The sequence below is a fragment of the Eptesicus fuscus genome, chromosome 10 (genome assembly GCF_027574615.1).
Source record: "Eptesicus fuscus isolate TK198812 chromosome 10, DD_ASM_mEF_20220401, whole genome shotgun sequence".
Lineage (NCBI taxonomy): Eukaryota > Metazoa > Chordata > Mammalia > Chiroptera > Vespertilionidae > Eptesicus > Eptesicus fuscus.
This window is the reverse complement of record NC_072482.1, coordinates 88,908,304-89,030,199: the sequence shown is the minus strand read 5'-3', so window position 1 is coordinate 89,030,199 and position 121,896 is coordinate 88,908,304. Positions and strand designations below refer to the sequence as shown.

General features: G+C 45.0%; 1 protein-coding gene across 3 annotated transcripts; it reads right to left on the bottom strand.

Annotated features, from left to right (window-relative positions):
- Nucleotides 1–229: 229 nt before the first annotated feature.
- PLEKHG1 (pleckstrin homology and RhoGEF domain containing G1) lies at nt 230–71,828 on the bottom strand. 3 transcript variants are annotated; one of them, XM_008158592.3, is made up of 15 exons: nt 71,323–71,828; nt 49,325–49,425; nt 36,956–37,025; nt 32,974–33,020; nt 28,693–28,843; nt 25,616–25,747; nt 23,703–23,885; nt 23,518–23,613; nt 23,241–23,327; nt 17,954–17,987; nt 15,850–15,927; nt 14,215–14,253; nt 12,421–12,443; nt 9,461–11,099; nt 230–2,254 (listed from the first exon to the last, which is right to left on the bottom strand). In XM_008158592.3, exons 1-15 carry the CDS (start codon nt 71,728–71,730, stop codon nt 1,191–1,193), a joined length of 4,152 nt encoding a protein of 1,383 aa, XP_008156814.2. In that variant the 5' UTR covers nt 71,731–71,828; the 3' UTR covers nt 230–1,190. The 3 variants fall into 3 exon arrangements, with proteins under 3 accessions (XP_008156814.2, XP_054578453.1, XP_054578454.1); XM_054722478.1 differs by lacking the exon at nt 14,215–14,253 and having other exon boundaries at nt 71,323–71,784; XM_054722479.1 differs by lacking the exons at nt 32,974–33,020; nt 36,956–37,025 and having other exon boundaries at nt 71,323–71,784.
- Nucleotides 71,829–121,896: the final 50,068 nt, after the last annotated feature.

The following is a 121,896-nucleotide window of genomic DNA, read 5'->3' as shown; positions in this document are numbered from 1 at the left end:
AGTCATACAACATATCACAATAAACGGCTATCTGAAGACCATAATTACAACATGAAAGATGTTATGGGAACGTATCAACCTAAGATTCCGTTCTTTTATATGCCCCACACAATGTTTGCTTTCGGAAACAAATTTCACTGCAGCCAGGGATATCCTGCAGGCTGGGTCAGGGTACTTGGCTGAGTACAAAACTCATGAAAGTTCATGTGAAAAACTGCTCTGCAAAGGGTAACTTTAAAGTGCTTTGATTTATTTTAGCTCGTGTTTTAGTCGCTGTTGATAAGAGACAGGCACAAAAAATAGTAAGAACGGTTCTATTCCTCCCAACCCTTCAACTAAAATATGAGCAGATAATCAAGCTGTTCCCAGATGTCAACCCATCTTTTCCAAGAGTTAAGTCAATTTGCATTTTTCTTGGGTTTCTTTAAGCCACTGAGGAAATCATCTGTTTAACCCCAGGAATCAGAAAATAAACGCGAAGAGCAGTACATTCTCCAGGCCTTGTCCAGGAACCCAGGTAGAGATTTTTGCTTACAGAACATTGGTCTCGTTACATGCTAATTTCCAATACTTAGACCATGTCTGCATTACAATGAACCGATGTAGAAATGAATACCAGAATAGGAACCCTAAAATGGGCACCGAAGAGTATACTCCAATTAGAGATCTTTAGCTTATGTTATTCTAGGGTCGTGCCACAAGTAGAACAAAAATGCCAGCTATAATAAGCATAATCCTTTAAACAGCTTTGGCTTCCTTTCATTTTAAAAACATATGGAAAAGCCTCTTTGCTGCCTCTGAGTCCTAAGATAAAACCAGCCGTGGCTTCCGGATAACAAGAGGAGTATTGCATTTCTTAAAATCTGGGCACTATTGTAAGAATATAGAGAAAAAAATATGGCCATCTTGTTAAAAAAAGAAAACCATCTAGAAATTTTCAAGTAAGATTGACTTACATGAAACATGAAGATAACCAGCATCAGAAAACAGGTAAGATGCTGACACTGGCTACAGTACAATCCTGGCTGGATCATCAGCCATTCAAAAAGTTGTGCTGTAAAAGAAAAGTACATTTTACACCTCTGGTAATTACAAAACTGTTTTAATCCGGTACATAGAAAAACACGCCTCAGGGTCTGTAATTCATGAGCATATGAAGAAGTGAATGCGGGCAGCGGCTCTTAAGAACCTTAGGCAAAGCTGCTAGAACTAAGACACTGGAATTTTTCCCTTAGACTCTGGACAATGTTTTGCTGATTGGGAGATGGGCCCCTCCAAAGATAGTCATTCAGTTTGTCAGAATCGTCGTATGGTGTCAGATAGGGTGACACCCCAAGTTTGCCGCTCATTGGCTTTTTGGGAGTGCACGGACTATGCAGAGAGTAAGATGGGTCGTTGCTGCCGACATTATCAGAAAAGTCTGCATCCACTATCTTTGGGTCAGATTTCTTCCTACGACTGTGAGACAGCTCTAACTCTGACTCATCTTCTTCTGACTTTATTTCCACGTAGTCATCTTCGTCTCCTTCAGTCTCTTTGAAATTGGAAAAATAGTTCTGTGTAGCTATTTGGGCATTTAAGGGTAAATTCCTATTTACTACCAGAACTTTCTGTGAGTCTTGGAGAGTGAGATCTGAGCGTTTTCCAGTACCCTGTTGACGCGAGTCACCTATCCCTGGCGGCAAATCCTGGTGACTCTCACACCTTGAACTGTTGTGTAAAGACAACAGCTGTTGCCTTCCCATTTCATTGGGGTAGTTGATGGAGTCCGCTGACTTGTTTATTAAGATGGAGGACGATGACTGGGACCTGTTATAAGGCTGAGATTTAGCGCCGAATCCTTTCCGACCCAAAGAGTTATAAAGATGGCCTTGACATGAGTTCTCCTTGTTGGGCTGACTGACTACCACGCTGTGTCTCTGCATGGAGCCCAGCAGATGGTCGGAGGTTTGCAGAGAAGGCACGGAGCAAGCTGTGGACAAATGTCTTGGAATATTTTTTGTGTTGATCTCCAAAGTAGGATATTTTGGCTTCAAGTCTTGCCCTGGCCGGGGACAGAAATCCGCTAATTCTCCATTACTATAGGTCGAATGCAAAAGCCAATCCTCGCTACCACGTTGGGTCTGGGAAGGTGATGTCGATCTCAGGCTGGAGGATTCTTGAGTGCTGGCCCAGCCATCCTTCTGAGTCTTAAAGGGAGTCTCTCTGAATACAATCTGGTCGTACAGTTGGGAATACTCAGCAATCCTGGCACCTGGAAGGCAAATATTGAAACAAAAACATACACAGGATTATTTCTATATGAGAAGATTGAAGAGATAACATAAACTTCTCACCTATTTTAAGAATTTAAACAGTAGACAGGACTTTTAAGTTTGAAGATGACTAGCCATTGAATACTAAGCAACACAAACTAATAAAAATAATCCATAGTTTAATAAGAAGCAAAGATGCCACCTAAGAATTCAGTTAATTTGATCTAATTCTAGATTCTGTTATTTCAACAGTAGGTCTTCAAGTGTTTGCTATTTGTCATGAATATTTCTAGTGTTCTTTTACAAGCATGACATAGCGTCAGTGCTAAAGACAGACATCATAGGAATCAGAAAGTTAACCCTGGTTCACGAAGAATAACTCAAGTAGTCATTAAAAGAAGCATGACCGCAATCCACCATGCAATGGCTACCCCGGCTTCTTACCAGCCTCGATTGCTCTCAGACAACTACTCCCAGAAGAGTCTGCTGCCTGTGGCTGCTTCTACTCTTCCTGTTTCCAGGCAGCCCTCCACAGCCACTGTCTGGGGAGTTAATGTCTGCAGGAGGCCCTCCCACCCAGCGCTTCAGAACTGTGTGTGTTGATGGACCCATATATCCTTGCCCAACCCCAAGAAGCTGGGCACTCAAGTCTGTGCTTGCACTATATAAAGAATAAGCCACCTGTGCATATAATTGATACACTAATGCCTCTAATATTGGTGCCAGAACAGGATTTGACCATTACTCTATGGAAGCTATTGCCACTTCACATTAAGCTATGAGGACGTTCTCTCTGCTCCACTTCTGAGCACAGACTTTTCTAAAGACATTTACAGAACCTTGCCATGGATAGAGCATTCTCGTGGGCCGGGAATGACTTAGGAGAGAGAACCCAGAGATGTCAATTTCAAGAGCAATTTTCCCCCTCGACTCCCAACAAAGTACCCACATGACTACCCTAGAATCAAAGAATTCCATGCACCCTATAAATCACTCAGACCACATCTCCAGTGTCTACGAAGGGAATCTATCGATCCCATAGAGCAGTGATGGCGAACCTATGACACGCGTGTCAGCACTAAATATTTAGTGTTTGGTTTATTAAATACAATTATATATAACAATTGCCAAAACCGGTTTGGCTCGGTGGATAGAGCGTCGGTCTGCGGACTGAAAGGTTCCAGGTTCGATTCCGGTCAAGGGCATGTACATTGGTTGCGGGCACATACCCAGTAGGGGGTGTGCAGGAGGCAGCTGATCGATGTTTCTCATCAATGTTTCTAACTCTCTCTCCCTCTCCCTTCCTCTCTGTAAAAAAAAATCAATAAAATATTAAAAAAAATAAATACAATTATATATAACAATTATACCTTTATGTTATTTAAACTATAAATATCGCGAAATAAAGTTTTTTCCTCAAAGTGACACACTACCTGAGTTATGCTCAGTTTTTTGGCGAAGTTTGACACACCAAGCTCAAAAGGTTGCCCATCACTGCCATAGAGGATAACCAGCAAGTGACAATACATTTTCTTCTTTAAACTATTTATAAGTTCAGTAACCTGTCGTTAGTAAATTATTCCTTCAATTTAAACTAAAATTTTAGTTCAGTTTTTGCCATTTCTGTTGGGTCAATCTTCTATGAGAACAGAAATCAATCTACATTCTGTGTGCCCTTTAATTGCAAACCCCTCAAATTACTTGCTCCCTGGTCCCCAGAATCAGGGCAAATAGTCTGTTTAACTTCTCATTATAGATCCTATATCCAGATCCTTCAGGTTTTCAAATCCAAATTTCTCAGAAGGACAGAGATTATTCATTTAGAATTTCTAGTAATAAATACCTGAGCTATTACTCCTTAAAGGGCATAGTAAAGGCTTTCAATATTAATTAAGATTTGGCAACCCCTTAGGAGACTGAAAGTCTACATGGACACCACCATGATAGCCATCCTGAAATCTATAATGGTTCGTTAACTAGGAAACCCACGCAAAGGCAAGGACCTTTACACATAGACATTAGTTAGTAGTCCCATCTGAAAGTTGGATGTTTCTGCCCAAGCTATTATCACCTACACTATGGCCCTGAGCCCGATCCCACAACCGAATCAGGAAGGCTCTGAGCTTTCACCAGGTTCCAAGAAGATAACAACTTTGGGGAAAGCAGTGAGAGCTAAGTTAAACATTCAGTCACACTATTCTAGCATCCAAATGTAACCCTAAAGTCTTATAAGAACAATTAACTCTTGACTTTAGAACATGGTGGCCCAGATCATCTGAAACCATGTGTCATCCAAAATATCCACAGTATTTCTTGTGCCTTTTTCTTCCTTACCACACTCTTCTTTGGCTTAATCAAGTCCTGTTTACCTCTCAAAACCCTCCATGAGCCCTAATCCTGCCGTGAATCTTTGTCTAACTGATTTCTCCTCTGGTAAGTCTTACTTAGTGTGCCCCAGCTGGAAGCTAATTCCAGCAGGGAATAATAAAATGTAAGAAGTCCTCAAAAGGTTGATGGGCTTCTATATTCAGCAGGGCTGAATCATATTATTGCCTGCTGGAATGGCTGAAAGCATTTCCCCAAACCTAAAGATTTGCATATATTATTGCCTGCTATTGAAACAGCCTAAGGCAGTTCCTCCAACCTGACAATGCCTACTGTATACCAAACCTTGCCTTTGAGATGTATTTATAATTCTGAGCATATGAAGATTGCCTTAGGGCAATTTGTGTTAATAAAAAGCTAGGGGTCCAGAGACTTGGGGAACTTGGTTGCTATAGCTAAGTCTCCTCTGGCTCCCTCATGTATTCCAAATTTATATTTCCAGTCTCTTTATTAATTTACTCGCAGCCCTTCTCCAGATTCCTAAACCCTTCTAGATGCTGAGAAACACCCCGGCGTGCCCCTGTGTGTACTTAGTGTACAACCAACACTTGGCTATTGGTTGTGCACACATGCATGTATATGGCTGCATGCACACACACACTCTTGGGTTTCTACTTGTTTTATATGGGTTAGTTTATTATTCCAGCTTGTCCGTGAGCTTTAACCTTGGAGAATAATCCCTACAGAGTACCAAGCACGCTTCAAGATAGAAACTAGTCTCAAGAACTACTTAATTACTCAGGTAATTTCTGGACTGCCCCCTTTTATTCGAAGCATGGTGTTGAAAATGGATGTGCTTTCCCGAAGACCATGCCGCTGAGAGTGGAAAGGCAGCCTAGAAACCAGGCATAGCAGGGAAAAGGGGAAACAGGAAGATAACCTTTGATAACATACCCCTACAGGTAATTTGTAATGCATACAGTTTATCTTTGGATAATAAAAAAGTTGGTCATTTACTAGTATAAATTTGGAATCAAAAGTATCTCACAAGTAAACAATATACTGTGTCTATGTTTTGAGGGTTTTTTTTTTTTGGGTCACAGGTTGACCTTCTAAGTGAGTCTATAATTTGCTTGATGCCAATGTGAACAAGACAAGCCTCCAGAGCCATGGCTCTCATTAGATTCCCTCAGCCAGATGTGTGGGAAATAGCCAGACCAGATCACACTGCAGCCTCCAAGGCTGAGTGTTAGGCAGCTGGACCCAAGTCCCCTGCATCCTTAGTTCTGGCATTAGCAGTCTTTACAGAACATGCACATCATCATTATGTGACAACCCCAAGGCAGTCTCTGGTTTATTTCTCTTTTGCAAAAGTTTAAAAGGTGGAGTTCTTATGGTACCAGATAAATATTTGAAGGGATGCTTCCTGAGAGAAGCATGAAATACACTGTTTCCAAGACAGAGGATTAAAATCAGTGTTTCCGATGTTGCTCGAGATGTAGACCACAGCATAAAATGTCATTTTGCCTTCCGTACTTTGCACAAGGAGGAAAATTCCTCGCGCCTGTATGGAGTTTTCTCCCATGTAAGACATCACACACAAAGAAAGAGAACCCCAAGGCCTCATTGGTCTCAAGGACTATCAGGGGGGACGCCTGACCGAAACAGACGGCCAGCAAGCTACATCAGGCTCTAAAAGGTAGGAGCAACTAGACCTGGTTGGGTGATTTCTAGGCGGAAATCTGCCCCGGGGCCTGTAGACCCCGGCTAGAGAGTTCAATAAAGGTGCTCGAGAGTGTCGGCAGGTGAATAGGGTGCTCCTCCTTCCGGACAACACCGAGAGCAAGCTCCTGGCAAAGTGGCAAGGCCCACACGAAGAAGTCTGGAGAATCGGTCCATTCGATGACAACGTCCTGTGCCCAGATAAACGAGAGAGAGAAAAGGAGTCATCACGTCAACTGATTGAAAGCCTAGTGGGCACAGGAGTGGTCTCGATCCACCCAGATGGAAGATCCTCCGGTCCGAGAGATGGAAGGCCCTGGGGGCGACTCCACTCTCAGAAGATGCCTGGGAGAGAGCGTCTCCTCTTTGTCGGGGAGAACGTGATCGTAGCCCACCATGTCAAGAGAGTACCCAGACATAAGGCTGAGAAAAGATCCTGTGGGGTCCCAACGCACACCAGTAGGCAAAACCAAAAGGAGAGCAAACCAAAAGTGAGAAGCAAAAGAAAACCACCAAGGAAGTCTACGCATACTTAAAAGAAGGGGAACAAAGAAGGCGATTCAAGGTAGCTCTGAGCCCCAGCCTCAGTACTGAAGGATGTGCTTCCATCAAAGTTAGAGTTTTGCCTTGTAATGGATGGTCTATGTTCAACACAACCTGGCTGGGGGGATGGGGAGGGGGGGGAGGGTGGTGTACCACTTCTTAAACGACAGTCTGCTGGCATAAGCCATCATCACCAGAAACTTTAGTAGTATATTTCCTCTCATTCTGAGGATCGCTGGCCCAGATTCAGTCAGTGGCTGCACTGCCAATTCCATCCTGTTCCCAGTGCTGTCTGTGCCCCCAAATAGCCCGTCTACAGCTGGAACTCAGGCTCATTTTCTATGAATAACAACCGACCAGAGTAGCAATCTAGCATTGCCAAGGGGACGTGGATTAATTCAACCATATTATTGCAAAGAGAAAAAATATGGGATCTAGTTTGTCTCACATTTTAACCTTTATTTAAAAAGAAAATATCTCAAAGAGAGTCTGTAAAATTCTTCAGGGAACAATTCCAGGGCTTAACTTCCCTATCTGTTAAGAAATTTTACTGAATGATTAGCTTTAGGAAAAGAGTAGAGCTTTAGAGGATTCTCAAACTTAAAAAAATAAATCCCTATAGATTCTTGTCATGTAACTTGTAGATTCATTTAGGACTTGGACATCCCCTTCTTATCCTCTGGTTTCCATGGAGATGATGTAACCAATCCCAAAGAAAGGAGGAGAGTGAGTGGCATAATCCTGGCAGAGGAGTCTTGTTGTCATTAAGCTAAGTATCTGAACGTCCCTGATGATGAGCCATCTGGCATTTACTTTTAATTGGAGAACCATCTCTTCTCATTTGATACTGAGGAGTGGTCCTTTGTCAGAAAATCCAGGGCAGGGATTCTTAAAATATGATTGAAAGGCCACACTGATTTAAAATGCTAATTCCTGCCCAGCTGGTGTGGCTCAGTGGGTTTGAGCTTTGTTCCACGCCCCAGGAAGTCCAGTGGGTCCATTCCTGGTCAGGGCCCATTACTAGGTTGTGGGCTCAATCCCCACAAGGGGGCGTGCAGAAGGCAGTCAATTGATGTTCCACTCTCACATTGATGTTTCTCTCTCCCTCTCCTTCTCCCTTCCTCTGAAACCAATAAAAACATATATATATATATTTTAAAAAAAGCTAATTCTTGAGCCTCACCCCAGAAATTTCTCTAGATCTGGAGGTGAAAAGGTCCTCAGTGAGAGCCAGTGCCCTGGGCTGGGATGTCTTTTCACGACATTTGTGTGCTTTATCCCCATCTACACTCCACCACCAGGACCAGCGTTCAGTTTTGTCCTCTGCAGCCAGGAGGCGTGCACTTCTTTGTAACAGAGAAAGAAATCAAGCCCCGGACATCTTGTTCCTTTAGCCTTAACCGTACCAACACCATCCCTGAGATCCTGGTTTAGTTCTGCCCCACAAAGGAGGCTTGACTAAAAGAATTCAGCTTTTTGGAAGCATGTGTTAGAATACCAAATGAAACAGTTTTCAGTGCATTATAGCAGCTATTTGAAAAAATCAACTAGTAACCGAAATATGTGAGAAGAAAACTGAGTCATAGAATGAACAGCTTTAAAATGCAGAAAGGATTCCTTTTTGTCTGTTAGGACAAGTAGGCAGTTCTGTTGGGATTCTGGAGCAAAGAGCAATCCTATTCCTTACGCTTCCAAACCTTAAAAGCTCACGTGAGCTACTCCTCCTGACACCCTGATGTATGGGGAAAAGCTCTCGATGCCACAGGTTAAGCCAATCACTGTATTCCACGGTTCAGACTGTGTTAGAGAAAACTTCTTACAGCAGCAAATCTGTGGTGACACTGTTACATGCACAAATGTTACATGCGTGAGACCCAATCACGCTCCAGCTCGCATGAGTGGGCGACGTGGGAAAGGGTCTGCGTTGTTTTGGGTGAAGGGGAGCAGAGTTGGCCACCCCAAAACAGGCCTTTTGGGATATTGATTCTTTTGAGTTGGTTATTTTTAAGAAAAGAAACACTCAGAAAAAACCTTTGATCTTCCCCCTCATTTCCTAAAAGGAATTTAGATCGAGGCCCTGCTTCAGGAAGGGAGCCGTCATTCTATCGTTTAATAAAAACTAGTGACAGACAGGGGGGGAACCTAGCAAGGCCCCTGTGCTTAAAGTCCTCTGCGTCCCATTACTGAGGATGGTCCCCCAAACCTCTATTTACCAAACATTGCTTTTCTCCATGAGGTTGCCTTCCTGCCCTTTGAAATTCCCAACCACACCTCCCTTCTCTCATCTCCAGAATGACACAGAAGCCTCAACTGCCCAATGCGTCCTTGAGTCTCACATTCTTAGGGCCCGCCCTGCATGAACTCTCTAATACATTTTGGACATATTCCCCTGTTATCTGGTTTCATGTCCATCTGATTATCAGCCCAGCCAGCACGTAGGAAGGTGGGAGGAAAAGGGGCTTTGGACAGCCCACGTTAGTAGGTCACAGCCTCACTCTGAGAGGGCGTACGTCTGAGTGGCAATGTTCTCACGGTCTTACGGGCATCCGGAACCTGACAGCTAGCTGCTCTCACGTCTTACTGCCCAGGAGGAAGGAGGCAGAGGAGGAACATACCGATGGCGGGCCCGCCTTGCTTCTTGTCTTCCAGGATGGCAGCCAGGTCCTTGGGCCCAGCTTTCTGCGGCTGGCTGGCCGGTGGCTGCTCCACCTCCGGGCCTTTCACTTTTAAAAGCTGATTTGCCTTCTTGATCTTCTGGCTGTACTGCCTCGCCATCATAAAAACCCGGCTCTTGGTCTTATCTGTGGCGTCCACCCCAGGGTCCAGGCTGTCCAGGTCCGCCTGGGACAGACTGCTGTTGGCCAGGTCATAGGGATTCTCCAGGGGAGGCCCTTCGCTGGCCAGAGAGAGCCGGTTGAGACTGAGAAAGGAGCCTTCCTTAGACAGGAGGTCCCCCCCCAGCGGGCAGCTGGCCCGGCTGGCCCGGCCCGGCCTGTCCTGCAGCGTGAGGAGTGCGCGGCTCTCGGGCAGCGAGAGGGTGGACAGGGCCTGGGCCGCGTCCTGGCTCAGCTCGGGCGCGCTCTCCGAGTGCAGCCGGTCCGGCACGTCGTCTTTGCTGACGGGAAAGGCCGCCAGGAGCCGGTCTCTGGCCTTGACCTCGTTCTTCTTGATGTAATTCTCCAGGTCATTCCAGATCTCGTCGACTTCTTCCGACAGCTTATCGGATAGAGACTTCTCCGCGAGGGACAAGTTGCAGCCGAAGGAGTTGTAGAGCAAACTCAAGTAGTCGTGGTCCGAGGGGCCCGGGGGGTAGGGCGCCTCGTCCTCGCTGAGCTGGAGGCTGTCCTGGGACACGAAGGGCCGCAGGCTGTCGCAGCACGCGAAGTCGGCCTCCAGGCCCAGGAAGGTGCTCCTCTTGGGCCGCGTGAGGCTGCTGCATCTCACGTCCAGCGAGGGCGGGTCTGGGAGGCGGATGGTGTCGTAGATGTTCTCCTCCACCACCTCAAGTTCATGTACGCTCTGGTTGGACGCCTCCCGACCTGGCCGAGGTCCCCCCCTCTTGGTGTGCAGAGGGCTCTTCTCGTGGCCAGCGTGCCCCTTGGAGAAGGCTAGCTCCGGGGTGCTCTTGGGTCGAACAGAGTCCCTGGCTGATTTGGGGGGAGTGGATTCAGCTTCTTCCCGTTGGGCAACCATGAGTTTTAAGTCCTCGTAACTTATGTTATCGTAGACGTGGTCTATGTCATCCAGAGTCAACTCTATGGATGACCCGAAGGGTGTCATTCCGTCCTGCCCTTCCGTCTTAGGGTCGTCCTGCAGTTCCCTCTGGGGACTGTACTGAGAGCCGTCGCTGTCCCTGACCCTGATTTCCGGAGGGAACGTGTTGCTCTCGCCAGCACTGCTAGCCCGCCGGACCACCCTGTGGCCGGAGCTGGCGGGCTCTGTGGGCTCGATCTGTCCCAGGTGCCAACTGCAAGGGCGACTGGAAGTGCTGTCTTCGCTCAGTCGGCTGGAGTTCAGGTCGGAAGAGGAAAAGGACGGCACGAACATCTGGTAGTCGTCGTCCTCCTCCTCGTTCTCCTGGGACCGGCGGCTGGGAAACAGGGCCTGCCTGATCTGGTGGTCCGTCCAGATGTTCCTGACGGCCCCGCCCCCGCGAAGCGCGCTGAGAATGGCCGAGCCGCTGGGCTGGCTGCTCCTCTGCGCGGGCGACGGCCCTGCCGACCTCCGCTGGGGAGAGCCTTCTCCTCTGGAAACCTGCGGGGGTAGAAACACTGATGGAATCGCAGCACCAGGGACGCATAACTTGCGGCATTGTCCTGTGTTTACACATTGCCTATCCCACTGCTAGACAATGAAATTCACGAAGAACATCATCAGTGAACACTGATGACTTTCACTGAGTTGAAAAGCACTTCAGCCCTAGCCGGTTTGGCTCAGTGGATAGAGCATCGGCCTGCGGACTAAAGGGTCCCGGGTTCTGGTCAAAGGCACATTGCCCGGGGTGTGGGCTCAATCCCCCTCGGGGGTGTGCAGCTGATCAATAATTCATCATTGATGTTTCTATCTCTCTCTCCCTCTCCCTTCCTCTCTGAAATCAATAAAAGTGTATATTAAAAAAAAAAAAAAAGAAAAGTACTTCAGATTTTTGCAAAAGGGGCAGAAAGGCCAGTAACTGGTGTTTACTTAGAAATAAGCGAGGCCATTTGCAGACGCCCTCCAAGCTTAATGTTCACAGGCACTCGGTGAATTAGCTATGATTGCACCGGTTTCCCAGGAAGGAAATCTAGGCTCATAAGAATTCAATGACTGGCTGAATTCTGCCCTGAACCTGACCAGCTCTGCCTTGGTTTACGGGTTCTAGGCAAAGACCTGGTTGCAGGAATGTCATTTAATCAATCCACTGTTGAGCTAATGAGATTTTTACTTTCTTTCAAAATACATTTAATTAAGTAATATCTCGATGCCTGTGAGGAAGTAAACTACATGCGACATTAATGATGTCTAATCAGAGAACACAATGGGGTCCTTTATAACTTGGAACCTTTCTTGCTGGAGCTCGATGGTGCAGACTGGGAGTGGACTGCCCTCTGAGGCCCTCTGTAGGTATAAACAACAGCTTCAAAGAGTTCCTTGGAAAGGGCGAAGACCGGTTCAAACTAATTAGTACCAGGGACATGTTTTCTGATCCAAACACTGTAGTGATCTATTGGAAATCAAACTAGCAAGAATCTTTCATCACTTGTCAATGAAACTGGGATACACAGTGCCTTGGAATAGCTGCCTGTCAATATGTCTGCTTGTCTGTGTACCAGGGAGGGAAGGGAAGAGAAAAGTAAGAAGGGCAAGAATAAAATTTCATTCTGAATGTTATTTTTCTATTACAAAATTAAGTCTAAAAAAAAAAATGCCCTAGTTCCGAGAGGGAGGCCGTTATAAGGACGCGTCCTCACTTAAACCCATTTCGAAATGTAAGATAATTGCTTACACTTGGAGCACAGGCTGGGGGGAGGTACACGAGCACCTATAAAAAGTGCCGGAAGTACACACTGCACAACAAGAAACGTAGGGGGCTTACCTTTTGGATGTCTTGTGCTGTTTCTGAAAAAAATAAAAATTAAAAAAAAAATAAATAAAGTGTTGTTTTTTAAGTTTGTGGATTAAAAGTGTATCCCCCATATAGGTAAGCACTCCTATTTTAAAGGACTTTTAAACTCACTGTTCATAATGAAAGACCAAGAAGCTTCTGGGCCCTTTAGACCTAATTTTCAAAGAACACCTCCCAGTTATCGTGGCAATATGCCCTGGACTATAGATAAAACAACTACATACATCTGAGTGGTAAGTATCTTCCTTCATCCCTGAGAGCAATGGACGAATTCACGTTAATAAATTCAAAAGTCCCCCCCCCGCCACCAATATGTGTTACCTGAAAAAAAATCCACATGGCCTAAGCCCCGGAAACCACTTACACACAGGACTATGCTTCTGTTAATTTTACAACAGTTTACTGGTTACAGCGGAAAGACAGAGAGAGCATCTCTCAACAGGGTCACCGTGGCCCTGTGCAGAAGAGTGGTGCGCCCGGAATTCTGGGGATGGGTTTACGGCTCCTCCTAGAGATCCTCTTATGGATACCTTGATTATGTGCATCTCATCTTTACACGTTGCTTAATTACGGAAGCATATAAAGTAAAGAGTGATCGAACCCTCTCCACAAACCCCAGCCCGCAGAGGTAACCAAACTTAACAGTTTGATGTTCATCTTTCCAGTCCCTGCCCACTGCTCCCATCCCACCACAAAGCACAGTTTTTGCTTTTCAAATAAAGGTACAATATGCAACACTGCATTTCCTGCTAAATATATGTGGACACTCTTGTCAGTCCACGGACACATACGTCCTTCTTTCTGACGGCTGCAGAATGTTCCCCGTAACGCACATTTCAATGGATTTTACCAAACTTTGCTCTAAAAAGCTTGCACACCAATAGTTTCAAAGTGCTTGTTTTTCTCTATCTTTAGGTCAAGCTCACGGCTTTTCCCTCTTTATCTATCTCACTTAAATGTATGACTTTTTTCAACTTCAAATTATTCTTTTTTATTATTATTAATCCTCACCGGAGGATATTTTTCCCATTTATTTTTTATTCTTTACTTTTTAAAATTTAAATCCTTTATTGGTTAAAGTATTACATGAGTCTCCTTTTTCCCCCATTGACCTCCCCCTGGCCGCTCCCACCCCCCAACACATGCCCTCACCCCCCTACTGTCTGTGTCCATTGGTTATGCTTATAAGCATGCATACAAGTCCTTTGGTTGATCTCTTACTCCCTCACCCCGCACCTTCTCTAATAGTTTGGACAGTCTGCCCGATGCTTCTATGTCTCTGCTTCTATTTTTGTTCATCAGTTTATGTTGGTCATTATATTACACAAATGAGTGAGATCTTGTGATATTTATCTTTCTCTGACTGCCTTATTTCACTTAGCATAATGTAAATGTATGTCTTTTCTAACATGGGTGACCATTTAAACACTTTATTGGCAGTTTGCGTTTCTTCTGTGAAACTGCCCAATGATATTGTCTGCCTTTTAAAAAAGGATCCTTTGTCCCTTCTTTTTGATACATAGGATTCCTTTTAATAATAGGGATATTAATCTTTTTATGCCTGTTATCTATATTGCAATCATTTGATGTCACTTGGCTTTACATTTTATAATGGGGCACTATTACTTACAGAAGTTAATCAATTCCATCAATCTGTAATTCATCTGGTGCTTTTATTTTCCTCACCTGGTGCTTTTAGTGTGTGCGTGGTTTGACTTAGTGGATATCAACAAGAATGCAAAAGGAAGATGTTTCAGGACTTACCACTGGTCTTCAAAACTTTATGTGATCTTGAAGAAGGTTCTGGGAGGAAGAAAAGATAAGGCAAGCATCACTTGCAAAACCAAATCAAGAGTTTTTTGAAAAGTAAATTATTCGTTTTTGAGCAAATTAATTCAGCTCCAGAAATTTTCTATCAAATTTGCCCAAATCCCCGTTGCTTAGAGATACTTAGCAGCAAGACACTCACCCCATCAAAACTAAGGTGAACATTAAGCTGTGTAATCAGGAGTCGCATAACAGAACACCTGTCCTACCAGCTGGTACAGCAATTTCCTTAGTATTAACTACCACCTATAAGCTGATAACATTCAGTTTTAACGTTCTTATCCCGGACCCCATCCTGAGCCTCAGACCTCACATGCCAGCTGCCAGTCTGGCCTTCCTCCAGCGTTCCCACAGACCCAGCAAAACCACACGTCTCAACCTCAGCGCCCCGGTCTCCCCCATACCTGCCCCTCGCTCTGTGTTTACCTCGGCTGTCACCGACGTTCCCCTCCCAAGTTATTGACCAGGAGGTCATTCTAATTTCTCCTGTTTTCATCCATCGTCTTGTGGGATCCCACTATTCTCTACCCCAGTCACTACTGTCTTAATCCAGCCTTCAGCATCTCTCACCAGACCAGAGGGACAGCTTCCTTCCTGGTCTCCCTGCCTACTTCATTTTCCACATCGAGCCAGAATTCCGTTCTCAAAGGCAAAGATCTCATTGCTTGATATCCTTCCATAGCTTGCAGGATCGAGTTCAAACCCTCCGTGGGGCCTATTTGCCTTTCATGATCAAGCCCCTCTCTGACATCCAGCCACATCTCCCTCCATTTCACCTTGCCCACCTCCACCTCCACCTCCACCCTCACCCCCACCCTCACCTCCACCCCCAGCTCCATCCTATGTTCCCGCCAGTGTGAACAACTGACTACCAATGTCCCCTCTAAGATATTCTGGCTCAGTCTCGGGGCATCTGCCATGTCTATTCCCTCCCACCTGCCTCCTCGGTTCCTAGATTCAATCGGGGTACTGGCTATCTGCTCTCTAAGCCCCCTCTCTCCTTCCTAGAGGTGACCCTCTCCCTCTCCTGGTGTTTAGTCACCTTTTTGGACCCTCCCACTAGACTCTGAACTTCTTGCCAGCAGGAATCCTGTGTATTATTTATTCTGGCATTTTGGTCCTTAGCACAGATTAGGTAGGTACTCAATAAATAGTGATTCAAATGAAACAAACAAACAAACAAACATCTGAGGGCCCCCAAAGGTAATACTACCTGGAGTCTGGTTCAGCAACTGTGTGTTAAGAGTTTTAAGTTGGAACAATCTCAGGTATGTGTCATTTACAGGCTACAATTTTTTCACTGATGACAGTAGACAGGGTTTAGTACCCGTCTGCTACAGCAAGAGGCTATGGAAAGCAAAGCTACTTGGTTAATATGTGTGAAAACAGAGAGTTAAGTAGGAAAGAGCTTTAGAACAGAAGCTTGAGAGCCCCATCGTAATGCGGCCTCAACTGCACTCAAACTGGCCATGAGCTCCAAGACCAGGACGGATATGCCTTTCTGTCCGACCGGAAGGGACTTTCATTGCTAGTCCCCACGCTTATCAACTTTGGATGGAACATCTGAATTACCAGATTTTCTTCTCAGCCGGTAGGGAGTGGAGAAGGTTTTCGCCTGTCCCTCAGGGCTGTAGCAGAAGCCAGGGTAATCTGGAAAGAGAAGGCAGCGACTGTGAGAACCAGGTGCCTGGTGACTGCTCAGAATACGGGAGCCACCTGCTTTGGATAGCTCAGCATTTATTCTCCTCCCTCAGACAGAGTCCCTTCTTCCATACCTGGTGTTGAATATGTATCTCAATATATATATATTGATTTCAGAAAGTAAGGGAGAGATAGAAGCATCAATGATGAGAGACTCATTGATCGGCTGCCCTCTGCACTCCCCACACTGGGGATGGAGCCCACAACCCAGGCATGTACTCTGACGAGGAATCAAAACGTGACCTCCTGGTTCATACGTCAATGCTCAATCACTGAGCCACGCTGACTGGGCAGTTCATTGGCTCTTAATACTTGTCTAGACTTTGCTCCTTTGAACACCTGTTGAGTACTTTAGATTCTCTTCTCAGAAAAGGGATTATCGTTTAATTTCATAGTTTGTCTTTCTACCCCATCTAAGGGGTACCCAGACTTTGGATCAGGGAAATCTGGTCTAACCCTAAATCACTGCAGCATATTCAATGATCATCGTCATGCTGACACCAGAGGGTAACAATTTAAGGATGGCCCTGTAAACATGGCCTTCAAATTGGGGTTAATGCTCTTCAACAGCACCTGAAGTTCGAGAGAATTCTAAGGGCTGTAAAGACCACATGAATTTCTCCAGTGTCAGAGGTACAGTTATATATATGAGGTCCTTTGGTCCAATGGACTGGCTCACTCTGTTCACACTCAGCCAAGTCCAAAGTAGGGCAAATAAGGTTATTTTCCTGGGCGGGGCTGTCTGGCTTAGTCCTGGGCCCAGCAGACAGGCGTGTGGCACCAATTTGTGCTTCAAACCATTCTGTGCACCACAAAATCTTAACGGTGCCCACGAGCTAACCCAGATCCTGGGAACAAGTAAGTCGTTTTATTGAATGAACTCATCGTAATGAGGGCTGACGTCTCCAGATCCCATCTGCCTTCCACTTTCCCCCTAATTCTCACCTGGCCATCCCTGGCCATGCCTTCTCTTCAGAGTGCTTTTATATATATATATATATATATATATATATATATATATATTTATATATATATATAAATCTTAGCGATTCTGAGTAAAATGTGAGGATTTAGGGACCACAGGGCAGTGAGCCCAGCCTCGCACTGTGGGGATCGCTCCTCAGAATCTGTCGGACAGGAAATGGGAACTCGCAGCCACTGTGGCAGGCTGGAGGGTGAGTTAGCATTTGCGCTTGGGGAAAGATTCCCCAAAAGTAAGTTATTTTGAGGTTTTAAAAAAATATTTGTATTGATTTTTAGAAAGAGAGGGAGGGAGAGAGAGAGAAAACATTGATGTGAGAGGGAAACATTGATTGGGATGACACCCAACCAACTGAGCCACACGGGCCAGGGCGTTATTTTGAAAGTTTTAAGTAAAAGTTTGTCAGACCTAGTTGCCAGTCGTTAAAAGTCATCGTTTCTCTTTTTAACCTGGGAGGTAACAAGGACATGACAAAATAAGGTTTTATTTTATAGGAAAGAGCTCACTTACATTTATTCTCTGCCTGCTTGTATAAGCCTAGAAATGCAATCACATATGTGGGGCAGTTGTAATTTTGAAATGTGTGCTGTTATCAGGAAAACCAGTAACTATCTAGTTATCTCGATGTTTTCAGATAATCAACACAGATTTTCTGTTGATGGGGTGAAGTGGGAAATGGACTGTGAGACCTTAATTGTTGGCGGTGGGGGGTGGGGGGCAAGAGTTGACCCTGGGAGCATATCTTACATTGTTAGTTGACACAGAGACCTAGCTACTGGCCAGCCGTCAGGTGACTCACAGATAAAGCAGGAGGAATCAATGCAGAAACAAATCAATGTGTCAGGGAGAGATGGTGCTGCCTGCCGACTATTTGTTACAACAGTTAGAGAGAGCTGCTACTTAACTGACATCTTTATAAACTTTAAGATAGAAAATGTGGTAGGTACAAGTAGAAAATGAAATCTCAAATTGTGTTAAGAAAATGAAACTTACGAATGGCATCCATTTCTAGTATTGCTTGCTTTGCCTGAAAGAAAGAAAATATAGCTATAATTGCAATTACATTCTTTTGGTTTCTACTTTAAACTACCAATCCTAACATGGCTCTTATCCCACCCGAATAAGTGGTTTTTTAAAAGCTTTTTAAAGAAACTCATTATTTCTCTTAGGCATTAACACATAGTTCGAGGGACTCAAACAGGTGAGTGCCCCCATGTGGGGAGTAGATGCCACATAACTGGCTCCAGCGCTAAACTACAGCCCCACCTGGAAAGAAAGGAGGGGGGAAAGGGGGAGAAACAAAGGGAGGGAGGAGGAGAAAGGGAGAAAAAGAGGGAGAGAGAAAAAGGGGTTTGGTGGGGAGCAGGGGAGGGGGGGGGAGAAGAGGTAAGAGAAGAAAAAGGGAAATATTCCACCAAACATTTCCAAAACCTGGCTCATCATCAATACCTGTTGGTCAGCGTATTATAAAATGTAGACTCCTGCTACCCAGCCCTTACCCACTGAACTCAACCCAGGTCTACTGACCCAAAAGCCCCCGGGATAGCGCCCAGGATCTGCACAACTGGCCCTCCCCATACCACTCAACTGTTCCGAGTTGATTGCAAAAAAGATGGCTGGAGGTTTTCTGCTTCCCTCCTTCCATCCCCTGACTCCCTACAGCACCCTGGCACCCACCATCTTTTGTGTGTGCCCTAGAATCTTGGGGTGGGGGGTGAACGGAACAGCTATGGTGGGGGGAAGGGCTCTGAAGGATGGTGCTGTGATCCCCACTCTGGCACTCACATGTGGGTGCTCTCACATCTCTGAATGTGTTTCCTCAGCTGACCTACCTTCCAGAATCACTACTAGGACCAAATTGTAGGCACTCAACCCAAGTGAGTTACTACCCACCTCCCCAGGGAAAGGGCCTCATAACCTTGGCCTTCACTTCCTCCACACATGCTCCCCCCCCCTGCTCAACCTCAGCCTTCCCTTAAGGCTTTTAAAAATTGGTATTGTTGCCATATGTTATTAATGTTTAGGGGAATATAAAAAGGTATGACAACTGCACTAACAAGAATAATTTTTCCTGAGGATTCAAAAATGGAAAAAAAAAATTAGGTAGGGTAGCCTTTCTTGCTTTAAAGTTATTTTCATTTTTCAAGGGTGGTGTAACTGAACCTACAAACATTACGTTAAAAATAATTTAAAAATTATTTTGTTGTATTCTTCCACCATCTGTGATATCACGGTAAAAATGTTTAGACCAAGTGGCAATCATTTTGTTTAACCAAAGGGGTTAGAGAGAAGCCTCGATGCAATCACCATAACTTTGAGAAAACAAATGTCTGGATTTTCATAACACTGTTCTCTTATCACCCATGCAGACTTGGAGATTACTAGTTGGGATTAATTTAAAACACAAATGTTAGTTCAATTTCTGTGAAGTGCATTTACAGACCCATGTGAATATGAAAAATGCAAAAGTTTCTACCTTCACCTTCATTCTCAGTTCACCTAGATGAGAGTTAGCTTATACACCATGTAGACGAACAGGCAATATGACTATTTCCAAGGACTTTTCTGGCATCTATAAACTTGACTTCAAGAATATTTATATCCTCCCCCCCCCCCGCCGCCCCCCGCAACATTTAATTTCAAAAAGTGTTATTCCCACATTGTCCACTAGGAGGCAGCCAGGGACCATCATTGAACTAAAGGACTGAAAGGAGGTTGGCAGGAACTAATGAATTTCCAACAGCTGTGTTAATATTATCCGATCGGTGGTACATTTTTTGATGTTTAAAAAATTCCCCATTGTGCATTTCTTTGATTTAATAGGAATAAATATATTTTGATAGCTTTAAGGAAAAGATTAAGAAATAGTCAAGGAAAGAAGTGAAAAGTTCAAATTAACTATCTGCTGAAATAAAATAGAAAATTATTAAAACACGATCGTAGATAAAGTACATTAAATAAGTGTGTTTCCACGTCCATTCCTTGGGAACAATGCTTGGGTGAAGACTTGCTCTTTGGGGCCAGACAGCCCTGGCTTTGACTCTGGGCTCGGTCATGTACTAGCTGCTTCATCTTGACAATTTGTGTCAAGTTCTGAGCCTGTTTTTATTTCTCTGGAAGGGGGAGAATAGGCCCTTCTCAGATGGAGTTTTTTTTTGTGTGTGTGGGGTGAAATAAAGAGTATTAAGTACTTAGCACAGTGTGTGCGTGCGCCAGAAGGTGTAGCTGAAACCGAATGAGATTCTAAAAGGATCAGGAAGTTGAGCAAAAAACTACAATTCTATTGTGACCATTTTAACACACAAAGGGAAAACTGCTGGGAATATACACACCTAGCGTGGGAGAGGACAGGTATGTGCATTAGTCTTGTTTTGTAATGGCCTGTAATTACCCCTCGGAATCCTTTGGTAGGTTTGAATTTCCTGTGGACAGGCAGACAATAGGTAGGGCATATCAAAGCCACTGCCATTGCTCAGAGGACATTCATTGCAAGGCACTGGCCAGCAACCAAATGACTACCCACGAGGAGAATGCAGCCACCTGTCCGCATGAGCTACCTGACATCTCGCAACACCTGCTGAAATGAGCCTCATGCCTCAGAGCACACACCTCCGCACACTCATTTCCTGGGCACAGAATCACGGCTGACAGCCCCTGAGCAGGGCTGCCGATGCTTTTCAGACTACACAAAGAGCAAAACAGGCTCTCTCCTTTCTGAGAAATCTCATTTCTACTTATTCCCCACCTAGTTCTACTCTTGTGATCATCATCCCATTTTCTGCCCCACTTCACTCCTCCCCGCCCCAGCATGGACCATCTCACCATCCACGTGGATAATCCTCACCCCAATTCCTCACCACGTGATCCCTGATCACCGTTGCCTCCACTCCAGAACAGCAACACACAATCAGAGCTGCCCCCAGAACCTACGGCCGCCCAGACCTGCCCTCCCTCCAAGGCAGGCCTCCAAAGGGCCCTTCTTCAACTACACATCTATCTCCACATTTCCGTCTCCCCACCTGTCACCCTGCTGAACCCGTTCTCTCACTTTGCAAGACCAGCGCTCCTTCAACCCAGGTCTATTTTCCCAGTGAATTTCACTGTCTGCTCAGCCTGCAAATCCTGTTCGATCACTGCATAGGTGCTGACGAGCGTCCCCGCCTTCCTGCCCTGTTAACCTTCCCTGTCGCCAATCCCCACCCTTGGGGCACCCACGTGCACCCTGGAACCTCAACACCAGTTTCCGAGTCATTGGAAATGAGCTCATCACACTGACTCATGGTGGCCAGCTTCCGGCGCCTCTTGGATGCCTTCCCCAGGTTACTGTGTTGGGCAAGAGTTCTGAACCTTCCCACTTTCGCTCAGCCACCAACTCCATCTTGGCTTCACTCACCCAGTGAGTGACAGTACCACCAAGTTCAGTGAAATCAAACCCTTGATCTTCCCTCAAATCCACCTCAAAGCTTCTCTATTCTTTTCATCTTTCTTCTCGCTCAGCCCGGGAAGATGCTTCTGAGTGTTTCCAAAACTGACCCCTAGCCCCGTGCTTTAGATCCCACCCGGCCACCTCCCAGGTCACATTCCGAGAGGCATCCCTCCTCTTATTTTCCCATCTCCTGTTTCCCCGTCTTCTTCCCCCCTGTTTACTCATCATGTCCAGGGCCTTCCTCACCTACACACAGTGTCTTGCTTTGATCTCACCTTTCCTCAAACTACCTGCTTTTGTCTTTTCTGAACTCTGTTTTAAAAAGGAAAACCCTACTCCGTCTGTTCCTTTTTCTCCCCTTTCTCTTCGGCCCACTCCAGCCTCGCCTTTGTCTCTTAGTGAGCGAATCTGACCTCTCCTTTTCTGTTGGAATCTGTTTTGACCTCAGCAGCATCTGAGGCTGTTACTCAGCTCCCGCTCTTTGAGATTCTTTCCTTCCTTTGTTACCTCACCTTTTCCCTCCAGGTTTCTTACCACCTCATTGCTACCCTTCCTTTGGATGTTCTCTGCATCCCCACCCACTGCAGATCCCTTAGATGTTGGGATTCCCAAGGGTTCTTCTTCCTTCCCACATTTTGATGGGCCCTCCTATCCACTCTCAGGGCTTCAGTTATTGTCTGGGTGGAGAGAGCCTGCCAATCGGCAGCTTCCCAGACCTGAATTGCCACCTGCAGCTGACCTGGCCCTGCATATGTGTCAGCGCTCAGCCCTCTCGCTCCCATCCAACCTGTTCCTCCCGTTTGCAGTCTATCCTGGAGCTCACAACACCATCCTCCTGGCCCAACTTCTTACTCACCCTTGACTTCTATTTCCCCCTCTCCTCATGCTTAGTGGGCAGAATCCTATTCTCTCTGCCTCCACAATGGGTTTGTGCATCCCCTCATATGCTGTGGCTCCCTGGCAGTGCCCCTTCTCTGTTTTCTAGACTATTGTGGGGGCTTGTTAATTCCTCTCCTGTCTCTAGTCTCACTCCTCCCACTCATGGCCACATGTTCCCGAAGTTACACTCTCAGGACACGGGGCAAACCATGCCATAACCTTCTTCCCAAACCGTCACCAATCCAATCCAGACTCCTAGTGTGTGGGGTCAAAGCCCTTTGTTGCCCAGTTGCCTGCCTTCCACTTCTCCAGCCTCACCTCCAACTCCATCTTCTTGAAACTCAGCCCCTCCATCTAGGCATCTCGGTTTGTGTATGCTGTTCCCTTGGCTTGGTTTTCCTTATCCATTTCCCTCACTTAATAAAACTATTCCTCATTCTTCAAGACGCGGAAAGGCACTTTCCTTCCCCACTCAACTGTAATTGAACACTTTACCCTCCCACAACACTTGGCTTATACCTTCATTAATTCACCACGTTTAGCAAACAGTTCCATAATTCAGGGCTAGCTCCCTCGTCTGCAGACCCCTTCATGGTCGCATCTGGGTCTGGTTTCCCTCTCCTTCCCACAGAACCGGAGCCAGCTTTATGCACTGTAGGTGCTCCGTGCACTTTAATTCTCATCGCTCTCTTTATTTTTCACTCGTTCTCTAGAAATTTACTTATAGTCTCTTCTGTATTTTTCTTCTTTCACGTCCACAAGGAAAACAACAACATTTTAAAAAACAAAAACTCTCCACAGTGTCCCTACATGCGAGTCCTCTCAGTATAAATGGCTGGCTTAGCTGGTCCCTGGCGGATCTCTGCTCTCACTCCTCTTTACTTTGCAGTTGAAGTTCACCCCCGGGGCTGCCCCCCCGCCCCCCAGGACCTGAATGTCTTCACGTCTTACTGTTTGTTGGCCTTGTTGTCTTACCTTTGCTGGGATCTTGGCTGCGTGATTCTCCAGGATCAGTCTCTTCAGGTGCAGAACCCACAGGCGTTTGTCCTGCTGCGACTTGGCCTACGGAAGGACATTAGGACAGTCAGACAACTCCCGCCGCCACCACACACCAGACTCAGACCCTCCTCCCACCCTCCGACAAGATGCAAAGCACACCAGGTGGCCAGAAGGATGGAGAAAGGCTGCCTGGCGCAGGGCGCTCCGGGTGCACAGAGCGGGCCTGGCAGGGAGGGGCGGGCGCTGCCGTTACCTGGACGGTGTGCTGCAGCTTGGGGTTCTTGTAGTGGAAGACGCTGAAGCTGAGCGGCTCCTTGGGGATCACTTCCACGAGCATGAGGTTGCCACACTGAGCGGGAGAGCGAGACAGGTGAGCGCGCGTGGGAGAGAACGGGACAGCGACTCAAGTCCTGGCCCGTGACCCACATGCAGACCTACCGGGATGTGAGCTTTGTACGTGAACGTGTCGTCTCTCTTCTTCGTGATGAGAAGCAGCTTGTCAAAGAGGAAGAGGGTCCTTTCGTTCTTGGCCCGCTGGATGCGGAAGGTTCCTTCGAGCACCAGTTCCCCGTAGCTGGTTAGGTCTGGCCCCTTCCAGTTAGTGAGCAAACTCTGTATCTCCTGAAAGAAGGTCAATGTCCCATGTGATTAAACAGGAGGTGGGCAGGCAAGGCAGCGAGGGCACGGTGGCCCATTTCTTGAGCCTTGAGAATGGCGTCTAACAGTGTGTAATGATCCATGACATGAGTCTACACTTATGGGTGGTGTCATTTAAGGGTTAGCAGAAATGAAGCAAGTTGTTAGTTGATGACTTGCCAATCGCTTATTTCCATTCCTAGATAACCCCCCTCCTATGGCTGGCGGCAGCAGTTATGTCTTTCAGAAGCTACGTAAAGAGGCCATTGGTATGAGACCTTCTCAGATAGGCATCCCTCCCTGATGTTCTCACCCCCTATGCTCTGGACAAAACCCTTCTAAGCTATTGACTTGGAAACCCTCTCCCAGAAACTGAAGACCATACCACATATCAGAAATCAAAACTAAAGTCCCTGGAAAATCATACAAGACCCAACTTCTCAGAAACTTCCTGGTATTCATCCCATTTACTTGGGGCAAGAAAATGAACATTTCTCCGTCTCTTTGATTTGAATGGAACTTGCTGAATATAAACTGATAACATGACTTTGACATTTATTTGGGATTTCTTGTACATCCATATCAATCTTTTTTAATGAAGCTGATTTTATTACTTTGAAAGATGAAAATGTCCACAAACAGCATCTAATTAAGCAGACACCCGGGACTTCTTTGGGGGGAAAGTGGAAATGGAGAGGATTGGAGGTCAGACTGAGCCAGAGACTGAGCAGCAGTGTCTTCAGAATGCCCAACAGACTCATAAGGTCTGAAGAACCAGTCATTTAGCCATTTTTGGAAATGCGATAGATGTTATGCCTGACATCACATCCACAAAACATCTGAATGATGAAGCATTAAGCCTTTCTCACTGCCACAAAAACCAGACAGGGCTGGAGGCTTAGGCTCTTGCCTGCCTTTGATTTTTGATAGTCAGTTGCATCACATCACACTCCAGCTGCCTACTGATGAAACCTAGAATTTTGTTCAGAATTATGGGCCAAATAATGTATTTTATTTTCCTGAGTCAGGCACAGGTGTGCTGAGAACATGGAGCCACTCTGGGCTTTTATGCCTCACTCCAGGGATACCCCAGAGCTTGAGACTCCCTCTGAACACGATCTTCTTTTAAAAAATACATCTTTTGAAGTATACAGGATGTGACCACTGGCTTAGCGTCTATTAAAAGTTTTCAGGGGTTCAGTACTCAACATTTTGGTGCTGGAAGGAACCTTAGCAAATGCTCATTTATAAAAATGAGGAAAGCCGTGGGTCTCATCCCAAATGAAATTGCAAAGGACCTGGCTCCAGACTTCGCTCTCCCTGCTCTGAGTCCTGTCCCAATACCACACATACGACCTCAGGACTTTGCATGAACTAGTGACAGAGGAATAGAAGTTGCAAACTCCTTTAACAGCTCAGAGAAAGGTGCTCTCAACTAGAATATTTCTTTGTGATGGACATAAGATAAGGCCTCAGGAGACGCAAATTGTTCACTTAGATCATGAAAGGGGCTATAAGCAGACTATTAATCTAGAAGTTACCATGAGACTTCCTCTTAAATACAATGATCAGGCTTATGGGTGTCCCGATCTTTCTTCAGGAAGAACTCCGATGAAGACCATGAATGACAGGCAATACTTGAGCAGCCTTAATATTTGATTTAGAAAATGATGAGAAGTCAGCGCCCCCACAGCACCTCCATCTCGAGGGCTCACCTGTAACCGGACGGCGTGCTCATGTTTCCGCTTCATGTCGTTGATGTGCCAGGCGACTCGCTGCATCGTGTCTATAGCATCCAGCACCACATCGTAGCCTTCTGTGTCCTTGTCGAGGTGATTTTCTATTTCCTTTAAAACAAACAAACCTCAAATCAGTTATTTTTCAAATCTTCCCACTTTGTCAATGATACAAATGGTACCCCTATGATTAGTTCCTCATATTTTATTTGGCTTATTTATTTACACGTGACATCATTCTTTAAGATTTTGAGATAACTTACCAGAAATACCTACAACAAAATGGTAAGACAGGAAAGAAAATGGAGCTAGGAAAACAGAAGTGGATTAAAATGTCATGACAAACAAGATAAAACAAAATATGTACATAGGCCATCAAATCTCATAGAGATATTTTAGTGATTACAATAGATATGAGAGTTGACATTATAGTTGGAAATTTCAGAGTTTCCTGGTGGCCAATGGGATATAGTTCTCACTCTTACAAGATGGAAAACATACTTATTACTTTTCTCCCAGAGAAAGTAAAAGGTCTCACACAGGACTTAATACGTAACAGATTTGAAAGTATAGTGAGCATTATCTTAAAAAAACAACAACAACACACCACTTCTATAGCAAGTGCATTTTCATGTAGTCGAGGCTTTAAAGCCCAAATGAAGTTCACCCAAGACAATCCTTCAGAGTGTTGAGGAGGACCTCCTGGTTCAAAAACTCGCTCTGACGGTCAGCACTGGGCTTAGCACTGGGGTCCACAAGGCCAGGGAGATGGGAAAGGGACACAATCTCTGCGCTAATTTTTTCCAGCACGTAAGACACATGGCCCTAGAATTCCTAAGAGTGTAAGGCCAGGGATGACTGAATAGCTCCTTTTGTCCTTTATCTTCTCAACAGGGCCTACCAGAGAGCTGGATGGCCAATAAATGCTCATTAAGTTAAGCTGTAACTTCTTAAAACAAAAATAACAGTAACCCTATAGAAATATGTAAAACACAGGAAGACAGTATATTTTCATGACATTCATCATGCATATTCATTAAGCTAACGGGTGGAGGTTGAATCTTCTGGTATAACGTATAAAGATTATTTTATAGTCATCTTACCTTATAATAGACAAATATGCAAATTGACCGCACCTTCGCTACGCCCAAGCCACGCCCACCAACCACGCCCACCAGGAAACTGTTGCAGGGACGTTGGGGTGTGGCGGAACCCAAGGCCGGGGAAGCCGCCTGAGGCTTTCCTGGCCTTGGGCACCAGTGGGGAGCCTGCGCTGATCGCAGGAAACCACTGGGGGTCGGCCCCTGCGATCGGTAGCAGGGACCCTGGGTGCGGCCGAGCCCAAGGCCACCGCCCGGGGCCAAGCCCCAACCCTGAAAGAAGGCAGAAGGCGGTGGCCACAGCCAAGGCCTGGGTCCCCGGTGCCGGCAGAAAACTGGTGCAGGCAGCCAGGTGAATGAAGGTCTATTGCACGAATCTTCGTGCAAACGGGCTACTAGTATTTCATAAATCTTTACTTTTACTGAGTATTCAAGTTTTCCATCTAGTTAGAAACTGGGAAGGAATTTACATTTTCCTTCCATACTCAGAAAGGTCCTTTAAAACTGTATCTCCAAACTAACAACTCCCAGGTAAGCTCAACATCAACAGTGAAGTTAAAAAAACACAACAAACTAATTTCTTCTTTTAGTCTGAGAGGCAATCTGTTCATCAACAACAGTCTCAGGAGTACAGTGTGTATTCTTGTGGGATCTTCACGGATGGCTACACAACTTTGAAGTGATGTGAATGACACAGAAAGAACACTCTCTAAATAAACAACAAAAGCAAAAATACTTCAAAGGCAACCAGAAGTTAGTTTTCAAATAATCTAACCACTGTTCTTCCCGTTTTTATTCATTACCAGATGTTATAGACTGAATGTCTGCGTCTCCCTCCAAATTCACATGTTGAAATCCCACTAATCTAAGAAGTTATTAGCATCAATTTAACAATTAAAGTACTTTCCCTGATGTGGCTTCACAGGACACGATATTCTTCAAAGATGAGCCACCCAGGCAAACAGACTAAATTGAGAAAGTCCTGGCAAAGAAGGAACATAAGGGTTCTTTAAATGTTAGAAGTGTGAATTGAGCAAGCCTGGAATGATTATCCAAGTTAGAAACCTGGAATCGCTTAAAAAGAGATACATGCAAATTGCAGACATGTTGATATGGAGAGGAACTCTGAATTAAAATCTAAGAAAAAATTTGAATGTAGGACAAAAAGGATACGATAACAATAATAATTTATTTTTACTGATTGCCTGTGAGCCACAGTGCACATGGGCGAGTTATAGGATGGGAACCCAGGCAGTCTTGCCCCCGAGCCAGCCCCTAACCACTGTGCAGCCTCTCTTTCTCCTATTGCACTGGCAATCCAATTCTACCTACCGCACAAAAGTTACTTTCAACACAACTTCTGTCCATTTTGATCAACGTCCTTGGGTAAGAAACAAGCATATGAGTGCTCCGTCTACCTTTGTTTCTAGAGCTTCCCTGAATTTTGTCCAAATAATGGGAAATGATGTAGAGAAAAGATACCCTGAAGTGATGCTAAGCCCACCTCAAAGATCGTTCATCACACTGCTCACCTGTCTTCTCCGCTTTCAGCCCCTGCTCCTTGCTCATACAAAAGCCGATCTGAGACCAATCGCTCCCCCTCCCCACTGCCTACTGAATCTGGGCTCAAGGAAGTAAAATGAAACACAAGAAACCTGTTTTTCATTACGATGATCGCTCCCTGCCCGGAACCGTCACGGCCAGCGTGAGGTGCTCCTGAGCCCCGGCAGATCAGAACTGAAATGAATCTGTACTTCGCTGCTGTCAATGGGGCGGCAGGCCTCGAACATAAATATCTCTAATTCCTCAAAGCAGATTAGTCAGTTGTAAAGTATGAGTGTGGAAAACGTTTCCATATGTCCCCAGCCTTTTCTGATATTTTTCCCCCCTAAATCTAATATACACGCACAAAACCCCCATCCTCTGGAATGAACTCGAGCGCAGGCCGAAACTTACGTGCAAAAGGAGGTGATACTTGAGAATCCGCTGAACTGGTTTCAAGAGATAGGACCCCAGAGGCAGTGAGTGTTTCAGAGTTTCCTGACGTTCCCTGAAGAACTTGGCCAGCGTCTTGTTCCTCATGCACTCTGTTAGCACAGCCACAGATCTGCAAGAAGAAGAAAGGTTTGTATCTAAATTGTGAGACAAAGCTGTCCCGCTGGGGCGGGGGGTGAGTTAGAGAAAGACACCCCAACAGCGAGGCCACCCATAGACACATGCCTCCAAGCAGCAAGCCCCTTCCTTCCAGGGCTTTGGCCCCTACGCGGACACACGGCTTAGCAAAGGGGACTCGCAGTGGCTGTTAGCCCCCAATTGAACCCCATCTGCTCAAACCACACATCTGTATTCAGTTCCCATAGGTTAGAGTGCAAGGAGGGGGCACCTCTGCACTGAGAAAAAGGAGCCCCTCCCCCCAGCAGATCCAGCCCCATGGTGGACATTGTCGCCCCTCTGCTGGTCGTCTTTGTATGATGCACAGACTGCATGGCATTAAGTGCAAGTCTTTGGAGACCTGGTCCCACAGGTCAACTTCCCTTTGAGAGTCCTTGAACAGACCCCTCTTTGCCCCTCCAAGTGGCTCTGCTTCTTCTAAAGACAGCTTCTGAAACAGCTGGATACCCTGGCTCCGTAAGGAGTGCACCTCACGGTGGGTATTAGAAAAGAGGGTCAGAATGCCTTCTCCATCCCAGCTTCCCCAAGGGTAATAAGGATGGCTCCCAGCCCGGCCTTTGTGGTTCAGTGGCTGAGGGTTGTCCTATGAACCAGGAAGTCATGGTTCGATTCCCAGTCAGGGCACATGCCTGAGTTACAGGCTCGATCTCTAGTGGGGGTCATGGCAGGAGGCAGCTGATCAACGATTCCCTCAATGATTCTCTCTCATCATTGATGTCTCTATCTCTCTCTCCTTCTCCCTTCCTCTCTGAAATCAATTAAAAAAAATATATGTATGGATGGTTCCCAAGTATCCCAGGGGAATGGTGGAAACAATACTCAAATCTCAGAAATAAAGCAAGCTAGTGGGCTTGTGTCGTCACACACACATAAATTAAAATATTATGGTCTCATAACTTAGAAGGAAGCAGGTGGAAGTAATTTCTCCCCAAGTCAGTAATCTGTTTTCAGGGTTAATTTAGAAAATCAGACAGAGCCAAACAACAAAACAGAACTCCTTGGAAATGCAGGTCTCCTCCTGAAGCTATTAGGATCCCTTTGGAGCCATCTGCTCTGACAAATATCTATTCAGATGGGTTTGTTTCCCCCCTAAACGGAGATTTCTAAAACTCTTTCCATCATGTACTCGTGGGACTTCTATCAGGCTCCTGAGAGTCGGAATCAGCTGCTCAGTGGTCACTGGCCATCTGAGGGCTGGAGCTCTCGTCCAAGGGTAAGGAACTCCGGAGCAGCCTGCGCTCCAGGGCACAGGGGGACATCTGAGGACAATCACCCGACTGTGTCAGGCAGGCCTGGGGGAGAGAGGGCGGCCCGTGTCTCTTCCCAGGGAAATCACTGGGGTGTGACTGGTATGAAGAAGGTGGACATCTGTCAAGAGGTGCTGGTGACATTTAATATCACTGGCCTTGGATCTGAGGGGAAGAGAAGTTGTCAGATGGGCCGAAACACCTGGCACTCTTGGCTTAAGGCAGGAAAGGGAAGCTCGGGCCTTAGGAGAAACTGACTGGAGACAAGGGGACGAGAGGAGTCAAGGGGACGAGAGGAAAACTTCTATGAAGATGAAAACACAGAATTGGGCAAGAGCTGGATGTGTCTGCTTCACTGAGAATGCCTATATATATATATATATATTTTTTTTTTTTTCTGAGAATGTTTTTTAGGCATCTCTAGCACATTGTTTTCTTCAAAATAAGAAATCACTTCCCCCAAGTGTCCCTAACTCAGCTCACGGGGATGTACTACTTCTTCATATCAGTATATTTTGTTTCTATTGCACGTTACTGAGTTCGTACTATATTCATTTGTGCTCATTGATTTGATCTTTTCTAACTCGCTGCATTCAGTTGGGTTCTGACCCTCAAAAGACAAGAAACTGCCTGAAGGCAAGGGATATAACTCCTGTTTCTTATCAACGTGCACCAAGCTCAAGACCGGGCTCCATGAGTGACAGGCTCTTAAAAACGTTCCGGCACCAATGATTCTGCCTTTCCCATGACCCTGAAGAAAGAAGCCTTTATTTTGTACTCTCTTATTACTAAGTCAAAAATATCTTAATGCATAAGCTCCCCAAATTACAAATTCAGAAGTTCTTTCTTCAAATGACATGTTTGAATGAGATTTATACAGAAAGAATCCCCCAACCAGTCCCCCCTTCCCCCACTTCCCCCGAGCCCCATCACTGGGTCCAGAGCTCTGTTGGTTCTACAGTTTGGGTGGCTTTTCCTTTCCCTCAGGAGGAAGTTTTGAGAAGTTGATCCTGCTATTCCTCTGAATGAGGGTGTGGGACAATGCTGGTTTTCACCCTAAGCACCATGGATTTAGTTGGGGCACCCTACAATTTCCTGATACCCTCAGCATCGATGTGGAAACTCTAGGAGAGAACATTGCTTAAGTGAAACTGTGTGAACTGTGGGTGGGTCTACAGATATGCATGAGTGATAAAGGCACCAATCTGTAGGTAATTGTTTGTTTTGTTTTTAGGGAAACCTGGGAAAAGTATGGTTGGCCACCCACCAAATAAATCGCCACAGCCCGATATCCTGACCAATGCCTAGAGGAAGAGACTACAATTCCCCAGTGGAAAGGGGCCTGCCTTCAGGAAGGAAGCCTCGGGTTCATGCCTTTTAATCCACTCTGGCTTTCCGGGGCCACTGGAGCAGGGGCCCCATTTGTTCTTCCTGCTGTCGCAGCATCAGGGCTCAGCCTGCTGGCTGCTCTTCTAGGGGGGCCCACCACCACATGGCTCCCAGGGACAAGTCTCTACCACGCCTGGCCACAGAGCGTGTAAAACCTCCCGGCTCTCATCTTCCTGTCTGGCCCCTGGTACAACCACTCATGGAGCACGTGGGAAAATGGACCATCAAAAGGCATGGGGGTGAGGGTGGGGGCCCATACAGTTCCAGAAACTTTACAAAGATGTAGTGGCGTGAGCCGTGAGGTTAGAGAATCCTCTTGGGGCCACTCATGAACTATGTGACCCTTGTAAAATCGATAAACCCATATAAAATCAGAGCCTCATTGCTTCACCCGTGCAGTGGGATGGGGCAGGTGATGGTGAACTGGCACAGGCTGAGGACCTACTGTGGGCCCACACTGTGATGGCTGTTCTGCTTTGTTTTAATCCCTGGATATCTCTGGGCTGCGGTGAAGGTTGAATTCAGCAACATTTCTATTTACAGCAGTATACACAGTGATTAGGAACCAGTCTGTGCTCAATAAGTGTCTTTGGCACAAAAAAGAAATTCAGTCAGTGTGACCTAGGGTCTTAGGCTTTACTGAAATGGTCAACATATGGTCTAGGGCAGTGATGGCGAACCTATGACACGCGTGTCAGCACTGACATGCATAGCCATTTCTGATGACACGTGGCTACTGAGGTGGCCGCATGCCGAGAATGAAACATTTGCTGCTCCTGAGGATGAAACATTTGCGAAATAATGTTTTTTCCAAAGTGACACACTACCCGAGTTACGCTCAGTTTTTTGGCGAAGTTTGACACACCCAGCTCAAAAGGTTGCCCATCACTGGTCTAGGGGGTGCTCCCTAAACGGCCCACCCAGCGCTCCCAGAGTAAGCAACACAGAGGCAGTGATCAGGTGCGGCCCTGAGTCCTCTCTTCTCTCCTAAACTGATGATCTTTCCCTTCTCGGAACTCCATAAAACGTACACAGTTCACAGAACTGACATAGCAAGAAACAGCCAGATTATACACACTCAGTGGTAGTCCTTCGGAGATTTTTAGGAAGCTGGCACACATACAAAAGGGTTACTAGACAAGACGCCGAGCAAAAAAAACACGGGTTTATTTGGTTTTCCATGGAAGGACACCTAGCAACCTTTTTGGTCTCTTGGAGGGTCTTGCATGATTTTCCCTACAGCAGCTCTCCTGGGAGCCCAACGCCCGAACGGACCAGTGTGTGGGCACCCGTCATCCGGGCTCCGCGGGCTTTCCAGTTTCTCCAAAGTATTCGGCACAGTGCCAGCCACAGAACGCCCGGCCCCAACACCCCCTGGCCTGACTGACTTGAGACAATCCAAGTGCTGAGGCACAGCCGCAAAGCCTACCTCGGATAGTTGGTGCAATACTGGGTGTAAATGTGGAACTCTTCACTCTGCAAGGCAACAAAAGAGACTGTCATGGGCAAAAAAGCAGAGACATCGCCATTCCCTGGAAAACAATAAGACTAAACAGCACTCATGCCTTTAGATCTGTTTCTCCGACAACATGAGCCCGCCTCCTGAGCCCTTGTGGCAAATATCCGCGCCTTTTTACCCACGTGGTGTCAGATCTAGACTCCACATGCACTCGAGTTCAATAAACACTCATCAGGCCTCTGCCGTGTTAGGGAAATGTGAAGGTAAAAGGGAAGAGGGGGGAGAGGGCTTCTGCCCCAGTGCTCCTAGCCCTTCGGTGGCTTTGCAGCGTGGGAGAGACAGAAGCAGATGATTTCAATGTCACGTGAGAAGCATGTGCAGGGCATGAGAAAGCAGCTGTTTGTCTGCAGTTATCTCCGCCCACCGTCCTCCCCACCTTTTTCACCGGAGAGCCACAGCGCATCCTTTGACATTGAACTAAGGCTCTATTTCCTCCAAGGCGCCTTCCTTAAGCTTCTGGGCGGAGCCAACTGCTCCTGCTCTGGGCTTCCACAGAACCCAATGCTTACTTTTCTTGTGACATGTTCCGTGTACCTGTCTGTCTCCCACTCCAGGCTGTGAGTTCCTGCAGCGTGGGCGCCATACCGTGCTCACCTGGGATATACCTGTGAACTACTGAATCCCCTCTCCCTGCCAAGCTGGGAATTATTTGACAGCTGGACCCAAGTCTACCCATCTGTACGCATCTGGCATGTTAGCAATGCCCCAGTGCAGTATGTCTAACCAATGTGGGATTCTTGCCTTTTGCTATGGTCATAGTCCACTCCCTAGTATTTCTTACTCTTTCAGATGTCTAGTCATGCAATCAAATATTGGGAAATAGTCAATCAATACTTCTTGATCTTTAAAGGATAATTGTTTTAAAAGGTAGAACCATGACTTTCACACACATATAACATGAACACTGTCAAAGATTTTATTTAACCTCTTCATGAGGAAGGTGGTAAGATATTATGAATGGATCAAAGAAGAAGAATAGAAGTATCACACTTTGGTCAGTGAGGAATGCTGAAACAAGTTTACAAATGACCCCAAAGTGGCTTTTTCTGTAGAGGTGGGTGAGAAAAGAAATCAACCGTCTCTCTACGGGACAGTATCCGTTGGCATGTCTGTGGCCAAGATCCTTTATTGCATGTTGCTATCAGTGATCTATAATTGACAGACTTGTAGTTTAATTCAGAGACAATGAAAGGAGCCAGGTGTGTCTGCCCACTGTCTTCCCCACTTTTTTCACTGGAGAGCCAATACGCATCCTTTGACACTGAGCTAAGGCTTAATTTCCTCCAAAGAGCTGCCCTTAAGCTTTTTTCCCAGTGAAGGCAATGGAAGGTTTTCTGTTGTAAGCACCCAATAACCTTTTTGGTCAATTGCAAGGTCCCTGACAAATTTTTCCCTAGACTGCCACGGGAAAGGGGTTTACAGATGGGTGGGTAAGGGGGCAGAAACTAGGTTTTTAAATGTTTGATTGTAACTCTCTGAGTCAGAATAAACAATTCAAGGCCAACGAGTCACTCTCCACAGTGCCTTTTATTTTACCTTTTAGAACTTCAATGGTTTAAATAAAAATTTTTTTTTCTGATTTAAAAGGAATTTTTATTTAGAATCCTTTCTGATAAACTCAAGTAGGATTAGGTTTAAAATTTTTTATTAGACAAAGTTTCCCTGGACACAATGAGGAAGGTTTCATTTGTAAAGAGCACATGGGCAAGGTGACATTGGCCTGATACGAATATGGGATGTCAGCATTTCTGGGGGATACGTTCAGTAAGTGTGTGTGGGGGGTGTGCACACGTGTGCATATCTAGGCACTGGAGGGAGAAAGGCAGCAATGGGAGCAAGGCCAGGCATCCAGGGAGAGGAGGAGGCTAATAGGGGCGTTGGATCTCTGAAGACAAACTTTGTCTCCTTGCTAAACATAACCCAGGGTCAGCCCAGGTCACAGTCCAGATAAGGGATAGAAATGAGGGTGGAGGGAAAGGCAGGAAATGGAGGTAAGCCTGCTCTGGGTGCTTCTAGAGTCCTGCGAGCAGACAAATGCTCAGCCGGGAGGTAGCCTGGCCTGCCAGGAGGGACCTTCATCTCCGTCCCTCGGGAGAAAGGCCTCTGCACTCTGCTCTATGGGGAGCAGCAGCTGAGACCTGCCCGCTGGCTCTCCGGCTGTCAGCAGGGATTCCTGTAACCTACTCAGACCACAAGCGGGAGGTCAAAGGTGAATCTGTGCAGGCCCCAGTGCTTCAGATGAAAGCCCAAGTCAACCGCCAGCTTTGCCTCTTTCATTAATGGCTCCTCAATTAAAGCAATTTTCCGTCCTCCCGGAGCTGAGCAGCTGCGTGCGCTTCAGAAAACGCAGCATCTTCTAAATGTCAGGGTGCTGAGTGAAGGGCAGGTCGTGCCAGGACCCAACACCCCCTCACAGTTCCCTGCTCACATGGGAGCGTGTGGACTGCCGAGTCGGTCTTCTAATTAAACCTGGCACTATTACAATGAAAAATGAGATCTGGGAGTTGGCAACGTGGCCCATAAACAGACTTTTATGTGAATAATTAAGCCGGAGCTAAGCATATGCTGGACCGTCTTTAATCAACTTGTGATTACAGTTACCAGTAAAAGCCCCAACGTCTCCAAAAGCCTCGATATGTTGTTTATGTGCTGCGGTTACTTTAACATATCTCCTTTGATATACTTGGCATATCTTTTGACCCATTTCTCCTGCTTTCATTTTCCTCCTCTTTTTCATATTCCCACCCTTTAGGAGAATTAATTACGACACAGGCCACTTGTGAAAAGAACTGTGTGCCTCCATGTGTGCACAGACATTTCACAAGTTAACACGCCCACACCCACACCCACCCACCAAGTCAGGAGTGTTTTCTATACAAGGCTGTCAGCTGCCTTTAAGGAACCTCAGTGCAATAAAATGCAGAGTGCTATGCTTGGGTCCAAAGCCACTGGATGGATCTGCAGCCGTCACACATGACCCCGTGGGGGCAAGCACGGAGCCAGGTCAGGCTGGGGGGGACACCTCCGAGTCCCCATTGGACTTGCATTAGACTCTGGAGCTTGAAAAGAGGTGCTAATTCTTGGTTGATCCCAAAGCACTGAGCTTTGCTTAACGCTTTGTACCTATGAAACGAACTCCGCTTACCTTGGACACAAAACAACTGCAGAAATCACACAGGGTTTTGCTGCAAAACAATTTCTGCTAGAGGTTTTCCAAACAAAAGCTGTTGAATTTTTCAGAGAAATTTACGATCGGATTCTATATGTAACGTCCAGAAAATAATGTTGGAAGGGTTGCCTTGTATGTTTCAGAATTCTGTCTCCTATCTGGGGCACAGAGTACGCACCAACTGCCATTTAAGCTTTAAAAGTCAAATGCCTTTCCTTGTGTTTTTCTAAACCATCAATGCAGCTTAAGAAAAATGTAGGAAAATAAGAATACATTGTTACGATGGCAGAGATGAATTCCGCTTCTCTTTAGCCCCTAAATGATAATTGTGTAGCCTCGGCTAGTGCCCTATATGTTATACATAAAATATTTATAGTCTAAGTGGTCTGGTGGTATTTTACAATTACTTATTTTTCTAACATTCTTCTCTTTCCTAATTTCCCCAAATTTAGTTTTTCTCTACGAAAGACGAGTAACATCATACAATTGCTATACAAATTCCAGGACAACTACTAAGTTAATATTTCCTAACTTACTGGGGAAAGTCTATTTTTCCCCTTGTTGGTAAAAAAAAACAAAAAAAAAAAAAAAAGAAAGAAGCCAGAGTGAGATTAGTGGCTAACTTCACCCACCACGAAACAAACAAGTCATTTTTACAGTAAAATGAAAACAATTCGTACTCTGTATCTGTGCTGTTGGCCCGGAAAAACGAACCCCGCTTACCTTGGACACAAAACATTCTGCTATGGCCACAGGGTCATTTTCACAGTTTTCCAAATCTTGCAAAAGTTCACTAATAAACAAACAAACAAAAAAGGAAATATTAGACTGTAGTTTTATGGTGGAGGACATTTTACATACCTTAGACGTTTAAACATTTATATGGCCTTTACGAGGAATCACTTAATTGGATAACTGAGGACCTACTGTCATTATAGCCGAGGCTTAAATAGGGACTTTCCAAGGTCATGAGGGAACAGGAATTTAAACTTTGGTCTGATCTGTAACTCTCCCAACATTTTTGTCTTCCAGGTGTTTCTTACTGTCGCCGTGGGTGCTCACACACACACTCATTCATTCATCAAACAGCGTTCCACACACCAGAGACTGTGCAAGCACCAAGAGCAAATACATCAGTGAGCAAACCGAGATATGGTCTCTGGCCTGGGTCTCCTGGAGCTTGGAATCCATTGGAAGAGTCGGACATTCTATCACACTAACAAATATAAAATTTTAAACAAAGATTGTACTCTAGAGGAAAGATATGCTAAAGAAGAAAAGGTCTTTTCTTAGATGTAAATTTATATTATTTTTTAAATAATTCCTTATTTGAAGTAACAGCATGATATTTCATTGGGTAAAAATAGCATAATTCATTTAACTAATTTCGCATAGTTGGATAAAATTCTACAAATGGAATTGCTGGGTCAAAAGGCATTCTCAGTGTAAATGTTAATGCATTTCCATATTGCATTGCTGTATTAATACATATTTTACTATATTGAGTGTTTATTTTAATTAGCTGTGCACATGTTTAATAACTTAAATAGCCTTGCGTTCTGTTTCCCACCTTCAATTGCCACTATCTAGAAGCATGTGCCGCTGTAGCTGTGTCTGCTGTATGTACCCATGTTTCTAAACATGCTGATGCCACATTTTCATTATTTTCAGTTTTGCATTGTATTTACTTCTGAATTTCCCTAAACATGCCCACCTCCCATCTTCTCAATGAGTTCTGTTATGAAATTTGATTAAAGTCAGAGCTTACATTTTTAGATATTATTACATTTTAAATATTATTCTCATGAGCCTTGCAGGACACCATAATTACATTTCCTTTCTTATATAACCATGTTTGCCCTGGCGTTAAAACTCTCTCTCTCTCTCTCTCTCTCTCTCTTTCTCTCTCTCTCTCTCTCCTTTGTGTCTAAGTACACACTACTAATTTATCCTTAAACTTTTCGCCAGAGTATAACTCTCGTCTCACTGTGTGCAAACATCAGGTCATCTATTGGTGCCTTCTTTTCTGGTGACAACCTGCTGGTCCCCTCTGTCCTCCCGCTCCCATCTGGAAAGGCGGCCCTCAGCGTCTCCCCAACACCATCCTGAGGACGCCCTTCACCCCAGCGCCTGTGTTGGAAACCTTGTTTCTTAGATACCATTTCAGATGTTTTTTTCTTTTTTAAAGAAAGTTCTTCCTATGTGTCTGTTCTTATTTAAGGATGTAAAACCTTTGCTCTCCAAGGATGATAGTGTCATTACTATTTTGGACTTTTTGTTCCTGCTCCTTGGTTTCGGCCGAGCTCCTTTCTCTCTGATCACGTTTGCTTCTGTCATTCATGTTCGAGGCTCTCACCAAATATCCGGGATCTTCTTTTGGTCAATTTCTGTTTGAAGGTGAGACACCTCAGAGCTGGCCGCAAACTCTGTGCAGAAGAACCGCGCTCGCTCCCAGGCAGCGCCTCGTGTTAGAGCCTTCTTACGCTCTGAAGAGATATTTATGTGGGTTCTATCTATTGTTATGTTCTATATTAAAAATTAAAACAATTTAAAAAATCCACCAATTCATTTCATAATAAATATAATTATGTTAACATAAATTTCTGTGAAAAATAGATTTTATAAAACCAAAAAAAATTAGTGAGAAGAGTAGCATTGTTTTAAATGTTTGCAAATCTCTAATGTCTACCTTAACCCAGATAGAATCTCATCTCTGCTTCTGGGTTCAATCTACTGCAATCTGTTATCTTGGTTGAAGTATATAGTGGAAAGTCCCACCTCACACACATATGTCATTAGAAAAGGGAGGAATATTTTAATAGCCTTTCAGATAAGGGGGGGATCTCTCTCTTGGATATTATACTGAAACTCAACAAGTCGTAGTTTCTTAGGGGTTTGGTGGAGTCTAAAAGTATACCAACGTGCTAAACTATACCATTACTTTGAAATCTATTGGTCTATCTTGCACTTTGAAAGGATCTTTTACCAAATGTATGATTTCAGGAGAGTCCCAATTTGAAAATTCTTTGCTAATATTGTCATAAACACATTCCCTTTGTTATATTATTTTTAGTTTGGAAAATAGAGTTCTGATATTTATATCAATATTTTTTATAGGAGCATTTGAGATTTTGCTCCCTAGTCTATGTCATCAGTTTGGCTCAAATAAACTCTTATAAAAATTCAAAAAATATATTTTATAAAAAGATGGGTATGAGTAAATTAAAGACAGTTGAAATCTAATCATTGGGACCTAAACACTGGATGGAGATAAAAGGCTGAAGAAAAAGAATAGCTGAAGAAGCCATGCGTCTGGTCCAGTGCTCCCATTCCCGGAGGATGCCGTGCTTTGGATGTGGGTTTTGTGTCCAGTCTTTCAATATTAATCCTCTTTCTGGGCACAGAAGAATTTTGAGCAGAATTCATCATGTCACTTCTCATAGCTTAATAGAAATACTCCTTGACAACAGTTAACTCCTTGCGTTCTAAATGTTATGCTCATCAAGCTCTCCTGGCAGCTTTAATTTCATCTCCACAGCTGACTTGCTGGCAGGAGGAAGTGTCTTAGGGGACCCGCCCAGGCTCTCGGTAAAGCTCACAGGTAAATGAATAACTGGTGCTAATTGCTTAAGAACCACAGATCTGGGAGGTTGCTCAGATACCTTCCAGTCCCAACCCCTAATTTTAAGGTGAGGAAACCATGGCTCCTTCAAAAGGAGGTGGTTTACCCTAGGTCACACAGCTAATAATTAATGGCCATGGCTGGCATTAGTGTCAGGGCTCCAAATGCCAGTTCTGTACTATATTATAAATGCATGGATTGAAGGATTTGTTTCCTGATTGACTTGAGAAAAATGAGGGCTAGACTCTGCATCATGGTGCCTGCAGCACGGTACCTGCCTACGTGGGAGGCCTTGTTTGAGTCACTTGGCCAGCTCTCCTTTCCAACTCTTTTCTAAAATAGGATAAACACAGAAAAAATGGGAATAGTAAGGAGGACGTAATGGGAATCCGCTCATTCCCTTGTCACCAGGATTATCATCCTGATATAGTTGCCCACCACCTTGCTTGCTCTCCACGCAACATAGTAATTACTGAAAGCATCCCGTGTCGGGCACTGTTATAGACACTGGGATTAGAGAGTAAAGAACACAGACCAAGGCCCTGTCACATGGTGACGATGTTCTCATCAGGGGTGATAGAGTTAATAACTGAATAACTAAAAAACACATCAAACAAAAGACAACACATGTTGGCAAGGATGTGAGGAACTGGAACCTGTGTGCACTGCTAGTGGGAATACAAAATGGTGCCGCTACTATGGAAAGCAGTATGGAGGTTCTTAAAAAATAAAAAATGGAGCTACCATATGATCCACCAATTCCACTTTGGGGCATTTATCCAAAAGAATTGAAATCAGGATATTGAAGAGACATGAGCACTCCCATGTTCCTTGCCAACTGTTAACACAAAGTCAAAGAAAATAATTAAATAACAACGAGTAAAGCTCAAAACAAACAAACAAAAGACAAAGTCAAGATGTGGAAACAAGCTAAACGTCCAAGAATGGATAAAAAATCTAGACTGTGGAACATACATACAATGAAATGTTATTTAGCCTTCAAAAAATAAGCACATTCTGCAATATGTCCTAACATGTATGAAACTTGAGGACATATGCTACACGAATTAAGCCAGTCACAGAAAGACAAATACTGTCATGATTCCACTTATATGAGGAATCTAAAATAGTCAAACTCCTAGAATGAGTTGGTAGAATGGTGGTTGCCAGGGGCTGGGGGTGTGGGAAATGGAGGAGTTGCTGGTCAACGGACATATAGTTTCAGTTAAACAAGATGAGTAATAAAGATTCAAGTTACAGGTCTTAGAGACCTGCTGTACAACATTGTACCCAAGTGAACAATAATGTATTGTACACTTATAAATTTGTTAAGAGGGTACATCTCATGTCAAGTATTCTTCTTTTTTTAAAAAATATTTTTATTGATTTCAGAGAGGAAGGGAGAGGGGGAGAGAGATAGAAACATCAATGATGAGAGAGAATCATTGATTGGCTGCCTCCTGCACACCCCCTACTGGGGATTGAACCTGCAACCCAGGCATGTGCCCTGATCGGAAATCAAACCCAGGACCCTTCAGTCCGCAGGCTGATGCTCAACCACTGAGCTAAACCAGTTAGGGCTCATGTCAAGTATTCTTATACAAAAAAATCAAATATTAAAAACCCATCTTGCTAAAAACTAATCCCTAAATGAAATTACAGGAGAAATTCACACACCATAGCATCTTATCACTTAATAAGAAATGTGAAAGTAATAATATGGCATTGTACTATAAGATATGAAACATAAAGAGGGTGACGTGATGGAGGGCACCGGAGGCTGGGTGAGGGTGGAAGGGTGTTGGAGTAGTCGTGGAGGGTGATACTTGAGCGTAGGGAGGACTATCAGAGAAAGACATTTAAGAAACTGGTTGTGAGTCCAGGACAGAAGGAACTTGGTGTGTGCTTAAGGGAAGTATAGAAAGGAAGCCCTGTGGCTGGGGTTTAATGAACAACAGGGAGTGTGGGAGATACAAAAAGAGGACTAACTATAACATAAATGTGCCACGTACTAAGGGCACGCAGATGGGGCCATGGGACATGGTATAGCAGCCCCTGCAGACACTCCATAAAGACGGGAAGCCGGGCGGTCCCTCGAGTTACAGCCTGGCGGGGTGGGGCCAGGTTTCTCATTGCCTCGGTGCAACTAATGAGCAGCTCCACGTGGACATTAGCAGGAAGGGGTGACTCACGGGTTGTGTTTTGTTCTCAAAACTAAAATTAGAGTCATCCTACATTCAGGTTTGGGGTCTTTTCCCTTTTCCCCGAGTAACTGCTCCATATATTTTCTCCTTTTTGAGTAGGGCTATAAAGAAGAAAATACGATTTTTCACTTGGGTTCAAGTTCTTGGTTTGGATGGGAAATTAGAGAAAACACTGTTCTCTTTTGCAGAACGTATTACACACAGAATTTTCTCTGACCACTGATGTGAACTTGAAGTTGGGAACAGTTTTTTGACCTTGAAGATTGGACTGCCTCACACTGCACGAGATTCGGGAACGCCGCCTCTCCCCTTCCGGTCTGCAATAGACGCAGCAGCCACCTCCTTTCCCCACCCACCTAAGTAGGTCATGGCATCACAGGGGCACATGTGGGAGCGGAAAACCAGGTGAGATTAACAGTACTAAATGTGCCATTCATTTTACTGGTACATTAGCACTGGCCTTGAAAAGTTCACATGAAAGAAGTCTGTGGGTAAAAATATTTCCACCACTGAGCAGAAGTTAAAGACATTGTGGTGGCATGAAAATCCACCGAAAGAAAAGAGAACTGCCCCCACTTTTCCTTGCCTTATTGTGATCTGTATCCCATGATTCATCTTCTAAATTACATTTCAAGGGAGAAAAAAAAAGCATGGCCCCAATCCTTTTTTGTTGTAAGATATACGAGTATGGTATTTGCTCTGTGAAGCATTCACTAGCTCCTCCAGATAAAATTAATTGCGTGTTCCTCAGAGTTCCCCAAGCATTTTGTTCACTTCTTGATTATATGACTTACTGCCTCTGCTATCCATGGTGCCATTAATCTCTATACCACTAGACTTAGCCCAGCGTTTTACACACAGTAGTGAGTTCACGTAGGTATTGAAGATGAGCTGAAGGAAAAAGGATATTTTTACTCCATCTTTTGAAGAAAGAAGGGAGCTCTGATGATTTTAATTTGCTAAAATATAATTAAAAAAAGAATTCAATATGGTGAAATGGTTTCTATTTCCTCACTCTTTATTTTTTTATATTTTATTGTTTTACTTTAGAGAGGAAGGGAGAAGGAGAGACACAGGGAGAAACTCTGATGTGAGAGAGAAACATCAATCCATTGCCTCTCATGTACACCCCAACTGGGGATCAAATACGCAACCTGGGTATGTGCCCTGACCGGGAATCAAACCCACAACGTTTTCGTGTAGGACGACACTCTAATCAACTGAGCCAGCCTAGCCAGGACTCTCATTCTTTATTCTTAAAGATTCAAGTTACAGTTTAGATAACTCTCTTCTATTCCAAGAGAGTGATGCTGTATATAGTAGTTGACATTTCTTCTTTAGTTAGCATAAGTCTAGTGGTATAGAGATTAATGACATAAAGTTTTAGGGATTTTGGGGGCAACTTAAAATGGGGAAAGTGGTGTGTGTGTGTGTGTGTGTGTGTGTGTGTGTGTGTGTGTGTGTTTTGACTGACCTAGTTTCCTGACCATGGAGATTTCTTCCAGACATCAAACCAGAAACTTAAATATCTAAGATATCAAAGGGTTTAGGAGATTAAGGGAGATTTTGGCATAAAAAAGAAAACAAAAATGAAGTCTCAATTGTGTCCCAAAACATTTCATGTTGGAATACTTACGAAATAAAGTTTAAATTTAGTTATATGCCAACACTGAACAATGACAGTGCAAGGAAAGAATGATATGCAATAGTCGCTTATGAACATGAATGAAAAAATTCTTTAAAAAATACAAACAAATCAAACTTATCAGTGTATAAATATATAAAACATCATGACCAGATAGGTTTATTCCAGTAATATATGTATGATTCAAATCAGAAAGCCTATTAATATAATTTACCACATTATGAACAGGAAAGAAATCATATGCTAATTTTCTTAGAGGCATATTAAGCATTCTATAAAATCCAATATTAATTCACAATAATATCTCAGTAAAATAGGAAGAAATGTTTATCTAAATCTCAGAGCAAACATCATACTTAATGGTAAAACAGTTAAAGCATTCCTGCTAATGTAAAAAAAAGATAAGGATGTCAACATCTTACCAACATTATGTGGTAGGAATTGGTCAAAGTAATTAAGACAAGAAAAAAACACAAGGGGTAGAATTGTAAAGGAAGACAAAAAAAAAATACTCATTTTCAGATACCACTGTCTGCGTAGAAAAAAAATAAAATCTATAAACCACTATTATAACTAATGGGAAAGTTTAGAAAGTCAGTTGGATACATTATCAACATATAAAAATCAAAAGCATTACTAGATGACAATAACAACCAATTAAAAAATAGAAAATTTTAAAATGACATGTATGAAAATGATGGATAAATTATAAAACATTATTACAGAACATTTGAAAAGGCTTGATTAAAGAGATTATGTTTATGGATGGGATGACTCAATATTGTAAAGATGTCAATTCTGCCAAAATTAATGTATAAATTTAATGCAAAGTCAATAAAAATCCCAACAGAGTTCTTCATTGAATTTGCGAGTGCACAGAGTCAAGAAAAGCTAAGCCAATGTTGAAGAAGAGCAATGTGGGCTTAATAATTAGGACATGTGATATGGGGCAGGGATAATCAAATAGGCCCACGGTCGGCAAACTGCGGCTCGCGAGCCACATGCGGCTCTTTGGCCCCTTGAGGGTGGCTCTTCCACAAAATACCACGGCCTGGGCGAGTCTATTTTGAAGAAGTGGCGTTAGAAGAAGTTTAAGTTTAAAAAATTTGACTCTCAAAAGAAATTTCAATCGTTGTACTGTTGATATTTGGCTCTGTTGACCAGTGAGTTTGCCGACCACTGAAATAGGCCAACGAAACAGAGTACAGATCCCGGCCACAGACCCACGCGTACATGCAAACCTGACTTGGGAAGAATGCAGAACTACACATCAGCATGGAGAGGGTGCATTTTCAACCAGTGGTGATGGGACCACTGGCTAGCCATTTGCCAATAAGAATCTGGGTTTCCTAGCATATACCATACTTCTATCAATTTTAGTTAGATTAAAGATATATATATATAAAGAGCAAGATTTTAAGACTCTACGGGAAAAATAAATTTATGAACTGAGAACAGGAGATAATTTTTTAAACACAACACAAAACCCACATACTATAAAAAGTATATTTATTTAGTGTAGTCAAACTTATGAATTATACAACTTCTTTTCAAAGAAACCATAATGAAAGTTAAAAAAACAAGTCTCATACGAGGACATAATTTGCAGCTCACATAATCTCCAAAGATCACCAGCCAGAATTCATCAATAACTCCTATACAACAACATGGAAAAGAAACATCCCGACAGACAGATAAGCAATGGATATGGGCCAATAAACAAGAAAAGATGCTGGGTCTTACTGTAATCGACAAAAGGCAAAGTAATGTATTCCCCCAGTGGAATAGTACGCAGCAGTTAAAATAAACAAAGTAGAGCTATGAATCTTAAAAACGTTGAGTGAAAAAGATTTGTAAAAACTGACATGCTTTATGCTATGTTTGAAATGAGTGAAAGCATGTTACATAGTTTAAATAAATGCTTACACATATAGTCCTGGCAACAAAATCATACTTGGGAATGAAACACCCAGCCTTGGATAGCAGTTACAGTTATAGTGACATATTAAGCCAAATTATACTGGCTTGCCAGAGCCAATTCTGCATATTAATTCCTAATTCCATGTTCAGTGATGTCTTGTTAGGAGCTTGAAATCTGCTGGGGTGGGAGTGTTTGCACCACAGGAATTGGCAAACACGGTCAATCTCAGGTTCCCCTCCCTTGTCCTCGGCCTGGAGAACTGGTTTACCATCACTGTGCCATTCTCCCCAGAGGGAAATGCAGTTGGGAGGAGTACTCATGGTGCTTCAACATTATTTGTAATGTTGTTATGCTTTAAAGAATTTCTAAAGCAAATATGGCACAAGGAAAGGCTTTGATAGAGCAGGGATGGTTCATGGGTGTTTACCATAGTACTCTATGCTTTTCTGTATTTTGGAAATATTTCCTGAAAAACAAAATCTAGTCAGTTGAAATGTTCAGGCCAGTATAAAACCATTTTCTTTTTGGCCTCTTTAATTTTACAGATTTAAAAACTTGCTTAGTTGGTCACAATAATATTATATGATGTTGAAAAACCTAGACCTGAACTAATAATAGAAACTTTAAAATTATTTCAAACCCCAACCATAGATTTGCTGGATAGTTGTGTCTTTGAAATCAACTGATGTGGGGTGGTTTATAATAAAGGATTCATAAGAGGCATTCACATGAAAAGTCTCATCCATACTCTTATTTAACCAAATATAATAGCAAAGACATCTGAGCTCTAAATTTAGACTCCAGATTTAAGAGAAAGAAAAAAGAAGTGAATAGGGAAATAATAGTATAGACAACTCAACTGTAAAAGTTTAATAAGAAGATATTCTTGAAAATAACAATAATGAAATAATAATAACCTATCATAAAAGAGTAATATGCTAATTAGACCTGATGTCCTTCCAGACATCCTTCCTTCCAGACAAAGCCACAGCAGGCGGGGGCCTTGGCAGAGGCGGTAGAGGCCCCTGGCTGTGGCAGTGGCAGGTGGGGGCTGTGGCAGAGGCGGCAGAGGCAGCAGAGCCCCCCCCCCCCCGCCCCCGAGCTGCTGCGGCAGCGGACGGGGGCTGGGGCCAAGGCCCTTGCACAAATTTCATGCATCGGGCCTCTAGTCATAATAATAATAACAAAAATACCATCAATAGAGATTTGACAATTCAAAATAGGCTCGGCTGGGTTTCTAGCTCTACATCCTGGAGCAAAGGTCTTTCTACACAGTACCACTGATTCCTCGTCTACAGGTGGGTACCCAGTCTCTAAGATGTGCATCTGGTCTCCCTCGGAGAGCTAAGAGGATGAAATGAGGTAATGCATGTGCAGGGGCTGTGTAAATGTGATCTGCAGAAGGGACAGGCACGAACACGGTCACATAACTGTGTCACTGCACGGATGCCTCGCATATCATCCGGGCACTCATTACTCTGATTCGGGTTCTTTTGGACACGTCTGACTTCCTCGCTGAGAGAAGGCCAAAGGGAAGAGAGCAGGGAACCAATTCAGGACTAGAAAGGTCTTCTCAGTCTTTAAGCTGCTGCAGTCGGGGCTCCACGGCCAAGGCCCCATGTTGCCAACGCAGGCGGCCACTCCATCCTGATCTTTCTTTACATGAGAAGACACATGAAGATTTGAACTGCAGGAAGTGGAAAACCCTTCCCGGATCACACCACAATGGGTCTGGAGTCAGAGAGGCCCAGAGGAGGCATGCGAGGGGATCACACACATGAAGCTGTGTGGCCTCTGAAGTAAGCACTAGATAAAGTCACTGCCATCAGCTTACAGCCAGACCACAGGGAGGTGTGGGCCAGCGGCCTCCCAGCATCTAGGCCTCCTCTCTCCTCCCAGGTTCCAGGGCCATGGGTGGGTTCTGGAAGGCTCGGAGGGTTTTACCATCAGAGACTGCAACATGGGGGTTGCTCTAACACCAACACATTCCATGAACACGTGGACTCTACACTCCCTAGTTCAGCTCTTTATTGTCCTTTCTCTATTTTCTTATTACTGTGTTTATTTGATCTAGACAGTGTTTCTCAGCCATGGTGCACATTACAAACATCTGAGGACCTTTTAAAAATTCCTGATGCCCTGGCCCCACACCAGCCTAACTAACCAGCATTTCTGGAGGTAGGAGCTACCATATTGAAGAACAAAAGTAAAAAGAAAAAAAAGGCTTCCAGATGATTCCATCTAGTGAGTATTCCAGGTCAAGAACCACTGTCTTGGAACATGCAAACTGGGTTTCAAGGTTTACTGAATCATACGACAGAGATGTTGCAACACTGATATTATTGACAGCTCAGGTTTTCAGATTTGAAGGATGAGTTGATGCAATTCAGTTGGCATGTCTCCCAGAGGCCAGGCTGTGCTAGGGGTGAGGGACTCACAGGTGGCAAAGGAGACGTGGATCCTGCCCTCAAAGAGCTCACATATGCCAATTTCAACATGAAAAGGGGCGATTTGTCATTTGCACTGGGGTTGAGTCACACGATGACAGGACACAGTAGAACTTCACAATGGGATTTACTATAACACAGTCAATGTCATCACTGGTTAATATGTTGGTGTTTCTTCTGTGTCGGCCGTGAGCTAGGCTCTTTAGGTGGATCAGCTCACTGAAGCTTCACAGTAACCATATGAGATAGATATTCTTATTGTTTCTATTCATTCATTCATTCATTCATTCATTCCACAAAAGTTCGGATGCCCATATGGGCCAGGCCTTAGGCAGTATAAAACAACAACACATGGATCCCTGCCCTCAGGGAGTGTTCTGCGAGTGGGGTGGGAAAAAAGAGAAACAAGAGACGTATCCTTAAAGTCAATCATATTGTATGTTCGAAATTGCTGAATTCTGGGAGAGAAAGAAAGAGCAGAGCAGGTAAGATGTGTGTGGGGCGCCCAGTAAGTGCTTTGAGATAGAAAGAGTTGAGCAAAGACTTGAACTGAGGACATTGTTTATTCTACTCCATTAAAGACTCACCAAAGGATATATCCATGGCTCAGCTGAGAAGCAAACCCAGATACTCTGGAAACCATCTGTGGTTAACCTGCCTACTACCTGGTCTTCCAAAAAGTATCACACTCCGTTTCAATAACTGATGTTTGCCCAGCTCCTTCGGCTCCGTCTGCCTTGTTTACTATGAACACGGTCTACCAGTAAGCCCAGTGCCTGCTACATAGTAGGTACTTAATACATGTTTGAGTTAAATCAATCACTTTTAACTTTCATTATTAGCGAATATGAATTCATATATAAATAACTTCAAGTATTTATTGTGTGTTTATGGTGTCCTGCCCACTCCCTAGCCAGAAGAAATTTTCAGAAAGTGCAGTGGAGGTGGGACGCTGCAGATGAAGCCAGCGTGGGTTTTTGGATGCTTGGTTCACATCATGGTGTGGAAGGAAGATGCCGCTGCTGTGTCAGGGCAAACAGGTCTCTCCTCTGAGCCAGGGCGATGGAGTGGGACAGGATATTGAGTAAATGCGGGACAAGAATACTTCCAGGGGGAAGACTTCATGGCATGAGAGCCCACACACTTTATGAAGTCAAATCAGCGACTGCGGAGATGTTTTCTTAGGCCCACATTCATTTGAGAGACATTTATAATGTCCTGGTGTGAGAACAATCTTTGGCGTATTGACTTACCTATTGAAGTGGTAGATATCCTGGATGTTTCCAAAAAGGGCTGATCTTTCTTCTGTTCCCAGAGGAAGTTTGGTTTGGTCCCTGATGCAGTCAAGGTAATCCTAGGAAATCAAGGAAAGGATGTCAAACATTGCTGTCCTTCTGCAAATCATCTTGAGTTTGCAAGATGTATCTTTCACATCAGTTTTAGGTAATTATTATACTAATGTGCTCATTAACTCTACTATGAAAATACAGAGTCTCTCTTTTACTGATGATGATCATACTTAACATAGTCATAGAATGGGGATTTTGACCAAAGAGAGTGTCATCTACATTAATTATCTACTCCGACCTCCAAATGCATTAGAGCTTCCCTAGATGGGTAATATAATAACAAGTTACCAATAATATCAGAGTTCTGACATAAAAACATCATCTGCTGTTTCCCTGAATGATATGACATCATGATATGGTCAAAGATACTCCAAAATCCATACAGTGAAAAGCCAGAAATACAGATCTTAAAATTTCTCATCACGAGAAAAATAATTTGTAACTCTGTGAGGTGATGGATGTTAACTAAACTTATTGTGTTTAGTTAACACATGGCATTAGTTAACATACCATAACACTATATATATGTTGTACACCTTAAACTAATACAATGTTATATGTCAATTACATCTTTTGTGTGTGTGTGAATAATATCTTAATGAAACTGGAAAAAAAGTGACAGAGTTGATTTAAACATAACCTTTAAATTAGAAAGAACTCAGTTGTTATAGAACTAAATTCTCCAAATACCAATTTATACACACACACATGCACACACACAGAGACAGACACACACACACACACACACAACTTTTTATTTTAAAGCACATAATTCAGGCTATCTAATAGGCTATGTTAATGACCCATGGAAAACTTTGAAATGAATGAATTTGTTTTAACATAGAAATAGCTGCAAACAGAGCTAACCGGGGCTCAGACCACAGTGGGTTAAATGCACTCGGCTTAGAAGCTATTGGAACCGCTGAGAGAGGGAAGCTCCTTCCCGCCCCCTGGGCTAAAGAGTTCACAGCGGAGCATTCTCCTTCCCCGGGCAGTGCTTGCAAAAAGAACCCAGTGGGAGGCAAGAAGACAATAAAGAAAAAAGTGAAAACAGCTGAAACAACGTAAAATAAAAAATAAATACAATCCCGGCCCTGGGCTGAACGATGTACCATGGCCGTCTACCAAACGTCACAGGGGCTTCTCCAGCACTGAGAGGAAGGAACGCTGTGAAAATCAGGCAGGACGTGAAAATCCAGCTCCATAGCCTCATTCCAAAGCCCAGGCACACACACAACAGGACTCACATGCAGCTAGCCAAAGGGGAAACTGAAATGTAAGAACCATCAGATAATTGTTTCTTTTCTTTTAATAAGCCAGTCATTCTCTCTTGCACTTTATGTTCGGCAGATGAAAAACAGGCAGGGTTTCACCATTAACTTTCTCAGGAGCACATTTCTCAGTGGCATCAAATAACTTTTAAACATTCGAGTGTCTTAGCATTAAGGTCATTGTCATGCATGAACCCCAATGTTCATACTTTTTTAGAAACAAGCTTGGTGGTAACATCTGTTCTTCTTAAGAAAGTGAGTATCTCAATAAGAAGTTAGATTCACAAGGTTTAAGTGCGGTTGACATTAAAAACCCACAATACCAAGACCCAGTCTCCTTACTTTTATGAATGGAACAATTATAAGAGGCTTATGTATCCACACAGGATACAGAATTAGTATCAAATAATGCTGAGGAAGTTAGAATTGATGTAATAGCATTTTGAACATGTGAAAACTAAACTACATTTCCTATAAAAAACCAAAACGCTTCAAAGACATGTATTCACCGATATTTTCATAAAATTATATGTGGAACATGGTCCTAAAGGATGGGCTAACATTTAACTTGTACTGAATGGTTATATTTGATAGTTGCTTAATACTTGGATCAACATTTTAAAAAATACATTTTTATTGATTTCAGAGAGGAAGGGAGAGGGAGAGAGAGATAGAAACATCAATGACGAGAGAGAATCATCAATGGTTGCATCCTGCTCGTTCCACACTGGGGACTGAGCCTGCAACTCAGGCATGTGCCCTGACCGGGAATTGAACCTTGACCTCCTGGTTTATAGGTTGACCCTCAATGGGCTTGATCAATATTTTAAAAGGACAAATTGTACACGAAATTAAGAAGGTAGAACCGGAGGATATGGATGAGTATGAAATTTAAAAAGTAAATCAGGAGACTATGAATGGGCATGATCAGCACCAAAAGGCAGGACAAAGGGAGGGTCAAAGGTGACGGACACATGCCCGCTCCGTCTGGCTGGCTGCACTGGGGTTTAATGAGAAAACGAACAATCCCTTTCCTCACTTCAAGTGCGAAGCTTGCTCATTTGCAGAAACCTGAAGCTACATTCTTCATGTGAGGGAAAGATGGAGTTAAGGGGCTTGAAGAATTTCATCTGGGGAGAGAGACAAAGAACCATGGCCCCCTTCCAACAAATGATGGCCCATCGCCAACTGAAAGCATTTCAAAACTCCGGAGTCTGTGGTAGAGAAACTAGATTGTAAAAGCTGCTTGTTTTCTGAAATGGTTGAGAAAATAGATCGTTACGAGTCCAAATTTTTGCAGGCCACTCTAGAAAACAGATCAAAGTGCTATGGCCACAACTTGTTCCCCCTGCTGATCATAATTAAGTCCTTTAAATATGATACTTTAACCCTAAACCAGTTCCTGAAAACTACTGTAGCATGCACTGCATGAGCAGCTGTAATCATCTGAGGCCAAAATGAGAGGTTTGCAGCTCAGTGATAATAACAGCTCATTCTGTGCTCAAACGACAGAGCAAGGACACTGAAAAATGTATTAGAGCCTGTCTGGCCACTTATTAATTTTATTGGCTTGATGTTGGCACCCACTGTCACCTTACTGTGAACAATGAAGGACCAACTTAAAACTTTTGCATTGAAAACAATTATTCTCCAAGAGGATCAATAATTTACTCTACTCTGGGGACACACACACACAAACTTGTCACCATTTGGATAATTTTGTTATAAAGTTTTAAATTTTGCCTAAAGTATTTCTTTTCCTACCAGTATATGCCTTTAAGATCTCCACCATTATAATATTTGTATATGAGTGTCCTCTCTTCATTAACTCTTCCATTCCTTGTAATGTCTATTACTGAAAATATGCGATAATCTAATTTGGTGCTACTGGAGCCGGTTAAACTGCTGGTTACTGATGTGCTGCAAGGTGAGTGCAGAAATCGAGAGGAAGCCTGTAGAAACTTTCATAGCATTTTGACAGAATGATATGTGTCGAGTCTCATGATAAGTTGGGACTTGTATTTTGAGTGTCTGACTTCTTCTATTTTAGTTTTCTACTAATTCTTGTATTTTTCAAAAGTGTCAGTGTGTGGCTGATTGGAGATTGGAAAACACACACACACACATACACACACACACACACACACACGTTCCTCATGATAGATAGGAAGAGAAGCCCTGGGCTGGGGAACCATCCAGCAGAGATGCTGTAGAAACTGGGGAAGAATTCAGATTCAAATTCAAAAAGGTTCCATTCATAAATCCTGCTCACATTTCAAAATTCTACCTACCGATTAAAAAAATTTTTTTAAATTGATTTCAGAGAGAGGGAAAGGGAAATATAGAAACATCAAGCATGCCTCCTACTGGGATCGAGCCCAGAATCCGGGCATGTGCCCTGACTGGGAATTGAACCATGACCTCCTGGTTCATAAGTTGATGCTCAACCGTAAAGCCACATCAGCAGGGCCTACCTATTGATTTGATGGTTTACTCTTTTCTAGCTCCTTCCTGTTGTGAGCATATCCAAACCCCAAGTCTTTTGCTGTAACTCCTCTTCAAGACTTTTGCCTTTATTTTGGAGGAAGCACCTTCTGTTTCTCCAACTGCTCCACCTTTTCCAGAAAAGGGTCATGTCTTTATTTGAAAACCTGCCTTCCAAGTGCCGTGTTACACTGGGCGCCATGGATACCACAATAACTGACACTTGTACAACGGTTTACAGTTTGAAAGCACATTCAGATTCATTCGTACAAGAATCCTCCTTCTTCCCTTTTTTCTGAGGACACAAGAATGCATGCCAAGTTCTGTTTTACAAGCTAGGAACTTAAAAATGAATAAAACATGACCCCTCCCCCCAAGGGGCTCCCTGTGTAGCTGGAAGACAAGTGTAAACAAATGAGTCCCATACAGCGTTCAGGCCACACCACTGGGAAGTATACAAGAGTGTTCCAGGGCAGGGGGAGGCTGAGAGAGGAGGTGCCGGGGGAGCTGGGCCTTTATGGATGACCAGGACTCTGAAAACAGACAAAGGAGTAGGAAGGAGATGACTACCTCCAGGAAGATAGAAAAGCGTGAACAAAAGCACAGGGTAAGGAATGCGGGCGCAGACAGGCCACTGAAAGGGGCTGAGAAGAGCTAGAGGGGGCAGGGCATGCGCCTGCACACAGAGACCCCGAGGCGGGGCTGTAATGGGAGACCAGGCTGGAGTGAGGACAGGACCCAATCATGGAGAATCTTCCACGCTCTGTGTGAGTGGTGCAACCTCTGAAGGATGTAAGGAGGCCAAAGGCCACCCCAGCATCGGGGTGGGCTTTTAGGAGAAGGGCGTCTGGGCTCCCCTCTCTCCTCTCACTTCCCACTTGAAGGATGAGGGGTGCTGTCCCCTGGCTCCCAGCAGATGTTTTCTCATCCACCGGGACAGGCAGTGAAGGAAAAGGCAGTGAGACCAATCCCTGTCTCCTCTCCACGTGGCTGCTCCCTCTGGGGGAAGGACTGACCAGCTTTCTCCTTCCTTCTGATTTCCTTCCCAGGTGGCTGGTGAGGCAGAGCAGGAACACGGCTTCGCAGCTGGGATGGCAGAGGCCTTGGCAAGGCAGTTCCAGGCCGTTCTGGCGAGCTGGTACCCTCTGTGCCCGTCCTCCTCACACCCAGATACAATACTGAGACAGCTCTGGGGATTTGCAGTGAAAAGGAGACAAGGCATATCTTCTGTGCTCGCTCATCTAGATAGCAGACGGCTGGAGCCTCCCATCTTGTTCCTGTTAGGGCCAGAGCTCTGCGGAGAAATGCGGGCCTTGGTTTCCAGCCATTGTCCTCTGCGCAGGTAGAGCCCTCAGGGACCATCCTGACAGGTGCGAGTGGTTCGGAGTCCCAGGCCCCTGCCCACATCCCCACGCCTGCACTTTTTCTTCCCACGCCTGAGCGAACTGAAGAGGAGTGATGGTGGTTTGGGGTAAAGGCAGTACACCGGTTTTGGACACGAGAAGGCTGTGGCCACGGTAGGGCATTGCTCTAGGAAGGCTTTGTCAGGCATAGGATCTGGGAAGGAAAACTGGGCAGTTTGCTCAGAGAGCTCTGTGGGCAGCTGGGAGGGCCCAGCTGTGCAGCTTTGGGCTCCATCTTATGCAGCATTGAGAGATGATGGGACCAAAACACTTTCCCAGACTCTAGGATGTAGGATCATGGCAAGTGTCTGGCCAGGAGGAAGCAGCATTAGAGTATCTCAGGGCTAGTGAACTGCAGCCTCGGTGGGGTGGGGATCAGCAGGTCACAGCACCTCCAGGGAGTCTCCCCGGGCAGTGAGAACATCAAAAAGCCCTTGTGAAGAGAATTAGCCAAGCAAACTCAGAGCTGCAGGGCCTGGGAAGCACAGAGATCCGTGGCTCACCCTGTGCAGGGATTACACTAAGTGGAGAGATAGTGAGGAGCCCTATCGGGTTCCAAGGATCCTGGAGCACACAGCCTGGCACACATTTCCCACCTCTTCCAGAAAGCCTCAGGGAAACTGAAGGGGGAATGGAATTCCAGTCCAGTGACTATAGAGAGGTACAGACTGATTTGGAAGTGGGGTAATAGAGGAGTCTAAATTTTGAGATATTGGGCTCTGAAGAAAAGAGAGTGGTGGGACAGTAACTGGGAGAGATGTAGAACCAAGGAGGATCGGTCAATTGAAGCATCTATCTGTCCACCTATCCATTCATGAATATATTCATCCATCAATGCATCCATCCATCCATGCATCCATCCATCCATGCATCCATCCATTCATCCATCCATCCATTCATCCATCCATCCATCCATCCATGAATCCACCCATGAATCCATCCATGAATCCACCCATGAATTCATCCATCCATCCATCCATCCATCCATCCATCCATCCATCCATCCATGCATGAATGGACAGGCTGGTTAGTGTAGGGAAGGAGAAGGTGGAGGGAGGAAGCCTGGCATGACAAGAAGAAAATAAGTAGCAATGATGACACTGAAGAAGACAGAAGGTGACCATCAGAGCTGAGGTGAAGGGACGAGAGCAGTTGAGACAGAGAGACAAGCCCCTCTCCCGGGAAGTCTGTGCAGGGAGCTCGTCTATTCGCGTGGGCAGAGACTGGTCACGTTGACCCTGGTCAGCTTCACTTTACGCTGGAGAAAACCAAATCCTAACAAGTCAGAGTACTGGACTGCCCCAGATGTCCTTCTCCAGGGGTGACTGGTGAATGCCTGATTCTGGGTTATATTCTAGGGCATACTTATATCTTTCAAAAATGAGATTTTAGGTTTGACTCACAACTTTGTGTTTGTTTTTTTCCCCATTCAATGTATATGAATACACATAATGCTTAAATGTAAATATAGTTCTTTCTCATTCTTTACAATGGCTGCATTGTATAGAATGTACTTAATAAAGATTTTGGCAGGCACATCCTATGTGTGAGTACTGTGTGAAAGGGGCATTCAGAAATAATTAAGACATGATCCCTGTTCCTCCAGGTGCTCACAGAGAGGAAGGGAGAAAGACATGTAAAAGAAGTCACACTGCAACCATGTGCTAGAATTATTTACAATGTGGGAGAGAATAGAAGAATACATTTTCAAATGAAAGAAACCTTTCTCTTTCTTCCAAATAAGCCACTAAACAGGGTTTATAGAAAGTTTCCTGCTGCAGCCTGCAGATAAGGTATCAGAAGTCTAATCTCCAAGTTAATCTCTCTTCTTTCTCTCTCCACATCCACGGGAGGGGGGGGGGGGGTCGGAGAAGGTGCCGCCAAAGACAGTGGGTGAAAGTTGGGGGTCTCTGGCCACGCCCTCGGCTGGAAACAAAAGCTCTGAGTGTGGGAACAATGTTTTCCCCGAGTTAATATAACGGTAGCCCCCACACCACAGAGCACTGGGCTGAAAATACAATATGTCATCAAGGGGACCAAATCTCTCTGCCAGCATTGTTGGGGTGGGGAGACAGGGGCCACGGAGACAGAAGGAGGAAAGGGAGAATAATTGGGGTGGGGAGGAGGGGGGAAGAGGTGGAGGAAGCAAAAGAGAGTGGAGGGAGGGGTGGAGAGGAAAAAGAGAGAGGAGGAAGAGGAAAGAACAAGTAAGAGAGAGAAAGAAAGACAAACACACATTTGAGAGAGAGAATGGGGAGGCGGAGGGAGAGAGGGAGAAAGGGAGAGAGGGAGAGAGACAGATCTAAATAAAGTTAAAAGCAGCCTCTGTTGCTGATACATCAGTTCTCATCCAGCTTTCCTAACTGATGGCAGAGAGGCTGATCTTAGTGGGCCATCCGTGGAAGTCAGTGCTGACGGCTCTGCCATGTTGTAGTAAGAAAATAAAAAATGGGAGGTTTCGGCCTCATTTACCTTCTACCATCCTTTCAATACAGAAAACATCAGAAAAAAACGCCCGGAATGGCCTTCTCGTTAAGCTGTGACAAATGATACGTGTGCCTGTTCAGCCACCTCATTGTTTCGCATCTTCCCCTGGAAGAAGGGGGCCAGCGTTCCTCTCAGGGAGGGACTGGGCAGCTAGGCCTACAAGGGGAGGATCGGGCAGCTCTTCCAGAAAGAGACACTGGGGGATGGGAGGGGAACTGGGATTCTGTTAAAAACAGCAATGTTGAGTAGAAAGAGCAATAATCATCTTTGCTTGAAGATAGTTGGGAATCTCTGGTTTCCCTCACAGACTGTAGGCAGAGACTGTCTGTGAACTGGCGGTCTGCATACCCTTACGACACAAGCAAGATATTAAGAAACGGGGTTAGCATTCCTTTGTTAACGTTCTTAACACAACGGGAGCCCCCATTTTCCTACACTTCTGACCGCCAACACAGAAACCAATTGTCTTTATTTACCTCCTCTTGGTATCAGGAGGAATCATTTGATGAATGTAAATTTAAAGAAATCTACAAAAGCATTACAACAATTAAAAAAAAGTTTTGTACAAAGATAACACTAAAATTAATCTCTTCTATTGCCCTTAGTTATAACAATGAGAAAATTTCTTAAGAGTCCCTTCTGAAATAACCTAGCAGAAAAATTCTCAATTGCTTTGTTAAATATTTTAAAACTCGTGCTTACAGCTTTCAAATTACATTGACAGTTTTCCTATGCAAAGGAGAGGTGGGCACACCCCCACACAGAGGTCCCAATGCCCGTGGAAATACTTTCCCGTGTTTATTTGAAACCTACCATTGCTTTTTTTCTTGCATATTTAATCCTGTCATCATTTCTAGCTACCAGAAAAAAAAAAAAAGTAAGTCTATTTGGGATCATCTCTGTGCTTACTAAATGCACAAAAACGTAAAATATGTTTAAACCTTCAAAATGGGCAGCCAGAGAGTTTGCCAGAACCTTCCAGAATAAAGCCTCCAGCAGGCTCCCTGTGGGCCCTAGGAGCTAGAGTGGAGGAAGTTTATCAACCACTTCTTTGAGAATGAGCCTTCCAGAGGTCCCACATTCACCAACTCTCCCTCTATGTCTTCCTCCTTCATGGGGTACCTGTACCTAGCCTGACTTTTCCACTCTTACTCTCCAGGTCCCAGGGCAGGTAAGGAAGCAGCCAGATATCATTAGGGCTCTAACCCCGGAGGAGCAAAGGGGAAGCCAGCCAGGGGGTGGAGGGGTGTGATGTCCTGGCAAAGCTTTAAGTACCTGAAAATGAGAAACTGATTCATCTCAATGATAATCACGCTGCTGCTGGTGTAATTCGAAACATGGTAATTAAGGAAAATTAAATAAAGCCCAAAGGGTTTTGTCTATGGGAAAGAAAATAGAACATCAGTAAAACAAATGTATATTATTAGATCATCTGAAGTTTAATTCCTCTTCACTGCTACTTATTACTACCATCACCATTATTATTATTATTATTATTATTATTATTATTATTTATTGGTAGGTTCTGAGCTCCCTGCTTTATATGCATTATCTCATTTAATCTTCACAGCAACTTTAGGATGTGGGTCCCATTATTAATCCCACTAACTGGAAGATTAGGAAGGTCCCATGGCCCCCCAAGGTCATCCAGACAATGAGTGACTCGGTTGTATTCACACCAGGCCCAGCTGCCTATGGCCTGGGCTCCGAAACCCTGCTCTACTGCGTCCAAGGTTTAGTCCTTAAAACAGGAGGAGCCGTTTGCTGCTGACCTCGTCTGGGACTACGTGTGGTTTTCAGCAGGTGTAGGGTAGGCGCTCACCAGAGGTGACAGCGCTCACTGACCAGCACCTCCCGGGGGCCAGGATCTCCACTGACTGTGTGAATTAGTGTCTGTCCATCCACGTGCTGAACCCGCTCCTTCCTGTTTTCATCAGCCATCGGCCAGCCCGCTAGCCAGCAGTCAACCACCTGCCCTTTTACTTCCCACGCTGCCTCAGGCCTGCCCGTCCCGGGTTTCCTTCCTGCCTCCCCTCCAGTGCGTGGCTCTCTGCTCCCTCAGGTGTCACCCAGGAGGGTCAGCGTCAGTTCTTTGTTTGCATGACTCTCTCCATGTAGCCCTCCCATAGGGCCCCCCTTTGCCAAACCAGGCGCTGGGAACCACTGCCAATGGATTCTTCCCGCTCTCCTGGCACCGGGATACGAGTAAGCACCTACAACAATGTACAAGACGAAGCGCCTGGAAAGCAGGACAGGTGGAAGCCACAGGATGAGGGGTCGCTATAAAGTGGAGATCAGTCAGAAATGAGGAGAGACGGCAGCTCTGCACGCGCGGATTTTGTCAGAGGGAAAGGCCGAGCCGCTGGCATGGAAAGGATGAAGGCCCTGCTGAGGAGGGCTCCCTCTCGGCGGTGGACAAGCAGCTTCTTTTACCGCCTCACGTGGAGCCTGTACAAGGAGCAAGCTTGTAGGATAGCGCCTGGCACGCCCTCTGAGCACGGCCAGTGTGGGTGTTACCAGCAAGGCTCTGACGCCTCCACTTTGGTACACTGGACCTGAAAACCTTCACTCACCATCAAAATGTGGCCACTGGTTTCTGCAGCAAAAATACTTCCTGTTCACAGACCCCATCACCACCCACACTTCACCCGAGGCCTCTTCATTCTAGGGCACCAGCAGTTTTGAAAGAAGGACACCAAATAATGGCCCATTACAACAGGTGCAGACACAGGTTCCCACGTACACATCCCAGTTACTGCATCCTTAACCTAATCACGCACTGGGCAGCAATGAACTTTATGGCTATGTAATGAGTTGGAACACTCTCTAGCCTCTTCTTCCTGAGACTATAATACAGTTAATCCTCATAGCAATTAGTCTGTATACAGTAGGTGCTCAAGATAGGACAGCTATGACGCAAGAGCCTAGTGCTGTTCGTGCTAACTTACTTGGAACGCTAACCCTGAAACAGAATCAAGTTTCAACCTGGACAACATGAATGGGCGAGAGGAAAAAGCTGGAAGACATTAGCTGACTTCCCATCTACTGAGTCACTTTGATAATGACCCTCAAGGTCAAGTTATTCTACTTGAAAATTGCAATGCCATGAGGCTGTATATATTAAAATAAAGCCTCTACACAAAGAGGACCTCAATGCGGATGAAAGTGATTATACTGTGGCGGCATTAGGTAATCCAGAGCTAAATATGGAAATGCATAGGCTAAGCTGTTCCGTTCATTGTACTGAAAACAATGAGTAGCCCCGAGGGCATATCTTGTTGCTCCTCTGGTTATGCTCTTGTTGATCTCATCACAATAAGATCTCAACCCGAAGTTATTTATTGACACAAAACCAGCCCAGGGCTTGGTGAGCCAGGGGCAGCAAGGAGAGGCACTGTCCAGAGGGTAAACTGAAGTGGCCAGTGTGATCGGACGCCCCCCAGAAACTCGACCTCAAAGAGTGCTGGCCTCCTGAGTGGGGCCAATGCCAAGATTTCCTTCTGTCCTGCTGGAGGCCTGGGCCCAATGTGTGGCCATAGAGTGAAATGTGTGAGTTGAAGAAAACTTTCTCCTCTCTGAAATCCAAAGCACAATGTTTATGGTCATCTTGTTACTTAGAGGAGAGAGGAGGCAGAGGCAGAGGTGCAGAGAGGTAGAGGTAGATAGACCATAGGATGGTTTACAGTTTCCATAAGTGATTTTTCAACAGATTATAGAGGCTGGATTTCTACAGCAGCAGTTTTACAATCTGAACAGAAGTACACTCCATGCTTGATCTTGAAGTAGATGCAGGTTCCACCTGCAGGAAACTTCTCTCCCAGGACTTACCTGGGGACTGAGTATGTCACCGGGGACAGGACAGCGGGTTCCCCCTGGAGGCTCCGCTCCTGTGCAGCTCCAGACAGGGCGGTGGGAACGGATAGGCTGCAAGGCAGGCACCTGGGCCTGAGAGCGGACCTGGGGCGGGTTAGTGAACTTGCTGAGACCGCCCTGTGTCTGCTGCTAAGTAGGGAAAGAACAGCTACCCAGGTCTCATCTCCCTTCACGGGGTTAAATGACAAGGTGCGTGCAAGGAGCCTGCGCAGTGTGCCCAGCTGGGAGTGGGGCCTGTTGCGTGGCCATCTGTGCCCCAGGTTCCTCCTCAATAGAACGGGAAAACAGCCAGATTGGAACCTCTGTTTGTACAAAAGCAAATGAACTCTCGGCACACTGACAAGGCATCACGAGGAATTCTCCGCCACCTTCTTCTGCCATAGGAAGGCTAACCGATGGAGCAGCTTCTTAGGCCTCATTGTTGGGACAGGGTCTGAAGACTGTCAGGGAGACATGCATACACATCCCCATGACACTCGAGAGGTTTCCAGATGCTGGCCCCTCACCTGCTATGTCCCATGGACAGTTAATCCTGCCAGTCCCCCCTCGCTCTCTTTCAAAACTGACCCCTTCTCTCATTTCCCACCAGGACTACTGCAAGGACACCCTAACGAATCCCCCTATTGTGGGTCCCGCCCGCTCCAACTTTTTAGGATTATCTGGTGTGAGCTTTCTAACACTCAGATTTGATGCTTGCGTCCTGCATAAATTCCTGCCCCGACTCCTCACAGCCTTCAGCTCAAGGGAGGCCCTTCAAGCCTTGCGCCCCTGCCTACCTTTCTGGGCTCCTCTTTTTAAAAAACAAAAAACAAAACATTTTTATTGCAGAGAGGGAGAGAGAAAGAGAGAGAGAAACATCAATGATGAGAGCGAATCATTGATCAGCTGTTTCCTGCACGTCCCTGTGACCCAGGCATGTGCCCTGACCGGAATCAAACCATGACCTCTGGGTTCATAGGTCTACACTCAACCACTGAGCAACCACCGCTGGACTGGGCCCCTCTTTTTATCACTCACTTGCTCCCTCCCAGTCTCTCCCCACCCTTCTCCCCCCACACCCAGGCACTCATTGCTTGTGCTCTCAGGACTCCTGACCCCTGTTCTCTCCTGCTTCTTGGTCTTTATTCTCCTCTGACTGCCAAGATCATCCCTCCTGCTGTCATCACCTGCTAACTCCTCCTCCAAGATTCCTCCTCTGATCCTTCCCACCCCGTCTGGGTCAGGTCAGATGCACCTGGTGCATTTCCATTTATAAGCCATGATCAAGGAAGAGAGGGTGGTCACCCCACAGTGCTCTGGGACTCTATGTGGTCCCCTGTCCCCACAAGGCTGAGGGGAGCCACTGGCAGGGCTCATGCTGCAGCTCGCTGGGCACCGCACGTCTGCAGAATGGGAGGCTCCTGGACACTGGGTCCGTCTGCTCACAGGGCCCAGCCGAGCCTGGGAAGGCGAGGGTTAACTCTCCCCCATCCCATGGGCTGGTCTCTCCAGCTCTCTAAGTGGCCAAAGTCCTATAGAACTGTAACCCAACCCTGCATTCCTCTTCGGCGCCCTCCCCTCCCCTTTGTCTCCGAACAGCATTTTTACCACACAACCTCTCCCAGATGCCCAAGGTCCCAAACCAAGCATTCCCTGCTTAAGGCTCTGCCTGCCCGCCCCGCTCCCCCTTTGCCCAAGAAAAGAAAGGCGTCCCTAATCAAAAGTAGATTAACTCTCGCCCCTGCCCCTTCCTCCCTGTGCATTTGCATTTGGAACACCGTGCAGGAGGCTATAAACAGACCCAGGCGAGTGATGTATCCGCCGCTGCACGGAGGACAAAGGCCGCAGTCTTTGCAGTGGCTCCGTGTTTTCTGTGGGCTGCTGCTGGCGGCCAGCGCTGCCCTCCGACTCATCTCCCATTTAGCGCTCTGAAAGGTTAACAGCAGAATTCAAGCCCCATTATAAAGCTGGAGGAACACTTGTAACATTTCTTGTTGCTCCAAAGAGGAAAAAAGGCTTGTTTCAGAAGAAAATACTTTAACGTGTAGTTTTAAAGGAATGACTCACGCTGCCTCTCCCAACACACACACACACACACACACACACACACACACACACACACACACACACACGTCCTTTTAGGCAGCAAGTGGAGAAAATGAAAGAGTAATTTTGCTTCAGTGTGATTTTGCCATTTGAAGTCGCAGATTTGGGCTGCATGTGGCCTATTTTGGGGGAAGGGGGGGCCTATGATTCAAGCCCAAGAATTGTTATGAGTTATTTTATATTAATTTAACAAAGCAAAGAATCCTCACCTTTAGAACAAGCATTCCACCTGGCTTTGGGTTGGAGAGATGCTTGCTATTTCTCAACATGCCTTTATTCCTTCCATAATTCTTCCCCTTTCAGGGTAAAAATGGTTCTCATTTTTCATAAAGTGTCATCTCATTTCTGTTAAGGGACCAGCTACTGTACAAGATTTTCCTCTAAGTATTAAAAGCTAATGATAGTTAATGAAATGCTGACATGATCTACCACATGGGTGAACCGGGGAAACATTTTGATAAGTGAAACCAGCCAGACACAGAAGGACGAATGTTGTATGATTCCAGCCACTGCAGAGACAGAAAGTAGGGTGGAGGTTGCCAGGGCGCGGGGAAGAGGAGAAGAGGGAGTTATTGTTTAGTGGATAGAGAGTTTCTGCTTGGGATGATAAGGAAGTTCTAGAAATGGAAAGTGTGCAACATTGTGAATGTGTTCAATGCCAATGAATTGTACCCCTAAAAATGGTCAAAATGGTGAATTATAGACATTATGTATATTTTATGTTAGTGAAAACCATTTACAAAGTCAATTATTATAATTGAATAACCGCTTTGTTTAGGAAGGCCAGGCATCAGATACCAAACATAATACAATTTTCTTGCTACTCAGACTCATCAACAAGGACGTTGGTCATGGCTGGGCCATAATTATGAGTAAAATTCACCAGAGGGACTGAGGTGAGTCCGCACCCATCCTAAGTGGCCTTATACAAATTCATCTACTAAGGAATTCTTTGCTCTGTTCCTTTGTGCTTGTCACATCCATCCCCTCCCACCCCCACCTTTGCTGTGGGCTAGGAAACCAAATAATGAAGCTGATTTTAAGCATGTGTGGTACATAGGCTCTTAGGGGGAGCTTGGGGCCTCTCCTGGGCAAAGACAAGGATTTACTGTTCGGCGTTTGAAATATCTATTTTGGCTGCTCAAAGGACTTGCTTATTTCCTGGTTCCATTCTTGAGCGCTGAGGCTGGCGGAGATGCAGTCTCCTGTCATTCTTAGGGTTCAGCCTGTGAATTAGACTCATTTACAGAGGACGAAGCTGAGGTCAGCCTGGCCGCTCGTCCCCGGGCACACAGCTGCCTGCCAGCATGGCACTGGAGCCCAGGCCAGGGCCCTGTCCCTAAGCCAGTCTCACTTGGACTCAAAGTGAGTCCAACCAAAATTCTGAAAATGATTTCACCCCACATTGCAGCCCGTTATGATATTAGAATGCATCCCAACTACATGTAGGTAGGTCAGGTAAACTAAAAACCACAGGATATATTCTAAATTGCAAAGGTAAAATAATTTCTAGGACCAATAATTGAACATAGATTAGAAAGCACAACAATATTATGATACTTAAAAACCTACCAAAAATTACTGGCTTTTATATGCCCAGCACTTTGCTAAGCATTTTGCATGGATAAACTTATTTAATTTTCACAACAATCCTATTATTTCCTTTTACAGGTGAAAAAACACACACAACAGAACTTAGAGAAGTTCAGCAACTTGTCCAAGATCCTATAGAGAAAGGGCAGAGCCAGGATTTGGATTTAGTTATTGCAGATTTTAGCTTTTCATCATTTTGTTATATTCCATGGGGCGGGGGGAGGAGGAGGTAATTTGTGCTCCTTTAAATGTCTCTTGTTTCCTTTATCACAAAGGTGCAAGCAACATCTGTTCTTTGGGAGACATTTCTGGGCATGGGAAACTTCTCCCAACTGAAGGTTGGTTGGTTTAGAAGATAATTTCCTGAATTCTATAATTTTCTACCCACTCAGTCTAATTGAATATTCAAGATGGCACACACCCAAAGGCAGCATGATTCTGGTTCAACTGAACAGGACCTGTTCTAGCAAATCTTCAATAGAATTTTGCCCACAGGCAGTCTCTGAAATATATTAGCAGTTCTTTAGCAGACTAGTAATAATAGCTACTCAATCACCGGAGTTAACTGAAGTTTTTGAAATGCCTTTTCATTAAAAAATCAAAATGTTGTCTTAAAAGAAAAGGCCGATTGAATGGGAAGGGACTTTTTAGTAGCAGGCATTTGTACAAGTGCTTCGTCATTCAAAAAAAATGAACTTATTCAGTTATGTCTGTGAAAAGTAGTTTCTAGGTCCTCCCACCCCCATTTATGCTGTAAATTAATCCTTTCCTTTAATATATTGTCTAACTGAATCTGTAAGTGTAGGTGCAAAATGTTTTTCTAATTTTAAAATCAGAAATACTAATAGTTACCTCTTAAATCTCCTTGAGACTCTGGTTGAGCATTGACCCATGCATGAACCAAGAGGTCCCTGGTTCGATTCCTGGTCAGGGCACATGCCCTGGTTTTGGGCTCAATCCCTATTAGGGGGTGTGCAGGAGGCAGATGGTCTCTCATTGAGGTGTTTCTTTTTCTGTATCCTACTCTCTCTCTAAAATCGATTAAAAAGCATTAAAAAAGTTTCATAGACATCAAATGCTATATAGTTTGTGCAAGAATATTTGATCAAATTGTGCAAATCTTTTCAGTAATAAAATATTTCTAACTATGTGTATTTATAAGTAATCATGTGTGTTGGTTTAAGATTGGGGTAAAATCTATTCGTTAAAGTTTTAAAAAATATGAATAAACTCTAAACTGCCAAGAAAGATTAAAATTCTTTTAAAGCATGTTTTTTTCTTATAAGGTGGCAAGAAAAATGCATTAGGATATTTGTCATCGTCTTTATTAGTCTTACTTAATATAAATGGGAAACCATGTTTTCTAACAACCAGTCTAATATTCTTTAATTGTCTCGTCTGAGCAAAGGGGACAGGGGTGTGGCGAGACCTATTTGTAACAGTCATAACACTTTGGAAGAATAAGCACAGTCAGTTCAGCTTTAACTTTTGTTTTGAAAACATCAATTTGTTCCCACACAATTAATATATTAGGGAACAGTCTGAACTTAATTCAAATGTCCTAATTTTGCCTTTGCTTTTAGGCAGTGTCATACCTGCAGATTCCCAATCAAGGATCAAAAATATTGTTTTCAATATGAGGTTGGTTGAATCCACAGATATGAAACCCAAGGGTATGGAGGATTGGCTGTATATTTATTGAAAAAATCCATGTATACGTAGATCAATGCAGTTCAAACCACGCTGTTCAAGGGTAAACTGTATATATAATGCATTGTAGAGACTGCCAGTTCACAAAAATGTTTCCTCCCTTCTTTGGGCACTTAGCTGTTAATATAACTTCTTGTGTGTTTGCGGTTATTAAGGCACATCTGTAGAAAATTTAGAAGTGGTAGTTATGCAGTATATTTACAGCTGTCAGAATCCATGAGGTGATGCAAAGTCTTAAAGCATTGGTAACACTTGCTGCCTACCAAGTTTGCAAGAGAGTCTGACCAATGGAGGGATTTCAAATAATGCTCCTTAGTTTTGACTCAAAGTCTGGTCATAAGTTAAGATTTATGAATTAATATTCAGCTGTAAAAATGTTTATGTAACTGAATAACCTAAACTGCCATCGGTCATTAAATACACATGAATTCTTGTGAGCAGCCAACAGCTACTTTTGCATGGCAACTCTGCAAACCTCCGGCTCACTTGGTTCTGCTGAATGCTGCGCACCTTCAACTATTTTCATTGCTCATTAGCAACCAATCAGAAGGTATTAACAGAACATTTAAAATGGGCAAACCCATTAGGCATGGCAAGAGGGGAAAGCCCAGGTCCCTGCCCTCCCTCCTTCCCACAGGAGACTGCAAACAGCAGAAGAGAATGACACGCAAACCACTGTGTTCCCACCTTCTAAGTTTTTGTCACTGTTGGGTGGCAAGAGACGAGAGTGAGATAGGATAGGGAGGAAGGAGGCATATCAACAAAAAAAGAGATATGGAAATGAACAGTCGGTGAGATTTGGAGATTATATGCAGTGATCAGGTGTGCTATTTGAGGAATAGTTTCTACATAAGCAGAAACCTATTTAGCACGTCTTCTAAATGATCACAGATCTTAAATGGTTTTAAGAGAGATCTCACTCGCCCATTATGATAAAAGCCCTAGAGGAAAAAACAAATAGAGACATTCAAATAAAAGTGCTCAAATGCCACGTAAAAGAAAACGTACATTAAACTGTGCCAAGTACCACAGTGTAAGTTCTTTATTAAATCCACCCACATAACAAGCCTTCATTAAAGACGATCCCTGCCAAGTTCTACACGCCAGCCTTGAACACATAGTTCTCTCAGCATTCAAGAACGTTTGTCTCCAGGAACCTCATACAAAGTGTCAGTATAATAAATGTTATTTAACCTGGAGGGAGGGTTTTGAGTGAGGACATCTGCAAGTACCAAGACAATACAATCTACGACGAGTCACCTCTTCTCAACAGGCTTCTCCTTTGGTTCAAGACCATTCCCCTCGTGGCCAGTATCCTAAGCAGTTACAGCTGGTCCAGAGAAGGCCCATGTGGAGTCAGTCCTTCATAGCTACGGGAGAGAGCGGCAGAGGCAGGAACGGCCCCTTCCACACCCAACCCTCTTGTCTCCAACAGGATCACTAGGAAGCCAAGCTTCATCAGAAACACCTCAAATCCACAGTGTTGTACATGAGGGAGGGTTGGCCTAGGACAAAAGCCAACACCGGGACGGTGGGGGTCAGGGGAAGAGATCAACCAAAGGACTTATAGGCATGCATATAAGCCTAATCAATGGACACCGACAACGGGGGGTGGGGGCATAAATGGGAGGTGGGGGTAATGGGGGAATAAGGACACATATGTAATACCTTAATCAATAATAATAATAAAAAAAGCCAACGCAGATCCCACTCCCTCCAAGTCTTGGTCACCTCGCGAGCCTAAGAGCTAAGTCTCTAGGAAGAACAAATGATCGAATCACAGCACGAACTCCCAAGGCGTGCTTCCTGGGTTTCCCTTCTCATTCTGCACCAATATACTAGTACTGTGGTCGGCAAACTGCGGCTCGAGAGCCACATGCGGCTCTTTGGCCCCTTGAGGGTGGCTCTTCCACAAAATACCACGGCCTGGGTGAGTCTATTTTGAAGAAGTGGCGTTAGAAGAAGTTTAAGTTGAAAAAATTGGGCTCTCAAAAGAAATTTCAATCGTTGTACTGTTGATATTTGGCTCTGTTGACTAATGAGTTTGCCGACCACTGTACTAGTAGAAGGCTTACTTCCCAGTGTAAGAGGGTTCCCCTTCCAACGAACTGGACACCTCCATACCAAGAGCAGCCTTTTCTCAGAGCTCTGGCAATGGAGGAAATTTCCAAAACCGAGAGTGACTATTGAAGGATCTTGGTTAGATGGGATTTGATAAAGCAGAGTACAGAAGTCTGAACTGTGCAGAAATGAAAAGTGACTTGCCATCACCTCTATAAATGATTAGATTGTTGGCATTTTGTCTTTTAAAAAAATACCCATTTTAACTATCTTCATTGGGTAGAGTTGCTGCAAGTGGAAAAATACAGTAAATCCTAGCTTAATGTCGTAGGTAGGTTTTATAACTTGAAGACGGACCTCTAACGAAACCAATTTTACCAGAGGCGAATGGATACAAATAAGAGTTAAATTCCTAAGGCATCTCATCAATGTTATAATGATACAACACAAAGAAATGATGTTATTTCAGGACCTGCTGTAATTGGCTACTCTTAATAAAGGAAAAAAACTAGATAAAACGAGTCTAAAATTTTTATCCTAATTAAATTTCTGCTGCAGTGAATTGACTAATCTGATTATTTTTCTGAAAGACCTTAGGTGAGACGGTCTAGTTAACTCTCTACCCAGCAAACTCAAACGAGGCTGGTGAGGATGATGACTTCTATTTATTACTTACCATGTGCCAGGCACTATTGTAACAGCTTTTCATATATCATCTAATTAACCCAACGAAGCAGGTGCTACTTATTAGTCTCATTTTACAGCTGATGAGCCACAGGCACACATTCACAGTCTATTGTAGTGGTCGGCATGCTATGGCCTTTGGGTGCAATCTGGCCCTAAAGTTTTACTGCAACTTCCACACCCATTCCTGGCTGCTTTTTTTTTTTAATATTTCTTTATTGATTTCAGAAAGGAAGGGAGAGGAAGAGAGAGATAGAAACATCAATGATGAGAGAGAATCATTGATTGGCTGCCTCCTGCACATTCCCTAATGGGGATCAAGCCTGCAACCCAGACATGTGCCCTTGACTGGAATCGAACCTGGGACCCTTCAGTCTACAGGCTGATGCTCTATCCACTGAGCCAAACCAGCCAGGGCTCCTGGCTGCTTTTGAGCTACAATGGCAGAGCTGGGCAGCTGTGACAGACCTCAGGGCCTAGAAAGCCTAAAATACTCACTATCTGTGGACTTTATAGAAAAGGCCCACCAAGGCCTCGTGCAAAACATGGTTAATTCGTGGATAAAGAAAGAAGGGCAAGAACATTTGGACAGCTTGAAATAGAAGTTTTCCTGAAACTTTCTTAGCAAATATCCTGTCTTTTATTTATATTTTTTCCTTCTCATCACCAAAAAGGATTTATTCGGGGAAAAAGAAAGGATTGCAAATCTGGAGCCTGCAGACATGGCCAACCTACATGCAAGTTCCCTTGACCTGCTTTCTTCCATTCGTATTTTACCTTATTACTTCTCACCCAGGTGTGCCAACCAGCCCAGAAAAAGCAAGAGTGCTCATGGACTATCAGTTCAACAACTAAAGGCTTCTCTCTCAGTTTAGCGAGTCTTAATTAGGTGGAAAAGTTTCCAAAAAGGAAAAGCCTAAAGAAAGCTTTGACAACCATATATTTCCTAATAGGTTGTAAAATTTTTGGCAGTTTCACAGGTATTCCTTCTCAAGTACAAATGACATCATTGTTGAAATTAAAAAAACACACAATTGGCTGGACTTATTTGACATTTGGTATCACATATTGTTTTGGTTGAGCATCAATTGATCTTTCTATTTTTACTGGGAAGTTATGTCATAGCTATTTTTAGTCGACAGTGTCTGGTTCTATTATTTGTGGAACTCGGCACACAATCATGCCTTAGAATTTTTTTTTTTTTTTTTTTGCTAACACTATAAGAATGTATGTATTTGATGGGGAATGTTCTCATCAGTAAATGTCCTACTATTTTCTGAAACAATTCAGAATAAAAGTCTAAAACAGAAAGTAGGCACTAACAAATGACAGAATTTGGTATATTACTTACTGGGTAGCCAAGTGAATGTAGCCTTACAGTATGTCTTTAAAATATTAACATTTCAATCATTAATTGTGAATGAGTTAACATCTGAGCTGTTCTGCTAAGTCTTAGTTAATCCTTCAAAACCTACCCATAAATCAAAGACAAATTAAAAATTGAATTTCCAGAATACGAAAGCTGGCACATAAGTGGAGCTCGATTTGCACAGTCAAATAATTTATGCAAACTTGTTCGCTGCAAAAGTGAACAGAAATTCCCAAGACAAGACAGAGCCCCCAGTTTTCCTCTTCGTGTCACCACTTTCCACCAAATGCCAATCAGCACCGAGAACAGCCTAGAACAGCAGTTCCCAAGCTTGTCTGCTTATCAGAATCACCTGCGAGCTTTCACAATTCCACCTCCAGGCCACACCCCAGGCTCATGAAATGAGGTCTCCAGAGGTGGGACCTAGGTATCAATATTTTTGGAATCCCAGACACCATTAGAGAGTTGTGATTAGGGCGGAGATAGCCTGATGGGAGCAGTCCAGAGACACATGACGCCGGCAATTCAGGAGGCCTGCAGTCCTACTCCATCCTGTCCGCTCCACTATCTGCCAGGCACTCACTTCCCTGGTGCAGGAGTTGTTAGCACAACACACAGGTAAATGCATTGGTATCATCATTCTTGCTCCTAACACATAATCAATTCGTTAATGCAAACATTAAGGGGATTCTAACGCAGTGAGTACTGCCTTAGGGTTTCTCTTAAGTTATGACCTGTTTAAACATTCACACCATTTCTGCATCTTAGGAGACAACACATCCCCCACAGCTGGCTTTGCTTTTTATTTTGCAAGCTTATTTATTCTGCAAAACAAACTAAAAAAAACAAAAAAAAAAACAAAAACAAAATAGTTTGCCTTACCTCTACGATGCTTTTTAAATCTTGCACATACGTCCTTTCAGTCTCCAGGATTTCCTGGACAACTCTGTCCACGTAGAGGAGCTTGGGGCTGGTGGCCGATTCGGCACTTGTTTTGGTGGCCCCGTTGGCCTCCCCCCTCCGCTGGGCCCAGGGCGACCTCTCGCTGCCCGTGTCTGGGCTCTGCTGCCCGGCCAGGCTCTCCCTCTGCAGCTCGCTGCTGGAGACCAGCCTGGCTGGGACCAGCTCCAGTTTGATGGCCCCTGCCTCCTTATCCTGGGGAAACAAGCCCAAGTGGCTGTTTGAAACTAAGGTCATTCGGCTGCCAAAGGAGCCATGACTGTCCCGGGAAGAAGCCGACGACGACGTGGAGCCGAAGCTGACCGGGCGGTCGCTGTCCGAGAGCTCCATCGTCTTCCGTTCTTGGCAGCGGGAATGCCTGGCTGTGGTCTTGGGATCTGGATCTTCGGTTACAGCTAATGGCACATCAAGATGCAACTGGTGGACATCTAAATGCATTAAAAGAAAAAAAGAAGAAAAAGGACGAGATAAGCAAGGTATTTTAAAATGACATCAAACAGAAAATTTAAAGGTTAAACCCCACCCCAAATACATAGGGTCAAAAACAGAGGCAGAGAGTCAGTTCCAGAAGGACATGCAGAGGTACCGTGGTAGGTGTTAGAGTTTCTAAAGCATCACCTGGGACCAGGCTAGAAATGCGGTCTCAGGCACCAACCGGACCTACTGAACTTCAGTCTGCATTTGGACACGATGCTGGTGCTGTGTGCACACGCGTTAGGGTCTGCGAGGCACTGCAACCATCGCCTCAAAATGGGACCACCTGGGATGACTACCGGATGCAGATTGGTCCCGGTTTTCTGAATTAAAAGCTCAGCGGTCAGGGCATCAGGAGTCTGTAGCTTTAACAAGCACCACAACTGATTCTTATCGGCCAAAAAACGCACCCGAGGTGATTCTTCTGGAAGCTTACGAAACACTGTTCTTCATTTTGGGCATTCCACCTTAATCCCACAGAGGTTTAAGCCTCCATCCCGGAACCACTGCTACTGACTCAATGGATGCTGACAATTTGCATTTTACTAGTAAACAGCACTGGAGAAAGTGTTGCATGGTTAATATTTTTCTAATCCCGGGCAAGAAAAACCCAACTATTAAGACCCACACCCCCTTTCAAACTTAGCCTCTCACCACGTGGCTCTAAATCTCTACTTGGAAGCCGACATTCCACTGTGTTGTATGTGGAGCTACGCTGTTACAGAGCATGTCTGATTAACCACAACACCCCCCATGTAACGGTAGATAACATGACAGTGGAATCATATAATTAAATTATTAATAAACATAGGAATTCAATCATGAGAAAATACTGTATTTTTAAAGAAACGGGGCTGCTTGTGTTTAGAAGAGGGTATGAGCAGAGAATATCCGCGAAGTCTAAAGGTTACTCAGTGCCCATAGCACTGAGATCTTAGGCCCATAAAGGTCCTGCATGAGATTTAACCGTTCCAAAGCTATTTTGCTGAAACATAAAGTTCCAAACGTCTTCATTTGCAAGGCAGGATCGACATTTCCTCCTTGATGAGCTCCCAGATTTACAGAAACAAAAAGCCTTGTATAAACAGTGTGATTGTTATCATTTTGGTAGATTGTCTTACCACCAAAATCCATGTTTATGGGTTTTGTTTTAGAGAATTAGAAGAGTGAAACTTATGTTTGAAAGGTTAAAACAAGACAAACACAATAACAAGAATATATATTAATGATCATCTTTTAAGAGGAACATGAATTTTATTTCACTCTATTAATAAACGTCACCAAACAGCTGGTACTCATATTTCTAGAATATAAAGAATCCATCAAGTCTGCATCCTTCAACATCCTGACTTTTTCTAGAGAGTTTCTATCCATGGCAAATATTAGTGCCAAGTTATAAGGCAAATATTAAAATTACTGACTGTAAAATAAAGGAACTAACTTGGGTCAACAAGAAAGAATGGTAAGAAAGTGTGGGAAATGAGTAATTGATCAGCACAACCACCACCACATGGTACACGTTTGCCACAAATTTTTAAAGCTTTTGCAATATTCTTTCTGCTTGCCCCATAACAACTTTATGGCCTATAAAACACAGATGGGCTATAGTAGTTAAAATGCACTTGCCCTAAAAAGCATGGTCCAACTTGAGGGTGGCAAAAATCCAAGAAGCAGCCGGGCACTGAGGTGCTTGCTGCAAAGGATGCTTGCCCACATTTGGGAATGGTGTTAAGGAAGTCCTGGGCAGTTCAAAGTAGGAGCAGACATAACAAGGTTTTCTTCCTTTTGGCGTCCACCACAACCACAACCATGAGGTTGATCACACTTTCACAACTGGGCATTAACTCAGAAAGTTTATGAAGATCCTTCAAGGTCCCAAGGGTTGAATGAGGCTATGAGGACCAAATATAAGTTGGAATGATGTCTATGAAGCTAGGGCACCGGAAGGCTCTCGATCAACCTCCCCCAGAGATCTGCATACACTGGTTTCCAGGGCAAGTTAAGTTTCTGGCTAAACAAGAATCACCCTTCTCTCCAGTATAGAAAACTATATTTAATAGTTATATAACTCTTGGCAAATGCTCATTATCAGGATTGGTGAAAATGGACACAATGGAGACTCATTTACTAGCACTTACTTTCACTCTAGGAAAGCCAGCCAATAGTGTGACCTAGGAACAAAAGAGGAACAAAAAATGGGTAGTGATTTTAGAGGAGTCCATGTTGGGCAGCTGGGAGTGATAGTGCCTTTTATACTTTCAAAGGCGGGGCAAAGTGCGATGTGAAACTCAGGGAAAGGGGGATCGCTTCGTGGCTGAGTCAAACAGCAGCATGAATTGGGCCCTGCTCCAAGGAAGGAATCACATGTTGCATTACCATGTAGCTGATCCTTGAATTATATAGGTTTGAATTGTGTGGGTCCACTTACACGCAGATCTTTTAAAATAAATACCTGCTCTGTTTTTGACTGGGAGCCTGCAGATGCAGACTTGAGCGTCTGTGGATTTTGGTATCTGTGGGGTCCTGGAACCAATCCCCTGAAGATTCTGAGGGACAAGTTAAGTTTTTGGGAAATCAAAAGTTATGTGCAGATTTTCGTCTGGGTTGGGGTCAGCACCCAAAACCCCCGCACTGTTCAAGGGTCAGCAGTATTCTCGGCCCCTGGACCGACCAGCCCATTCCTCAGACTGCCAACCAGGCCCTTCAGAAAACAGAATATGAGCTAGTTGGTGGCTGTAGTAGTTGGCCAAGCTTACTGCCCCAAATCAAACACCTTCCAAAATTACCAATGACAGGAGTGAAACATTTAAAGCTAGTCTGTATAATGGCATATAATATGAGGCTGCCTTTGCTAATGGATAACGTTTTTCATGTTAATGCATTGCCTAGAAGGTAATTACAGTTTTCTCACGTAAGGAAATATACCTCATAAAAACTGTCTAGTCTTGTCCTCACCTCCTTCAAAATAATTTAAGATTTCCACCCTGTCTGGCCTATTCTTCATAATGCAACTCACTGACTTTTAATATTTATTTCTAGAGCTGTACTGATCAACACAGCAGCCAGTAGCCACATGCAGCTATTAAGCACTTGACATACAACTAGTCTGAATTGGAATGTGCTATGAGGGTAAAATGCACACCAGATATCAAAGAATTAGTATGCTATGCAATAAAGAGTATAAAATGCCTCATTAATAATTTTTATATTAATTACATGTTGAAATAATACTTTGGAATAGTGGGTTAAATGGAGTATCTCCTGGATGTATTCTCTTCCCTGTCTCCTCCCCCACCCTGGCACGTATCCCCTAACCTCTGTGGGAGCCCATGAGACTTGCAACCAGGGGAGCAATGGGCGGTGGAAGCTCCTCCCAGGCTAACCCCTGGAACCCGTCTTCAATGCCCCCTATTATCTGACTTCCCAGTGAGCTAAGGCAGCCCAGCCTAAGCTCTCCTATTACTTCTATGCCCTTCCTTGTTTCACTCTCCTAAGTATATTTTTGCTGCAGTCCATACATTCTTACTTGCTTTTCTTTAAAAAAATCTCCTAAATATCCTTTTTACTCTCTTTAATGTGGCTATTAAAAACATTACAAATTATATATGTGGCTTGCATTATATTTTAGTTGGACAATGCTGATCTAGAAAATTCTAGATGATTCTATGATTCTGTAAGATTTAAATTTACTTCCTTATCAATCTTTGTTTAAATAATAATGAAAGAGGTGCAAATATTTCAAAACTTGCCTTTTTTTTTAAAGCTCCATTCATTAGTACACAATATTGTTACGAATTGGCAAAAACGGAGTTGGGAGACAATCCATCCCTGCATTCTAGATATTGGGGTAACTGAATCCCCATGATAAGCTGAAACATGAGCCAGAACACTGTAGAGCAGGAAAGCTGTCCCCTCTTCCCTGAGTGAAAGATGTCGGCAGGTTGTACTACCATTTGGGAAATTTGATGCTTTGCTTTCCTTTCCGTTTCATCGCCTCTCTCTCTTTCTCCCCCAACCCCCAGTACAGGGCTAATAATAGAGCATCTTCTGCAAACATGCCAAGCATTTCGAATGGCCCAGGACAGGGGGTGTTTTGACCATAAATACTCTAAAGTAAGCTGCTTCCACCCACCTTGAGGGTCTTGGTCCATCTGACCCTTTGTAAACCCACAGATGGTGGTGGTAGAAGCCCAGGTCCAGGGGCCTTTGAGTCCTAATAATTCTTACGACTGGAAGTACCATCAGCCTAAAAGCCATCAGAATAAATATTCCTTCTTGTGCCATCTTCAATTTAAGAAAGACAGCGACACAGCTACCATGTAGATACCCTTTCACCCATTTTACTTTATGACGGGTCCCTCTCTCTAATTTATTTATTTTTTTAAGTGAAAGAGCTTTAACTCCATGGCTTGTGTTTGTTTGCTCTGCAAACTTCCATTGTTTTAATTGCTCTCCTTTGGAACCTCACTGTCAGAATCAAACACAGCTCTTGTGGCTCTAACTTGTCTCTCGGGCTGATTTGGGGTTGAGGCAGAACTTTCCATGGCAAGTAAAGCCCAAGCTTCCTGTGACCGTGTTTACATGTTGAAGGGGGGACTGATGGGCCCACAGCGGCCACTTCCTGTCCCAGCTCCCAGGACAGTTTTTCCAGGCAGAGCTGCACAGCAGCGACTGAGGAGGGACCAGGATTTCCAAATTCTGCTTGCTGCTATTCCAGACTACAAACACCTAACCGAGTCCCTTGGCAGGACGAGCATGAAAATCAGGAGAATTCTGTGCTCAAGACCAATGAATAAAATGATGTAGCTCCCTGTTACACTGCCTGCAAATTGCCCAAAGAGGGAAGGCATGAGAGAGACAAAAATATAAGCAAGAAGTTACCCTATCAGCCAGCAAAGGTCATTTAATACAGAGACAATCTTGGTAGGGCCTCAAAGCTATACACGGCCAACTTCATGATTTCAAACAAAGAGACCCAAACATCTTTTAAGAGTCAAAGTTATAGGAAATATAACGATAGCCTGACCGGTGTGGCTCAGGGGTTGAGCGTCAACCTATGAACCAGGAGGTCACGGTTCGATTCCCGGTCAGGGCACATGCCTGGGTTGCAGGTTCCATCCCACTATGGGCCATGCAGGAGGTGGCAGATCAAGGATTCTCTCTCATCATTGATGTTTCTCTCTCTCTCTCTCTCTCTCTCTCTCTCTCTCTCTCTCTCTCTCTCTTTCTTCCTCTCTGAAACCAATAAAAATATATTTTTAAAACAAGAAATATACTCATTTATATATATCAAAGACAACATCAGGTATTTGAGGAGAAACTTTCTCCTCTACACACCTCTGATATAGTGGATACCTCAACAGATAAAATAGCCTCTTGGTGTTCTATGATACCGACATGATGCTTGCATTAACGGCCCGGCCAGGACTCCTGGCCAGGAGTCCACATGTTCTTAAAGTTCAGAGTGTTCATTCAAGGAAACATGATTTTCACACTTATTTGCAGCTGTTTGGTAAAGAAGAAATAAAAATCTTGTTACCATGTTCACATGTTAGTTTGACCAATGTTCTATGGTTATGCAAGATGTTTACATGAGGGGAAGCTGCATGAAGAGTGGATAGAAACCTTAGGTTTATCTTGGCAACTTTTCTATAAATTAAAGAGATTTTCAAAATGAGTAGTTTTTTTTTTTTTTTTAAATCTTGTGGCATTGAAGAGCCAGTAAAGCTGTTACTGAACGGAGCTTGGGCTCAGAGTGGGTCTGCCTCCAGCCGGCTGGCCTGCAGTGTGTGGGTTGTTGACTTCCTGTAGGGAAGATGTTGCAATAAGAGTCCAGGTGATTTTCTGAGGATGTTTATTAACTCTGGGGACAGTGACACAAGGAAGGGCCTAGGATAAAAGAAGCAACAGGAGAGAGACTAGACAGGGCTGCGTTGGCTCCCTGGGAAGTCAGAGAGAAGGGGGCCCTGGAGACAGGTTCAGGGATTAACCCCGGGATGAGCTGCCGCTGCCCATTGCTCCCCTGGTTGCAAGTCTCGTGAGGCCCCTTGGAGTTTTGGAGATACGCACCTGTGGGGGAAGAAGAGAGGAAGGGAAAGGTGTGGGCATGTTCCTGGGAGGGCAAGCATGTGCCAGGACCTTCATTTTGAGGGTTGTTAATGGTTGGGAGTTTAGGGGAGGATTTCAATAGAATATTTTCTAGGTATGTCCTTTCAGGGTCATGGTCTCCACTGATTGGTCAGTGCCAGAGCTGGGGGTCATAAGTCATTGCAGGTGGCCTTGCTGTCGCCCACCTGGATTTGCTGCTGTTCTGGGCCTGGAGCTAAAGTACACCTGGAGCCTAGGTGTTATCTCTAGGGAGGAAAGGATATGCTGAGAAAGGAAAGGTTGCCCTGGGGGGGGCGGGCTGGCACCCATTTTGCCTGTTACTAGGCACCCGGGGCTCTCTCCCCTGGTGACCTTCTGTATCTGGCGGTAAACTGCTTGGCCTGTTTGTTCAGTTATCTGTCTCTGTTTCCCCATTCCACTTGCCAAGGAATTTTCCTAGCTTCTTCCTAGCCTGCCCCAAAGCAAGTACCGGATCAAGAAGATCAAGAATAGAAGATTATTCAGTGTTTTGCAAAAATGCTCTTGTTGAAACAGGAGGTGAGAGGTTGAATGAAGAACAAAAATTCCTTGAAGCTGTGCAGTCTGACGCCAAATATTCAGATATGCTCCCAAGACTCCTGGGAGGTTGCTCATTGATTCCTATGCCCCTCCATGGGAACTGAGGGGTCCAAGGGCCGCTGCAGCTGAGCAGGGATGAAGCAAGGCAGGTAAGGCAGTTCCTGCATTAGACAAACAGCCTTAGCCCAGGGGTGACTCCAGAACCTCTAGGCTGGAGGGCAGGGGCATGAATTTGGGTCAAAGAGGACCTTAGGGAATTCCCTCCAGGCTTTTGGTACAAGTGCAGCTGTTCTGATCTTCACTGTGTGCTTTTGTGTGGTGGTTTAGTGTGGGAGGTGAAGGAGATGGTGGGCTGAGATGAAAGCTAAACGATGGGCTGTGTTTTTACTTTCAGAGGGACTGTTTCTGTCCACCGAAACCCAGGCCCCTTCTTCCTTAGTAAATAGTTTTCACTGTGCACACGTCCCAGCTACCCTTCCCCCCCTTCTCCCCTCCCCCAACTAGGTATGGCCATGTGGTCAATGCTCAGCAACAGAAAATGTCCCTCTAGAACATGTTTCTCAAACCTTTGACCTGGTTCCTCCACTCGTCCCCCTTCCCACTGGAAGCCACACATGGCAGGGACCCTGCCTGAGCCAGGGACCTGGCCCCGAGGCCCTAGAGCAGGGATTTCCCATCTTTTCCTCTCCTGGCACACGCCAACTAATGACTAAAATTCTGAGGCACACCAAAAAACATATTTTTGGCTGACCTGACCAAAAAAAGAAAAAAAAAAAGAAGGTGTAATCTTGATTCATTCACACCGGATGGCTATTGTTGTGTTGGCTGTTGCCATTGTTTTGTCTGACAGTCTCAGGGAAAAGAGGTCACTGCTAGCGTGGACACAGCAGTCGCAGGGCAGTAACTGCACAGTCAGGTGTTGCATGTTCTCACCATTCTGTGGCACCCCGGTGGAAAATCGCTGCCCTAGAACAGCGGTTGCCAACCTTTCGGACCTCACGGACCACCAGTGGTCCGCAGATCACCGGTCCGCTGCTCTGAGCCATCACATTAAAAAGTCTGGCCCTCCTGAAGGTGATGTGCTGGAGAAACCAGTGTGGAGACCACGCTGATACAGAGAGATGCTCAAGGACCGCCCCCCCCCCCCCCCCCCCCCCCCCCCCCCCCCCCCCCCCCCCCCCCCCCCCCGCCGCCGCCGCTGTTCTGGCCCCTGCTGTTTGCATATTCCCCGCAGGCACCAGGCCTGTGGTGGTGGTGGGGGGGGGGGGGCAACCTTCAGGACGACAGCCCTGTCATTTCTGACGGCAACTCCGTGGGTACCTGCGTCCAGACCCCTAGTGGAGCCTCTTCTGAACCCCTGACGCCCAGCAACCTTGAGAGGCTATGAATGATGGCTACTTTTTCAAGCCACGACGTTTCGGAGTGATTTGTTATGCAGCAAAGGAGAACCCAAATAGTCTGTTACAACAGATCGGCCCAACCATAATAACTGCTTTACCTCTATCAAAATTATCCTTACAAACAGACAGGCAAAACCAAGCCTCCAGGTCCATTCACGCATCATTACTTTCCAACATTTTATAGGTGGGACAAAATCAACAGAGAGGTTGGGCAACTTGTGGTCGAAGTTGAACTGTGAATCAGAGACTGTGGTTTCTGGTTTCGAGTCCAGTTTTCCTTGTACGTGGGTGCAGATGCACACAGCAGGAGGGCGGAATGGGAGCTCACAGATCAGGGAAAGAAGGCCTAACTAGGAGCTACTTGTGCAAAGCCCACAGTGCCCATTGCCTGAGGGACCCACATAGTAGGTGCGTGTGTGAAGGAATGGATATGGGTCCCACTGTGTGTGTAGAACGAGCTCAGAGGACCAGCCAGAAGTTAGGTTCTGACACAACACCGTCTCCTTTGAACAGAGAGTTTGCATTCCTGCCCTGGCTCTGTGCCATCGACGTGCGAATTGCAGTCTTTGGGTATCTGGTTTCCTCTGGTATAAGTCAGGCAGCTGGACAAGGACTCTCCCGGTCCCATCCAACCTCCAGGACGTGACTCCCGCCCTGACATAACCACTTACACAGCTACGGCTGCCTCCAGCGCCCATTCCTCGCTGGAATCACAGCGCAGGCGGTAACCACAAAACAGCAATTTTCTCCTACCTCCCGCTAATGTCAGGTGTTAGATGATAAAACATACCTCGCTGACTTTCCAAAGGCTACAAAACTCTGCTTTAAATTGACGTTAAATAATAATCTACACGCCAGCTTCACTTTGAACAGCCCCTTCCTGCTCGTGTGGACACAGCCGTCTCAGGCAGCAACTCACACTGAGACGAGGGGTGCAGGCGCCATCCACTGGGAGCACTCACAGTTCCAGAGCATCTCTGTGCTGCCGAGAGGGAGGCAGGAGGCTGAATGACATCTCCTTTTCAAAAAACGAGGAAGAGGAGGAGAAACCAAGTGGCGAACAATAGCACTCCCAGGAAGCAAATCCATCCATAAAGCACACCAAACATCTTCTTAGAGAAAAAGGTGGAAGTGAATGCCAAGTGTCCAACAAGAGAGATTTGAGTCAATAGTCCCTCTGGAGAGGCCAGTAGAAAACTATGAAATGTCAGGTCCTTTCACAGGTGTGAGGGTGTAGAAATGGCCAGAACACACAGTTGAGTAAAATGGGTGGTTTATAAAACACACATACAATGTGACCCCAACTTTGAATTTAAAGTGTCACGTATCTGTTTTCCACATTAGAAAAAGATCGAAAGGGTATATAATAAAATACTAACATTGGTTTCTACCAAGTAAGAGAATAGATGCTTTTCCTTGGGTATTTATCTGCAAATATCACTTTTCTCCAACAAGTGTGTCATTTTTATAATCTGAAAAAGTTCAAGAAATTCAAATCACAACCTCAACTTGTATCCAATATTAAAATGTTTTAAATGAAGATAACTGATTGTTTTATGTTCAGTATGACTAAGGAAAAGGAATGCTGCATATATATGTCTTTCAAATAGATCAGTATCCCTAAATTGAAATAATTAAAAAAATAAAATCAGATTCCAATCTGCAACAGCCCTGAATACAACCCATGCCTCCTTCTCCCCAATCATTCCTCCGAACAAAAGCATTTCTTACCAATAAACACTTAAAACGGAGACTGCACTTACTTAGCCACGTTTGGTTACCACTAGCCTCAGACTAAATTTCATCACTACAGTTGCTAAGCCTAAAATTGGCAAACATTTATTCTGTCCCTCAGCGAAGCCCGCGTGAGCCTCACAAAGAAAGCGCGGCGAAGTGCTGAGGACCGGAGGCATGGCAACTTAAGATTTCAGCTTGCTCCCCAGAATCACAAACACCGGCTCCCTAGAGATTTCCACCTCTCTTTAAGAAACGATCAAAACCAGACCAACACAAGGCAAGCACCCTTTAAAACCGGCTGCCCTTTAGAGGGAGGGAAAAAGAAACCCCTTCTAGACTAATTCTATTGTTGGATAACTCCTCTCTTAGACCACATGTATAACAGAACAGCTGTAACCCGGCCAGGCAAGCTGCTGTCCCTGCAGTGAGGGGAGAAATCCCCCTGCGACAGCATCTCCCCGCAGGGGACCAGCTCCCCCTGCTCCACGGGGAAGCAACAAGTTTGGGGGGGCGGGGGGCATTGTTTCCTTGGGGCGCAGTTGCCTTAGCACCTACCTGTGCTCTCCCAGGCTAAGCCGCATGTCTGCCTTCAGCTGATGCAGTGACCTCACCGGAGGCTCGGGCAGGTAAAACAAGAAGCTTTTACTAGTCTGTGCAGCTCCTTCCGTGGAAATATTGCATGAGTCAGCTTTTATCTCTCAAAACCCGCCACACAAAGGCTTTACAAAAACCTGATTTGCAAGTTTCTCGCTGCCTTTTCCCCCCTAGTGCGCAGACCACAGACTTCAGCATCACTCAGAGCCTCAAATGAAACATGACATCATTCAACTGAGAGACAGGACAATAGACACCACTGTGGGTGAGTTGAAACGCACACTTCGCTGAGCAGGACCCTGCGCCGGCCATTCCTTCGCGGACATCCAATACACCCCACGCTGGCCCCGCACTGCTCCGGCTCTACCTTCCTGGCCCCGGCTACCCTTCTCATTCGAGTCCACAAAAGAAGCAAGATCTTTGGGTGTTTTCAAGTTCACTTCTTGAATTATAAGTTTGTTTCAAAGTAAATGGACACATCTTTAACGTTAAGTTTTTCAGTGAAGTTTGGGGGTGGGGGCAGGGCTGTGAATAACACACAGTTGAAAAAAACTTTGGATATTAGTTTCCGTTAACAAGGCATTGAACTTGTCTTAAGTAAGCAAAGTGAAACTGGAATACATGGAAGCTTGACTTTTTCAAAAGAGTATACAGAAATCTATCTAAAGACAAGTACCTAAAATATAAACTTATAGGCATTTCTTAGAAAAACAGTTACGTTCTGTGATTTTACGTTCATAAATACTAAGAAATAAAAACAGAATGACCAACTCCCAACTTTAGTAGGAGAGACCTTCAAATTATTTTGGGTTTCGATTTTCCCAAGCCCACCTGCCCGTCTTAAAGTACTATATCTATTTTTATATAAAGATTCCAAAGGTTCACACTTGAAAAAGATATTGATTTCTTTAGATGAAGATCTTCAGATGTACAAAAATGTTATTGAAAATGGATACCGGCACTCCAGAGAGCTAGAACTCAAAATATGGATTATACCCATGTATAGACATCTAAAACTCAACTAGGGATCCAAGTCCTGTACGTGGAAGTTCTATTTAGAGCCTTCATTTGTGGTTGTGGAAAATAACATTAGCTGGTCATCTTTACTATAACCATTTATTAGATGATTGTAAACTAACTATGATGGGATAATTTGTTTTAATGCCCATTTCCTTCAAATAAGGCTGAACATATACAGGGCTATTTATTTATTATTTATTTTTAAATATATTTTATTGATTTTTTTACAGAGAGGAAGAGAGAGGGATAGAGAGTTAGAAACATCGATCAGCTGCCTCTTGCACACCCCCCACTGGGGATGTGCCCGCAACCAAGGTACATGCCCTTGACCGGAATCGAACCTGGGATCCTTGAGTCCACAGGCCGACGCTCTATCCACTGAGCCAAACCGGTTTCGGCTACAGGGCTATTTAAATAAGCCATTTGGGTAGAAATGTACCATCTAGTTCAGAAGACAACTTATTGCAATGATTTCTCCGCCAACAAATGGACCAGTTTGGTGGAAATCACTACATTATAGACGCTGAAAAGGGAGTTTGAGAGGAAGGGTGCTCCCTGGACTGTGGGGACTCTTAAGCCTCCATTCTGAGGACCCAGAGATCTCTCTTGCCCCCCAATGACGTCTCCCAGACCCAAGTTCAACTCCTCCGTTTCTACTCAACCAAGTGTCAACTCAAATCTTAAAGCTCCATCAGATCTTCCACACCAGCTCCAGCCATTGCCTTTCCATTGTTGAATGGCTGTTGATTACACTTAGAGTAAGTATTGCGTGGTCTCATATGGAATTCTTGCCTAATTGTCTCTCTCAGGCCCTGGAATGTCAGCGTGGGAAGCAGGGAGTCTCCCTATGGACTAGAGCTCCATGTGGAAGATACGAAGATCTCAGTTCTTGGACAGAAATACACAGAGGCTACTGGCTTCTCGGCTGTGCATATCCTTGGACCACACACAGTTCACCACTTTTATTTTCCCATAAAGTATTATTGCACAGGACTTGTATATATATATATATATATATATATATATATATATATATATACACACACACACACATATACACATATATACACACACACACACATACACACACACACATATTGCAAAGAAACATTTTTACAAGCCATTTCTGAGAAATGCTGTGTACATTACAGGTGAACAAAATCAGCACAGCTACGTGGCGTGTGGATGCTGGGCAGTCTGTAGACGACAATGCATTAGTGACTCAGCTCTGAGAGGCAGCTGTGAAGAGATGGCACAAGCCATACGTGGTCCTCTGGGTCAGCCACTTGTTAGTTCGCCTGCGATTCTTGCTTTAGTCAAGTCATCCACTTGTATCAGAAAAGACCTTTCATATATCATTTGAAAAGAACTGAAACCACCCTGTATATTGCATCCATAATCATGGACGGGCCATGGTATTGTGAATCTAGTTTTTAAGTGAGAATCTTTTTAGAGTAAATAACACACACACACACACACACACACACACACACACACACACACACACTTTTTTTTTTGGGGGGGGGCGGGGGGCCTTCCTATTTATCCCAGTACTATTTGCTGAGTGAATGAACAACTGAAAGTGCACAGGGCCCTGGGAGGGACAATGCAGACACAGGAGCAGGGAGGGGAAAGAAGGGAAGAGAAAGTTACATTTCTTGGCCAACACTGGAGGCTCTTTCACACCTGAGCGCAGAGGAACCTTCAGGGCCTCGGAATTTGCTTAGGAATTCCGTTCACCTCAGCCCTGCATGGTTCTCTTCCTAGTCCTTCCCACCTCACATCCCACACACCGGTCACGCTGGAGTTTTAACACCTCCGGCAGGTGTCTGCTGTCTTGCCACTGGACGTTCATGCATGCAGCCACACACATCCCCAAACATGTGAAAGGCACAAGCGTGGCATCCTCGCCGGTCCGTGCAGCACAGCGTATTTGACAATATGAACAGTAGGTGAAAAGACTGTTTTTGCTCAGCAAAATATATATTTTTAAAGAGACAGATTGGCCACCGATAAGATGCACACTGACGCCTCATTAAGTGAAAAAGCTCCTCTCACTGGAAAGCAGCCCTTGTTAGCTCCCCTCGCAGCACCGGTTACACAATCAGGAAGCAGGAGTGGGGACCCAGCACCCACAGGACATGTCTGCAGCCAGCAGGACACAATCCAGCCAGCAAGCCAAGTGCAGGCCAGCCTTGTGGCCTAATTGGAGGAGGACCAGAGAGCCCCGCCGTGGAAAAACATCCCTTCCCAGAAATCTGCCCCAGGGCCTGGAATGCTACGATGAGAAACCAACTCTCGCTGGTTTCAGGTGAAGTCCCTCAGTGGAAACCAATGTCCTCTGGGCAGGGGGACGGAGTTATTGTCCCAGTGTGTGAATTAGCCTGTGTACCCTTCTGAGGAACTTCCAGGTCTCTAAGGAAGGAGGCCGGAATGGGGTTGCCCGCAGGGACAGGGGAGGCGGAGGGCCGAGTGCAAAGAGCCTGCAGTTCTAGGGGCTTGCCCGGGTCTGACCTAATTGAGATACTTTGCTGACTTTGCAGCCAGGCAACGGCTCCAAGAAGCTGTGCAATGAAGGGCGAAGGAATGGCCCAGAGAAAGAAAGAGGGGCAAAGGCATGTACTCACTTTTCCCTCCAGCCAGGATTTCACCTCCTATAGTCAATATCGGATAAGGCGGATTTAAGAAATAATCTCATATTTTCAGATACAAAGGCACCAGAAGTTATTAAGGGCTACTTCAAAACACAAACACAACCCATATATTATACATAGAGCGTAACAATGTAAATGCCGGGGAGGAGTGGACCTATTTATATTGTGATTTAAGACATCGCCATTGTGACAATGTCCCAAGACAAATGGTAAAATCAACTGTTTTCTGAAGCACGGGACACTGCCAAAACATTCTTATTTTTTCCCCCGTCTATTAGCACTTTTTTCTTTGAAAGAAAAAGGCACATGATTACATTTTATAAGCGCATACCACAGAGTCCATGATAGATATTAAAGTGAATCGCATGCCAAGGGGTGTCACACATCCCATCGATGTCTCCTAGGAGGACACGCTGACCTTCCTCCTGCCATTGAGCTGTAATGCACGAACGCCCTCTGCACTGCAGTGTGGTTTATTAAGAACCCATATACTCTCCCCAGACACTCTGCTGTAAACGCAGAAAATGTCACCGGCTATGAATTCTGCCTTGCTATTGTTACACAAAGCAAACTATATATTTTGTTAAACAAACAAAAAAGCTAATCTCCCCCCCCCCCACCACCACCACACCTCCTGAAAGGACTATTTTCAAAGTGAAATAATTTGAATGGTAAGTGAATTTGTCTTCACAAATTTAGAAAGTGTTTACTCTCAGCAAAAGGCAAAGTCTAAGGCAGACAAAAGCACTCACGTATAGGAGACATTAAATGAAAAAACTATTTTTTGTGCATCCCAGAGTACTGAATCTAACAATGGAAACCAAACTATAAGTAATAAATAGTTACCAGGACTGAAGTTATCCAGCTGAAAATATAAGGCCTCATCCCCGATTGCACTCAAATGTCTGTATTGAGGCAGGGCCGTAAGAATTTTGGAAAACACACACACACACAGCCCACTAATCACAACACTTTTCCACGGCCCACCCTTACCTTGCAACCAAGCCACGACTTACTTCATCATCTATCCGTCTACCATGAGCCCCAGCGAGCTGGCCTGGGAGGGCACACACTCTTGGTCCCTAAAATCCTGGGGTTCCTGGGCTTCCTCCAGGGGTGCACTTCTCTGTCTCTAGGGCAATCGTGGGCTCTATTTCCCCCTGTTCTTTTATTAGGGTATTTTTGGTCTTTATTGTCCAGAGACAATGAAATCAAGTCTCAGTTATTTCTGAACGGAACAATTTTTAGCTATCAAGCAAGCAGCATGTTACAAATAGTCTCTTGCTTTCCATAGCAGATCAGGCCCATCTTTAAGGACACCAGGGGAGGAGTCGCTGTGCTGAGTACAATGGGCTAATTATCCCTCTAAGAATGCAGTCTGTTTCCAGACATTTTTTTTCCTAGGAGATAACACACATCGAATCAATTCATAACGAAAGGCATGCAGCACAATCTATACTCTGGAACACTCTTTAAAAAATAGATTTAAACTTGTAGAAGGGGCTTGGACACGCTGCTGAAATCCTGCAGCAGTCTTTTCCAAAATAACAAGTAAAAGGAAAATCTATTATAGATTCCGAGTACCGCCATGGAGGTTCATAACCTTCATGTGAGCTTGCAAAGCCATTTCATTTTTTTTTTTTTTACTGTTTTCTGTGTTTTATCGATTGATTGATTTTTAGAGAGAGAGAGGAAGGCAGAGAGAGAGAAACATCGATTTGTTGTTCCACTCATTTAGGCATTCACTGGTTGATTTTTGTGTGTGCCCTGACTGAGGATTGAACCCGCAATCTTGGTGTACCGGGACAACACTCTAACCACTAAGCAACCCGGCCAGGGCCGCCATTTCACATTTGGGCAGAGGAGAGGGACAAGCCCCCCTGGCCAGCCTTTCCCCACAGTCCACGGCGATGATGCGGAGGGGAGGGCTCAGCTCCCCTGGCCAGTGCAGCCCAGTGTAGACCCCTCGATGGTGGGTTCAGAGACATGACCAGCAGCAGCGGTGGCAAGGGCGTCAGCTTGCAGTGGAGGCGCCGAGCAGCTGCTCAGAGCGGCCCCTGAGCTTCCTGAATCTCCCCACAGCGACGCCTCCCTTAGGATGGCCACCTTCAGGTTCTTCCCCGACTCCCAAGGCCACGTCCAGTGTCGCAGTAGCTGACAGATCAAGCTCTGGATGTGACCCGAGAGCAAATGGATTCTCCCAAGGGGGCTGTTTAACGTCCAGAATGGCAGGGGGTATTTCGAGCTCCTATTCCTGGTCTCCTGTCCTAGGTCACGCAGAGTTCCCATGCGGGCAGAAATGTGTAAAGGCCGAATATAGACCCCACGCCAGGAAAGCAGAACTTCTTTCTCTCTGAAGGAGCTGAGATGGCTTAACATTTCTCAGGTTATTTATTTATTTGTAATATACTAGAGGCCCGGTGCATGAAATTCGTGCAAGAGTAGGCCTTCGCAGACAGTTGCCTTGGCCCTCACAGCTGGGGCTTCGTCCGGAAGGTCGTCCGGAAGGTCATCCAGACAGTCGTTCTGCTGTTTGGCCATTCAGTCAGTTTGCATATTACGCTTTTATTATTATAGATTTTTGTTGATTTCAGAGAGGAAGGGAGAGGGAGAGAGAGATAGAAACATCAATGATGAGAGAGAATCACTGATTGGCTGCCTCCAACATGCTCCCTACTGGGGATTGAGCCAACCACCCAGGCATGTGCCCTGACTGGGAATCAAACCATGAAGTCCGGCTTCATAGGTCGATGCTCAACCACTGAGCCACACCGGCCAGGCTCAGGTTTTTTATTTTTAACTATAGAAGGTGAGAGGGGTCGCTAACCTTAGGTATATTAGGACAATGGTCTTAAGCACCCGCCTTTGCCTTTCAGAACTCTGGCACGCACAGCCACCACTCCCACCCCCCCGCCCCCCGGGCCTTTCCTTGACTTTAAGAATAGCAGCCACTTTGTCACCCTCACTACCTGGGGACCTACTCAATGCCAGGCCCTGTGGCTTCGCCTCTGGACGCTCCTGTTGAGCAGGCTGGACAAGTGTCAGGTAAGTAGTGACAGGTGTGCCGGGTGTTCCCAAGCCGTGTGGGACACACAGGTGCGACAGGAGCTGTGTACGTACGCAAGCACTTGCTCTGTTTTCCTAACCTGTCTTCCCACTGTTTTCACTCTGCCCTTCAAGTTCCATTACAAGGGGACAGAACCTGGAGTTGACAGTGAATCCAGCTAAGCCGGGCTGCCTCCATGTATCCCCCTTTGCAGTCTGGAGAGTGAGCTCTGTTGGACTCATCTTTCATCTTACATTTAATTACTTGGTATCCAAGCTGAGAGCCAAACGTGCTGAAGGTTTCGGTGGGTCCAAGCGCTTGCCTAATCCCTAGTTCCCACAGAGGCGCATGAAGTAACTTGTTTATGTTCGCAGAACAAAGGGAAGGAAACGGAGCTGTGTCAGGCTCCAGCTTCGACTTAATGAGGCCGAGGAACAAGTGCAACCAAATTTATGTTGGTTTATTCGGAATAAAAATGTTTGCATCCTTGCCCAGCCGGCAAGCCTCGGTGGTTGAGTGGACCTATGAATCAGGAGGCCACGGTTCGATTCCTGGTCAGGGTACATGCCTGGTTGCGGGCTCAATCCCCAGTGTGGGAGGTGTAGGAGGCGGCCGGTCAATGATTCTCACTCATGATTGATGTTTCTATCCTTTCTTCCTCTCTAAAATCAATAAATACATATTTTAAAAAATGTTCACATCCTTTACATGTATATGTAAGAAAAAAAAAGAAAGAAAGAGGGAGAAAGAGCCAAAACATTCATCTAGAGGTTCGAGAGATGGGATTATGGGGAAATTCCCTCACTGTGACCAGTCTCAACATTTTCTTTAATGGATGTGTATTATTTGTGTAATTAAAGTAGAAGATGGACCAAATAAATGGATGGGATGGCTAGTCCCCATGTGTTGACTTCCCCTCCCTCGGCTTTCTCTGCCCTACCCCCCCACCCCCCCGCTGGCTTCCAGTGGGTTTGGCTAATGGGAGACACTAATGTGATGAAGCAAGAGCCGAGGGAAACAGGGGCCTTTCTCCCTGCTCCCGGGCTGAGGTGGGGTCGGTGCTCAGCAGTGGCTGCACCCAAGGTGGCCTAGCCCCCATGGTTCCAGCACCCTTTGGGGTCCCTGTGGGTTGTCCTGGAGACTGAGGATAAAGCTTCCTGCCGTTGCTACAGCCTCTTGGCGCTTCACATCCCCGGCTCCCTTAGCCCCCACCTTAGTGAAGGCGCCCTCACTGAACTCTCCCACTGGGACCAGCTGAGCTACTTTAGTTTCTTGGCAGGTCCCCGGCTGGTACAACTCCACACTAACTCCAGCATCTCTGGCCTGAAGTGCTGGGGACTGTGATTTCACATACTCTGTCAGAATGGTGACCATAGCCCAATTTTAGCGGCTTTTCTGATCTACAGCTTGCTGGATTCAGGTCAATGCAATACATACTTAATTGGAATCTATTCAATGCCAGAAACACATTTTGAATGTGATATCTACTGATCTATGTTTACTCAATAAATATTTATTGAGCAGCTACTAAGTGCCAAGCAAGGATGTAAGCACTAAAGGTACAACAGTGAACAAAACAGGTAAAACCCCTGCTTTTGTGGACTTTTTGTGAGTAGTGGTTATATGGGCTGAAATCTTCTGGTAACAGAAGAGCAATGTTGGAGAGATACTCTTGCGGATTTCCAGTCTAACTGCTTATCTGGGGCGTGAGTGACCGCTTACAATAGCTCATCGCGCATGCATGGTCTTTGCTTGGATACTGTCAGTTACCAGGCATTTGATCCCTGCTCAGTCAGTCCATCACACTTCGGGGCAATTCTAAGCCTTAAAGTATTTTCTCACATTGAGCTGAAGTTCTTCAAAGGACACTACGAGGAAACAAAAGTATATGCCTCTTCATTCAAATATGTATTGAAAAGGTACTTAGAGATTCCTGGAGGCGGGGTTCAGCGGGGTGGGGGTGGGGGAGGTTTGCCCCTGTGCTATGGGGAATAGGGGTGCACTGAAAAGGGGCACCACCCTCTGATCCCCATCTCCATGAGTCTCCAGAGCCTGCTTTTCTATGGCTAGCCACTTGAGTGTTTTCAGAATCTTAACAATCCCCAGGTGGACTTACTACTGGAAAAAAATGTTGAAAAGTGTGGAAAATAGATGCTCTCCTTGCTCCTCCTATGTCATACTTTTAGATGCAGCAACAACACTGTCCTCAGAGGTCCATGGTGTGATCAGGGAGACAGACACTGAACAGCCACATGGGTAAGTGACCGTGTAGGAACGACATGGGTGCTGTAACATGTACAGGGGACCTGCCTGGCATGGGGGGTCCTGGAAGGCTTCCCTGCAGAAGGGATGTGTGACATCTGAGTGCAGAGAAGGGGTTAGCGAGGGGCAGCCAGGCAGGGAGAAGAGCTCGCCCAGGGTTTTACTTCCTGCAAGTGGAGACTGCTGGTATACCTGGCCTTCTGCCCACGGTGACCACCCAACCTAGATATTTTTCCATGGACAATCTTGTCTGCCAATATGGTGTGCACACCATGGTAATCGCTGTGTTGACTATAATGATCCCCCCTTATAAAGCATCTTGTAGTTTCCTTCTCTACTTTGGGGTGACCCCCTCCTCTGTGTACATCAGCCTCTTTCTCCATGGCTTTTCTTATTCCCCCTCCAAACACTGGGCAGAGCTCTGGGCAGTAACCATGATTGCTCTCGCCCAATCGTCTGGACAGGGCCCCTTACAAGATGTGGTTACAGTAAACCACAACTTACGCTTCCCTATCAGGTATAATCAGATTCAAGTGAACATCAAAGGAGCCCTAAAGGAAGAGGGTCATGAAGGACAGCCTGGGGGAGGGTCGCCCTACTTGCTTTGTCTTGCTACTTCAAGGGGACTTATGGATTGACTGTGCACACTTGAGCCTTGAGTATTTCCCAGGATCTGTTGGTCACCATTCTGAGGATACCCAAAGCCAGGACAACTGCCCGGTGCCAATATGGCTCCAAACTTAAGACATCTGCTTGGGTGTCTGAATAAATAAAGACGTGACAAAATGGCAAACCCCAGAGGATTAAGCTGCTCTAAGAGGATCGGGGAGTTAGGTTTTCACCATGACTGTTGGTTATCATCCTAGTGATGTAGCAATAAAATCCGTCCCCCAAACTGAACTAATTTTGTTCTGCCTAAACTAGTGGTCGGCAAACCACGGCTCGCGAGCCACATGCGGCTCTTTGGTCCCTTGAGTGTTCTAATGCCAATTTTTCAAAATAGACTCGCCCAGGCCGAAAACCGACTTCTGCGCATGGGCCACGAAGTTTCAATCTCACTGTACGTGCGCACCCGCACGTGGTATTTTGTGGAAGAGCCACACTCAAGGGGCCAAAGAGCCGCATGTGGCTCACGAGCCGCGGTTTGCCGACCACTGGCCTAAACCATCATTTGCTGCTCATGAAGTGACCTGTGGAAAGGAGATGTCTGACATCTCAGCTGTCCTTAACAATTTTGTCGTCTTGGGCAGGTCACTAACTTCTCTGGGTTCCAGATTCCTTCTGGGTTAGTAACATGAAAACTCTGGAGTCTGTGACATTTAAGAACACTTACCTAGTCTATGGATCTAAGATCCCATGGTTTTGGATGATGTGTGGACACAATGACCCACTTTTTTAACTCCACGGACAGTCTCTCTTGAGGCTCTCATATAACATGTGGATCTTAAATGTGGTCTCACTGTTACAGTCAGGTGACCACAGCTGATGCAAGAACCAGGAGCATGTGGCCTTTGTACAAGGAAACTGCTTTAAATTGCCTGTAATTCCTTATGTGGCCAAGCTTGTGATAGGCACCTAACTCAACCATTATCAGCAGAAAGATTTCCCACAAAAATTCTGAACATCGTCTGACGGCAGGCCAATGCTTAACATCAAGATTATGCTTTTTACTTCTTTAGTGACCTCATCTCCACTTTCTGCAAAAACCGCATTCTGAAAACCAGGTTACAGTGAAGATCACGAAATAACTCATTCCACCACAGGGGTAATAATTTGGGGTTGCATCTCAACCAAGTACCTGACCTAATATACTCCCCCAGAGGTTGTGGTCTGAGGCTGAGCAAGCAGAGGGTGACCGGAAGACTTGTTTGCCATCACTGGGTTTCGATTTCTTTCAGTTGAGGAACCAAATTTTAAAAGTTAGGATATTTCACATACAAATGCAGATTTCTGCCCTCCCTGGGGGAGAGCATGCCAGGAAAAGAAGGAAGAAGCATCAGTCACTCCTGCTCTTACATCCTCATTCACAGCACTAGGTGGAGCTAAGCTTGTTCCTGTTATCCTGGCTTTCCAGCTTGCGGCATCCCCCACCATCCCTTCAGTATGACACCTGCCCCCTTCACTCCTTACATGACGTGCCTGTCCCTGGAGCCCAGAGAATTTGACTCTGGGTTACAGACATGGACACATTTGGACAACTGCACGGTATCTAGGTTAGTCGTCCTAGAATGACCAGATTCCTAGAAATAATCTGGTAAGAACAATTTATTTCTCTTCAATGTGTAAATCAGATGAAAATGAAAGAAAGAATTAAAAATATCACTTGTTGTTTGTTAGGCCATACAAGAGTAGGCAAAAAAAAAAAAAAAAAAAGTACCCTAAGATCAGAACCACCATGGAAAGATTTCGTGAGGGGGGTGAGGGACTAATGTTTACAGTGGAGGGGTGGAAGAATATTAACTTCAGGCTAGAAAATCTAAATTGTCTTTACCATGGGGCCTCATGAACTCTTATTTTCATTGGTTCACTCTTTATATTCATCAGTCTTTATTCCTGGTAGCTCTGTCACCAACATACAGCACATCCATAAAGGTCAGAGTTTGTTCAGGGTCTCTGTGAGGGAATGCAGATGGAAGAAGCAGTGCAAATGGCAATTCTGCCAAACCAAACACTCCAACAGTTTGGTGTCATACTTTTTGACATTGAAAAATCCTGGGACAGTAAGACAAAAACCACAGCTGGCAGAAGAACACATTGAGAAGTCTGGCCACACTCGGGGGTCCGGCCATCCGAGACCCTTCTACAAATACTGAAGTGGGACTTTGTTTTGGACACTCTTCTGAAAAACAAGCCAAGATTAACTAGAAATGTCAAAATTTACATATCACACCTGAATCTCATAAAGCATTCATTTGTTGTTGTACCTTTTTAAAAAGTAAGAGGACAGAAGTTAAGGCTTAGAACTGCGGACCCCAGTCCCATCCAAATAAACAAGGGCTGTGAGACTGGGCTTATGGGCAAGAAAAAGCAGGAGTAAGCAGGCCCGACTTGGAAGAGCCCTCATGCATCTGACACTGAGCACTTAAAAACACACCCAGAGGCCTTCATCATCAGCATTTTTCCTGGAAACGGGGGGACACCCCACCCTGCACCCCATGCCAGGGTTACTTCTCTCTGAACCCTAGAGATAAAATGTCCACACACAGAGGCCGGCCTCAGTGAGGATCCACAGACGTCCCCAAGTCTTTCTGAAGAAGAAACTCTCTGATATGTGATAGCTTCCCTCAGGAGCAGGGGGAGGAGGCAGTGGGGAGGGGGACAGAAAAACAAACCAGCCTCGGTCTCCTAATCCCCATGTGAGAGCAGCAGCGGAGAGCTTCCCCGAGGGAAAAAGTACTCCAGACTGAGCTGGACCAAGCCAGTCTAACAAACTTCAAGGACGGCACTGGCTGGCGTTTCTCATCACAGCTCTGGACGTGCTCAGGAGGCCCAGGCGGTCGGGCTCAGGGGGGTCGGACACGCACAGTGAGGGCCCGAGCAGAGCAGGACCAAGTGAGGACAAGCTGGTCCCCGCGGCTGTCTTCTTCCTTCCGGGGCGCTTCTCTGGAAACCCCGTGGTGAGAGAGAGAGAGAGAGAGAGAGAGAGAGAGAGAGAGAGAGAGAGAGAGAGAGAGAGGATTCTTCCCTTCTGTCTCAGTTCACTTCACTCCCTGACTTTAATTTACAAAGGTTCCTCTGAAGATGAGTAAAACCATTTATAGTTTATGAAAATGAGTGCTCTGATGGCTGCAAAACATGCTTTGCAGTTAAATATTTTCTTGTAGACAGAGATTTTAATCTTTGTGGACATTTTAATTCATCAGCTATCACAATGGCGTTGTAAACTAGATGCTTGACAAATGGACTTGCCGGTGGTTTTGTTAGTACATTCACCAAACCAGCATTTTCCCAGGTGTGGGCCCACACCTCTTAAATCACTGCTGTGGACTGAATGGTATGTTCCTGTCCACCCCCCCTCCCCTCCCCAGAGCCCTCTGCGATCTATATCACAGATGTGGCTGTATTTGGAGACAGGGCCTTTACGGAGGTAATTAAGGTTAAATGAGTTAAGGGTTAAAGAGTGTCAGGGTAGAGGCCAGAGCTATGGCACAAGAATGTCACCATATCTCTAAATTAAGCTAACACATGATCCTGGACTTTAACTTCCATCACACTCAGTCTTTGTAAAATCAGGGACCATTTTATTTCATGGGTAACCATTTGGTTTAAGTGATATACCACTTACAAAACATCCATCGTGGCGCCTGGCACCCAATCATAGGAAATGCAATCAAGTGGATACTTCCTACTTGCCAGGCACGGTGCCACGTGCTTCAGTCAATTTCTCACAGCCCCCTTAGGGCATGTGCTGTCATCTCCACAGTATGGATGAAGAACTCAACCAACAGGAAGGCTCAGTAGGTGCTGCTAAGAGTTTGAAGCCCAGACAGCCAGGCCTGTCCTCTCAATGCCTGTGCAATCCCACCAGGTAGGTATGTACATGCACATCACAGGTCTACAGAATTAGAGAGCTTGGGATGTGCGCCTGGAGTTCAGAGAGGCGCTTAGAAACAGCTTACTGCAAATCTCCCATTCTATTTATTTATTTTTATTTTTTAAAAATATTTTTTTATTGATTTCAGAGAGGAAGGGAGAAGGAAAGAGAGATAGAAACATCAATGATGAGAGAGAATCATCGATCAGCTGCCTCCCACACACCCCCATTGGGGATGGAGCCCGCAACCCGGGCATGTGCCCTTGATGGGACTGAGACTGCTCAAGGGCATGTGCATATGGCTTGTGCACATGCCCCCATGAGACTGCAACCCGGGCATGTGCCCTTGATGGGGATAGAACCAGGGTCCCTTCAGTCCACAGGCTGATGCTTTATCCACTGAGTCATACTGGCTAGGGTCAAATCTCCCATTTTATAGAAGAAGAAGCTGAAGACTGGAAAGAGGATCGCTCAGGTAAGCTAGCCCAGTGGTTCTCAAAGCCCAGTAGGCATCCCCACCCCAGAGTCACTGATTCTGTGGGTGCGTGGTGGGGCCTGAGCATTGCTAACAAGTCCTCATATGGTGTTGGTGCTGCTGGTTGTGGGAACACATGATCCACCTCATCAGTGGCTGAGCCTGAAGGAGGCTGTGCTTTCCTCGCTGTGCATCTTCCCGGTACACGGTGGGTACCGGCTGCTCTGTGATGGCGAGAGGCTGGGGAGGCTGGCCAGCCTGCTGGTCGCCCTGAATGCTAGCACGGAATGCCTCTTCCTCCCAATGTGGATGAGGCACCTGGGAGCTTCCTCCTGGCACGTGACACCATGATTCACTCTGGCACGGGTGCTTCATGTGACCCTGTCTACCTTCCCCACCCAGCACATGATCGATGTGAAACAATACAACCTGCTCACGGACACTGATAAATATTATTCTCATTGGGATCTGGAACTTGGCTCCCTCAATGCTAAACCTAGCAGGAGTTAGCAAACCCAGCAGGCGCCGTGGATAAGTGCCAGTATTTATTCTCAGAAGAGGAGAATGATTACACAATTTCAAAGTTTCCTTTTGTTTACATTATAATTCAAAAGGAAAAAATTTTTTTGTTTATTTGTTTAGCTAAGAAGATCCATTGCCTTTCATTAGATCCCTTGTAGAGTGAACTATTTTGCAATTAGGGACATTAATTACTGTTTAAACTGCCACGTTTAAACTTGCTTAGTTTTCATGTCATCATGGGGTGTTCCGAGGCTTAAGATATTTAATGAGTGCAAGGCATGAGCCTGGCACATACTAGGTGCCCAAGGAATGCCACTAGCTCTCAGCATTGCCACTCCTACCCCTTAAGAGAGCCCAGGGTTTGGACTGATTGCTTAGACAAGTAGGTTGGGCCAAATGGCATGACGGAATGAGTAGACAGACCTCAAAATCAAAGCTCTCTCTTGCCATTAGCAAGGTGATTCGGAGACCATGACACTCCAGAAGCATTTATGGAGCACCTACATTTACAAGGCAATTACCTGCTACCCACAAAACCTCACAGGACTTAACACTCGGCAGTCACTTAATGAGCCAAAGCATCTTTTCAGGATATCTGTCTGGCGTGAGAGACCTCAGGTAAGGCTTTTAGAGAACAGTTACATTAAAATGGTTTTTTATTTTGAAATAAATATGACTCAATAAAAAGCTGGGGAGTGGGGGAGGGGGGAGGAAGGAAGAAAAAAAGAAAAGGAAAGAAAGAAGAGAAAACCAAAGAAAATGGAGAGAGAGGGAGGGAGGGAGGGAGGGAGGGAGGGGAGAGGGAGAGAGGGAGAGAGGGAGAGAGGGAGAGAGGGAGAGAGGGAGAGAGGGAGAGAGGGAGAGAGAGAGAGAGAGAGAGAGAGAGAGAGAGAGAAGAAAGAAGGAAATGTTCTATGAGGTTTCCTGTATCCTTCACCCCATTTCCCCCAATGGCAACATCTCGCACAACTAAAGCACAGTAACAAAACCAGGTCACTGATGTCAGTTCAGCCCATGGAACACATCCAGTTTTCACCAGTTTTAAGGACAGTTACAGTTTGGTTGTGAAGGACATAAAAATAAAAAGAAGAAATAAAAGGATGTAACAGTGATGAACACAATACTATCATCCAATGTTACATTGAAATTGGTTTTTGTACTAGCCATGAGAAAAAGATAAATGCTAAGACATAAATTGTACCAATAAGGCTCTTCCTGAAAAAAAAAAAAAAAAAGAACCATAAAAGATTTTTTTCAGAGACCGAGCTTACCAATTATAATAGAATTAACCTTGTTTTTCAAGTTATCTCTAGAGGCGAACGTTTATTAGTGAAATCAGCCCCTTTTAACGTGAGACGTGAACCCAAGATTTGATATACAGAGACCCTAACCCCACCCAAACGCACACACAACCTGCACAATTGACACGAAAGAGTAAGTGAGGAGCTCTAGAGCTTTCTGTATCGCCTGGCCTGGAGCGGCATGCAGGAGGTACTTGGATGTGGTTACCTTTCCCTGAGTAATCTTTGGATGCCCCATTGCTGTTCTTATTGTAAGTTAGTGTTATCAATTCTTTAACCGTTCCCCAAAATATTTTTCCTTGAGCAGTCTCAGTAAATATTAAAACTATTTCAATGAGCTGGAATTGGTAAGGTTTTACTCTGCATCTCATTTTCATCCTATGTAGTCGGGTTAGGGAGTCAAACCATTAATATGCCAACAACTTCCTTAACTAAAATTATCTTTCAAAATGGATACAACGCAAGGTCGTTCACCATTGACCTCCCAGTTTGATGCACTTGCCAATAGCTGGCCCTTAGCGGAAACAGTGAAAGGAAAGACAAGGAACAGCATGGCCTCAGAAGCTCCCAAGAAGCAGGTTCTCTAGGTCCATCCGTGGGACTAGAGCCGCTTTCCTGAGCAGGCAACGCTGTGGTGACATTTCTGGTTCCTCTGCCTGGGAAAGCCGCTCTGGTGTTAGGAAACAAAACACAGCATCTTCCCTGTGCGCGGTGGGGAGCCGTCTGTGTCCACCTCCCACCGGCCGGCCGGCCAGCGTCAACAGATGTTCCAATAGGTGGAGAAGCCGAACGGCTCTCCGCTGCACGCGAAGAGGTGGCCCCCCCCCCCCCCCCCGGGGTCATCTGAATTCTGAACGACCAAGCAGAACTTCCGCGGGGGGGTCCCCGCTTCCTGGCCCGCCCTGGGCAAGAGTCTGAAACAGGAGAAGCCTGCCCTGGACCGGACATCTCCACTCACCTCCCAGCTGAGTGTCCTGAAGTCTCCCCACTCCCCCGCCCTCTGCCCACCCAGAATCCCTAGGCTCGGCCCCCCCACAAAGATTCTGAGGACGCGGACAGAGGGCTCGACACGCCCAAGGCACAAAGCTGGAGGGCTGGTGGCCTGGCTCCCAGTTCAGTGCTCTCTCCTGACCCACAGCCTGCCAAATTGTTCAGGAGGACGAAGTAACTGAAAACTTACTGTCCTACCCATTTTGTGAACCTCAAGAATTTACATGTTGTTTGTAATGGTCCTTACTGTTTCAGAATTACATGATCATATATCAATTTCAGCTTCTGAAGAAATTTTTAAATGCTTACATGTATTCATATTTTAAAAAGTACTTCTGATGTGGTTCCCAATCAATCTTTAGTAAAATATAGCCCAGCATATATGTATATGTACATACATACATGTATTATGTGTGTATATATATATACACATATATATATATATATATATATATATATATATATACATACATATATATCTGTATATATATATATACTAGAGGCCCGGTGCACGAAATTCGTGCACAGAGGGGGGTTGTCCCTCAGCCCAGCCTGTACCCTCTCCAATCTGGGACCCCTCAAGGGATGTCCGACTGTCCGTTTAGGCCCGATCCCTGGGATCGGGCCTAAACGGGCAGTCGGACATCCCTCTCACAATCCAGGACTGCTGGCTCCCAACTGCTTGCCTGCCTGCCTTCCTGATTGCCCCTAACCACTTCTGCCTGCCTCTCACAATCCAGAACTGCTGGCTCCCAACTGCTTGCCTGCCTGCCTTCCTGATTGCCCCTAACTGCTTCTGTCTGCCAGCCTGATCACCCCCTAAACCACTCTGCTGCCAGCCTGTTTGCCCCCAACTTCCCTCCTCTGCCGGCCTGGTCACCCCTAACTGCCCTCTCCTGTAGGGTTGATCACCTCCAACTGCCCTCCCTTGCAGGCTTTGTCCCTCTCAACTGCCCTCCATTGCAGGCCAGGTGCCTCCCAACTGCCCTCTCCTGCTGGCCATCTTGTGGTGGCGATCCTGTGTCCACATGGGGGCAGGATCTTTGACCACATGGGGGCAGCTATATTGTGTGTTGCAGTGATGATCAATCTGCATAGTACTCTTTTATTAGATAGGGTAGAGGCCTGGTACAGGGGTGGGGGCCAGCTGGTTTGCCCTGAAGGGTGTCCCTGATCAGGATGGGGTACCCTTGGGGTGTGGGGCGGCCTGAGTGAGGGGCCTGTGGCGGTTTGCAGGCCGGCCACGCCCCCTGGCAACGCAAGCGGAGGCCCTGATATCTGGAATTTATTTTCCTTCTACAATTGAAACTTTGTAGCCTGGAGCGGAGCCAAGCCTGGGGCTCCCTCCTAAGCCTGAAGCCATTTGTGTTGGGGTTATAATTGAAACTTTGTTGCCTTAAGCAGGTGGGCCTGGCCAGGGTGTGTGGAAAGCTTTGCTTCCCCTGTTGCTGGCGGCAACCCTGGCCTGCTCTCTCAAGCTCCATTCTGCCGCCATTTGTTTGAAGTTGTTTACCTTCTATAATTGAAACTTTGTAGCTTGAGTGGAGGCTTAGGCCTGCAACGGCTGGCAGAAAGCTTGGCTTCCTCTGTTACCTAGGAAACCTTGCTCTCTGTGGCTGTAGCCATCTTGGTTTGGGTTAATTTGCATGCTCACTCTGATTAGATGGTGGGCGTGGCTTATGGGTGTGGCTTGTTGGTGTGTCGGAGGTATGGTCAATTTGCATGTTTGTCTATTATTAGATTAGATATATACACACACACACACAAACACACACACATATATATGCATATAAATTTTAAAACCACCAAAATAATCAAAACCAAGGAATTTTTTCAGTGATCCTAGCATAATATTTTCATATTTCCTTGGTAGTTCAAAAGCAAATTTATCCTTTGAAAATCAACAAAGTCTTACATTTAATAGATAACATGTAGTAGAAAGCAGCCCCTGTAAAAACTTTCAAATCGGATTTCTAGAACCACCAGTGGACTCAGCCTCACGCAGACAAAGAATACTTTTAACGAACACTTACCTGGGGACCTCTTCCCTCTGCACAGATGACCTCTTACATGTCTGGGCTGAAAAGGCACTTGTCAAATTATGCTCATGAATCAGTTACTCATTTTGCAAATGCTGGTTGGCTTAAGACTCCTTCCATGCGTGTTGCATAGAGATACTGTTGTTCAGAAACAGAGCCACAGAGTGAGATCAAGAGGCCTGAAGCAAAACAGGCCCCCGGATAAGCACGAACGTGTCCCCGAAGGAGGGAGACGTGTATGCACACATCGGTGTGTGTGTGTGTGTGTGTGTGTGTGTGTAACCAGAGAGTCACAGTGTTTAATGCATTAACAAGTGTCTAAATGTCATCCTCTGATTTCAAATTAAAACCTGCAGATCTTACTCCAGAGCTGGCAGCCTGCCGTCACTGTGGGCCTTAAAGGGGCCCAGGGCTTGGGGGACAGGAAAAGGCATGCCACTCTCAGAGCACGCCACTTCTCCCGCCGGGGGCATTACCAACGGCCTCTTCATTTTAGTACAGATTCACTGCCAGACTTCCCAGACTCTCAACGTGAGCTCTCAAAGAAGCGATTTAAAGGGTATAGGGGCTTTAAAAACTATTTACAGAGGGAAGACATTCTGAAACATTTCCCGTGATCTGAATCCTTCCTCATCACAACCTTGACAGCCGGCCAGGGCTTTTGACACCACTGCAGGCTGGTAGCTGGTGTTCTGTCCTCTCTGCATGACTTACAAAAAGAGGACCCCAAGTTCACCTGACTGGTTGTGAAAATAGTCAAGAAAATCAACATTTTTAAGGTGAATATTCTATACTTGAATTATTATGTTAAGGATTCCCTCCCCCGCCCCCCCCCCCCCCCACTTTCTTCCCGACCAGAGGGACCTAAATAAGTAGGCGTTTTCACATAAAATGCCCTTCCATTCAGGGAGGGCACATTCTGTTTCAAGAAAACTCCAACAGCCGGATATAGCTCATCACAGAAACTGCAGGGCCAGACCTCTGCCAGAACGAGCATCTGAGTGCGCATGGTGGTTAGGCCCGCTGTGAGCACTGCTATTCACGGTCGCGTTCAGTCCTTATACGATCTCTGTTATTCCCATCTCAGAGATGGGCAGTTTGAGGCGTAGGCAGGCTATGTACAAGCCCAAAGCCACACCACTGGTCAGCAGCAGGGCCGAATTCGAGGCAGGAAAGGGGGATCAGCACTTTTCTCTCTAAGGAAGAAATACTTCCTGCAGTCTGGGACCGACCCTAACCTGTAGAACAGAGATGTGTTTCTAGTGAATTCCTAACATTTTCTACACCCTTATCTTAGACTGAGACCAACTAAAGGCAACTCCGTATCAAAAAGCCAAAAGACGATGTGCCTGCTGTATTTGCAGCTTTTAAGAAGTTTTTCAAAATGATCAAATATGAAAAATGACATTTGGGAGACCGTCAAGCTAAATGCAAGTGCTAAAAGCTTAACGCTCAGAGCAACCAGAAAATCGTACAGAAAATTTGTACAGAAAACCGGAAGTAGGGCCATGTTCAAGCAAGACAAATATTGTTCTTTGGAACAGAAACTTGTTGCTGAATCTCTCCATGGAGCAAAAGGCTTATAAGCTTTTGAGAAAATAAGGCTCACATGGAAACAAAAACACAACAGCAATTCCAATATGAGACCAACAGATGCTGTGCGTCTTCCCAATTCTTTTAAAAGCCATTGGTGGCTATTAACATGTCCATGTGGGAATAATGAAACACTAATGTTTCTGGTATTCCAGGGGGAAATGCTTATGCTGAAGTTGTTAAACTTCAGTTTTATAAAAACTTACTGGCACAGAAGATGGATGGACGGGATGGCTTAGAAAGATCAGGCAGCTCCAGTTACTAGGAATTGACTAGATAACCTCTCAGAGATGAGAATCACAGTCATGAGGACCACAAACTAATGACTAATAATAACAGCGAATACTTGCTGAGCAGTCACTATGTGCCAGGTACCATATTTAAGCTTCTTTGGAAAAAATTAACACAGTTAATTCTTACAACCGCTCTGAAAGGTGGGTATCATCATCCCTATTTTACGCTCGAGAAAAACAAGGCACTTAGAGATGAAGTAACTTTCAAAGTCAGACAACTAGTAAGTGGTCAAACTGGTATTTGAACCAGACAGTCCAACCCTCGGACTGAAATTTGACTCTCTCTGCTCTGAAAACTCCCTGTAGCTGAGCCCCGATGCAAGGACAGGGACCGTCCCCACAAAACTAACTCAGTGGATAGAGAGCAGGAACTTCAGCCGTGTCCCTTCAGCAAAGGCTCTTAGAAACTAGACTTACGACGCCTGTGTCTGATGGTTCGCAGTCCCATTAGAATCCAAGTCCTGCATAGCTGGCTTGGCTCAGAGGATAGAGGGTCGGCCTGCGGACCCAGGTTCGATTCTGGTCAAGGGCATGTACCTCAGTTGCAGGCTCCTTCCCGGCCCAGGCCCTGGTCAGGGCATGTGCAGGAGGCAACCAATCCATGTGCTTTTCTCACATTGATGTTCTTCTCTGTCTTTTCCTCTCTCTCTCTTAAAATCAATGAAAAAAATATCCTTAGGTGAGGATTTAAAAAAAAAGGAGTCTAACTCCCTAAATTACAGGAACATGGAGCAAGACGAAGAGGAGCAAAGCAATACCTACTACAAAGTGGTACCAGTTTGGTTGGGAATGACTTCTAAACTCTTGTGTGACACAGCCTCCATTTTCTTGAATTGTTATTTTGCATCTTTTACTAAATGACCCTGTCTCTTAAGCCAGTCACAAGCTCCCTGAGATCCTGACCCAGGCCACTCACGGCTCTGCATCCCAGCCACGGCTTGGTGCCAAGTAGCTGCTTCATAAGATCTCATTGCGTCATTTACAGGTGCCGTGGGTGCCTTCCCACAGAGGCCGGGCACCGAGCTGACTCTTCATGGATGTGATGCATGAAGACGTATGGAGAGAGGGGTGGGGTAAGAAGGCAGCCAAGTCATGACGGCTGTAAGAGAAGGAACTCATGGGGAGTGGTTGGCCTGAACCAAGGAATTGTACTGACTGTGACCAAACAGGGTAGTTACTGATGCAAGACCTCACCGTCTCTCCCAGGGAAATCAGACATTATTTCATAGGCAATTCAGGTCATTGGCTGACGACACAGGGGAGGACGAAATCTGATAAGGGCTTTGTTTGCTGACATGAGAGCTTCCAAGAGTTAGAATGATCAGAAAGAGAGAAGCCAAAGAGAGAAGCATTTCCAAGAAGGGAGGGGACAGTGATTAAGTCACACATTTAATCAATTAATGTATTTTAACAAGCCAAATGATAGGCCACCAGTGCACATATTCATACTTAGAGAGAGACAGTGACCCACATTAAATCGACTTCTATTTCCTCATCCAGGGAGCTCTGGAGAAGCTTCTACAGGTGTCCATCATTCCTTTCAGCAGGACTAGTCTCACGTCCTGAGCCCGGATGAGGAAGAGTAATCCAGCAGAGAAGACCACGTGCAATGGAGCACAGAGATGAATGGCAGGGTGTTGGAGTTACTGATGTCTAGGATTGAATCCAGCTCAAAAAATCATGATTACGTGTGTGAACTTGGATAAGCTGTAGAATCATTTGGGGGCTCAGTTGCTTCATGTATAAAATGGGACAATTTAGTACCTTAGATTACCGAGAGCACGGAATGAGATAAAGCATATGAAACATTTAGCCAAGTGTCCGGGACATAGATTTTCTAGCTCATGTTTTCTTAGATTCTGTATTCATCTATTTGGCGTCCATAAGTTAAAGGCCAAGCTAACAGCCACAGTTGTTTCTATCTCCCTGCAATCCAGAGCACACGCTCTGAAACACCTCCTCATCTAACTCTCACACATAAAAGCAGTATATCCCCTGCCTTCCCCACCGCAGGGCCAGGCACCAGACAGCTAGGGACAGCTCCTGTGTGCCAAGGCCTGCAGGACTTAGACAAACCGGCTGATGCCGAGCGTTTACCCTGTCCTTCCTTGCCCTTCCCATGGGAACCACAATAAAGGCCCAGCCCAGGCTTTCCTCTCGCTCCTTTCTGCCCCCTGACATTGGCGCTTCCCCCTGTGGCACCGATAGCATGCTATGCCCCCTCCTCCTGGGAAATGTACGAAATAAAAATGTTCAGTGGCATTAAGTCTCTCATTGGTCATTCACTCAACTCCATAAATTAAATACTAGATTCATTTTAGGTATAAGCACTGAGACAAAGCTCTCTGAATAATAGCTATAATAACTTTTACATAGGTCATAAAATAGAATCAATTACGTTTATGTCCACCCTTTCTCTCTATCTTACTGTCACTTTCAGAGTTTTGGCCTGAATCATTGCAAAAACTCCCTTAATCTATCTTGATAAATTCAATTTCTTGCTTCCTAAGACCATTTCTTTATATAGCTATCTTCTAAAACTCAGGATGTAGGTTACCCACCACCAGGAAAGCTTGAAATAGTTATGGTCTATAGGTCAAGTCCAAGCTCCGTCTCTCGGCACTCAGGTCTTCTAAAGTCTGGCCTGGAACTGCCGCTATGTTGGACAACTCAACACTCCCCACAAATACCATGAGCTTTTCATACCTCTATGCCTGCCCTTGGAGTGCCCCTCCCACTCTTCTCCAAGCATGGAAATCACAATGCACGTGAAGCTTTTGAACTCACTTACGCACTATAATTGCCCCTGACAGTGCATAACTAGATTAATTTTGAGTGTTCAGTTTGACTTAGTAGAACATTCGTTAGATAAAAATGACTAAAAGGCCCTAGCCGGTTGGCTCAGTGGATAGAGCGTCACCTGAGGGCTGAAGGGTCCCAGGTTTGAATCTGGTCAAGGTCACATACGTGGGTTGTGGGCTTGATTCCCAGTAGGGAGCATGCAGGAGGCAGCCAATCAGCGATTCTCTCTCATCATTGATGTTTCTCTCTCTCTCTCTCTCTCTCTCTCTCTCTCTCTCTCTCTCTCTCTCTCTCCCTCTCCTCTCTGAAATCAATAAAAATAAAAATATGTTTTAAAAAAGACTAAGTGTGATAAGAGCAAATATTTACTATTAGCTCTAATTTCAGAGTTGGACGTATACTCAAGTTCTACTATGTGGTAAACTCTATACTGTTTCTTAAAAATTCATCATTTCCTCCTCCACCGATATCTTCTTAGCCCCTAACTCTGCCTATTCATATTATGTTTGTTGCATTTCTTTATGCTTGTTTTCTCTAGATTACAAACACTATTTTAAGGTCAAGGATAAGCCATAGAAATTATTTTATCTTTCCACCATACTCATTAGTCTATGCATAGCAGTTGCTTGATGAATATTTATTATTTCACAGCCCTATGATTATTCTAATTAAAATAAGGGGTTCTTATTAAATGATAATTACATAGTTAATTATGGGGAAATATGGGAAAAGGACTATATACCTGGTGTAAACTAAGTAAAATTACTTAAGTCAAGAGTATGAGTCTATTAAATCCCATCAGAAACAGTGAGAGATATAGTAAATTATTTTACAGCATTATTATCATATTTAGTCATTACCATCAATTATAAAGTGGGGCAAATTTTAATTTCCAAAGAGTAAATGCTTTTAGTTTATAGACAAACCATAGACCGAGCTGTGATGTGCAGTGTCTCAGTGTTCATTTCACCCATGCCTGCAGTGGGCAGGCCATACATGGGGTAAGGTTAAACACTCCAGTTGGGATTTATAGAAGCCTAGCAGGCTACTTCCAACTCCACCCAGTCCTCAAGGAAAGGGGCCATGTCCTGGCTGGACAGGCACCCAGATCCCCTCCCCTCCTCTCCCGCCCCTTCATCCCCTGTTCCTTTAAGCCTAGGCTGGAACTTAATGAGGAAATCAGGTTTGGGTAAAGCTCAGTCATGCTCTAATGGCTACCTGGAACTTCCCAAAGGCCCTCAATAAATATTGGTGGTTGTCTGGCTTTGTCATCTGACTTTTCGTCCCAGAGTAATTGTAGGAAAAGAAAGTTGGCTGAGATTTACAGCTACCTCTTCTCACTAGGTGGGTGGTTGGGCTCGGGCAGGAATGAGAACCATCCCATTGACACAGGAGAAACTGTTCCCCAGCCAACACAATGAAGGAAATAGTGGCTTAGAAAGAATCTTAAAAATCACTCAAAGATGATTACAGGCTGTCACCGAGAAATGAGGAAGGAAGGGCTTCTTTTCGACAACAGGGTGCACAGCTCCACCATCAGAAATTATTATTTTATACGTGGGCCAATGGTAGTCTGCATGCCTTTGAAATGTAAAGAGCAATAATAACTTAAGTACCTGGTATGACTCACAGAGCATCAAGGTAGATTTACACAGGCCATATATGAAAACCAGGCTCCTTATTTTATAACATCTTGCATTGCATGTTCCTAAAGTCACTGCTATGAAATAGTCCCCGAGTACCTACTCTACAAAGGACCTGGGCACGGGGATTGAGAGAGCATCAAGCCACAGGGCTCTAGCTGGGCTCACCCGTTAGCTCAGGAGGGAGGATCGGGGGTAGGTGTACAGTGCATGCTGCATATGCACAGCTGCCGTGAGTGACACAGCCCTCTTCCTGGTGTTCACAGGGGCTCCACTGGAGGAGAACAGAATTTCCCCAAGTGCCCACGCACTAACACGGACCTCTCCCCTCAACAAAGCAGACACCTTAGCTGCAATTTAAATTTGCAAAGGCGCACTGTTGATTAGCTATTGAGAAAGTGGGTGGGGAAAGCATCTCCAGCAAGCATATCCTTGGATGACTTTCAAGTCCTAATCCCCGGGGTTCATTTTGCATTCCTTGTCTTTCCTCTTATGCCCTTCACACCTTTAGGAAAAAAACAGTCAAAGCACAGTGAGAGCACCTCGTCGTGGGCTGAACGGCGGGGTGCCCATCTGGAAATACATGCACCCTGACGTTATTTGGGCAGAACTGGCAAAAATTAGTTACATTTTCTATTTAAGGATGAAAACGGTGAGTCACCCCCAATCCACCTCTGCCTTCAGTTTCTGCTCCAGTGAGGTCTAACGGGGCTTCTTGGGCTGTGGCAGCTTCTGCTTCAGTTTGCCTGCGCCCAGTTCCTGGGCCCAGCCCTGAGAAAGAACAGCAAGGTTGATGGGGCCAAGTTCATGATTGAAAAGACTTGTCTTAGTCACACTGCTTAGCAGCTGGTCTACTCCAGTCACCCTCAATAAGAAACATCCCCAGATACTCAGTAAAGGCAGGAACCAGGCATTGTCAGGTCTCCCAGAAATCCTGACATGTCACAGTGAACTATTTACATTACTTAACACACCTACTCCCGATATTTAGTGGTTCTATGGGGTGTGAAACAATTGTAACTATACATTTTTATGTCAAAAGTAGAGGCCCGGTGGACGAATCCCTTGTGGGGTCCCTTGGCCTGGCCTGTGGTAATCGGGCCTAAACCGGCTCTCTGACATCCCCCGAGGGGTCCTGGATTGCGAGAGGGCACAGACCAGACCAAGGAGGCCCACCAGTGCACGATCGGGGCCAGGGAAGGACTGTGGGAGGGTTTCAGGGTGTGTGCGGCTTGTCTCCCCCAGTCCTGATTGGCCAGACCCCAGCAGCAAGCTAACCTACCGGTTGGAGCGTCTGCCCCCTGGTGGTCAGTATGCATTATAGCGACTGGGCGACCGGTCAAATGAATGTTCAGACACTTAGCATATTAGGCTTTTATTGTATAGGATAAGATATCACTGCTCAGAGAATCAAGAAATGAAGCATAAAAACCATCTAGCTTTTTATTCCAAATCTCTTTCCTGATACTTAAGAGTAAAACCCTAAAAACCATTCATTTGTCCATCTCAAGATAAATTTGTTGAATAATTACTCTATGCCAGGACCTGGACTAGGCATTAAAGATATAAAGTGTTTTTTTTTAAAGAAGATTAATCTACAGTCTTTGCCATTAAAGAACTAACTGAAAATCAATACCTTCCTAAGAGTCTCTTCATGCTTTAAAGAACTTAAATATAAAAATGCCACTAGACTGAAAAATACCCAAAGATTCCTTCATGGTCAGGTTAGAAATTAAGGTATATTTAAAGGAAAGAGAATGAGATACAAGCGAATTAAAACCTACCATTCCATAAAAAGAAATGAAATTCTGATACATGCTTTGGATGATCTTGAAAACATTACGCCAAGTGAAATAAGCCAGACACAAAAGCCATACAGAAAAATACTGTATGATTAAATTTATATGAAATATCTGGAATAGGCAAATTCATGGTGACGGAGAATAGAATTAGAGGTTACCAAAGGTGGGGGGTGGGGGAGGATGGGGGATTGCTGCTTGATGGGTACAGAATTTCTGTTTGGGGGGTGATAAAAACTCTTTTGAAATAGATAGTGGTAACAGTTGCACAAAATTGTGAATGTGATTAATACAAATGAATTATACACTAAAAGTTGTTAAAATATCATTTTTAATATTATATATATTTTACCACAACATTAAAAAGCAATAATGTAATATACCAAAACCCACTGAATTATACCCTTAAATGGGTGAATTGTGCAGAATGTAAATTATATCTCAAAAAAGCTGTGTGTTTTTTTTTTAAAAAAGACCATTCTTTACATGTTAACATATTACTTTGTCATCTTGTAAAGCTCTTAATATTCTCAAATAAATTGACTGGGAGCAGAAGCAGGTGATCAATGTTTGAAATACTATGATTCACATTCCTTACTAAATGCCTAGGTTTTACAAATCATTTCTAATCCTTTGGGCCATTTAGAACACAGAAGAACCCTCCGTCTTTTGGATATCTGGTTAAATAACTAATTGACAAACTTGCAATGACTAAATAACAGACCATTTAAAAAAGAATCTCTAGGGGTTGACTCCTCTTGAACACAGCCAGCCAGAAAAGTGTGGTTGAAATCACAGTCAGAACCAAACGAATGACAACCGTCAGTTTGTACACCTCTCCGTCGTAGGCCAGCTGTAGACCAGAGAGCGTGGTAGTATCTAGAAAAATGCCAGGCACATATGGGCGTTCGAGACACAGTCATTGAACTGAAAGAACAGCTGCATCTGCTGCTTAGGGAACGGGCAGGGCCCCTGGCCAGACAACAGCACTTTGAGGGGATGGCCGGCCAGCCCAGAGAGCCCCTGGGAGCTGGTTACTTCTGGGCTCAGACCTGCCTTCTCTGCTGGCTCTGCGCTTCCCTCAGAGGTCGGTCGGCAGCTAGACCAAAGAGTGCCCTTCTAAACAAGTGTCCCTAAGAAGTCCCGGGCTAGACGGAGCAGAATGAGGTCAGCTGTTTCAGAAGTATTTCATGCTGGTGAACATTTATTTCAGCAAAGGCCACCATAACCTTTTGAACTTAGCGAACAGGTGAGCCACTCCTGTTGCCTCAAAACAATAGTAACAAAGCAGAAAATAAAAATAAAGAGCGGGGAAACCCAGGAGTGAACTACTTTTACATTTCCCATCCCAGAGGTAATCAGGTAATAGGATTGAAACAGAATTTGCCAAAAGCCAGTAAACCTTTTCTATCCTACTAGTTAACTACAAATAACAGAGAACAAGGATTATATATTTTTTTAAAAAGCGTTTGAAAGAAAATAAGGCAGGAATAATAATCTTTTACTGTGTGGCTACTGAAGGCACCTGTTTTTGACTAGACAAAGGGAAATTAAACCTCCCACAAGTGAGTTAGCCATCATACATGGTCAGAAAAACAGACTCTAGAAATGTCAATTCTAGCTGCAGTGGGGGAGAAAGCTAATGAGCTCACTGTCACCTTCCTAGACCCTTAAAACAAATCCCATAGTCATAGCAGAGTGTCCCAAACATACCCCGGATCCGAATCCCGTCCTGGCTCTGCGGGATGAGAAGCCTGGATCCAGCCCTCCGAGGAGCGCTTCGATTCCTCCATCCTCGGACCAGGGCCCCCACCATGGTTGTTGACAGCATGCTCCCCAGGCAGCTGTGGCCCACGGTGACGGGAGGAGGTGGATGGCTGTCAGGCTGCCACCCTCAGGAGAATCCCGTCCACCTGGGATGAGGCGCTACACCCAAGGCAGGCAGGTCTGGGCAGTTCCGCCCGCCTCCGTCCTCCACCCACACACTCATCCATCTCCTGTTCGCCTCCCTCAGGAGGCCCCGGGAAAGTGTGGCCGGTGAGACAAGCCGAAGCAGACAACAGCAAAAATCAAACTGAAGATATGGACAGTCGTTCAATAGGAGAGGATGGTCTGTGTTACAGCAGTGCCAGTCTCATTTCCATGAGAGCTGCTTCTGTGGGTTTGTTTTTGATTCTTTCCCTGTCACCTAAAGAAGGTAAGTCCAATGTTTCAACCTTTAAAAATGACTGTATGTGGGTGGGCCACCTATGTGCCTATTTCCTCTCCTGGACAGGAAGAGCTTTCGGGCAGTTGTGTTTCCAAAGAGATCCATTCTTCTGGATACACAGGATTTGTTTACAAAATATGAAAAGTATTTCTAAAGTTCTGAGGGTTGCCTTCCTAGAATTATATCAGCTTTTGTAGATGAGGAAAGTTGATTAAGGGGATGAAATAAAAATTCACAATCATGTAAACTCTCAAAGGCTTTTATAAAAAATGAATTGATTTCAATGGCCTTCGTCTTCTCTCTCCTGGGGAGGTAGCTGGAGTTGCCAGCTGACTGCGTAGGTGGGACCTGAGCTTCGTGTATACAGCACATTGCTCACATATGCCCCCTACTGGTCAAGATGCCAGGTGCGTACGGGTTAGAGCTGCTTTGAGGCTGTGGGAGGGGCAAGGAGCTGAAAGTTCTGGAATCCCTTGGGGATCTCCACATGCTGCATTCACCCAGCGGGGGTGGTACTGAGACTGAATTAACTACAGACAGCCTCAAGGTGCTGATAGTATTGATTGTCCTCATGACTTCATGGATCATGCGGAGAGAATGATCCATGCCCCATTTCACTCTTTCTCTCCCTCCCCAGTTACACCACATTTAATAAGATCAAGGTTGTTTTTACAGGAGGCAGGCAAATTCCCAAAACCACCCCAAACGGACTATAATTTTTCTTAAAAAGCCTACAGTTTACTAAAAAAGCAGCAGTGTTTTGAGGATACAGATTTTTTACAGTCATTTAGTTGAAATTTCCCTCATTTGTTAATTATTTTGACATTTCCCAAATTAAATAATTTTTAGTATCCTTGCAGGTGGAGGGACAGTAGAAATGAAGGGTGGGAATCTTCAACGGCATGAGAGCAGGAAGCTGCTGACTCTACTCCTGCACCCCAACATCAGTGTTCTGGGGACGGTGCGACCTTGGGGGCAGCATCTGACGAGAGACCCAAGTCCTGCTGCTCCGTGAGGTGTGCCTCTCCTTCCTCACTTTGCCATGGGCAGCCAGGGCAACTGGCAAAGGAGCCTTCAACACTCTCTCAGTTCCTGTGACTCCCCCCAAAAACCCTCCCCCCCCCCCCCCCTCCCCACCCCACACACACACACCCTGAGTCACAGAGACAGGCTGAACCTGCCTTCTGCTGGCGACAACCCTGTGGGAATAGGGTAGCATCTGGGGACAGGACCACAGGGGACCCAGGGACTCAGGCCTGCGGCCTGGTCTTGGGTTGGAGGTGAGGGATGAGGCAGAGATCTTGAGGATGGTCCAGGGTCCCCAGTCAGGGGGCAGAATCAGGAGACTGATGGTGGGGATGAGGCCAGGCAGGGATTCCAGGAGAGGCCCTATTAGGACAAGCGGACACAGCATCCTTGGCGTGAGGTGGCAGAGAGAACACAGTGATGCTGAAGGCAAAAGATGGGCCATGAGGACCGTAAACAACTCCTCACCCTCTCTCAGTGGGAGCTCTCCTTTGAGGCCCTGCTGCTGCCACGTAGCTGAGGTCCCTACAAACAACAGACACCATCCCCACAGGGCGAATCAGAAGTCCAGGGCGGGGGATATGGACTCAGGGACATTTCTGAGCACAGCGAACTGCCCACACTCAGACACGGAGCCGCTGGCACGGCTGCCGTTACCAGCCGCCAGAGGTGACAAGGAAGCATGTGAGAAAGGAGGTCACTGGAGCCAACTGGTACTTCCGATAAAACTCCCCAAGCCTCCTTCGTGTTCCCAGAGTCCCCTGGGCACACACCACAGCCCTGCTCAGCCATCCGCTTTCTTACATCTGTCCCACTCATCCAGCCACCCCCCAACCGCCCCGCACATCAGAAACACTGTAAGTACTGAAAGGACCGCTCTCCTAGGCCTAAGACGGCGCCAGGGAGCCTGCATTTCCCCCAGCTCCCCACACCTTCTTTCATCGCCAGCCTGGCTCCATCCAGGGGCCGTATGAAGAAACCAACTCACTCGACAGTGGGCTTCCTGCTGGGCCTGCACCATCCTGGGGCCCAGCGCGGTGGGCAGCCAGCACACAGCATGCGGGGTGAAGAGAATCAACACCGTGGCCAGGAGTCCAGCAACATCCACCCCTAGTCTCCACATCAGTCAGGCTGCCTGACACCTCCCGCGTCCATGACACCCTGTGCTTCTTGCCACGACCCCCAACCCCCCTTGGTGACTGGAGCCATCTCATGACATCACCCTGTCTTTTCTGCAGCCCAGACCCCTCAGAGTCCCCATTGTTCACTCGCCTGGGATGTTCGGGTCCGGAACATGACCTGTCAAGGCAGCCGTCTCCTGTCCCTTCACCTCCACAAAGAAGGGCTTCATCTGGGCGTCAGGGGGCTCAGGTCCTCGACACTCTTGAGACGGAGTCTGTCCACAAACTCAAGGCTCAGCTTGCACAGCAGCCTCGGACACTCTGCCGCCCTGAGTTTGCCGGTTGTGGCAGGTGGACACTCGGTGTCCAAGGTTTTCCCCAACAGGAAGCTGAGCAACGGCCGTGACTGCTCTGGGAAAGGCAGTCAGGAAGAGGAAGTGGAGTAATATCCTGCCGTGTAGGTCAGCCCGCCCTTCCCAATGCCTGCACATGTACTTCCCGCTGCAGACCCGCCGCGGTGGCCCTGTGCCCTGTGCCTGCACCCCGGTGACCCTGAAGCCAGGGAAACGGCTGGGCCCTGAGAGCATGAGGTCACTCTCCCCAGCTCCGCCTGATTATAACCCCCCTCCCACTCGTGCAGAGGGACAGGCTGAGGAAGGAAACACACTTTCCCATTAGACAGCACTTCTAGAAACCCAGAACCAGGCTGAAGGCTGCTTGAAGGCCAATATGGCTCCCAACAGACTAAGTTCATAGATGTTTGCTTCTAATTTCCCACGGAGACCATGAGTGACCAACTATTTTCTCAATCTCATAAACATAAGTACTGTCCTCAAGGCAGTGTCTGAATTATTTTCTTTCTATCATTTATAATTTTCAATAAATGCTTGATTTATAGTAATCTCCCCAACTAGTCTACTCTGTGATATATACATACACATATATATATATAGTCTTTAATTCACAATATATATATATACTAGAGGCCCAGTGCACATATTCATGCACAGATGGGGTCCCTAGGCCTGGCTGGTGATCAGGGCCGATCAGGGCCTGTCAGCCGGGGAGAGGGACGGGGAAGGACTGCGGGCCAACTGGGGCCTGCCAGCTGGGGTGAGGGACGGCGCGTGGGAGGTTGGCTGCCAGGCCCAAGGAGGGAGCCGGCCCTCAACCGCCCTGGGAAAGGGGCTGCATCTGCTGCCACTCACCCCTGGTTCCCAGTCCCAGTCCCCTGGCAGGATTGGGAGAGGAGGTGACGGTTGCTGGGCCGGGTGCAGAAGGAACAGCCGCCAGATGGCAATGCCACCGGCTGGCTGTGGGAGGTTAGCTGTGGGAGCACACTGACCAGCTCCTGCATTGAGTGTCTGCCCCCTGTGGTCAGTACGCATCATAGCGACTGGTCGACCGGTCGTGTTGTAAGGATTGCTTAGGCTTTTATATAAATAGATATAATATAGTTAATCCTCACCCAAAGATATTTTTTCATTGATTTTTAGAGAGAGTGGAAAGGAGGGAGAGAGACAGAGAGTGAGAAACATGGATGTGAGAAAGACATATCAATTGGTTGCCTCCTGCACACACTCCAACCAGGGCTGGGGATCAAGCCTGCAACCAAGGTATAGGCCCTTGACCGGAATTAAACCTGGGACCCTTCAGCCCACCAGCCAATTCTCTATCTACTGAGCCAAACTGGCTAGGGCACTCTGTGATATTTGTGAGGGTGGGGGGCATGTACTTTCTGCCCACATCAAATCCCCAAGCCTGGAATAGTGCCTGGCACATAGTACATACTCACTGAGTACCTGTAGAATGAATGAATGAGTGAATAAATGAACAACTGTTGTGCACTGGGGACTCTGGTATAATCAGGGTGCATGGTATTTCTATTACAGCTGTTGTAATTTTTAAAAACACTCTATTGTTATAATTATATATAAGATCTATAAAGAAAGTGGCCCATAATTACAAAATCATTCCCATGGGAAATATGATCCACTTTCTCATACCAATTTTATTTTATGGATCCTTCAAAGACAGCAGTATGGTGAAGTGTGGGTTGCTGACATTTATTTAAACTTAGATTTAAGATTTACATCTGCTGTGCCCCTAGAATCCTATTTATATTGTTGAACATAGAGCCATAAGTTCAAGAAGTTTAACAAAGGACTAAACACCTCTTGTAGCTTAGCATTCATTTAAGATGGGAACCTTGGTTAAAATACATTAACAACTCTTAAACTCAAACTTGATTAAGAATGCAGCAACTCAAGTAAAGGCAACAGAGTCTTCTCATGTCAAATCCTGAATATAACTTCAAAAATCGTTTCCACATTTATTTTCTCCTCTACAAGACAAGGCGACCTGACCTTAGCGTGGTACCTTCACTTACTTATGAAATTTAATAACAATTTACTTAACACATTGGTTTTATGGAAAAGTATTAATATTTTTGCCATCATTTTATCAGGGATTATCTGTTTTTCTCAGAGATTTCTCTAAAGCTATAAAATCAATGTTAACCTAATATGATAAGACCCAGGTTTCCTAACCATATTTAAAAGGCACCTAGAAATGTTTAGTCTTTAATTCACATAATCATTCATTTACTCATGGAGGGTTGGAACAGATTCCCAAGGAAACCTCAACACTTGGCAGCTGGAAATAACCATCTGCTTTAGCAAAACCTTTGTTATTTGTAAATCCACCCTGAAATCTGAACCCTGTAAAACTGCAGAACTCTATGTTAAATTGGTGCAGAACCTTAAACCGGAGAATGTGCCAACATTTCTCTCTCTCTTTTAAAAGAGTATGCGGATTAATTACAGGGCGCTGATTGACTTGGATTAGTCTTGATCCCTGTCTGCAGAAAATTAATTCCTACCACTTACATCAATTAGATTGGGTCAAGATGGGTAATTCAGGCTCAACCGAATAGAAAAACTTCTGTTTACGAAGGCATCTGAAGAGAACCCCGATTGTTTCTGTTAAGAAATAATTCTTGTTTATGTGTGGAGCATTATTAATGGCACAGGGAGTTAGATTTCTTCGTGCTCACTTCATAGAGTTATTACAACTTGCTCAGGCCCTGCTGAATTTCGGTGTTTCATTGGGAGCAGAAAAAGTGGGGAAACATTTTACCTTTTTTTGGGGTCCCATTTTGTCTTTAAGTATCATTCATACTAGCATTTAAGGGGTCACAAATACTATCTACATTAAAAACAAGGGGATGCATTAAAAATAACTCCTAAGACTTCCTGCTTGACTCTTGCTAAAAACCCTTGATAACAGACTATTTCATGAACAAAGAGGGAGCTAACTGGGTTTTCTGGCCCATGGAATTTGGGTGATCTCATGTGGGTCACCTCCTTCTCACAGTGACCCTTTCTGGCTGGTCTGGACCTCTCCCTGCACCCACTGGAGGCATATTCCTCCCCACCTCTCGTCTGCGGTGGTGGTGAAAGGCTCCCATGCCTGGAAGTCCCAGCAATCTTTTCTTGTTTCTGAGCAGAGCAAGGAAGTGAGCAGGGGTATACTATTTTTAATCCATAATTTTAAATGGCTGTAGCTACCGCTATTCACCAAATAGTATAAAAGATTAGCCACATGAGGGATTAGAAAGGCTAATATGTTTGCCTCAAGTTATATGGAAAGCAGAGAGTTTGGACATCAGATTTTGGAATTTTCCCCCAGAAAGACAACATTCTACAGGAGGGGTTTGCCAGGTGTTGTGGCAAACACAGGTGGGCCCCTAGGCTGGTCTTTGTCTGTGTGTATCAGAAAGGGATCCATATCACGGAGATGTCCCTAGAGGGGCTGATATATGAACTGGTCCCAGGAGAACAAACAGGAATAAATAGGAGTCAGCAGCCTGGAGCCGGGGGGGGGGGGGGGGTGGAGGGGGAGAAAGGGGCAGGGCCAGGGAGTCCCATGTGCACAGACCATGGTGCCAATTGGGGGAACTGTAAGGTAGAAACTGTGGTGTGTGTGTGTGTGTGTGTGTGTGTGTGTGTGTGTGTGTGTGTGTGTATGAGTGTGTGTGTGTGTGTTAGGAGTTATAAGGAGGGGGGAGAGACAAGATTACAGAGGTAAGCAGGAACCAGGCCGTGAAGGGTCTCGTAAATCTTAACAAAGAGTTTGACTTTGTTGTGAAGCGATGAGATGGTTTTGAAAGGTTTGAAAGTGAGGAGGACCATGATCAGTTCTGTGTTTTGAAAAGGCTCTCAATGAAATTCAAAAACAGACTGAAGGTCCGGTGTGGCTCAGTGGTTGAGTGTCAACTCATGCTCCAAGAGATCACTGATTCGTTCCTGGTCAGGGCTCATGCCCGAGTTGTGGGCTCAATCCCCAGCAGTGGGGTGCAGCCAAAGGATGTTTCTCTCTTTCTCTATTTCTTCCTTCTTCTCTTTCTAAAAAAAAAAAAAAAATCAATAAAGTATATATTTAAAAAAAAAACCACACAGACTGGAGGAAGCAAGAATGCAACTAGGGAGGTGAAGACCAGCGAGGAGAGATGACAGCAGCCTGGATAAGGCCGCTAGAGTGCGAGCACATGGTGTGAGGGTTGATTCATAGGGGTGGGGTGTGAAAGGCAGGGAGGAGCCAGGGAGGCGCTAAGGCCTGTGGTGGGGGCACCTAGCGCTGGCACTGCCTTTCACTCACAGGGGTATGAATAGAAGAGCATGGGAGTTTTGGTTGTAGGGTGGTGGGTGATGCAGGAAGACGAGTTCTCCAATTTTGAGACACTTAGGCTACCATGAGTATTTTCCCCCACTGTAATTACTTCTTTGAAAACATTTTGGACATGTATTGCTTCAGCATGTTTGAATTGCCCTAGTTACTCCTTCAGATTACAATCTGTCTCCTTCACATCCACTTCTCATACCGCAGTTGCTCAATAAGTGCTTATCTCACGATATCCTTGGGACAAATTCCCAGACAGAGCACTGCGGGTTCAAAGGGTAAGACAAATAATTCTTACTATGTAAGTCCAGGTTTTCCCCCAAGGATAGAACTCCTTCACATGGTCAGCAGATGCATGAGTCTATCTGTCTTCCAGGGTTGGTGTTTGACTTCTCTTCACTTCGTGTAAAATGTGTTCACTTTTAAAAATTTGTAATAGTTAAATTTATCTCCATATGTGGTTCTCTATTTGTTTTATTTTGGGTGAAATAACTGTTTGATGGTATCCTTGGACCATGTATGTATTAGAGTCTGATATGGTACCTCACATTTATATGAATTCATGTGTGTATGTGTGTGTTATCAAGTCTCAAATTTTTGCTCTGCATACCTTCTCATTTTGTTTCTTTCATTCTATTTTAGCTTTAAAAGGTTTTATATTTTATATAAATACATATATATTCATCTTTTGCTTTTTATTTTCTTTGTCTTCAACAAAATTTTCCCCCTTTATAGCTGGAACTGTGCTACTCCAAATATATAATTGTTTCATTCATAGGGAGTTCACTGAAATTATGTATTCATATATTTTGTGATATGAGGTCTTAAATCTTAAATATTTTTCTTTTGTATTATATCTTGTGGTTAGTGACTTTAGATTTTTACTTGATTTACCTACATTTTATTGGCATTTTATCATGGTATCTGCAAAAAAAAATATGTCAGTTCATTTTTGCTATTTAATTTTATCATCTTAGATTTAAAATAATCCTCGTGTTTATTCTTCCACTAAGAAAAAAAGTTTTATCATTGAAGGCCAGGGGCCAAAATAAAGCTATCAGAGCAAGGGGGTAAATGACTCAAGATACCCACATACAGTATATTAGAAATGTAAAAAACCAAAAGATGAGGTTGTAGGGGTAGAAGCTCCCTTCTCCTAAACCCCTACCCCAACCTAGAAAGCATGAAAGGAAGAACGAGAAAAGTCGCAAGAATGTATAAATGCATGTGAGAAAATGCACCTGAATGCACGCACATTGGTGTCTGACAGACCTGGGTGTGAGTCCTCCTTCTGCCACATAGGAGACGAGTGACCCTGGGCCAGTTCCCAAATTGCGTTAAGTTTGCCCACATAAACGGTGCAAATGGAAGTGGATTGAAGGGGACAAGAATGAATGCAGGAAACCACTGGGGCTGCTATCACAGGGTGGCATAGGAGAAGTAAAGGGCGTGCAGGCCACTTATCCCATACTACCTGCTGGCACATGGTAAGCTCCCAAAATGTCACTGTGATTACTAACTATTTTTCAGCTGGGCAACTTCATCAATGCAGAGAACACTTTTGAGTTTGCCACTACATTTTCAAGTAGAAAACAGCTCCCAATCTGTATGTACCTTTTATAGGAAATGTGTGAGTGTAATCTGACACTATGCTATTTGAAATAAAAGTGAAACTCAGGTGCCATAAATGTAGTTGTACAATAATGTGCAACAATAGCTTGAATCCAGCTGGCTCTCTAAATTTAGGTGAGCTGATATAACTCCCCCTTAGCAAGTTGATTCTGGGTAAGTCAGGGGAAAGAGAGCTTGGCCTTAAATAAATCCTTCATGTCTAAGTATTTTATCCTTAAACTAGTGACCCAGTGCATGGATTCGTGAATACTGGAAGGAAATTAATTAGAAGAAAGATTCATGTGGTAATTACGTTACTGCAAAAATTTACATGTCAAAATAGTATATATAATATAGTATTATAAAATTAAAATACAAAATATTTTAATATCGCTATTCATCCTTTCTCTATAATATAAGTGTCAGAGATGAAAGAAAATTAGTAAAATGTATATAAAAATAATATAGAGCTTTATATGTATTGTGCATGTGTGAGTCAACATTTATTTTTAAATTGCCAGTGTGCATCATATGTACTGTCCGGTCGGTCGGTCGGAGGGTCGGACAAACGTACAGTCAGTCACTTAGCCTTTTATATATATACTAGAGGCCCGGTGCATGAAATTCGTGCACGGAGGGGGTGTTCCCTCAGCCTGGCCTGCAACGATGCCAACGTCCTGTGCGCACCGGCCAGCCTCTGGCCAGAGGCCCGTCCACCCATCCTCTCTCCTAGAGCCCCGGCCGCTATGGGCACCACCATCTTTGTGATGGAGTGACAGTTAATTTGCATATTACCCTTTTATTAGATAGGATAGATAATGCCCTCATGTCTAAGTATTTGCATGTGTGGTAGGAAAAAAGGGTTAGATTTTCTTCTAGAAACTGAGTTGAGAAAATCATAGTCCATTAAAGGCATTGGCTTACCTAAATTTTACTCGAGTACAGATGTAGGAAATGCCCTAAATGAGAATATCGTGTGCTGAGATGTGTTCATGAATATATTGCAGCATCTAACAGCAAGCACTGCCTACAGACAGGCAGGAGAAAATCACCTTTGTCTACCAGGCTCTTCATCGAAACATTTAGGGACTCTGCTAGGACTAGAATGGGGGCTGACTTAGTTACAGTCTGCAGAGGTCACAGATTACACAGAATGTTTAAAAATAACGCAGTGCTAGCCAGATGTGCAACTGCTGGACGATAAAAGGATTTTTTCCTAGAACGGCGCTTACCTTAAAAGTGTTTTTGGAACTTGTATCCACAACGATTTGCCCTTTTAAAGAGGACGCTAAAGGTTAATTTTCTATGGCATAAGGACTGCAGACAAATGCCAAAATTCTATTCCCAGACCTAAATTATATAATCAGAAATAGAGTGTTCGAACTGCACATCAAATGGCCTCCTTTCTGGCAGACTATGAAAAAAAATCAGTGTCAGTGTTTGAAGTAGGCATTTGTTTATATAATGCAACCAACCATGACTGCCAAACACAATAATTAAACGCTTTAACTAGTGAGAAATCTCGCCAGAATATGTAATTTGAGGGGGGAAATAAGCAGAGAGTTGATAGGCAGCAGAAAGTGCTGAATTATTTATCTCCTGCTCCTCAGGGGCAGACACTCATGCTGTGAGTCCATCTGCAGGAATACGAAGAGAGAAAGGAGCGTGTCAGGAGGGGCCAGCAATTTTATTTAAATCTTATCTTTCTTTTTATCTCTAAACAGTGCTTGTCCCATACTTGAAAAATGAGTTCTCAGCTTCTTTTCATGATAAAATTACCTGTGTGAAAATGAAATTAAACATCTACAAAGTAACAACAAATAATAATATATTTCTCTTTCCGTTCTTTGAATTACCAACAAAAATTTTATTCTCCTTGACTGTGCCTGTATTTCTCCTCTGGAGAGGGGAAGAGTCTGACTTTTTTGAGCACATGATAAGAGACTGCTTTTATGTCATTTACTTCTATAAAAATAAATGGAGTGTTATACCGACTCATCTTTAA

Excerpts from the sequence above, each read along its gene's own strand:
- PLEKHG1 (XM_008158592.3), bottom strand. The coding sequence starts at position 71,730 with ATGGAGCTCTCGGACAGCGACCGCCCGGTCAGCTTCGGCTCCACGTCG. Across the intron at positions 17,988-23,240 it reads CAGCCAAGATCCCAGCAAAG|GCAAAGCAAGCAATACTAGA; the intron begins GTAAGACAACAA and ends TCTTTCTTTCAG. Across the intron at positions 11,100-12,420 it reads CAGCACAAGACATCCAAAAG|GTTTCCAGAGGAGAAGGCTC; the intron begins GTAAGCCCCCTA and ends CTACCCCCGCAG.